The sequence below is a fragment of the Carya illinoinensis genome, chromosome 16 (assembly GCF_018687715.1).
Source record: "Carya illinoinensis cultivar Pawnee chromosome 16, C.illinoinensisPawnee_v1, whole genome shotgun sequence".
NCBI lineage: Eukaryota > Viridiplantae > Streptophyta > Magnoliopsida > Fagales > Juglandaceae > Carya > Carya illinoinensis.
The window spans coordinates 19,361,354-19,505,532 of NC_056767.1; the positions used below are offsets into that span (position 1 = coordinate 19,361,354).

Here is a 144,179-nt window from a genome sequence, read left to right on the forward strand (position 1 = left end):
ATGGGATTATTGAAAGTGATTCCAGTTTGGTAGTGAATTGGTTTTTGAAAGGGCGATGCACATAGTGGTATTTATGAGATTTTCAGGAAGATTTAATGGCTACATTTGAAGGGATAATGTTTATGGTGGTCCACCAATATCGCGAAGGAAACCAAGCTGCGGATTTCCTAGCAAGGCAAGGTTAGATGGGGATGAATGTTAACTATGAGGGCCCCCATAATTTGCCACGGCTATTGAAAGGTATTATTCGTTTAGATAAACTGGGGCTTCCAACTCTCAGAAATTAATTTGTTTTAATTTATATAGGCATGTTTAGATTGTTTATTTTCTTTAAGGTTGTTGGTTTTGTATTTGGGAGGCTTTCTAATGGATTATTTACTTGTAATCTCCCAGATGCTTCGCTTGTAACCATGGTATTCCTTCGCCATAAGTGAGGGCATATTAATAAACTTGGAATGGGGCTGCTATGTGTGTGGCTACCGGTTCTTCTTATAAAAAAGAAAAAAAAAAGCTTTAAGGGACTACGCTATGACCTCGGTTAATGGGGCTACATCTAGCATAAGGAGCTCTATTATACAAGCTAATAATTACAAGATTAAGCCAGCGATAGATCAAATGATACAACAAACTGTTCAGTTTGGGGGTTATCACAAGAAGATCCTAATGTCCATCTTACAAATTTCTTGGAAATTTGTAATACTTTTAAACATAATGGAGTGACAGATGATGCTATTAGATTGAGACTTTTTCCTTTTTCATTCAAGGATAAAGTGAAGGCCTGGTTGAACTCTTTACCACCCGGCATCACCACTACTTGGGAGGAGTTGGCACAAAAGTTTTTAGTGAAATATTTCGCCCAGGCCAAGACAGCAAAGCTGAGAAATGATATTACTATCTTCACCTAATTTGAGAGTGAATTTATGTATGAAGCATGGGAAAGATACAAAGATCTATTGTGCAAGTATCCTCATCACAATCTCCTAGCATATCTTCAAGTCCAAACATTTTACAATGGTTTGGGAGCTACGCTTTGAACAAACCTATTACATCAATTTCCAACATCAAAACAATTCTTATTCAAACACATTCAATCCTGGATGGAGAAATCACCCCAACTTTTCATGGAGCAATAATCAAGGGCCGACTAGACCACCTCAGTAGTTTCCATAGCAAGAGAAGAAACTGACGCTTAAAGATATGTTTATGCAGTACATGCAAAAGACTGATATGGTGATCCAAAATAACTCAACTTCAATCTGCAATATTGAGGCGCAAATGGGTCAGCTCTCAACATGCTTACCAAGATGGTCAGCTCTCAAACATGCTTATCGAGAGGATCGCAGAGACTTTGTCGAGCAACACTATGACCAATCTAAAAGAACATGTCAAGGCAATAGTCTTGAGAAGTGGGCGGACATAAAAGCAACCACTAGGGGTGTAACTGGTCCAGTTTGAAACAGGTTTGTACAAATTTTGGGACTGAACCGGTATACACCGGTTTTGCATTTTCAAGAACTGATCTCGAATCAGTTGCCTTCCTAAACCGGTACTTCCGATTTTACCAGTTCAAGTCTAGTTTGGTCCAGTTTTCCAGTTTTAATCAAGTGCTAATATCATTAAAAAAAATCTAATTTTTTAAAATATACTAATTAATTAAATCAAAATTTAATTAATATACTAATGTATATTAGTATTACTAATGTATTATGTACTTATCAAAGGGAATATGTTGAGAATTTATTAGGCCATAAAATATAATTAATATATATATATATATTTTCTATTAATAACATATGATCAAACAAATGTTCATATTTAAGATTACAATTTTAAATTATAAATTATAATATAAAAGTATTTCATATATAAATATTTTATATAATATTAAAAATTATATATATATATATTTTATAAACCAATCTGGTTTGGTCTTGGAAAGTCAAGAACCAAAACTGGACCAAAACCAGCTTGTGGCTACTAGGAACCGATTCCGGATCGGACATGTTCACAACTGGACCAACAGGTCTGGTCCGGTTCGGGCCTGTTCTCCGATTTAAATTTTCACCCCTAGTAGCCAGAAGCAAAACATGCCAAGCAAGATAAAGCTAAATATAATGTGGAGACCAAGATGAAGGAAGCCAAGCCCAAGATGAAAGAAGTGGATCAGGCTAGGGAGATAGCCTACCAGCAAGCTGAGAAGACTAAGGAGAATGAAGGAGATTCAAAACCCAAGAAATTTAGAGAGTTTACATCTAAAACTCATTCTCATTCAATATATGATCCACTAATTCATTTTCTGCAAAGATTAAGAAAAAATAAGATTGATAATCAATTCTTTAAATTTTTGAGTATATTTAAGCAAATGCATATTAATATTCATCTCATTGAAGCCTTAGAGCAAATGCCTAAATATGCTAAATTTTTAAAGGATATATTATCAAACAAGTGAAAATTGGAAGAGCATGAGATTGTGATGCTAACCATGAAGAGCATTGCAATTTTACAAAAAAAGCTGCCACCTAAGTTGAAAGATCCAAGAAGTTTCACGATCCCTTGCACTATAAGAAATTCCTATTTTGATAAAGGTTTATGTGACTTAAGGGCAAGTATTAATCTAATGCCTCTCTTTGTTTTTAGGAAACTGGGTCTTGGAGAAGCAACGCCGACCACCATCTCTCTACAGTTATCGAATAGATCTATTAAATGCCCGAGATGACTCATTGACGACGTATTGGTGAAAGTTGATAAGTTCATCTTCCCAACCAACTTTGTTGTGCTCGATATGGAGGAGGACGAGGAGATCCCTTTAATATTGGGTTGACCGTTCCTTGCAATGGGGAGAACTTTAATTGATGTCTAGCAAAGGAAACTCATCTTAAGGGTCGGTGAGGAGCAGTTTACTTTTGATGTATTTTAATCTATGGAATTCCCTTCCTAGGTACATTCTTGTTTTCAAATAAGCAACCAAAATGGGGTCATGACTGATGAGACTTATGGAGCTGAATTTCCAAAGCTATCACTTGAAGTATGTCTTAATTACTCTACGTCTATTGAATCTGAAGACGAAGAGGTTAGGGAGTGTGAGAGATATTTGGAAGCTACACTATGATTTCCTCCTTCAATAATTTCCAAAGTGGAAGAGTTAAATTCATCTCAGCCAACATCTCCAAGTAAGGAGACACCCAACCTTGAGGTCAAACACTTCCATCAAATTTCAAACTTGGACTTCTTGGGGTTTCCTTTTATATTTTTTTCTTTTTTCTTTTCTCTACCCAAATTACTCTCAAACCACATGCAAATCCTCTTTTGAATTTGATTGGGCTTTGACTTGCTCTTTTATAGACTCTGAAATTAACATAAAAATCTATTTAGGAGTATCCTAAAGTAAATAGAAACTCAATTCAAGAAAGCATATTAATTTTTATGATTACTATTCACATTTTAGCATTTTAATCCAATAATAGGATATTTAGAGTACATTTTCGCTCACTCATCACATTTCCCAGGATATAAAATATTCTATAGTTAAAAATGTAACCAGCTTTATAAACCAAAAGAGAGTTTGCAACAACGGTATTCATTAAATAAAATAAAAATAAAAATATAAAGTTTTTTTTACATAATATTCTTTCATACATTACATAAAAAAGCGCCTATATTTCTTTCACCTTTCCCTTGGGCCATGTCTATCTTAGTAAGCATTATTTCATATTGTAAGAATATACTAATATAGGTTTTCATTCATGCATTTATCTTTTATCTACACACTTAAGACGTTCTCTTCTTTTGAAAGACATTACAAGATGGAGTTTTTCTTTTTAATAAATATATTTTTCCTTCCCCATAAAAACATTTTCCACACATTATACTTTTATTCATAAAGCAACTAAACTATTCATACCTTCAATTTACTGTTATCACTTTCTATTGGCCGGTATACACTGTTACACCCCATGTATTGGGGTTAGCAGTCTTTGGACATAGATTCTGTCTATGGCCACAGGTTAGGAATCTCTTTCAATCAGGAGGCAACACTAGGTGCACTATCAATACTACTTACCAAACATTGCAATATGCCCAGTCCATTGGTACTATGATCATTCAATCATGGCCATTACATAGCTTCATATATTAAAACATTTATTCACTTCTTTTCCTTTCATTCATTCTTTTCAGTCCTCATTTTCCTTTTTATTCATTTCATTCATCAATCAATTTCATTACATGAACATCATTTCATAGCATCATTTAGACATTGTTTCATCGCATAATTTAAACGTCATTTCTTAGCATCAAGCATAAATCTCAACATTTCATTTCATGAAACATAAAGACAATAGCTACTATATATACATTCATTTCACATATATACAACTATTCTTGAGGTGCATAAAAAGGGATTGCCAAATAAAGCCATTACATACATATACTTTAGACATTAATGTATTAGCATAGATTCATAAAGCATAATTTCTTTTCTAAGAAAAACATTTCCTTTTTTTTTTTTAATTTCATAACAAGAACATTTTTCTCATAAAAGCATTTTATTTCATATTTATAAATAGAAATACTTCATTTTTATTTTCATATCATTTAGAAAAGTCTAGAAGAGTATGAACATAATACTTATCTGGACTCCATGCTATTTTTATTTCATATAATCCATTCAAGTGCGTGTCAAATGGCAACCTTGTGAGGCCTCCAGATTCTGATTGAGATTTGGCAAACCTTGAAGTTTTAGGACATGCAAAACAAGGTGTCCACCCCTATTCTTGATAGATAAAGATTCAATATACATAGAATGCATATAGCAATATGCAATTTTTGTAGCGGATAATTTTTTATTGAGCAATACTATGCACCATATATGACATATCTCAAAATAACATAAGCATACTTCATAATCATATAATAATTGACGTCCAAAAGTTACAATGCTTGTCCAAAAGATCTGTAACAGCATGAGTACTAGAGGCAATGTTCCTTAGCTACATTAATAAACTATCATAACTACTAGGCTAGTGCGATGAGTAGCTCGCACAACTGTGATAAAATATCTATAATCCTATCTAAAAATTAGAGCATTGAAGATCCCCATCGTTGCTTCATGGCCTAATCGACCACATCCAGGAGATCCTCTAATGATTCTCTAGGTCCTGAAACATAATCTACCATTTGGGAGGAATAGTAATTGAGACTGAGATTTGATTAAAAATTTCAGTAAGTTAACAACCAACTTAAACTAGCAGTTTACAGATGCATGCATGACAGTAAAAAGAAATGAATGCTTATGTGAACATGAACGAGTGTGACATGACTTGGCAAATAGTATATAACATGTACTGACATAACTTGAAAAGTAATGTGAATTGAACTGACATGAACTGAAAATTGAATGTGAATTGAACAGGACATGAAATTGACTTGAACTGAACATCTTGTTCAACAATAAACTGGTTAATTAAGCATGACATGTGCTTGACTAAAAATATGTGACTAAACATGGACATGACATGACTTGACTAAACTTAACTTAACATGAACGTGACATTAATTGAACATGAACTAAAAATGCTTGACATGAATGTGAACGTGAAATGCCCTAACAATTAAAATGGTTTCGCTAGTTGTTTAACCATAAATAGGTGAACCATCAGAAGGATTTCTGTGAGTATTTTAATGGAGATATCCTAACAATCATGATGATTACACCAAGAGTACCTAGTAATAGTTTTAATGAAAATACTCTAACGATCAAAATGATTACACCATGAGCATTTTAGTATAAGGACTTTAACAATCAAAATGATTACGCTAGAAGTACCTTACAGGAATTATCAATGGAGATACTTGGATAATAATAGTGATTACGCCATGCGTATTCCATGCATGAATGACTAGGAAAATATTTCTTGATCAACTCATATGACTCATGACATGGCATAACGAGACGTGACATGTTCATGTGACTAATGACATGGCATAATGTGACGCCCCCAAATCCCCACGCCCGAACACGGGGAAATCGAGACGTCCGGATGGTGACAACCCGGGTCACCATCCTATCGACGGGTGCCAAGTGTGTGCAAAGGTAACATATGTGCACAAGAAACATGCAGCGGATAACGAAAGTCATTAACTAAATACCAGAATTTTTCTTAACGTAGTACAAGCTGTTTAAAACATACATAAATACAACATTACAAAAACCCAAATATAGTTTTAAACAAATATAAAACATATCATCAGCAACCCGGCGGAGCCGCATCCTCGGGCTCAGCCTCCTCCTCTTCGTCCTCAAACTCTGCACCAAAAGCTACGGAACCAAAAATGGTACCGCAGGTAAGTAAAACCCAAACACTACCAGATAAAAACACATAAAACTCAAACAATATGCATGAAACATGCCCAATGCACAAAGCCCATAAAACACAAGTTTTCCACACACACCAAAAACCCATTTGGCCCAATAACACACAACCTTTCCAACTAACACGCCAAAAGTCACATTTGGCCCAATATCTCGCCAAAAGTCCATTTGGCCCAATACCACGCCAAAAGTCCCATTTGGCCTCTCAAACCATTATCCAATTTTAACCGTATGCACCATGACCTCCCCTAGGGGTCATCCGCACACCCTGGCTCCAGTGCCACACCGCAGAGTACCACCACGCATGTGACACCTAACAAGCGATGCCCAGTTCCGCGCCCCGCGCGTGCGTAGCCAAGCATCCTCTAGCCCTCACCAGCGAAGGGCCACGGAGTCGGTGCGTAGGGCGATGCCCGGTTCCACGCCCGGCGCGTTTGTAGCCAAGCAACCCCTAGCCCCCGCTCCCGTCGTCTAGCGACAACTCAGGGGACATCACTCAGTTTATTCCGCTCCCGAGTGACCAGAGGAGCTCCACCGGGATAATACCTCATCCCGGCTTGGGGTCGTGATACACACGCACCCGTAAAACCACTCACGCCAATACACAGGCTTTTCACACACGCCACAAACACACGTGCATGCACCATGCAATGCCATAACAATGCATAATAAAATAATCCAACAACATAAAACAATTAAACAGGCAACTCCGTCCTCCATCCACCCGACCCCCGAACTCCTCGGACTCAGTCCGGAATCAACCAACCAGCAGATTAATTAATTGAAAGAGCAATATATATTTAAATCTGAAAATAGGGTTTGGAAAATACTTACAGCGCTATATGGCAATTTTAGAAAACAAGCGGCGTTGCAAACGGCGGCGAAAAAGCAACGTCACAGTGAAAATTCACTGTGGCCGTGGGTTGTGAAAAACCCACTTTTGAACGGGGACAAACTAGAGCTTGGGATTGATAGGGAATGGTCTAGGGATGGTTGTGAAGCTATTGGAAGTGATGTTTGGCAGTGGGTGGCGGCGGAATCGCCGGAAAGAGGCCGAAAAACCCAAATCGGAAAGCAAGCTCGTAGGAGCTGTTCCGGTGGTCGTTGGAGGCCGAAAATAGGTGGGTTAGGACGGCAAGGGACCGGTGATGAAGTGGTGAAGAAATGGTGGCCGGAGGTGGAGCGACGGCGGCGGATCGGAGCCAAAACCGTGCAGCCTTTGGAGAGCTTTTCCGGCCAAACGGCCGGCCGGATGGGGGTGGAAACCGGTGGGGAGGTGCGCCGAAGGGAGATGAAGAGGATGGTGGGGGTGGTGTGCCACACGGTGGCCGGCGGCGGTGGGGCTGGGCTGAGGAACGATCCGGCGTGAGGGAGAGAGAAGAGAGAGAGAGGCCGGGGGGGGAAAGGTCGATCGGGGAGAGAGAAAGGGAAAAAAGAAAAGAAAAAAAAAATAAAAAGAAAGGAAAAAGAAAGAAGGAAAAAGAGAAAAAGGAAAAAGAAAAGGAAAAAAGAAAAAGAGATGTAGGGAAAAGATGAGGTATAATCCTCATTCCGGGAAACAAAACTAAACCGCCAAAAAGAGATTAAAAACCACAAAACAACTTAAAGAAATAAAACACAACATCAAATAAATTAAAAACTAATTTTAAAACGTAAATAAATTAAAATAAATAACTAATATATTAATTAAAATAAAAACAACCATATCAGCGAAAATACACTCAAAAACGGGTCATCACACATAACATGACGTGTAATATATAAACTTGTACTAGAAAATAAATCATGGCATGGCATAACATGGTGTGTAATAAATAAACATGTACTGGAAATAAATCATTACATGGCATAACATAACATGTATATAAGCACAACAAACATGAATGATGGTTTCTTACCACTACCACTATACATACACAAGTATCCTAAAAGTAATTTAGAGGCCAATTTACAGTGATTGCAGCATAACATACGTAAAATTATCATTTTAGCCCTCTATATGTGGGAAATGACAATATTGCCCATAAATTAAGGGTTTCACATACGAACTCCAAATTCTACCAAAATTTACATTCCTTGTGTAAATGTTTTCCTAAAACCAAATATGAAATTAGAAAAATTTAAAACAATACCCAATCATGTAAACCAAGTGATGGCCGAAACACACTTAAAGTCTTGATTTTTGTTGCATTCATTCCAACTTCAAACCACATACTCAAACCGATTTATGCAACATCTAAAGGTCACATCCTATGTCTTAAAATCATACTAAGACCACAAAATATACATCTCACAAAAAGCATAAACTCCTCATGCTAAGAAAAGTATCAAAACACTAGAACAACTCCTTGATGCACTTGGACTATTTCCTTTCCAATAAACTCCAAAGACTCTAGAAGTCCATAAATTCAATCTTATCATGGTTATAATTCTGACCTGATTGATAAACATGCCTTGAACATCAACCAAGAACACTAAATCAACATTTAAACTATAGTTGGCATGCTCCTATGGTCCAAACCGAGTACCATGTGTTCTTGAACCTTATCAAAACATACTTCCAATAATTATTCAATCCAACTCTCTTAAAAAAATCTCTTAATATCTAAATGAAAGTCCTAAAATCATCATATAAGAGTTTCATAGCCATAGGACTAGGTTTTAAGAATCAAACATCATCAACATGTTAAAACAGAAATTGTTTTGTGTGTTCTAGTTTTAACTCCAAAGAAAATACATATAACTCCTTAATAAAAATGCTACAATGCTTTGGATCAACTCATAACATGTATAAAGAAGTGTTAAAATTTCATCATATCAATATCAAGTCCTAACGTTAACAAAACGTTCATCAAAACATCAAGATGTCATAACATCGTCCAATTTGTCACCCAATATGACCTCTGGGTGTTCAAACTCACTTTTCACCAACCTAAACTAAACAAAAAATAACAAGAAATTATCAATATAAACTAGACTCAAAGAGGAACAATTAATATGATGGTAGTTTTCTGATACTCTACTTACAAAATCTTTAAAGAATTTAAGAAAGATTGGCCAAAAACATTGCCATAAACCTACTCTCAAGTTCTTCACAAGAAAGTGAAATTAAAGTGACAAAAACATGAAGGAAACAATGTGTGTGTGCAATGTTCCCTGTGGCTGTCCGAGGTAGTGGAAACAAGCAGACGGACTATAGTGGAGGTTGGTCATGGATGATGGTGCTAGGCTGAGGAGTAGAGGGCCATGGTAGTTTTGGTTGGTGGCTAGAAACTCACCATGTGATGTTCTCTAAGGTTGTGCCATCGATGGAGGCGATGCTAGCTTGTAGGGAGGCGTGTTGGGGGCCACAGGAGGGAAATAGTGAGGGGAGAGAGGGGGAAAGAAGAGAGGAAAGAAGAAGTGGAATTATGGTTTTTGGGCAAAATGATCCTAACCCTACATTTATGCCTAACTTTAATCCAAGGGTGGAGATTAAACAAAGAGAAACATAAAAGAAATAATATAGAAAATAGATAAAAACTTTTATTCTTGATCTAAATAAATAATATTCTTCATCATAAAATAAAATGATGAGTTTTAATAAATATTTATTAGGAAAATCTAATTAAGTAGAGTTTTTAACATAAATTTAAATGATGAATATTAAATAATATTTCTAACAAAATAAAAGCTTTTAAATGAAATGAACAACATAAAATATATTTTATTTTCGAGCCTCCAAAATTGAAGAGGCCTACTCAAAAATTAGGTTTGTCCAATAACACTAAAAATACCTCATTTAAAATAATTTTAGACATTTAAAATATTTGGAATATTTTAAATACTTAGCTCATTTAAAAATCATATGCTAAATTTAAAAACAAAGATTCAAGATTTAAAATGTTTAAGCAAGGCTTGTGACAATCCAAGAGGGAAAGGAATTATTGCTCACATACTTATATACTTTTGTTTTAACAAAAGGGTGATTTCTTGCCATAATTATGAATACACATATTTATGCTAGAGTGTGGTTTCTCACCATGCATTAATATATATATTGATAGATCAATTTACATGAAACTGCATGCATGCATATTCATTGCCATTGTCTCTCATTAGTAGTGTTGTCATGGATGTTTAATATACTGGGATTTCTTAGAAGTCTCACTATGATGGTCCCACCTACAATTTCGTTTAATGGAGTCATAGATCTTGATGTAGACATAGCCTAAGCAGAGTTTCGTGATGAAGAAGGATTGATCCTACCCGAATCATAGAAACGGAGGCCTATCTCTGTTATGATTTATTTGTATTTAGTTAAAATATACTTTTTAGTTAGGCGAAAAACCATATTTGAGTCATTGTACCTGGAAGTAAGTGATGAACAGTTGGTGATGTATAATATTATAAGTAAAATAACAGTGACATATGGATATTATTATTATTATTATTATTGTCTACAAATACTGATAATCTATACCAATAGCAGGACTAATAACTAGATTTTTTTTACCTATTTTTTAAACATCTTTAAATATTTAAAAAATAAATAAAAGATACACAAATTCACTAATAATCACTTTCTTAACCATTAAAAAAAAATTTAAAAAAATGGTCAAAGCATCGGTTCACTTGCATTTTTGTTATTATTAATGGATAAACCTTTTATCAATTTAGACCTCAGATACAATTAGCAATTAATATTTAACTCAACCTGTGCTTATTCTACTGTGACTTCTTTTACTTACCACTTATTCGATCCATGATTATGCTCCTAGACTCGACAGTAACAACTGGGGTCTTGACAACTAGCTGACATTCGTTGCCATGCTATTTACTAAGGAACGGAGTGCCACAAAGTTAATGAAGAGCTGTGATCCAGGTTAGAGAAGTCATACAAGGTTGTCTAGGTGGAGAAGACCGCAACAAGAGGAATTTTGAGATATTTGCGATGAGCGAAGAATCAATTTGGAAGCTCCGCAATGATCTCGATGCCACATAGGATGAGTTGAAGGGCCTCAAGGCTTATTACCAAGCTACTTGGGAGGAGCATTATTGGCCTGATAGTAGGTATACGCATGTAGTAAAGCGTAACAACGTCTTGCAAAAAAGGCTAGTAAAGTCCAAAAGGCAAACCAACGAGCTTCAAGTGGCTCTTCGAGAGGCTAGGAGTGACTTGTCTCATCTTTCACCTCAACTGCTAGCATCATTTGAAGTCAAGAATCGGGCATGGGGGATCGAGTACAATCTAGGCCTCTGGACACTAAAGGTGTTCCTGTTGGATAATCTCGGGTTGGACCTTAAAAGCCTGGATTTAGGCATTGTCCTTCCCAATCTAATCGTAATGGCCAAGTTGGACTCTTTAAAGGCCAATGTCATGCTAGACGCCTTCTTTGCTCAGCCGCTTCCCCCTCCTCCTATGGGAGGCATGTCAGTCTAAAGTTGGGGTTCATTGTGTTTACTGTATTCCTTTTATTTTTCTTTGTGTTTGGTGGACTTGTAATATTTTTTTATAGACTTACATTGACCAAAATGTGGCATGCAATAGACTTAGTCAGTTACGTAAATTTTGATTACATGTCATGCACCTTCTTATCACTTGCCAACCCCAATCGCATGCACGTTGTTAGCCTTTGGTCACCCAGATGGGCGCAAGTGTTAACCATGATCCCATATGCATTGTTAGCACTCGATTTTCTATCTAGAGGTAGTCAAAAGGTTACAAAGGCATAAAAGGGTTATTTTACTGCACGTTTGGGTTACATGAAACAATCTAAGGAAAATATATTTTTAAGTGCTCTGCATTCTCAAGGTGGGGTAGTCTTTTCGTATTCAAGTCTTCTAGGTGCTATGCGACTAGCCTATTGCTTGCCACTACCACATATGGTCCTTCCTAGCTCAGCCCAAGCTTTCCTTCTCCTTGCATCTTGGTTGTTGTCCTGATTTCCAATAGTATGAGATTGTCCACTTTGAATGCTCAGTGGTTGACCCTCTTTTTCCATTACTGAGTGGTTATTCTCCTGTAAGCTATTGCTCTCACACTCGCCTCTTCTCTTCTTTCATCTAGAAGATCAAGGCTTCCCTCCAAGCTTATGTCATTCACTATTTCATAGTTGTTTTAGACTCGATGACTCGGCAAGCCAATCACTACTAGTATCACCACTTCACTGTCATAGGTCATGGAAAACTGTGTTTTCCTGGTTAGGGTCCTTAATAGTGGTTCTGTATACCGATAGTACTCCTAAGAGTTCTTTGGCCCATGCTCTTTTTTTGTCTGCAGCCTCTTCTTCACCATGTTGAACACATTCTTGTTTTTCATCTTCACTTGGCCTGAGGGTGACTGAGGGAAGAGTATTTGGCCTTGATCCTTAATTCAGCACACCAGTCTCTATGTTGGTCATGGTCAAACTGTCGTCCATTGTCCAAGATGGCTCGTGGCATGCCAAACTGACACATAATGGATTTCCAAAGAAACCTTATGATGTTGCCAACTGTAATCGTCATCAATGCCTCCACTTCTACCCACTTCAAGAAGTAATTTATAGTGACAATTGCGAACTTCACTTCTCCTTTCCCTGATGGCATGAGACCAACAACGTCAATTGCCCATTGCGCCAAGGGCCATGGTGCCACTATTGTGGTTAACTCCTTAGGTGGGCTATGTGGTATGATGGCATGCAATTAGCACTTCTCACACTTTCTGCAAATCTCTTTTGTATCCCTCGATACATGGGGCCAATAGTAACCTACTCTTAAGACATTCTGCACTAGAGCTCTATCGCTGGAATTATTTCTATGTACCCCCATTGTCTATTTCAGCCATCAAGTGCTATGCTTCCCCAATAGAATCCATCTCAAAAGCAGGACAGAGAAACCTCTCTTGTATTCCACCCCCATCATAAGGATGAACTGGGTTGCCCTATTCTTTATTTTCATTGCCTTTAGCTTTTCGTCAGGGAGCTCCCTTATGGCTAGCTTTTCGTCAGGGAGCTCCCTTATGGCTAGCTTTTCGTCTCATGCCATCATGTCCAAGATGGCTCGTGGCATGCCAAACTGACACATAATGGATTTCCAAAGAAACCTTATGATGTTGCCAACTGTAATCGTCATCAATGCCTCCACTTCTACCCACTTCAAGAAGTAATTTATAGTGACAATTGCGAACTTCACTTCTCCTTTCCCTGATGGCATGAGACCAACAACATCAATTGCCCATTGCGCCAAGGGCCATGGTGCCACTATTGTGGTTAACTCCTTAGGTGGGCTATGTGGTATGATGGCATGCAATTAGCACTTCTCACACTTTCTGCAAATCTCTTTTGTATCCCTCGATACATGGGGCCAATAGTAACCTACTCTTAAGACATTCTGCACTAGAGCTCTATCGCTGGAATTGTTTCTATGTACCCCCATCGTCTATTTCAGCCATCAAGTACTATGCTTCCCCAATGGAATCCATCTCAAAAGCAGGACAGAGAAACCTCTCTTGTATTACACCCCCATCATAAGGATGAACTGGGTTGCCCTTTCTTTATTTTCATTGCCTTTAGCTTTTCGTCAGGGAGCTCCCTTATGGCTAGGTACTTTGCCACATAGTGGGCCAAATCTAGTGCCTTTGGCCCTATCTTTGATACCTCATGTTTGATCGATAGGGTCTCTAGTACTTGGGTCGTTATGTCCCAAAGGGGAAGAGAACTTTCCATGCCCAAGGCAGCTTGTGCAAGATTGTTTACTCACAAGTTGTTGTCTCGCAGTTTTTGTCTGTTGCCCAGATGAGTAACACAAGAATGTGGGTGAATTGGGATTGTTTGAAAAATTAATAATTATAAATCAAATACACAATATCAAATATGAAAAAAATATGAAGCAACAATAAATATAAATAGTAAAGGTAAGAGAGAAGCAAACTCAGTATTTTAACCAAGTTCAGTCCTATTGCTTACGTCCTCTCCTCAAACTACCCATTAAGAATTTTCAAATTTACTATTCAACCTACTTCAGGCAGAGATAGAAACCTATTATAGCTTTGAGCAGCACCACTACAAAAAATCCGTGTAGAAAACCCTCTAAACTTACTAATGTGAATTCCAATCAACTCGCTTTGAGACTCAACAATAATATTGGAAAATAAACCCAAGAAAGCCAAATCAAGTCAATGGATGGAGACCCTAGACCCATTGAGAACTCGTTTCAAGAACTTAGATTATATTAAAATCTAGACCCTTTGAAGAACCCATATCAAGAACCCAGATTACAAGGAGGAACGCCACAAAGGTTGTGATTTACCTTTGATAAGTTCAAAGTTCAATCAAGAACAAGAGGAGTAAACTCAACTCACAATGAAAATTCAATATTGTCTAACCTTCTCAGATGAGACTACAAGTGGTTTAAATAAACAATCCCCAAAAATCCAAAGTGAATAGTGTAATGGGTACTGTAGCGTTAACAGTGCTGAGGTATAATAACTTCTAAAACCCTAGTTCAAATAAAATAATAACTTTTCAAAAAAGCCCTTGGCCAAAATACAAGGCCTTCCCAAAAAACCCTAGTTCATTAGAAATAAGACATATGTGGGCCAAGCATCATCAAGCCCACTTATTATAAACTAATAATAAAAAACCTTTAAACAAATTGAAAGCCTTATCAACAACAGGCCCTATCTCTAAGTCATGTCTTCCACAGCTTGTATCAAGTAGATCAAAACTGGTTCACCTTCCTTAAAGTCCATCTTGAGTGTTGGGCTCTTCCTAACCTCATCCAAAGTGGATTGCACCAATCCTTGTATTGTTTCCTTGATCTTATTGGCTCTTGATCTTGTAATTAACCCATCTGGAACTTGCAAAGGATCTTTAAGGCTAGCTCCACCTTGGTTCCCATCATTCCCCCTCTTCTCAAAAGGATTCAACCTTGAATCTTCACCTACATCAAAAGGAGAAAGATCAGAAACATTATATTCACCTGGAAGATCCACTTTATATGCATTGTCATTAATTTTCTCAAGAATTTGGAAAGATCCATCTCCTCGATGATGCAACTTAATCCGTATATGGACTAGGAATCTTTATTTAAGCAAGTGAACCCAAACCCAATCTCCTGGTTCAAAGATGACATGCCTTTGCGCTTTATTGGCTTGGGAAGCAACCCTTTCATTCTTTTGGAAAATTTGAAGCCGTACCCTCTCATGAAGTGACTTCACCAACTCCGCCTTCTTTTGTCCATCCAAGCTACTCCTGCCATCAATAGGTAAAGGCATCAAATCTAAAGGAGTAAGTGGATTAAAACCATAAACAACTTCAAAATGAGAGTATGAAGAAGTGGTATGCAAACTCTATAAATGGAAAACAATCCTCCCAAGTCTTTAAATTCTTATGAACAACAGTGCATAAACGCTAAGTTAAAGTCCTATTAACTACTACAGTCTGACCATCAGTTTGTGGGTGACAAGTAGTGGAAAATAAGATCTTAGTATTTGATTTCCCCCATAACACCTTCCAAAATTAGCTAAGGAATTTAACATCCCTATCAGAAACAATACTCCTGGGCACACCATGGAGTTGCACTATCTCCCAGAAAAACAAGTCAATTATGTTTGTGGCATCATCTGTTTTATGGCATGGAATGAAATCTACCATCTTGCTAAATCTATCCACAACCACAAAAATAGAATCTCTACCCCTTTTTATCCTAGGCAGCCCCAAAACAAAGTCCATATATATGTCTGCCCATGACTCACTAGGAACAGATAAGGGTGTATACAACCCATGTGGCAAAACCTTAGATTTGGCCTTTCTCCATGTGATGCACCTGCGACAAATGTGATTGACGTCCCTTTTCATCTTAGGTCAAAAGAAATATTCATGCAATATGTCTAAGGTTTTCTTGACACCAAAGTGTTCCATTAATTCCCCACCATGTGCCTCACACACCAATAACTCACGCATAGAACAACTAGACACACACAGTTTGTTTTCTTTAAACAAGTAACCATCATACTTGTAAAACTTACCAAATTCTGCCTTATCACATGCCATATACACATCAGAAAAGTCAGTGTCATTGGCATACATGTCTTTCACATATTCAAACCCAAGCATTTTAGCACTCATAGAAGTAAGAAGTACATACCTCTTGGATAAAGCATCAACAACAATATTCTCCTTACCTTACTTGTAATGGATGACATATGGAAAGGTCTTAATGCATTCCATCCATCTAGCATGCCTCTTGCTCAAATTACCTTGACAGTTGAGATGCTTCAATAATTCATGATCGGTGTGGATCACAAATTTCCTAAGCCACAAGTAGTGCTGCCAAGTCTCTAATCCACGACCAATAGCATAAAGCTCTTTGTCATAAGTAGGGTATTTCAGGGATGCCCCACTTAGCTTCTCACTGAAGAAGGCGATGGGCCACCTATCCTGCATCAAAATGGCTCCAATCCCTATTCCTAAGGCATCACATTCAATCTCAAAAGTTTTTTTAAAATCAGCTAATGCTAACACGAGTGCTGAGCACAACCTTTATTTAGTAGTGGCAAAAGTATTCTCTTGATTAGCCCCCCAATGAAAATTTTCAGATTCCAAAATTTTCTTCTTCATTAGATTCTGGTAAGTAGGTAGGATATCCAAAAATGATTTCCATATAAACAACTTCATTTTTAGAGGAATTTTCAGTTTCCATAGACACTTCCAAAAGGGGTTAATTTGTTGATCCCGGGAACTCTCTCCTATATTTTGAGCAATTGCCAACTGAAGCTTTCTATATCCACTTCGGACTGAATAAAGGCCATTCTTTTCATCTAACCAATACCAGGAGTCTTCATGACTGGGAGCTATATAAATCTTAAAAATCTGGGATACAATTCTTGGATTGAAGAGAGTTCTTAATATTTCAGCATTCCACCAACCCGTACCACTATCCATGAGTGCTTCCACCTTCATATTCGCTTGACTAGGGGCATAAGACTCACTTTGTAACACAAATGGTGAGATTCCAGGGATCCATTGATCCTTGAAAACATTGATTTCTGCCCCATTACCCACTCTCCTAGCACAGCCAGATTTTAACAAATGCAATGCACTGTGAATCCCCTTCCAGACATATGAGGAGTTAAAACCAATTTTTGCATCAAACAAGGAGCATTGTGGAAAGTACTTAGCTTTGAACATCTTGTAAAGGAGAGAGTTACAATTAGTGAGCAAGTGCCAACCTTGTTTTGCTAGAGGGCTTTGTTGAAATCATACAGATTTTTAAACCCCAATCCCCCTTTAAATTTTGATAAACTCAGTTTTTGCCATCCCACCCAGTGAATTTTCTTCTCCTGTGTCTGATTACTCTACCAAAATCTGGCCATCATCATTTCCATTTCATGACATAAAGATTTAGGAAATAAATAGCAGCTCACTGCATATGTCGGGATTGACATTGCCACTGCTTCTAATAAAATTTCCTTTCCCCCTTGAGAAAGCATATTGCCCTTCCACATCTGAATTTTTTGCCACAGCCGTTGCTTTATGCCTACAAATGGTCTTTGTTTAGATCTCCCCACCATTGGCGGTAGCCCCAAATACTTCTCAAATTGTTGAGTGTTACTTCCTCCCCACATTGACATAATGTTTTCTTTCACATCTTCATGCACATTTTTGCTAAAAACCATCGATGTCTTTTCTTTATTTATGCACTGTCCTGAAGCTTTCTCAAACTTATCCAGCAGAGATAGAATTTTTTCATTAGTTGGACCATCAGCTTGGCAAAAGATTACACTATCATCCGCAAATAAAGGTGGTTCACACGTGGAGCCCTTCTACAAATTCTTACCCCTTCAATCATGCCTGGTTCGGCATTCCTTCTTAATAGATTAATCAAGCTTTCAGTGCACAAGAGGAACAGGTAAGGGGATAAGGGGTCCCTTTGCCTAATTCCTCTAGATGGATAGAAATGACCTTTCGGGCTGCCATTGACAAGGACTGAAAATGAAATTGTTGATATACACTGCATAACCAGGTCTGTCCACCTTTGTTCAAAACCAAGAGCATTCATCATTCCCCTTAAGAAACCCCACTCAACTCTATCATACGCTTTACTCATGTCTAGTTTAAGCGACATATAGCCTTCTCGACCCACTCTTTTATTTCTGATGTAGTGTAGAATTCCATACGCCATAAGGACATTGTCCATTATTTGCCTCCCGGGAACAAAAGCACACTGAGTTTCAGAAATGACCATGGGCAGAATTTTTTAAGCCTATTTGCAATGACTTTAGATAATATCTTATAGAGCACATTACAAAGACTAATAGGCCTAAAATCAGCTACTCCTATAGGATTATCTTTCTTAGGAATCAAGCTAAGAAAAGTATGGTTTAGGTCCCTAGGAAAATCTCCTTGATTCAGAGCATTCAACACAGACTTAGAAACTGAGTTTCCAATCTTGCTCCAATATTTTTGAAAGAATACCGGAGACATACTATCAGGACCCGGAGTCGTGGAGGGTGCATTTGCTGAATAGCTTCCTCAACTTCTTTTGCCTCATGAGGAAGTAGTAAATCTGCATTCATTTGGGGAGAGACCTTCCTTTCTACACCTGAGAGCACATCAGTGACATCTGAATCTAAATCAGTAGAAAATAAACTTTGGAAATAATCCACTATCATCTTGCCCATTTGGTCTCCCCTTTTCCAGTTGCCATTATCATCTTTTAGTTGCTGAATCCAGTTTTTCCTCCTCCTTACGTTAGCTTTATGATGGAAAAACATTGAGTTGCTATTCCCTTCCTTTAACCATAACACCCTTGACCTTTGTTTCCACATAATTTCATCCCTTTCCAACCATTTCTGGATTTCCTCTCGAGCCACCTTGTGTTGGGACAGTTGTTGATAAGCTGGGTCCAAGTCTTCTGTCTCTTTTAATTTCTCTTTAGCTGAGGCCAATTCTTTTTGAACATTTCCAAATGATCTTTTATTCCATTTTGATAGCTCAACTCCACATTTAGAAATTTTGCCTATGAGGTTATTGCAGTATTCAGTACCCTCACTTTCATTCCAAATTCTCTCCACAATATTTGAGCATTCTCTGTCCCCTACCCACATCGCTTCAAATCTGAAAAGCCGATGACCCTTTCGCTTTATCGACCCCCCATTAGAGTCCAGCCATATCGGAGTATGGTCCGAGTAAGCTACTACTCCGTGTTGAACATGGGTAAAGGGAAAAGCTTCACACCACATCAGATTTCCCAAAAACCGATCCAACCTCTCACATATAACATCTCCCTCTCTCCTATTGCACCATGTAAAAGGTTTCCCAGAAAATCCTAGATCTCTAAGGCCCTTTTCCTCTAATACAGATCTAAACCCTGCCATTTGCCTTTCACTTCTAAGATTCCTCCCCTGTTTTTCAGATTGGTTGAGGATCTCATTGAAATCCCCAAACACCAACCACGGACTAGTCATTCCCACCCCCAAACCTTTTACAATAGACCACACCTCCTCCCTCCTCTCAGTTTGTGGATGACCATATACACCCGTGATAATACCCGCCCCTCCCTCAAACATAGAGTTCCTAATCAAAGCATGAATGTGGTGCGTAGAGTAATTTATAATATGCAAATCAGCATCATCTTTCCATAACATTGCTAATCCCCCACTACGACCGAAAGAGTCTACAACAAAACAATTCTTATAGCCAAGGGAATACTTACAGAAAGTCCATTAAGATGCCTTCAATCGAGTTTCTTGCAAGAATACCACGTCGAGATCTTCCTTCGTAAGCAGGTCACGAAGCGAACGGACTCCCCGTGGGTTCCCAAGCCCACAGGGATTCCAACTGAAGATCTTCATTGAGACCAGTGGTGCTATTCCACAGCCACCGCCAATGCATCGGGATTGATGGGTCCCGGCCCATGATGTTTCTTCCTGCTACCTGCTTCCTCGTCTGAGACTCCACCATCTTTTCTTTTCTAGTCACACAACCTCTGCTCCTGCAAACCTTCCTTTCCCGATTGAGTATTCCTAAGCTCATTCGGATGATGATTCCATGAACGAGATAGGGCCTTCCTATAGGCTGGCTTGGGTTTCAGAGAAACAGGGATTTTATCAACTTGTCCTTTAGTAAAAGTCGGCCCAAAGAGCTTAGAGCCCGAACTCCCCTCCAAAAAGCCCAATACGGGAACCTCCACTAGAGCCTCTCCTTCCGAAGCTTCTGGAACAACCCCCGATGGATCTCCATCAGCCGACGCCTCTCCTTCTACCTCGGCTAGCTCTGTCACTTCTGTCTGGTTCAACTCCTTTGGAACAGTTGAGTCTCCCCCTTCTTTAGTCTCCTGGTGCTGCCCAGAGCCCGCACATTTGTTTGAAACGGGCTCCTCCTCGTTAGCTAGTAGAGTAGAGTCCAAGAAAGGTGCCAAGGCCTCCTGACGAGGATTCGTGAGTATTAATACCTCCGCCCTTTTTGAATTCATTCCCGTGGTGGTTCCCGAATCCCCTGCCGATGGCCTTTCTCACCTTGTCCTAGGTTCCCATTTCCCTTCACGTCGGGTGGTGCTGAAGTTTGCCCACATCCAATCGCCATATGGGAAGTGCTCAGGAGAGTCACCCATCAGAGCATCTTCACATTCCCTTACTGTGTGACCTAAAACCCCACAAAAATAACACATGTCTAGCAGCCGTTCGTACAAAAGCCGAACCCAGCAAGACCCACCTTCACCCACTTTCAGTCATTTCCTCCTCTGAAAGGGTTGGCATATGTCTATCAAAACTCTTACCCTCATATATTCGCCCCATTCAACTTCCCCTTTCTCTAAATCTACTTCAATAACTTCTCCCAGCATGCTCCCCACCAGTTTTCCCACATAGGAGTTTCGGGCCATTAAGAGGAGGTCATGAATACGCACCCAAAAGGTAGCATGCTTTATCTGGATCGAATTAATTTGCATCAAACTTTCGAAAGGTTTCATGAGGATCAACTATTTGTCAAAATGCCAAGGACCGTTCCTCTCCACTTTCGATTTATCTCCCTCATTTTCAAACTCAATCAACGTAAATATGGCATTCAAATCCCTGAACTTTATTCCGTTAACTGGTCTCCACACTTTCTTCATAGTAGCCTTGAGCGCATCGTGGTTATAGTGCTTTCTAGTGAGTAAACACATTATCAAACAATGTTTTCCCCTGTTCAGAACCTCTTCTACCATACTCGAATCAACTAGCATCTCTTCATTTTCCTTTTCCGTTAAGGACAACGAAGCGTACAAAGAGTCCAAATCCTCATTCATCTTTCTTCTTTCGGAAAACTCGTACGCCAACGAGAAAGTAAAACCCCTACTCTAGAGACGAGAGAGGACTGAAAGGCTCCGATTACCTTTAGATTAGATTTAAAAACAATATGTGTCTAGTTGAAAGTTAAACATGTGTGTATATTTTTTTTATTGATTAATAAGATAACATGTGTCTAATTAAAAATTAAAAGTGTACATACATTTGGTACGCACACTTTTAACTTTTAGAATAAAGTTAGAGGCATATTATCATTTTAATCAATATAAAAAAATATATGTACACTTTTTTATATTGATTAAAAAGATAAAACTTTCCAACTTTTAGAAGTGTAAGTATAATTTTTTATATTGATTAAAAGGATAATATATATATCCAACTTCGTACTAGAAGTTGAAAATGTATAGTTTTTTTATACTGATACGAAAGATAATATATGCCTAATTAAAAATTAAAAGTGTGTGTACATTTTTTATGGATTAAAAAGATAATTAGTTTCCAACTTCATTCTAAAAATTAGAAGTGTACATACAATTTTTTTATGTTGATTAAGAAATGATTAAATTATAATATATCTAAAAATTAGAAGTATACACCCATTTTTTATATTAACTAAAAAATAATGTCTCCAATTATTTTTTTTGGCGTGCGTGGAAAAATTATGATTTTATGGGACATGTGCATTGGTTTTTCTATCATGCATATTGTTTGAGTCTTATATGTTTTTATCTAGTAGTGTTTAGATTTTACTTACCTGTGGCACCATTTTTGGTTCCGTAGATTTTGGTACAGAGTTTGAGGAGGAGGAGGAGGTTGAGCCCGAGGATGCGGCTCCGCCGGAGTTCTGAGTTGAGTTATGCTTTGTATTTGGCTTTTGGAATTATATTTGTGTTTTGTAATATTTTATTATATATGTTTTGAACAGCTTTGTATTAAACTAAGAAAAAATTCTAGTACTTAGTTATTGACCTTGCTTTTCGCTGCGTATTCCTCGTGCACATTCGTTGCTTATACACACACTTGGCACACGTCGATAGGGTGATGACCCGTGATGTCATCATCCGGACGTCTCGATTTTCCCGTGTTCGTGCATGGGGATTTGGGGGCGTCACAGATGGTATCAGAGCGGTTTGGCTCTGGGTAAAACCACATGTCCCGTTGGTAGTACCAGAATATTTTTAAAGTTGTGTTTTAAAAATTATATTAAGTAAAGTTGCTATTTGATTTGTTTTATATGTTTGAGCTTGTTTGCTTGTTTTTATTTATTTAGTTATGTTTTTGCAAGCTGGTTTCTTTTTGTTTCTTGTTATGTGGTGTTAGTTTTTGGGTTTTGTTGTTTTTTTTGTTGTTGGTTTTATTCGTTTTTGTTTTCTTAAAGGGGGTCAAAGGTTGTGGTGGCAGGAAAAAATGGTGAGACCAAGGAAATCTACTCAGGAGCCACGGGACGATACATCGAGAGATGACTCCATAGCCCAAGCAACACAGCAGATGACGGAGTTTATGCAGCAGAATTTTAGGCCACAGTAGACAGGGCCCTGGCCACAACAAGGGGGTCCCTACCCACAACAAGGAGTGCCTTGTCCACAACAAGGAAGGCTTTGGCCACAACTAGGAGGTCCTTGGCCACATCAGGGAGGGCCTTGGCTATACCCAGGAGGGCCTAGTAACATGGTGCAAGCCGGATGCACCTATGAGTGCTTTCTGGCGCATAGGACTCCACACTTCACTGGAGAAAAGGATCCACTTCAAGCTGGAAAGTAGATCAAGGATTTGGAAAGAACTTTTGAGGTGTGTGGTTGCACCGAGGCGCAACAGGTACTCTACGCCAGCTATCTGTTGCAAGGCACCGCTTCTGATTGGTGGGATACCAAGAGGGTAATGCTGGAATCAGAATTGGGATCTTTGGCCACTATGACCTGGCAGCGCTTCAAAAAAGAGTTTAATGATTGCTTCTTTCCCACTTCTGTAAGGAAGCAAAAGGCAAGAGAGTTCTCAAATTTGGTCCAAGGGAGCACGACAGTGGAATAGTAAGCCCGAAGATTTATTGAACTTGGGCGATTTGCTCCCCACCTCATCACCACTGAGGAAATGCGAGCTAAGCGTTTTCATGAGGGACTACGCCCTAATATACGCCGTATGGTGGTCAGTCACCGGATATCCACTTTTCAGGACTTAGTGGATGTGGCCACCCTTATAGAGCGAGAGAATAATCTGAGTATGGGCTCCCCTCCAGGACATAAGAGGCGGAGTTTTTCTGGTGAATGAAGCAGCTCGGGTTCACCTCATAAATTTGTTCAGCAGACTGGAACTCGACTGCAAGCATCCTCAGGTGTTCGTATGGGAGGACGAGTGCCAGTTTGCGGAGTTTGTAATAGAGCCCATTTGGGTGAGTGCCCTTCTAGTGGGGCTCGATGCTATAATTGTGGCCAGCATGGTCACTTTGCTCGTGAGTGTCCCAGACCAGTTCAAGGAAGCCGTGGAGGTAGACGCGGTGGAAGAACAAATCCAAGACAAGCAGTGCAAGCCCGGGTTTATGCTGTCGGGGAGATGTTAATGATGAGGCACCAGCGACCCATGATGCTGGAGTAATTACAGGTATGGATTTAATTTAATTTTATGTTGGATTTGATTTTTTGGTGTGCTTTGATTTCTTTGTGTTTTTGGATTTCATGGGTTAATGTGTTTGGTTCAGGGAGAGTCTGTTTATATGAGTTTTATGCTTGCACTTTGTTTGATTCCGGTGCATCACAGTCATTTGTATCTTCCACGTTTGTGCAGATGTGTAATTTGGTCACGGAACCTTTGCCGAAGTCATTGGTAGTGGCTCTACCCAATGGTGAAATGGTGTGGTGTTCCAAGGTTGCTTTGGGATGCTCGTTAAATTTTGAGGGAAGGTTCTTGGATGCTGATTTGGTGGTGTTTAAACTGTTGGGTTTTGATATCATCCTCGGGATGGATTGGCTATACCGATATTCTGCGAGTATTAATTGCAGAAGTCGGGTAATTAGCTTTCAGTTTCCAGATGGTGATTATCTAGAATTTGCAGGGAGTAGGCCGAAAGAAAAGCCGGTAATTATATCGGCAATTCAAGCAAGAAGAGAGATTACATGGGGAGCGGATGTATTCTTAGTTCAGATGGTGTCTACGCTGTCTGAGAAGAAGTCTTTGGTAGACATTCCAGTTGTGGAAGAATTCCCCAATGTGTTTGTGGATGACTTGCCTGGAATACCTCCTGTTCGAGAAATTGAGTTTGTTATAGACTTAGAACCTGGAACGGCTCCTGTACATAAAGCTCCTTACCACATGGCATCAGCTGAATTAAAAGAGTTGAAGACTCAGTTGCAAGCGCTGGTAGATAAGGGGTTCATTCAACCAAGTACTTCGCCATGGGTGCGCCAGTTCTGTTTGTTAAAAAGAATGATGGAACCCCCCGTATGTGCATTGATTATCGGGAATTAAATAAGGTGACCATCAAAAATAAATATCCTCTCCCACAGATCGATGATTTGTTTGATCAGCTTCAAGGAGCAGTTGTGTTCTCAAAGATTGATTTGAGGTCGGGATACTACCAGTTGAGGATCAGAGACAAGGATGTGCCCAAAACTACTTTCAGGTCGAGATATGGGCATTATGAATTTAAGGTGATGCCGTTTGGATTAGCCAATGCCCTTGCTGCTTTCATGGATTTAATGAATCGAGTATTTTGACCTTATCTGGATTCCTTTGTGGTAGTATTCATTGATGATATTCTTATTTATTCCCGAGATGTTGAAGAGCATGTGTATCATCTTTGTCTAGTACTTGGAAAATTGAGAGAATACCAATTGTATGCCAAGCTTAGCAAGTGTGAATTCTGGTTGGAGGAAGTCAGATTTCTTGGGCATGTGATTTCCCAAGACGGAGTAGCTGTTGATCCTAGTAAGGTGGAAGCCATTTTGTCATGGCAGCGTTCAACAACAGTGTGCGAGATCCAAAGTTTCTTGGGACTTGCCGGATATTACCGAAAATTTGTGGAGGGATTTGCTCGCCTATCCGGACCTCTCACAGCGTTGACCAGAAAGAATGCAGAATTTGTTTGGTCAAATAAATGTGAGAGAAGCTTCTAAGAACAGGTTGACGACAGCACCAGTGTTAGCGCTTCCAGAACCGCATAAGCCATTCGTAGTCTTCAGCGATGCATCTAAATTTGGATTGGGTTGTGTCCTTATGCAGGAAGGACGGGTTGTTGCCTATGCATCCTGTCAGCTAAAGGACCATGAGAAGAATTATCCGACACACGATTTGGAATTGGCTGCAATTGTTTTTGCTCTCAAGATCTGGCGACACTTCTTGTATGGGGAAGCTTGCGAGCTATACACCGATCACAAGAGCTTGAAGCACTTGTTTTCCCAGAAAAATCTGAACATGAGGCAAAGGCGGTGGCTAGAGTTAATCAGTGACTACCAGTGCGAGATCAAGTATCATCCAGGGAAGGCAAATATAGTTGCTGATGCTTTGAGCCGAAAATCGCACTTGGAAGATGAAGTCGAGCCGTCAGAATTGGATTCTTTGCTTTGTGGGATGAGAAGACTCCTTATTGAAAGTTCACAGCAAGAAGAGATTTTATCTTCAGTTCTTGATATTCGGGTAACTGATTTTGAGGAATTGAAGACTCTTCAAAGGAAGGATCCGAAGCTGCTGAATATCAAAAAAAGAGTCAGAAAATCTCGAGGGCCGTTGCACTATAGCATGGATAAAGATGGAATACTTCGGTTCTGAGATCGCAGAGTGGTCCCCAAAGATTCAGAATTCAAGGAGCGGATCATGGTAGAAGCTCATGCGGCCCCTTATTCAGTTCATCCCGGCAGTACGAAAATGTACCGGGACTTGAAGAAAAATTATTGGTGGGATGGAATGAAGAGGGATATTGCCTTATATGTTGAGAAATGTCACACATGCCATCAAGTCAAGGCCGAGCATCAAAGACCCACTGGTATGCTCCAACCCCTCCCTATTCCTGAGTGGAAATGGGATGACATCACGATGGAATTTGTAGTGGGCTTGCCGAGAACGCCTAGTGGGAAAAATTTTGTTTGGGTGATTATTGACCGATTAACGAAGAGTGCTCATTTCTTGCCTGTTAATAACACCGATTCCTTGGGTAAGTTGACCCGCTTGTACGTCAAGGAATAGTGCGGCTGCACGGCATACCGAAAAGTATAGTGTCGGATCGAGACCCAAGGTTCACGTCTCAGTTCTGGAAGATTTTGCAGGCAGCATTGGGTACTAAGTTGAAGTTCAGTATTGCATATCACCCACAGACAGACGGCCAATCAGAGCACACCATTCAGACCCTTGAAGATATGTTGCGGGCATGTGTCATAGAATTTCAAGGGAGTTGGGAAAGCCATTTGCCGCTCATAGAGTTTGCGTATAATAACAACTTCCATGTGACCATTCAGATGGCTCCCTAAGAAGCTCTTTATGGGAGGAAGTGCAGATCGCCCTTGTGTTGGGATGAAGTCGGGGAAAGTAAGATAATTGGACCCGAAATAATTCAAGAGATGCAAAACCGAGTTCGGATCATCAGGGATAAAATGGCAGCAGCACAGAGTCATCAGAAAAGCTACGCTGATACCAGGAGGGGAGAGTTATCTTTTGAAGAAGGTGATTGGGTTTATCTCAAATTCTCTCCCATAAGAGGAGTTAAGCGTTTTGGCAAGAAGAGGAAACTGGATCCGAGGTATGTCGGCCCTTTTCAGATTTTGGAGAAGGTAGGGTCCGTTGCCTATAGAGTTGCTTTGCCAGAATATTTTGGGGATATTCATGATGTCTTCCACGTATCATCCCTAAAGAAGAGCTTTGGACAACAAGAGCCACGCTTTGTCGATCCAGAGAGTATTCAGTTGCAACCGGATCTCACTTATGAGGTTGTTTCGTCGCAGATCATGGATTGGAAGGAGCAAAAGTTGAGGTCCAAGATGATACCTTTGGTTAAGGTGGCATGGGGAGATCCGTTAGTTCAAGATTTCTCTTGGGAGCGAGTAGCTGATATGAGGGAGCAGTACCCATACTTGTTTGAGTAAAGACGGTACGTTTCTTAATCTTGGTCACAGATGGTTTATGTGATTTTATATGGCTTGTTTCAAGTTGGTGTTTGATCTTGCAAATTTCGAGGACAAAATTTGTTTTTAAGGGGGGGGAGGATGTGATGACCCGCTTTTACGAGTATTTTCACTGAAGGGTTGTTTTTAATTTAATTAATATAGTGGTTTATTTATTTTACATTATTGCGTTTTAAATTGGTTTTTAATTTATTAGATGTTGTGTTTAATTAATTTAGTCGTTTTACGGTTTTTAATCTCGTTTTCGGCAGATCTGTTTTGGTTTCTGGAGTGAGGTTTGGATCTCATTTCTTCCCTCCATCTTTTCTTTTCTCTCTTTTTCCTTTTTCTCTTTTTCTCTTTTCTTTCTTTTTCCTTTTTCTTTTTCTTTCCTTTTCCCTTTCTTCCCGTGCGATCCCCCCCGTGCGTCTTCTCTCTCTCTCTCCTCTCCTTCACGCCGATCACCCCTAGCACCCAAACCCACCGCTGCCGGCCACCGTGCAGCACACCACCACCACCACCAACCTCTTCCCCTCCCTCCGGCGAACCACCCCACAAATTTCCACCACCAACGGAGCCACCGTTTAGCCGGAAAACCATCTTCAAGCCGAACGGCTTTTGCTCCGATCTGCCGCCGTCGCTCCACCTCCAGCCACCACCTCTTCACCACTTTATCACCGACTCCTTGCCATCCTAACCCACCCATTTCCGGCCTCTAACAGTTGCCGGAACAGCTCCCACGAGCTAGCTTTCCGATTTGGGTATTTTGGCCTTTCTCCACCGTTTTCGCCGCTACCCACGACCAAACTCCACTTCCACTAGCTTCATAAACATCCCTAGACCATTCCCTATCAATCCCGAGCTTTGGTTTGTCCCCGTTCAAAAGTGAGTATTTTACAACCCACGGCCACAGTGAAATTTCACAGTTACGTTGCTTTTCTTCCGCCGTTTGCAACGCCGCAAGCTTTCGAAAAATACCATATAGCGCTATAAGTATTTTTCAAACCCTAATTTTAGATTTAAATATATTTTGCTCATTCAATAAATATTTGTTGTTGGTTGGCTGATTCCGGACTGAGTCCGAGGAGTTCGGGGGTCGAATGGATTGAGGACGGAGTGCTTGGTTTTGGTTGTTTGTGATTGCTTGATTATTTGAGCCATGAGGCGCGAGTTGCATATTGTGTATATGTGCATTTTATTTTATTTGAGAAAATCCCGTTTTATTGGCATAAATATTTTTTGGTGCGTGTGTCTCACGAGCCCAAGCCGGGATGGGTTATTATCTCGGTGAAGCTCCTCTGGTCACTCAAGAGTGGATAAAAACTGAGTGACATCCCCTGGGTTGTCGCAGGGCGACGACCAGATTGCATGATACGGTAACGCTGTCGTGTCGACCCCGTGGTCCCTAGAGTGGCGGGGACTAGAGGATGGCCTGGCCAGGTACGCGCGGGGCGCGAGTCTGGGCATCGCTCGTTTAGGTGTCACACACGTAGTCGTTACCTGCGATGTGGCACAGAGCCAGGGTGTGCGGATGATCCCTAGGGGAGATCATGGTGCATGCATAATTGGATGGTTTTTATGGTTTTTGGATGCGGGCCATTTTCTGTGAAAATGGCGAGGTTTGGTTTCGAGACTTCTGATCCATTTTCTAGGAAAATGGTAGTTTGGGTCATTATCTGGGATAATGGTGAGGATGTACTGAGGCTTTTGATCCATTTTCTGGGAAAATTGTGGTTTGGGCCATTATCTGGGATAATGGCGAGACTTGGTTTAAGGATATGTTTTTGTGGGCCAAATGGGTTTTTTTTTTTGCGTGCGTGGAAAAATTATGATTTTATAGGACATGTGCATTGGTTTTTCTGTCATGCATATTGTTTGAGTCTTATATGTTTTTATCTAGTGGTGTTTGGATTTTACTTACCTGCGGCACCATTTTTGGTTCCGTAGATTTTGGTGTAGAGTTTGAGGAGGAGGAGGAGGAGGAGGTTGAGCCCGAGGATGCGGCTCCGCCGGAGTTCTGAGTTGGGTTATGCTTTGTATTTGGCTTTTGAAATTATATTTGTGTTTTGTAATATTTATTATATATGTTTTGAACAACTTTGTATTAAACTAAGAAAAAATTCTGGTACTTAGTTATTGACCTTGCTTTTCGCTGCATATTCCTCGTGCACATTCATTGTTTATACACATACTTGGCACACGTCGATAGGGTGATGACTCGTGATGTCATCATTCGGACGTCTCGATTTTCCCGTGTTCGTGCGTGGGGATTTGGGGGTGTCACATTTAGCATGAGAATATTTGTGTTCTAATTCAACCAATTTGTTATAGGACCTAAAACTATAAAGGTTCCTCTCCAAACACCTGAACCTGTGAAGTGACAAGAATTCACAAGCTGTGAGGTCGGGGTATTCATCACCTGTGGGCTCCAATATCCACTGCCACAAAACACAACAAGCCATCAAAATTCTCCATGCATTGGGCACCAATTGGGCCGGAGCGAGTCCTAGAATGTCTAATACGTCGCGGACTAGCCGCGCAAAGGGTAAATGAAGCCCCATTGTAAACATTGCAAGATAAAGAGCGATTGAAACAGCCATACCTCTTGCGTCAACAACACTCTGGTTTTGAGAAGGTGCCCTCAAAACCACCGAGTCAGGAATGTTGAAGTCATTCCTCACATTCTCAAGCTAGCGAGGAGAGATGTTTGAAGACCATTGATGGCAGAATGCCTCCCCCTTCTCTATTAGGGTTTGCAAGAACATTTTCAGTAAGGATGGGAGAATTGCGAGGTTGCAAGGTATGACGCCCCCAGATTCCGCTTGGGATCGAACGGACATCTAAAGCGTTAGGACATGCAACACAAGATTACCTGCCCACGTTCATGACATATAAGATGCAATATTCCTATCATGCATCTAGCATTATGCAATGTTGGCAGCGGATAATTTTTTTTTTTTTAGCAATACTATGCACCAAATTTATAATATCCCAAATAGTTAAATTTTAATCCAAGCATACTTAATAAAATAAACATCCACAATTTCAGTACGAGTCTCATAATACTATAATCTCAAAAACATGATAGACCAGACTCCATATTTACATTACCAAAAATACACTATTTAGGAAGTTGGTCGAGTAACTCGTGTAACTCGACTAACGAGACCAGAATACTATCCAAAAACTACCTATGGAAGCTATAAGCTCCATGTCGCGTCTGCGGCATCTAGTCAACCTCCTCCAGTCTACCAATGTCCGCTCTCTACTCTAATCCTGACACATTGCCTACCATTCGGAGAAAATGGTAGTTTGAACTGCCATGGTGAGATTTGATTACAAATCTCAATAAGTTAATAGAAAATTCTCACACAGGTTAATGATGCATGCATGGCAGTAAAAGCATGAATATATAATTAAAGTCGTAAGTAAGCATAGCATAACTTGACATATAGCATGGCATAACTGACATAACCTAAACTGAAACGTGAACTGAACTTGACTTGACATGATATGAACTTGAACTTATAATATAACATGGGCTAGCAACATAACATGAACATGAACTTAAAACATAACATGAACTTGAATCATAGCACAAACATGAACATACATAATATAAACATGAACTTGAATTTAATATAAACCTAAGCATAACATGACATAAACGTAAACTTGAGCGTGAACATAACATAACATGAGCGTGAACTTGAACATAACATGATATGAATATGAACTTAAAACTTAATGTAAACATGGATATAACATAACATGAACGTGAACTTGAACATAATATGACAGCAAATTATACTCCTTCACCATAGTACTCGACAGTGCATAGCCTTGACTATAGTACCAGGCAACACATATCATTCTTCTGTAGTACGGCAGATTATACTCCTTCACCATAGTACTTGGCAGCGCATAGCCTTGACCATAGTAACAGGCAACGCGTATTATCCTTGACCGTAACATATTGCTTATTCTTAACTTCTTAACATAAACTTGGAATCTTGTTCAATAGACTTAATTAATAACGTGACCATATGGGTACTACACAAGTACCCTTGAACCATGTGTCCCTGCCGATTATCGCATCACAACACAGGTATCTACACCAGCTGTGAGTACGTTAATACGTACTCCACAATTGTTGTGGCCCCATGTATTCTACGTGTCACAATTGTTGTGTCTTATATAATGTATGCTCCACAATTGTTGTGACTCTATACTTCATGCTCCACAATTTTTGTGGCCCCATGAATTGTTTGTGCCACACTTGTTGTGAACACATATAAAATAAAATATGGCTCCATCGGCGTTAGTGCCCGGCGTGCTCCGGTGACCAGCTAGTTAGACCCCATTTGCAACGTGTTAACTGTATTTCGTCAACCCACATGAACAAAGGAGTTCCACTAAGATATTACCCCATCATAGCACTTAGGGTCATGATTAACGTGAATAACTTAATATGAACGTGATCTGAAGCTTGTCTTAACATAAACTTGATCTGACTTTTTCACTTAATATGACATACTTGCAATGGTGAATATTATATGATATTACATACAAGTAATATGTGGCATATTTAATATGGCATACTTATAACATATAACAATACGTGACAGAATAGATTGTGTAACAGATAAATATTCATGACAGAATAAATCATGCATAACAGATAAACGTATAATGACGTGGCATCGCATGGCATATCTAATAACATAAATACATAAATTGTAGTTTCCTTACCCAGCATACATACACAGTAAACTAATAGTAAATTAGAAGCTAACTTACCTCGATCTTCGCGTTCTAACGAGAATAAAGTGCAAAATATGAGGAACTATAAGAGGATTTTCTAAAAGTTAAAAATTTAATTACTAATAACTAAAAATATGTAAAAGAGACAACTTAGAGTAAAATTACTATTTTACCCTCTACATTTGGAAAAATGACCATTTTACCCCTAACTTAATGATTTCACATCCTTACTCCAAAAATTTTCAAAATTTATATTTCTCATGTAAATTTTGTCCTAAACTCAAATATCAACTCAGAAAAATTTAAAACAAATCACAACTATGGAAAATACACTATGACCTAAACATCCATAGGTCATTTCTCTTGATTTTTGTTGCAATTCCTTCCAATTTCAAAACTCATTCTTAACCCAAAGTTTTGCAACAAGGATCTTCCTATCCTAAGTTTGAAACCATACTTAAAACATCCATTTAGAAAAAGCTAATAATCAACACCAATCTTTTTGTAAAAAGATCCAAACACTTGAATCACAAGCTTTGACTCTAAATCAAAACATCTCCAAGAATTCCAAAAAAATCAAATCTTACTTCTAACATATTCATAACATAATCCTAAGATAAACCATGCTTTAAATCATCAAACTAAAGTTAGCAAAATCACAAAATAACACTTGGAGTTTTTGGTTTTACACTTAGTGCAAAAACAGAAACTTTTTCCTCAACTAGTTTTGATAAATCTCTTAATCAATGGCTTAAGAATGTGAGATCTTTGAAATAAAGCATCACATGGTTTAAAAATGTGTCCTAAATAATATCCAACCATAAAACTTAAAATCACATGGCTAAAAATCAATAAAACATGGATCTAATCCAAAACCATCAAATCTTAGGCCTAAATCAAAATTCTCTTGTATAGAAAAATCATATCTTTGAAAATAATACTAAATATCTTCAAATAACATCCTAACATGAAAATAAGAGACTTATTATCATCATATAAAAATATCAAATCCTTTAGAGTAAGATCAAACCTCGAAATATTCAAACTTTCTCCAAACAAAAGCTGTTTTTCCACTTCCAGTTTTCAAGTTTCTAGATCTAAGAAAATCTATCATCAAAAAATTTATTCATGCAAAAAAACCTCAATGTAAACTCATAAACATATTCTAACAACACTCCATAAAATTTTCGGACCAAGATATGTCCATTAGCTTGGTCACAAACTCCAAAACATAACATACTCTCTAGTTTCACGCCCAGAATGACCTTTTCATAGTTAAAAATATTTTTGACCAATCAAATGACCATGGAATGATATGAATAATATATATATATATATATATAAGGAACCTATACTCAAAGAGGAACAACTTTTATGAAGGAGTCATTGTGTGAAAATACTTACAAAGGGTCAAAAATATCCACACAAAAAGACTCAGAAATCTACCCGAGAGAGCTCTTTTAGGTTTCTCTCTAAGAATGGGGTGAAGAAGTGATGAAAGGGAAGGAAGTGTGTCTTGCACGACTCAAGAATTATGTAGGTGGAAGATATGGACCTGAATGACCCTTGATTAGAGGTGACTATGTGACATAAAGTGGAAAATAGTGAGGGGCAAAGGACTGCCTGCAGAAGTTGTGAGGTATGGAGGTTGATAGGGTGGGTTTCTCCATCTCATCATGGCACTATTAGGTGCAGCCAAGGGCAGAGATATTCTACCATGTGGGGGAGGAAACTTCTTCAAGAATTTTTGCCAAGGTGGCCAAATTCGTGGGTCTTGCTGGGCCTCAACTAAGTGGGTTTCAATTTGGGATTTAAATGGGGTTTGGTTAGGTTTTGAGATGCTATCAAGTCCAAATTCAATTTTTCTTGGCCCAATCAAATTTTCAAGGTTTAAAAGGTTGGATAATGATGTCATAATAAGAATTTGAGAAATTAATAGCTTGTGAAAGTGATTTAATCAAGTGATTAAACACAATGCTAGAAATTGGATCAAAAAGGGTTTGAATGCCAACTTTAGGATTTGGGGAAACTGTTTAGGGTTTTGGTTTCAATCAAGTTTTTGGGGTTTCAATTGGATCCCAACCATTTAGGGTTTCACTAGGGTTGAAACCCTTTTTAATCTGGCTCAATTTGGTTGATCAGATGAAAAAAAAATTTGCTTAGGTGGTATGATCTCACACCTTGATTTCCTTCACAAATCCATCTAATAGTTCCTCTTCGTACCAAGTGTCTAATACTATTTACTATGTGTGGCTAAGATCTTGCCAAGTCTCTAAATAAAACTTCTCTAACTTAATTTGGACATTCCACATAATGATTTTAAAAATACTGCACTTAGAACACTTATCGAGGTTACTATTTACTCCAAAAAAATGTATAATAAACTTAATACTGAAAAAAGCCTAAATATTCATATTAACCTACAGTAAAAATCGTTTATCAAAACTCAACCCCAAAATGCCCCTAAAAATAAATTCACAGTTTCTAACAGGCATTTCGTCCGAAATTATGAAAATGAGTTATTGCGTTATAAAATCCTAAATAATTAACTGAGTCTAGTGGCACAAACCATAACATATTCTGACACTCTAACTATTTCAAACAATTAAAATCGCATTTCTGGCACCATAGTGAGTGATAACACTGATTATGTTAACAGACTAAAACTTCTACGATTAGTCGATTCATGAAAACTTATGGAGTTTTCACGAAATTCCTAAAGTCTATAGAAATTCTACCATTAAATTTCTAGCGGACTGTTACATAAGGAACCATCCCCGTGAGAAGCAGTTGACCTTTTACCCTTGGAAGACCCAATGAAAGAGGATTGGAGTTCAAAAGGAAGGAACGACACCGATAAATTGATTGAAGAGAAGCAAGAAATCAAGAACAACAAAATACTCAAGAAGAGGAAAGAAAAGAAGTTGGAAAGGAGAAGTATGAAGATGAGAGTCCAGGAGTCTTAAGTATGAGTGACGGTTGATGTGCAAAGGGGCACGAAGATGAAACGACATTCTGACAATAAAACACAATTCATGAAATGACGGATGTGATTTTAAGTCCCATCACACGTAGTGTGATGAAACTTCACGGGGTAACTGAAGGGGCATAACACTCTAAGTGACCCAAACAGTTATGGGCTGCTAGTTAGGTTCTCGACCCACCTTCCCAAGAGAACCTGGCCCATCCTTAGGGGCCCAGTCCATTCCAATACTGATGAGATAATTATCTAAGGATTATATTGGATAAGGGCAGTTACCATTTAGATTAAATATCAGATGAACCCCTCATCCACAGGTTTGAATTTTGAATAGCAGATAAGTTTGTTATCAAATAATAACGGACATTTCATGGGCTCTATATAATCATAGAACCTAGGTATGTAATGATCATATGATTCATTGGCATTCAAAAGGGTTTACTCATTGTGACCACTAACTTAGATATTGGAAGCATTCCCATGAACCCCTAAGTCATTTTACTCTTTGGTTGCAAGTGATCGTGCTTTAGTGGCAGTGAAACACATCCATAACATGGGTATTAAAAGAAATTTAACACAAACAAAAATAAATGAGCAGACGAAGTACTGGGGTCAGTGCTATGATTGTGAAAAAGAAAAGTGAGAGGAACTAGGAGAAATCGAGAGAGTCAGTGGTGCTTGCAGAGAACGAAAGGAGTAGAAGAAGAGAAAGGACTCACTCACTGAAAAAAGCAAAGTGCAGATCTAGTGAAGATCAACAATGGTGTGGCTAGGCAGACGACGACGAAGTCCCAAGAAAACTATGTGCCACGGATATAGGTGGAGATTTACAGCAATGGAGTACTATGAGAGGCCTCTTGAAACATCTTGCATGGTGGTTCTAAGTGGCTAGGCCAACAGTGGCAATAGCCTCGAGAAGGATGACGTACGGAGGTGAATGGATGAATGTTGGTTCTGAGTAAGGTAGAGGACTAATCGGATTGTGAGAGTAGTTATGTTGTTGCATGAAGATTTTCTGTGATTGAAATCATGGACTAAGGAGTGATAAATAGATGGGAAGAACTGCTTCGACGTGTTCAATTCAAATTCTATCACCGGCTTCAGGAGAAAGAAGCGGTATGTTTACTAGGAGGAGAAGAATAAGGATAAGTGGCCATGGGCAGTTTGAGTTTAACTAAACTCGGATTTTGACGGATAAATCTTATTTATCCCGTTCTAAATTAATAATCACATTAAAAATGATTTAAACAAATCTTACTATGATTTAATTAAAAAATTTATCTACAACATAAATAATAAATAATTAAATTAAAATTAATAACAATAATATTAATAAAATGAATAAAAATGACTTTATCGTCCAGGTTTTAAATATGCATGTTACAACCGGACCCATTTGTTACAACTAATCACTCTATGAATCATTAATTTTCTAGATTTCTTAATTACATACCACATGGATCAATTTGTAATTAATTAACACAAACCCCAAGTACTTGAGTTTTCATGATTATGACTTTTAAGACTTCACGACTTTTAAATTTATGATAAATTATCTTTTATATAAGGAAATTGCATTTTTTTTTTTTAAAATCAAATAAGCAAATTGCATTAAATAAAAAGCAGAGGTACAAGAGTGCCCCGGAGAAAGCAAGAACATTTTGATGTTCTATCAAGTGGACTGAAAAGTTGTGGTCAAAGGCCACAACCAGGGTGCTACAAGCAACCATTTTGATGCATTTGTTAAAGATTCCACGTCCAATACCTCCATATCCTTATTAAGAAAAACCAAGAACATAGTCAGATGCCTAGAGTCAAAACGACAATGTTGCTGGTGGTTCATTGGTATTTCACGGCACTATATTGGTGTGTGGAGCTCAAACGGAGCTCACACACCGCTCCGTTTGAGACGTCGCTCCGGTAGATTGTAGATTGGCAGGCTCTAAATCTGCTGCTGCCTGCTGGTGGAGCACGTGCATCACATTGCTGATTAGAAAGCAGTAGATCTAACATTTTTATCTAGAAAGAAAATAGACAGAAAGATGATATACTACGGTAGTAGAGGGGCAGGAGTGGAGTATAGAAAAATCCAGCTTGTATATATATACGACACAGCTTCTTCTGGGAAAGTATCCTGCATAACTTTTATTAAATGAAAATCCAGCTTTTTTTAGGAGTAATGGTACATCCAACCCAACTTACATATTCTAACATGTGGACTCAAGAAGATTTTAATTTACTCGAGATAACATTATAATCTCTATTTGTCTTACAATCCTCTTAGCAAGCTAATTGTGAAATTACCACTTGTTTGAAAAGCTTAAGCTGATGAGAAGAGGTAGATTTTATTATTTATTTTATATTTTAACACTCTCCCCTCACATGTGGGTCAGACTCACCTCAATGGATGGCCCAACACATGAAACATTTAATTAAATAAGATAGAATGTAGAATATTCCTTACAGTTTTATCCTAGCAAGCTGATTACTTGTATTGAGTATCTTCTTAACTTTGCAATATCCATAATACCAAGGCTGTTAATTAACGTATACCAATGGCGTGACACAAGTAATTAGTTCCAATAACAATCAACAATTAATAATTTGTAGTTGTGAAGAACTCATCATTGTTGATTCTGAATGAATCAGAAGTACAACTTTCAACACACTAAGAATAATCCCACCATATCTGAGACCTTAATTAACCTAATGTCAAAACTACGATCTTGAAACTTGGTAATGTATTATAGATATGAAACATTAGCCATCAATTTATGTCATTGCAAATCTAATTGTTCATAGAATCATAAAAGCCACGAAACCTGAGAGATGTCCCAAAAAAAGCTATGATCTTTCTAATGTCAATAGGAGGCTTTTGGTCGAAAAATTAGGGTGTTATCAAAATGATTTTTTATAACACTTTCTGGACCTAATCCAAAAATTAGGAGGCTTCCAAGGTTATATTCGGATCACTTCCCCATTCTCATTGATGTGGGGGCATCCAAAGAGATAAAACATATTTTAAGTTTGAGAACATGTGACTAAAATCAAAAGGCTTCATTGAGAGATTCGGATCACTTCCCCATTCTCATTGATGTGGGGGCATCCAAAGAGATAAAACATATTTTAAGTTTGAGAACATGTGACTAAAATCAAAAGGCTTCATTGAGAGAGTTAGACAATGGTGGTCTTCATATCTCATATAGGGCAACCCGAGTTATGTGCTGGCTTATAACCTAAAGGCTCTGAAAGTGGACTTGAAAAAGTGGAATAAACAGATTTTCAGAAATGTGAAACACCAAAAAAAGTCCATCCTCAACGATTTATAGTGCTTGGAAGATGTGGAGGAGGAGATGGGACTTTTAGAAGAAGAAAAGGCTCACTAAAGAGCTTTGCTACTCATCATCCCCACACACTGCACACCATACTTATTTTTATTTTATTTTTAATTTTTTTGGTTTTATTCTTCTTAAACTAATTAAAATTTGCTACTCATCATCCATACACCACACATTTGATAAGAGAAAAAAATTAAAAAAATAAAAGTAAGTATGGTGTGTAGAGATAATAAGTAGAATTTTTCCTCACTAAAAGCATCTCATCTTGGATATTGAAAGGTTGGATCTAATGGAAGAGACTTCATGGAGACAAAAATCAAGGGCTTTATGGTTAAAAGAAAGGAATAAATGCACCAAATTCTTCAATCGCATGGCTAATTCGCATAGAAGACACAATATCATTGAATCCCTATTGGTAGATGGGAGGATTACATTGAACCTGACTGAGATCACGAATCACATTACCAATTTTTATGCACAACTACTTTGGGAGAAGTTTTCTTAGACCATGTCTGGATGGTCTTGGTTTTTAGTCTATTGAACAGGAAGAAGCAAGTTGGCTAGAGAGGCCATTTGAGGAGGTAGAGATTCGCAAGGTGGTGAGAAGTAGTGCAGGTGACAAAGCTCCAAGTCTGGATGGGTTCACTATGGCCTTCTTGAAGGCATGTTGGGAGATAGTTAAAGATAACATCATGAGTTTCTTCTATGAGTTTCATGAACGAGGTAAGTTTGAAAAATGCCTAAATGTTACCTTCATTGCTCTTATTTCAAAGAAGCCGGGGGTGGTGGAGATTAAGGATTTTCATCCTATTAGCTTGGTGAGCGGTTTGTACAAATCCTTTCGAAGGTATTGGCCAATAAATTGAGTATGGTATTGGAGAAGATCATATCCATGCCCCAAAATGCATTCATACAAAGTCAACTAATTCTTGACTCGGTGCTCATTGCCAATGAATGTTTGGAGAGTCGCATCAAGTCGAGTAAACTAGAATTATTATGCGAACTTGACTTGGAGATAGCATATAATCATGTAAACTGATATTTTTATTACACATGCTTGAGAGCTGTGTACTTGGAGTGAGATGGTGTTCTTGGATCAGATTTTGAGTCCCCACTGCTTGTTTCTCTATTTTTGTAAGCGGTATCCCAATGAGTTTCTTCAGAAGTTCGAGAGGTGTAAGGCAAGATGATCCCTTATCTCCATTACTATTTGTTTTCATAATGGAAGCTTTTAGTAAAATGATCATAGGTCTCATGGAAAGTTGATTTCTATATGGATTTATTGTTGGGGATGCAAGAATTGGCACACTTGACATGACCCACCTATTATTTGCATATGACACTCTTGTATTTTGTAGGGCTAATCATAATCACATTCAAGCTTTGTGGGCTCTTTTAAGCAATTTTACTTTGCTTTGAAGTAGCATTAGGCTTGAAAGTGAATCTTACCAAGTGAGAATTAGTTAAATATTCCCTACATCTTGTGTTTGGCTAATATCTCGGGATGCAAAGTTGCCACTCTACCAATGAAGTATCTATGTCTTCCATTAGGTGCCTTCTTTAAGTCACAATCTATTGGGGATGGGGTGTTGGAAAAAATGGAGTACAAACTAGCGAGTTGGAAGAGGCTTTATTTGTCCAAAGGTGGTAAGAGTTATTGATCAAAAGTACTCTCTTCATCCTGCCTACATACTTCTTATCCTTATTTCCAATACCTTGCAAGGTGGCTCACCAATTAGAGAAATTGCAAAAAGATTTCCTATGGGGGATTAGACAAAGAATTCAAGTTTCATTTGGTGAATTGGGCTACAGTTTGTACCCCTATACGTGAAGGCAGGTTTGGAATTTGGAATTTATTGGTAGCTTTACGAAGGGTGGTCATAGATTTAAAATGTGGTGGATTGTGGGGAGGATGGTGCTCAAATGAAGTGAATGGACCACACAAGGTGGGGCTTTGGAAACACATAAAAAGAGGTTGGACCAATCTCAATTGATCAACACGTTTTGTAGTTGGAGATGGTTCTAGAATTAAATTTTCTGGAATGACTTATGGTGTGGAGATCGAATCCTCAAAGAAGCCTCCCCAAACTATACAACATTGCACAAAGAAAGGCAGCCTTAGTAGCAGAGCTTATGGATCTCTCTAGCAGCTCACTCCAATGAAATGTCACTTTTCTTAGAGCTATCCAAGATTGGGAAATTCATACATTTATAGATTTCTTCTATCTTTTACAGACTTGTAGAATGTCTAAAAGAGCGGATAAGATGATATGGTCACCTTCCAAAAACGGAAGATTTACTATTCAATCTTATGAAACACTCTACAAGAACATTCCCATGGAAGACTAAAGCCCTCTTAAAAGCTTCTTTCTTTGTATGGACACATAGAAGATTCTCACCTTAGATAATCTAAGTAAATGTCACTTTATTGTAATGGATTAGTGCTACATATGTAAGAAAAGTGGTGAGTCTATGGATAATCTATTATTGCATTGTGATATAACCATGAGTTTGTGGAACAATATCTTTGGAGAGTGACTCGTTTGGGTAATGCCAATAAGGATTGTTAAATTTTTGGCTACTTGGCAAGGAATCCGGGGTAATTCTCAAATTGCAACTGTGTAGAAGGTGATACCTACCTGACTATTGTGGTGCATATGAATGAAGAGGAACGATCGGAGTTTTGTAAATCGAGGACGGACAATGGATGAGCTTATATATATGTTTCGTGTATCTTTAGACAATCATGCCTTGGTGTTGCTCTTATATATGTTTCGTGTATTGACTTTGCCTATTATCAATAAAATCCTTATTTACTGATAAAATAAAAAATAAAAAAAGGAATGTTGCTATAGTCAAGAGGAATGGAAAATTACACTCGTATGTTAAACAACTCATTATTTTATTATTTTATTCCCTTTTATAATATAGATCTAACATGTAGTATCAAATAAATTCTGACCAAACATTTATTTATCTTCTCACAACTCTCTTTTAACTTTCAGAGAGTACCCAACAAAGAGTGACCCTCATATTGCAAATTCATCCTCCATGTGCAAGTTCTCATTGACCATGGTGCCTTTTGATCTTCAAGCCAAGAAACTGAGACTCGTTTATTTCTTTGGCTCAGTTTCTCCCCCCGTCTTGGTTTTCTTTACAGGATCGTAACTACTGTTATAAAGAGTTTGTTGGGTTCTCTATCCCTTATTTTCTGTGTCACTTGATCTCGGTAATATATCATATTGACCATAAAAGGGAAGGTTGTCCATAGCATGGAAGAATGCTAAGGGGACGAAGAAAATTGGAGTAAAAAAGAAAAATCAGCATCTTGTGCAAAATCTGCTGTTTAACCAGATATCATATACTCGTACCATATATCATTTATAACTTAAATCATCTTCTACATTCATATTCTTCTACATACGAATTGTTTGGGTGAGCGAGTAATCTTTTAGAATTCTTGAAAATCTAGAAAGATTATCCAATTTGAATGCATCTCGTGGACATGCAGGGAAGTAAAATTACGAGCTCTGGTGCATATAAGGGCATACCTCAACGAAAAGCAACTATTATAGCAAGTTAAACTGCGCAAAATTTCAAAGTTGGCGTTCTATTTAAAAATTAACTTCTGTTTCAGAAGTGATAAAACATTGATTTAAGGCAACAATGGACAAAAATATCTTGAAGTCAACATCCAATGAAATCTTCGAAACACCAGAAATTTTATGCAGTTTATTGACTAGATACCAGAAGCACTCTCATCCTTCCAAAAACAAGAATCAATCAAGGTAGACTTTCCATGCCGTATTTATATTATGCTTCTATTAATATTGCAAAGGAAGTTCAAATTGTCGAAACTAACTCACAAGGCCCCTCTGCTTGAAAACATCAAGCATGGCAGAACCAATCTTTGCAGGAGATTCTACCACTGTAACCCCAGCTTCTCTTAGGGTCTTTATCTTATCTTGGGCTGTCCCCTTCCCACCAGACACAATAGCTGCACATGCAGAAACGAGCAATTATACAAACCCCAATTAAAGATATGTTGATGACAGACGCAATTAGAAGGGCATTGAACCTTTTATCAATGAGAAAAAGATAGAAAGGTCCAATTCACTTCTAAATTCATTTGATTGGGTACACACTAAGAAAAACCAAATTGTATTGAGCACGACATCGAGTAATAAGCACAGATGGCAACAAGCAAATTTTAAGTCTAAAGGCATTAACTTCTAGATTAACACAAGCCCATAAAGTTTAAAGACATCACTCTTCACTGGGCCCCTCAAAATATCTGTAGTTGTTAGGTGTCAAATATATTTTAAGAAAAATGTTAACAACAAATTGTATCGATGAAAAATTTTCCACGGCCATTATCTAAAATGATATCAAGGTTGAATAACAGTTAATTATATACTACCATAAAATATACATTAAAATATGCTACCATAAGCATAAATTGGATTCCCATTTCACCATATATCAAACATGCATGCACCATGATTCATTAGAAATACAATGCACTAGAGTACAAGGTATTCGCACCAAACATATCATATTTAAGCATTATCAAAGTATTATACCTCCAGCATGACCCATCCTACGGCCAGGGGGAGCAGTTAGTCCAGCAATAAATGCAACAACAGGCTTTTCAGTCCCACTTTCCTGTTTGATACATTATAGGATCAGTTGGAGCACATAATCGTGAACCAAATATTGAAGAAAAATCCAAGAATAGTAAGTAGAAGAAACAGAAGAAAGAAACTATCCATAGCTTGCCTATATATACTTGTCTTAATAAAATTTTCTTACCTAAAAAAAAACCTTGAAACTAAAGGCAAGCTGTTTCCATTAAGTAGTCATTTTACTTTCAAGGTCACAGAGAAGTACTAATATATTTGTTCACTTTTCCTTAACATGTAGTAATAAATAATTTCTATCAGCATTTCAAAGGGCAAAACCCAATGATAGAGAGTATGGTCCTCTTCTTCAATTCATAATCCTCCATACTCAACTCATATACTGTTTACAGGTCTAAACTAATGGTGGTGAGCTTTCCAGGGGCTTGATCCTTGGTACAACGAAGGGTATTGTTAAGTTGTACACGGAAGTTGTATTGGTACAAAGATCACAACTTGCTGTTAAAAGCCACTGAAAAAGGTTACGTTGGTGACCAAGTGGAGGTCGGTGATCCATTGTTCATTAGGTTGCTTAATTGGGAAGGGGGATGATCTGTTCAAGGGTGGCTCCGCAGAAAGGGTGCGTGCAAAGTCTTACAAAATTTGAGAAGTAAGCTATTGGGGCTGAAAGACAGGCGACACACTTTTATACCAGGTAGATTCAAGTTTGGGCCAGGGGAAATGTGAGCTGGTGCAACCCATAAACTATTACAAGAAATGCATTTCAAGCCCAAAGCTAAAGCCATGCTAACTCAGTGCAAAGTGTGGATCTAGGCTCAACAAAGGCAAGGAAAAGGCCCAAATTTCCCAGAATGCAGTCAATCAGGGCCAAATCTGCTGTGTCAAGAAGGTCAGGTTTTCATTTTATGATATGGGTGCGACAACCTAGCATGTGATGGAGACATAAACAACTGTGAACCACCAACCTGGGGTGGCAAAGAAACCTACTCTGGCTGGTTGCAAACAGGTGGCTCATGCGCCGGCAGCCAATACACTGGCAAGAGCAGTAGAAAATTAAAGTTCTAGTACCAAGGATGGGAATGCAGCCACTATAAGGGGCAACGAGATGAGGACTAAACCAAAAGGGGATCTGTGTTTCTATGTAGCAGAAGCTTTGGAGAAGGGGAGTTACAACCTATTCGAGGATTGTACCACTCCTGCTACAAGGGGCGTAATCTGAATAGGCTATTCAATAGGTAGCTCGAACTCAAATCGGTTAAGCTCGACTTGCATTCAATTTGTTTATTAAATGAGCCTGTTCATGACCATAAAATTATGATCAATTATTAAATAATAAAATTTGTATAAAACCAAGTGGACTTAATTAATGTTCGTAATCAAGCTCGTATATATTGTAATACACACACACACGCACACACGCGCACACACATATATATATATCAATAAATGTTACATAAATTGCAGTTTATAATTAGCTGAAACTTGAATAAAGTATATGTATATCAAGGTATCTTCTAAGAATTTTTTTTTTTTTTTTAGAAGTAAGAATTTACCGAGTCTCTATGTCATTATTAGTTTAAGTTTTGTTCCAAGTTGAGTTTATATATGTCCTCCAACTTAACCCCTAGGGGTTGGCTCAAGTCGTAAAGGCCTTGAGATTGGGGGTATGCTTCTCCTAGTTCTAAGGTTCAAATCCACTCAAATGCAAACAATCTCTAGAGGCCATCGGACTAGGAAATTTGCCCATCAAATTACTCAATATGCACTTTTGGAAAACTCCTTGCCAGGATTAGTCAGGACATTGTCCCTGGACACCCGGTGCCAATAAAAAATAAATAAATGTTACATAAATATAGATACATATGAAGTAAAGTTATAAATATATATATATATATATTAAGTAAAGCAACAATATATATTAAAGGCATATTTTTTTTACAGGTATAAAAAATTATTAAACCAAGCAATCAGGCATAACCCAAGTACACAGAGAGTATACAAAGAGAACTATTACAAATATATATATTAACTTATATGTGTACGCATATATGTGTGTGTGTGTGTGTGTTATAAATATAATTATAAATACAAGTTATAATATTGTATCAATGTAATTTTGATATTTGACTAATAAATAAATAAAAATAGCAATTTTGATTTATTTCATTTGATATCTCATTCCTATATTTCCTTATTATATTTTTTTTAATTATTGTTTTTTAAATTGAGACAATAAGAAACTTCAAAAATTCTCTATTGAAGCTGAGCTCAAACGGCCTCAACTCATACAAACTTGGCTCAAATACAGCTCTACCTACCAAGGAAGAAATGGTGCTAGAAACTACCAATGTCAAGGGAGCTATGGTTGTGTATGACCCTAATGGGTTTGGAATGAAGAGGAGTTTGGGCCCCAAGGGGTTGGCCCAAGTGGTGAAGGCCTTGGTCATGGGGCATCACTCCCTTCTACGTCCAAGGTTTAACACCTCAAGGGTGTAAACAATCCTTTGGAGCCACACTCCCTTGTGAAAAGCTAGCAATTTAACCAGTTTCGTGTAGGAAAACTTCCAAAGGTACGGAGCACATGACAGGAGTTTATTCTACAGGGGTTGGTCCAAAGGGCCCTGCCTTGGAGAGGTTCCAAAAAAAAAAAAAAATGGAGGTACAAGGGGTTTTGTCAAGTGAAGATGAAGGGGGAAAGGGTGGCCTATTCGTTTGGAATGTGTAGGGGAGTACACAGTGGCCTATGCATTAAAAAATAAGAAAAATTCTTCTTGAGGGCTCATGCAAGAGTATATGGCCCAAACCTCGACAACGAAAGAAGATTATTATGGGATAATTTGGCTAGTCTCTATAGCCTAAGGATCCTATCATGGTATATATAGGTGGAGACATCAACGTCACTCGATTCCCAACTAAGAGATTGAGTGCAAACATACTCAATTTGACTATGATAGACTTCTCAGATTTCTTATTTGTGCAAGACCTCTTGGTTATCCCTCTCGTGGGAGGTTCCTTTACATGATCCAACAACCGGGATGTTTCATCGTGGTAGAGAATTGATAGATTGTTGGTATCTCCAAAATGGGAAGTGTATTTCCTAGATCAAATTCAAAAATTACTTCCTCGGTCATGTTCGGATCACTTTCCTTGATTGTGGGGGCATAAAGGGTATCAGAGATATTATAAGTTTGAGAATATGTGGCTGAAGTCTAATGATTTTGTTGATTGAGTCCAATAATGGTGGTCTTCAGACAATTATCAAGGAACCCCAAGTTACATCATGGCTTGTAACTAAAGGCATTGAAAAGTGACTTGAAGGTTTGGAATGAACTAGTATTTGGCAATGTGAAGGGTCAAAAGATTTCTTTCATGGAGGAGTTAAAGGAGTTGAAGGGCATGGAGGTAAGAGCTCTTGCAAATGCTAAGACATCACACAAAGCTAAAGTGACTTGAGCTCTAGAACAGGTTATCTTAATGGAGGAAATACTGTGGAGACAAAGATCGAGGGCCTTATGGTTGAGGGAGGGGGAAAATGCACCACCAAGTTCTTCCATCAAGTGGCTAACTCTAAGTCTTCATTTTGAGCAGTTTGAATGGAGATGAAAGCTTGGTAGGTTGGTTGTTGGAACCATAGACCAATAGGGAGCATAGTAGCTTGAGCGGCCTATTGAAGAGGCGAAGATTCACAAAGTCATAAAAGGTAAACGCTCCAGATTCCGATGGATTCACCATAGGTTTCTTTCAAACTTGTTGGGAAGTTGTTCAAGAAGATACTATGGAAGTTTTTCACAAGTTTCATTCATATGGAAGGTTTGACTTCACAAAGTCATAAAAGGTAAATGCTCCAGATTCCGATGGATTCACCATAGGTTTCTTTCAAACTTGTTGGGAAGTTGTTCGAGAAGATACTATGGAAGTTTTTCACAAGTTTCATTCATATGGACGGTTTGAAAAAAGCTTCAGATGCAACCTTTACAGCACTCATTGCTAAAACACTAGGTGCAGTGGATATAAAAGATTACCAGCATATTAGTCTTGTTAATGGGATTATAAAATTCTACCCAAGGTCTTGGAAAATAGAATGAGTGCAGTAATGAAGAAGACTATATCAAAGCCCTAAAATGCATTCATAAGACAAAGGCAGAACTTTGATTCAGTGGTTATAGCCAACAAGTGCTTGGATAGCAGGCTTAAGTCAGGAGAACAAAGGATACTTTGCAGGGTGGACATGGAGAAGGTATACGATAGTGTGAAAGCTTTGGGGCGAAATTGTGCTCTTGGAAAGCGCATTGTAGTTTGCATCTCTACAATGCCCTTCTCAATTTTGGTGAATTGTACACCAAAAGTCTCCTTCATTCTCAGCGTTTGAGACAAAGTGATCCCCTATCTCAGGTTCACCAAACTTCACTATAGATCCACAATTCGTTATTTCCGATAGTAATGGCATTTATTTTCTTCTAATTCATGATAAAAGTTTCGATAAGATCTTTATCGGGTAGATTTGGAGACAATTAAGTTTCTTTTAAAAAAAAATTCATGGTTATTTTGACTTGAATGAAATAGAGGAAGAGCTATAATTTCAATCCATACCTTTATCAATGCAGCAGCATCCTCTTCTGCAGTTCCACCTATCTCTCCAATAAGAATGATTCCTGAGATATACAAAGCATCATTATTTGATTGTTTGCACATTATTTTCCTCACTATTTCAAGGAAAACTGCTAAAGTCTGTCTCAGGAAAAACATCAACAGAACACAAACACAAGGACATGACTAAAAAAAGAATAGATCAAATGAAAATGCAATGGGTAAAAGTATATATCAATAAAAAGTAAATTCAACCCCCTAATTTGAACTGAATATTTATCTATCAAAAAAAAAAAAAAAAAATTGAACTGAATATAAAATCATTCTTTTGAAATCAAAGAAAATTTGACTGGTAAATGCTATTACAGCATGAAATTTTGATAAACAGAGTACAAAACTTCAATTAAGTCACAGCAGATTAACTAAATTACAAACTCCTTACTATTTGAACAAATTGCCTCAAAGTTGATTTCTACGTCCTACTTACCAACCTTTTCAACTCATGAAAACCAAATAACCTTACCAACTAAAGAAACAAAATAAATCCAACGAGAGCATCACATAAGTCAATAGGCATTTATTTCAATAAAAATAGTATTCCCCTTTCAAAAACAATATGATCATGGATGATACACATTAGAATAAAATAAAATATGCACTAACAATTTCCATAAAATGCCGTTTGGTAGGTAATTTGTGTTTGATATTAACCATGCTCATGTACAACACTTGATAATGGGAATCATAGCTTGATTGTTATTTTGATTCTGTTGTAATAAAACAAGTCTCATTTGTCAACTCCCATCTGTTGGTACCAAGGAACCAACATAAATATCCCCAAGTGCATCTTCAACTAACAAATGCCTTGACTGTATATACAAGTCTGAGGTTCTAGGAGTGCTCTTCAAACTGGGCCTAGTGGAGGCATAAGACCAAGATCCGGTTTGGTGTGACAAGGTGTGGATATCAGCTTCTAAACATGGCCTTCCGAGAGTTGTTTAGTATATCCGGCATTGGTAGCAGACCATTTGCATTTCTCCAATAATTATCAACAGTGAAATATCTCCTTTACCAGATCAGCCCATGATTGGAAAGTGGATCTATTCTCTCCATTCTTCAACTTGTACTCTTTTAGGATGAGTGGAGATGTGAGGATAAAATACAGTGACTCTTGTCAAAAAGGTGAAGGTGTGAAGTTATAACCAACCCAATAGTGAGCCTTGGAAAAACAAGGCTCTTTCAAAGGTGGCCTTTTAAGTATCGAGTCTATAGACACCAGATTTTGGGAGAATCTTAACCTTGGACAAAATATAAAAGCAGACATGTCATAGTGATGAATTAGTGCTGCATGTGTAACAAGGGGAGAATCAACTGATGTGGCCTGAGCCTTCTGGGTAAATTCATCTGTCTTTTGATGATTGTGTTTTAATGCCACACTACCTGGTGGAGTTATTGAGCTGTCGGAGAAGGCAAAAGGTGTAGCCACAACTGATATTAAAGATTGCTCTTTTAAGTACAATGCAGTGCATTTGGGAAAAATGCAATGCTTTCAATTTCCATGACCTAGAAAAGGTGATGAAAGAGATAGAAACCTCTGTGCTCAAGGCATTCTATGTGTGGATGATGGAACACAGCTTTTCTTCTTTCCTAGACTTTGTCCGTTCTTATTTTTTCTTTCAACCCTAAGATTGTGTTCTCTCTTGCATCTAGAATTATAAGCCTTGCTGCTTTTCAATAAAATCTTGAAACATTTATCAGAAAGACTTTGTCCATTCTTATTTTTTCTTTCAACCCTAAGATAGTGCTCTCTCTTGCATTTAGAATTGGAAAAGTATAGTTACAAGCACAATTGTGCACTAATCTGTGCACCAATGTGATGTGATTGGTCAAAAAGTAGATTTTATTGAAAACAGTGTTAATTTAAATTTTAAGTATGAATAAATTAGTGTTGGTACACAGATTAGTGCGCGACTGTGCTTGTATGTAGCAAAACTCTTTAGAATTATGCGCCTTGCCGCTTTTTAATAAAATCTTGAAACATTTATCAGAAAAAAAAAAAAATACAAAATTGAGTTCAATTTAAGCAATGCCATTTTAAGTTCCATAAACTTCTAGGCCCTCCAAATACACCACATGAACCATAACCATAGGACATTTCAAACAATGAGAACATTATCAACCATAACTCACCAATAGCCATATCACAATAAAGAAAAAATTAACCACACAAATCTTCAAAAAATAACTCACCTTCCGTCTGTGGGTCCGCTAAGAATTTCTCAATGCAATCGACAAAGTTCGTCCCATTAAAAGGATCCCCTCCTATACCCACGCAAGTGGATTGTCCAAGGCCAACAGCAGTAGTTTGGAAAACCTGCAAAGTAAATAACTATCAATATCAAACCTATGAACCACTGGATCCCTCCTATAACCCACATAAGCAATATATATCGAATAATGATACAAGATACAACAACGCATCAGCATGTCTGATGATAAAGAGGGTGAAAAGCAATCATCCAATCTTAAATGGGCCATACAATAGCACATACAATATTCAATACAATAGCTTGCTGGAAGTATGCTGGGCTGTGTCTTCCTATTTCTACCATTTGGAGAATGATTCCTTTGTGTTTGATGTGGTGCCTTCGGCTAGGACGGAACGGGAGATGTTTTGAAGACAAAGAACGTTCATTGGAAGAAATTAGGGATTTTTTCCTCAAACACTTTGTCTTTGGGCTAAGGCTTTTGTTTTAAATAGCAATGAAATGATGGAGTTTTTCTAGTTTTTTTCTTTCTTCTTTGTCGCTATATGTAGGTGTTTCCGCTTGTATATTTCCTATGTACTTGGGCTATGCCTACATAAAACTCTTATTAACTATTAAAAAAAATAGCACATACAAGAAAGATGAAAATTGTTTGAAAAACAATGTTTGAGTACAAGCAGCTTTGTAAACGCTTCTACCCCTGGCTACTAGAGGTAACTTTGACAGAAGGAAATACTTTTTTTCTTTTCTAATAAGTATTGACAGAAAGAAATACTTCTATGAAAAATTATCTCCATAAACTCTTCAAGAAAGCAAGGCCAAGAGAAACACAGCATGAAAGCTTATTTCCCAATAAGTGAAAAAATAGGTATACATGATACAGATTACACTACAGCTGCAGGAATATTTTTCATTTCAAACACAGTCATCTCACCTGGGTTCCCACGGAAGATCAACCATGTGACCAAAATGACATCAATTTAAATCAGGATATTACAATAGACTAGTTTCTCTATAAGAAAACTGCTCATTAGATCCAAATTAGGACTCACCGCTTCATAGGTTAATGTACCAGATCGGGAGACAATTCCTACACGACCAGGTTTGTGGATATATCCTGGCATAATTCCAATTTTGCATTCTCCAGGCTTGATAATACCAGGGCAGTTCGGCCCAATCACCCGAGTTTTAGATTGTCTGTTAAGAGCGGCCTTCACTCGTACCTAAAAATATAAATAAAACATTCAAGGCCATTTCAAACCAACTATGAAAAGCAAAAAATTATATGCAATAACTAGTCATATTGGTAAATTTTTTTTAAAGTAACTAGCCATGTTGATAGCTCAAAGACAATATATGATCCCCATCTAGAAATTCAATATAGTTTTCCTGTTGGACGGCAGCTAGATTTACTAGAAAAAAAAATTTTTTTTTTTTTTTGATAATTAGATTTACGAGCAATTTTGAAATAAATAACAGTTCTATTAGCTGCATATAACCCCAGAAAAAGCAACTGGCACATTCATATGGCTAGTAAAGTTACATATCAAAAAGAAAGTGTCTGGTCATGTTAAAGAGTTAAAGACATGAACCAAAAAGAGTTAAAGACATGAACCAAAATGATTTCCTGTCCATCAAAAGATTCAGATAACTCCTTTCAAGGCATAAGTTACTAAATTAGTTCAAATGATGCCACACAAGCACTCCTGAAGATAGGTTATGCGCGTTGCACTCCCTTAGCAAACATATTTTTGAGTTTCACTGCACACATCCTCTTTTCAAACAGAATCATATTGTGTAATTTTAGTATACCATGTCATGTTGAGGGATTCCTTCTGTGATGCACACAACAAGATCTAACTCAGCATCCAAGGCCTCCATAATAGCTGCAGCAGCAAATGGTGGGGGAACATAAATGACTGAAGCATTGGCCTTTGTTTCAGCCTTTGCTTCCGCAACTGTGTTGAAAACAGGAAGTCCCAAGTGCTCTGTTCCGCCCTTTTTCGGCGTCACACCACCCACCTATTCCAAAAAGTTTACAACATTGACCTTGGAAATTATACATATATTCCTAGCTCAATTAAAGAAAAATAAATGAATGGAGACTACAACTAAATGATATCAGATACAGGTCCTAAAACAGAAATATGAAAGGAAATCCTATATTTATCAATAACTAACACATGCTTACACGGTATAGATCACTGTCAAAACCTGGCCCACTCTCTCTCCTTTTTGGGAACCCATGGTTAAATTTTGACAAAATATGTGCAAAAGGTTGCTTCAACTGTCACACATTGGACCAGAGCAGCTCACAAACTAAGTTCTAAATATCTTATTATCATGCTCATATAACAGATGTAAACATGAAGCAAAGTATCTGAGTATTAAGAAGGAAATATCAACAAGAATTACAATCAAGGATAAACAATAAAGGGATTATCTAGCTACGTCTTGCAAGTACACAGAATACCATGTATGATACCCAGTAGTCCTTTTAAGTCAAGCCAAATAAAAATCACAATCAAAGAGAAAAGAAATCCAGCCATTGATTGTTATACTGCATTGTAAGATTGCTGTTGATCATCAATACATTGTGAGATTGCCACGACCTTGTGGAATGACATTTTTGCTAGGGTGGGTGTAGCTTGGGTGATGCCAAGAAGGGTGATCAATCTCTCAGCTTTACAGAGAGGCCTTCAAGGCACTTCTCATATTGCCGCAATTTGGAAGATGGTTCTAATCTACCTATGGTGGTGTCTTTGGAGGGAGAGGAATGAGAAAAGCTTTGAATATCGTGAGCGACCTATGGATGAACTTAGAACTTTCTTTTTTAATACTTTGTTCCATAGGTCGATTGTAATTGATTTTAATGGCATGAACATTCATGAATTCCTTGTATCACTAGAACACCACTCTTAGGCATTGCTCTTGTATATGTCCCATGTATTTGGGCTTTTTCCTATCCTTATGATCAATAAAATCTTTTTTTTTTTTTATAAGTATCAATAAAATCTTATTTACTGATCAAAAAGAATTATTGCCCCTTAACTCCTACATTGCAGCCAGTAGAAAAAATCATTGTAACACTTGAGTGAACCCACTTCTAATGATTCAAGGGGTTCCCCAACAAAAATCCTGCTACAATTCAAAATATATGGCATGAGGCACACAAAATTAAAAACTGAGACTTGGATTACAAAAGTTGGGCCAAGAAAATCCAAATTGATTACAAAAACTTGATTGAAAAGATCAAGACAACATCATAATTACGATATCACCCTAAAACGGATGTCATGTCAAGTTCGCAACCATATGTTAACACAAATGACACATTTTGAGACAAATATAGCGGTTTTTATTTTAGGAGAAGTAAGAGAGGAGAAGGTGACATAGACAAACGAAGAAACAGAAAGAAGAGATAGGAAAAGATTCATAGTCAGAAAGGAAGATCTAAAAAAAGAGAAGAAATTGCAGCACAAGAAAGGGAAAAAGTGGGCACAAAATAATCCAAATATTACCCTTTTTACTGATATCCATGGCTCTGTCTCACTTTATACTAGAAATATGCAGGAATCACAAAGTCCTAGGATATCAATTAACTGTATAGAACAAAGGCTAACCTATATAAAAAATCATAGTTTACTCATAAAACCATAGAAAACATATAGCTTAAACAAAAGAGTTCATCAGTTGAAATAATTTGATAACTTCAAAAGAGATACCAAATTTCAGAAGTATGGTAAAGGAACAAGCCCACTACATCATATGAAGTGAAAGAGAAGAGGTTAAATGCAAACAAAGAGTATAATACGAAAAGCCAAATATGGGGAAAACTTATTTTTATTGATAAAATTAAATGTACACCCAAGAGGACTTCAACTGCATCTCATTCTTTATAACGGGAGATGTGCCTTTAGAGCAAGAGGTCATTACTTGAAGAAAGCACGCTAATATAGGCCGAGCCCTTTGAATTCAATAGTAACTATGAAATCAGATTGCGTCTTTGTTATGATCCTAAGGGTTCTTTAACCAAATTAATATCCAACAATCTTAGAACTTTTGGATCAATGGTTGGGTCTTTGACAATTGATACCAGAGCACAGAACACGTCACGAGTTTAAGTCATGATCGAGGCAACCTATAGGCTGGATTAAAATACTTGGTATTATGTATAGACATAGTATTAAGTCATTGACTAATGGACGCCAAAAGGGAAAGGGTTACAACCAGATCAGTGTCTATAAAGTGGACCGCCGTAGACGTCAAATTTAGAAGCGTAGTGGAATGTTACGATCCTGAGAGTTAAAAAACTTCATCAAATGAATATCCAACGGTACTAAGACTTTTGGATCCATGGTTGGTACCAGTCTTCCAGGGGAAATGCGGTTGGTGAGAGGCCAATCAACATTAATACAGCCCTGATTGCCCGGGATTCGATATTCTGAAATTAGGATATCTTCGCAGGTTCACGAGAAATCAAATTCACTTTAAACCAAAGAAAAAAAAAAGGTAGCACAGAAGCGTGGAAAGTAAAAAACCTCCACCATGGCCCAGAGAAATCCAAATCAAACTACACAAAAATAATAAACAAACACATTTATATGGATATGTGAAGAGAATAGATAGAGGGGGGGACCATTTTCGTGCCGTATTCGATAGCTTGTTCAGTGTGGAAGGTGCCATTCTTTCCGGTGATGCCTTGGCAGATGACGCGAGTGTTCTTGTCCACGAAGACTGCGGGGGCTGGATGCGAAACCGAAGCGTATTTCCGAGTCTGATCCGCAGCCCAAGAAGCTCTGCGCGAGGAAACGGAGGCGATCAGCTTGGTAATAGCTTGGCGACCCATCTTTCACTTTGATGAGATCGGAGTCGGAAGGTCCTTTCTTCTTCTGCTGCTCCTACAGGCTACAGCCGTCTCTGATCTTTCCCTCTCAGCGCAACAAAAAGTTCAGCCAGGTCCTGCCAGGAAGACCTTCCTTCAAAACGGTTTGTTTAGTTAACCTAACTCGGTTCGGGTTTATTCGGCCTGGTCTAATAAAAGACGTGTTCCATTTTGGCAATTGCCAAAAATTCTGCCAAGAATGCTTATAAGTTTTGTTATATATCACAAAAGTCGCGTATTAAATTATTTATTAATATTAATTTTTTAATAATTAAAATTATTTTTAATAAAATTTATTTTTTATATCAATTACATTAAATTGATATATATATTAATATGCAGTTGTATTTATATCTAAATTTTTCCAAACTATTTTAATGTTAAGATTTAAATGTATACGGTAAATAAACAAGATAATTTAGCAAGTTGTTGGAAATCAATTCGAGCTCAATTTGTTTATTTAATAAGTCATTATTAAACAATACATCCTATATAAAATTCTATTTAATTTAGATAAAAATTTATAAATTTAAATAATTTCTTATTTTTTATGATTTTATAGTATCATATTTATATTATAATGAGAATATCTCAAGTGTGAGGACCACTCTCAACCGAGAGAAGGAATCTCCTCATGCGGAAAAATGCAAGCGGGAACAGGCAACTAGGCGAGCAATGTGTAGTTGAGAATGAAAAAAGGCGAGCAGCACATTTTGGCGAGCAAGGCCACTATGAGCATGTGATGTCCTCAAATTCTACATGAACGAACTCTGAAGCATGACAACAATTTAAGAGATAATGTACCTAGCATGCATCTAGCAATATGTAATATTTGTAACGAATATATTTTTTAGCAATATTATACACCAATGAGATATATCACAAAATATTTAAACATGATCCATAAACTGAAAGTGATAAATATTTTATGAATCATGATTACAGCATAAGTCCAAAAGTTCTATAATCACAAGAGTACGAAAGACAGAGCTCCTTAAATACAAGCATAAACTAAAGCATCTACTAGGTTAATATGTCGAGTAGCTCACGCAACTTAGTCAATGATGACATAATACTACCTATAAAACGGAGCATAGAGGCAATGAGCTCTACATAGTGCCTTCGCTACCTAATCGACTGTCTCCAGTCGGCCAACGTTCGTTGCATCTCTTGGTCTTAACACATCGTCTATTGTTCCGAAAAAAATGGTAGTTGAAACTATCATAGTGAGATTTGGTTACAAATATTAGCAAGCTAACAAAGAACTTAAACATACAGTTTAAAGATACATGTATGATAGTAAAAGCATGAATCATAAATAAGCATGGCGTGATTTGACAATTAGCATGACATGTGCTGACATGAGAAGAACTAAACAACATATAATAAACATGACATAAAGCTGATTTTGAACTGAACATGAATTGAACTTGAACTAGACATGAACTTGGATTTGAAATAACATAAACTTGAATGTAAAATACCTGAACTTGAACTTGAAATAATATGAACATGAGTGTAAAATACATGGATTTGGAATCTTATTCAATAATTAAACATGATTAATAAAAGTAACCATATGGGTGCTACATGATTCCCTTTGAGCTGTGTGTCTCTACCGATTACTGCATCACAATACAGGTATCTGCACTAGCTGTAAGTGCGTTAACATACATATCAGTTCACAGGTACTACTTCTACTATGAAAAACGTAATGTATCTATCCTATGACAAGTATCTGCATCAGCATGAGTATGTATAATATGAAATTGAAAGTATGGGAGGCACCATTGGCGTTAATGTCTGATTTTGCTCCCGTGAACAATTAATTAGACCCCATTCGAAATTTGTTGATTTTTATCTTGTCAATGCAAACAAATTCATACTAATTTAAACACTTCAATATGAACAAAAAAGTTCCGATAAGATATGACATCATCCTAGCACTTAGGATCATGATAACTATAAACAGATTTGACTTGACATGGAAAAACTCTTTTCAAGACACTCAATACTCGAGACATGACGTGACATGAAATGAAAAGACAAATGACCTGACATAACATAAAGTGGCATGTACATGAGATGAACGACATAGCATAATGTGAAACACACAAACATTTTGTAATATAACATAAAGTGTAATAGATAAATATTCCATAATATAATAAAGTGTGTAATAGATAAACATTTCATAGCATGATAAAATGTGTAATAGATAAACATTTTGTGATAAAATAAAATATATAACATATAAGCATTTTATGACAGAATAAAATATATAATAGATAAACATATGGTGACAGAATAAGATAATGTAACAAACAAACATATAGTGACATGGTGGTTCTTCTTTTAAATTGCATTCCAAGTGCAGAAGGTGTTCAACTTGAGTATAATGAGAGTCCAAGGTCGATTTAACAGGGATCAAGGCATTTCCAGTTTTGTTTGCAACAAGAAAAATATTGGAATTAACAGAGTCAAGAAAATTGGAGTTTTAGCTTAATGCAAATTCCTTAGAACCATGGGACAAGTCTGAATGACAGTTCAGGAGTTAAAAAAATAAAGTTTGCTACCCTTCTAGAAATGCTTAATGGGAACAACATATGGTGTATTCAACAACATTATGAAGTTTATAACTAAAATGGACAATAAGCCAAGTTATGAGCATGGACAAAGAAAATCAAGTGAAGTATTTAGAACTAACTTTCTCAAGAAAACTTTAAACAAGTACCTAGGCTACGGGTCCTCTTTGTACCGAGGGGTTTCAAATGGGGTTTGGCATTTATAAAAACCATCACATGCAATTTCAGTCGAGAACAGAGCATATGGAGAATGTATATAATTTCAACACTAACAAACACTTTCTGAATAATCTAACAGATTTCATATCAACATCAAACATTTAGTAATCCAGAATTAGAGTCTGTGTCCCTTAAGCACCCACCGTGTCCAGAGTCAACAATGAGTCAAAAAGGATTACAGATGAACCTCTAAACTCGATTTCCAGGAAATTGATAGGAATTCATACGAGTACAATTTAAAATCAAAACAAGAACCAAAACCACCAAGCAAAACCCCATTGTGCAAAGGATTCCCTTGACCTAGGTTACTTGAAGATTTACCATTCCATCAAGTATGAAAATAAATTGTTCAAATCCAAAAAGAAATTATTCATCACACCAAAAAATGAAAAGAAACAAAACAAAATTCAGATTGCAAAAGGAATCCTCCTAACTGACGGTTTGGAGCTCTACCAGAAAAATCAATCTCCTTCTTGTGTCCCACCACTCTCCTTTCAACCTCTCTTCCTCCTTCCTCTCCAATGATTCTGCTGCACTCTCTTTTCAGGTTGTTATTTCCTCCAATTCCATGCGGTTCTGAGGTGTGAAATCTCTGCAATGTAGAGTGGCAAGGGTTAGGGCACCAAGAGGGCTTAGCTTTTTCCCAATCCTTCTAAGTGTCGGGTGAAAGTTAAGTGGCAAAGTGAAAATGCACTTTTTTTTCCCATTCTGACCTTGTAATAGTTCTCCTGGAATATAGGGTATGGATGTGCATAAGTGACTTTTTAAGACCAAAAAGACCTTAGCTTTCATGCTAAATTCTCATATTATTTCCACCCAATCACATGGCATAGCATGGCATATGTAAGAACGTAAAAATGTGAAAAACTGTTCTCTTACCAACACATATACATAATAATCTAACAGTAAGTTAGAAGTTAACTTACAGTGGTCGTAGCATGACGAATTAAAATGCACGAAATATGAGAAATTATAATGAGAGATTTCTAAACGTCAAGAACTCCTCAATAATAGTTGAGTAATATAAAAATACTAACTTAGAGTAAAATTACCATTTTAGCCCTATACATGTGAGAAAATGACTATTTTATCCATCATTTAAGGATTTCACATCCTAACTCCAAAACTCACCAAAATTTACATTATGAATGTAATTTTTTTTTTTCAAATCTAAATACCTAATTAGAAAATTTTAAAATACATCACAACTAGGTCTAGCATGCATAGGCCAAATCTCTTCATTTTTGTTGCAATTCTATCAAATCTTATTTCTCATACTTAAACTAAAATATTGCAACATATAAAATCATATCCTATGCTCAAATAACATACTAAAACAACCAAAAAAACTCACATCATAAAAACCACAAATTTCTTCAACACAAAAACTTCAAATTTTTAAACTTAAGAACAACCGTTGATGTTCAAGGTTTTATCTCTTTTCAAAACAACTCCAACTACTACAAAATTTCAATAACATACGTCCCATACATTCATAACATATTCTTAAGAATTATCATGCTCTGAATCATCAAACCAAAACCACAAAAGTTACAAAATCTAACTCAAAAAATTCGGCCAGCACGATCCTCTTTGGAGGAAGGGGTGCCATTCTCTTCCTCTTAGTCATCGTTGTTACCTTCTCTTCTTGTAACAACTTTTACCATTTCAGAAAATGAATGATAGTAGAAAAAAATGTAGCAATGAGATTTCAAGAAATCTCATTAAGTAATCACACAGCATACCAAAGTTAACACAAGCATACATGAGTTATAGCATGCAATGCATGCATGGACATGTACTTAACTCATAACTGAGACTCATGCTTTAACCATTCTTTACACTTGTAATAGAGACTTAGCTTTTGCATAAAAACATACTTTTATCATCTTTCATATCTTAGTTAATCACGTGATCCGGAACATATTATATCATATCTCATGATTCACATCATGTGATCCATAACATATCATATAGGCGTGTGGCCTTGTTCTTATAACACTTCTGGACAAACCACAGCTACCCTATACACCGCATGTTCCTGCTAATTATCGCACCATCACCGGTCCATGCACAATGATGACTACTACATCTTAACATAACTTTACTTACTAACTCAACAATATTTTGTCAGGTTACATGCCTTGTGCACCCACAAGAGTTAAGCTCTACTCCGCTCTAGCATTCTTTTAAAAGAATCCATCCGAGGCATGTCGACGGTTCTTTGTCGATCCAAGAGTTACCACTCCATTTTTAAACACTTCAAAGTAGACAGAGGAGTTCCACTAAGACATTCTCCTGCCCTAGCATTTGGCGTTGTGATAAAACTTTTTTTTTTTTAACATTACTTTTTTTCCAAAACAAGAACCATTTTGTTCTTTGAAAATATTTCTCTTTGAAATCACTTTTCCTAAATGCATGTGACATGAGACTTAAGACATGTGTACTAGTACTTGACATATGCCATATGAGATACCATGTACGAAATAACCAAGCATAACATGTTCGGTTCATGGCATGATAACATAGAACACATGAGATATCAAAAGACATACATGAAACTAGGAAATTAAGCCTTGGTTGAAACATACATGCACAAGAGGATGGAAGATCATCACTTAAACATGCTTCAAACTTCATCCAAGATACTTAGAATTCATGGCATGGTAAAACAAGACGTGAAATCATGGCATTTGAACAATATCTGAGTCACTCAAGGTATGATAAAGCCAAATCATCACAAATCTTAAAACATCAATATCTTTTTCCTCAAAACCGAAACATGTAAGGAATCTTATCGTCATTTTTCATCATACACTTATTCATATTAGTCATTCCATATTCATTTTTCAAGTTCATGTGACAGTGTTCAATTAAGCAAACAAGAATAGCAATCAAAGTCAAAGAAACAAATCAATGATTTACACAAAAGTATACATGCATTAACCAAAAGTAAGTTGAGTATATACTTATAAAAATCCACAGAGATTATCAAATAGCAAGCTGTAAATCAAAGTGTAACTAGTTAGAATGAGAGTTCTAAAAATCCTAATCCGTGATTCTTGAGTATGTGTGATTTCTAGGGTTACCACTAGGGCTCAAACAAAAGAAAACCATTCAGCCTCTAGCGTTTTGAGTCAAGAAATTCCTTGTTTCACTCCTAGACTCAAACCAAACTTAAAATGAGACAATAAGATATGATGGGGATCAAAAATAGGAAGGACAGACACGTTCCATCAATCGGCTTCATGGGTTTCCAAGAAACCCTAATTCAGTTTTTGAGAAAATGTGAAGGATACATGTGTGCTTCATCACTTTTGAACTCTCTTGAGATTTGGATCTCATCTTTGAATTAGAATGATGAAGAATGAGTGTAAAGAGCTAAGAAAAACCGAGCCTTACTTTGGTCTTTCTTGAAGATGTTGAAACCCTCTTCTTGAATGAACTTCCCTTATCTGGTTGAAGAGAAAATGTGAGAGAGTGTAAAGGTTTTCAAGTGAATGTGTGGATTTTATTTGGAGAGGATGAGGATATATGCAAGTTCTGAAAATGGCAAGAAGAAAAGCCCTTACGAGTGTTCTCCTCCCTTATATGCTTGGTCCCTTCATCTCCTTCTTGTCTACCTCCCTTACCGAAATAGTCTCTTAGAATTCCCTCATTGGGGTGCATTGGGAATGGGCATGCATAGGTGGCATGTTATGGTTTCCCTCCCTTAGCTGAAAATCCTCTTTTCCCTCTATTGCCCTTCCTCCTTCTTAAGCAAGTGAACTTCCTTCAAGGGTACTTGGGTAAAATAGCTTACGCCTCTTCCTTTTCCCAACAAGTAAATTCTTGGTATGAATGACAAGTGGCATAGGTGTGTGCCTTGCCTATGGTCATCCACCATTTTTTCTTCTCCCTCCATCTTGTTGCTTCATCTACCCAAGATAATTTTTCATGTGTTATTGGTTCATTTTTTTAAATGACAAGTGGCAAGCAAGAGTTAAACTTGAATTAGTGGTGGCCGAAAATTCAAGGGTAAATCAATCCATTGTACAAATGTCCCTTGTTCAAATCTTCTAGAAACCCATGGCATGTTTGACACTTGGCAAAATCTGAAAATATTTTGAGTGAAATTCATAATCACCTTGTGTTCCTTTAGTTTCCCTATACAAATCTTCTTGGAACTCTATTTTTATCTTTCCTAAACTCCCTTTTCTAGAAGCATCAACATGGAAACTCGGTTTTGGGCCAATTGGGTGGTTCTAGGCTTGTGGGGAAGGCAAAATCCAAAAATCCCTTGGTCTTCCCTAGGTCATCTTGTCAATTAGTTCTTCTAGAAGCTCCATGCATGTAAGACAAGTGTCAATCCTACTAAGGTAGGCATGCAAGCCATCCTTTGGCTTTCCCTACACTTCTCTCTCCCCCCTCAGTCCAAGTCTAGATACATGGTGTCTTGCATGTGCGACACATGACACCATGGACAAAGGCTTAGGTCATGGGCTTTGGGCCAATGGACTTGGGTTTCCTGTAGGGGCCGAAATTCACTAAGGATTTTAGGGTCTCTCTTGGCTCAAGTTTCTCTACTATACTTCTAAGGCCTCATCTTTACCCAAAACACTAAGGCCTTAAAAATACTATAGCTTTTAAAATAAAGTTATGACCCATGCTCTACTAGTTTCGGGTTATCACAAGGGGACCGAGCCAAACTAGAATCAGTAAAATCAAAAGTACGGCCATTTTAGGAGTATAACTGGTACGGTATCGATTTTTCAAATCTCAAAACTGTTATCTACCAATTCGGTTCTCAAAATATGTCCAAAACCGGACCGATTACACCTCTAATGATGAGTAGCAAAGCTGATGAGTCTGACTTCTACTTGACCTGGCAAGAATAGGAAAAGGGATGGTAGGACACTACAGTTATTACTGTTTAGTCTAAGTTTCCGTTGTAAAATTCTAAGGTCCATCGAGATATAATTGTGACCGTTTAGGATTGTCATCGCCAGTATTGCGAGGTGAGATTTTGGATGGGGCGAAGCAAAATCGATAAGCAAGACCCCATAGATCTTCGATGTGAAGTCCAACCTTTAGATGGCCGAGAACTTAAATGTATAATATTGTTAGAATTTTGTTTGACAAATAAATTGAAATTGCATATCATTTTAATAAAGTTGGTTTTGTCCTGAGATCAAATTTTATTAATAAAGTTAGTTAAGTTATGTTCTGATATTGCATATCACTTTATGTTCATTTATTGCTAATATATTTTATCAAATGAATTATATGTAAGCCATTGGACATTATGAATATGACCCATATGCACTTAATGGGACTATTACACAAAAAATGTTATATGTAAGCCATTGGGCATTATGAATATGACCCATATGCACTTAATGGGACTATTACACAAAAAATGATCTGTATCATAATTTCATTAGATAAAATTAGTTATTTTTTCTAATTATCATATTAGTAAACTAACAAAAACTACGTAATTTTATGTTATTTGTTATATCTACTTTACAATAAAAGTAACTTTACGATTTAACGTACCACATCAAGATAGTCATGTCAATTTGTGAGTTTATTTTTGTATAATCCTTTTGTAGCTAAAGTACTTTTCATGATGATTTATCTAACCAAGTGGTGACTTCTAGCTACTACATTGATGTATTGAATTGTGATACTCGAAACAGTACATACCTACTCTATAGTTTAAGTAATATTCCTCAAACTAGAATTTATGCAAACTATAAAGTATATTAATATTAGACAAATATTTGATTATTATTCTCATACAATAGTCAAATTAAATTAGTCTATGCTACATTTTGTTATAGGTGGTTTAAACTGTTGACAAGTGATGTTATATTTTTCTTTTACTTGTAACAAGAAAATGAATCTTGATACTATTAATCTAATTTTTATTTATATCGTGTTATATGTTTTATTTTTGAAAAAATTCATTAAAAAATTTTTAAATATAGTTTTAGTGCTCGTTTATGTTAAAGTAAAGGTGCTACCCACACCCTACAGGGCAGGGTAGTCCCCTCCCTATCCCCTACTCCCGCATGGGCGGGGGTGAGGATTTCCTCCTTGCCTCCCGCCCCCGCACTTACCCCCTTCTCGATAAAGGGGTGCAGTTGGGTGTGTCAATCCATCTGCCCCCCACTACTCGGCCTAAAATAGCCTAGAAGGGTTTTGGGTCATTTTGGGCCCATAAAACTATAAGTAAAAAAAAAGTTATATGAATAAAAATAATGTATACATGATACAAATTTAAAACAAATAAACTAATGAAGTACTACTACAGACTACTAGTCTATTGCTTAATAAACTAAAAATAATAACTAAGCTATTACAAAATTTTAGGCTAAACAATTATAAACATAAAAGTATCCAATGGATATTGTATCAACATTATAAATCATTGAATACATAATATGTACAAATTATTCAAATTTCAATATTCTAAATATACTAAGAGAGTTGTTTGAGTCTTTAACTGCGACATTTGGGCCAACCTGGGCAAGTAGTATTTTTATTAACTCGTTGAGATTTGAGGCTTGAGCTACACATATTCATATTGTACAATAAAAAATTTATATAAATACAAAACAATCAACTAATGGCATACAAATTACAAATTGTCAAATTGTACAGACCTATGGGCTATGGCAAATTGGTAATGGTGGATCTTTTGACACGAAGTCATATTGCATCGAACGTAGCTCATCGTCTGAGTTGTCTCATGAATTGTTACAACAACTAATACTAAAATTAATATCGATGAAATCAAAATGAATATAAATAAATCAAAATAATAAAATGAAAACAATAATTACCAAGTAGTTTAGATCCAGGCTTATCACTACCCTCCTCCTCGTCGGTTGCTTAAAATCTAAAACATCTATAACATGAATTTTCTTTCCCATTATCCAACTTTATGTGCATATCAATACCTCCACAATTGTAGGGGACAATGAACCACGGAAAGGATTCAATATGCGCCTCCGATACTAAAGGCCGACTCTGAGGCAACGGTGTTAATAGGGATAGCCAAAATATAGCGGGCTATCTCAGCAAGGATGTGATATTTCTTTACTACTGCCTTCCACAATTCTAATATATCGAAATGATCATCATGTGGAAGAAGATTCCCTGATAAATAGTTGTCTAACTCCAACTTTGCCCCCGTAGATTGACAAACTAGTGTGAGATTCTGTGAGAAGGTTTTACTTCATGCTAATCTACACTTCTTTGCTGCCCTGGTGTCTAGAGGAGGTGCTAGGATAGGTGCAGGTGTAGTAGACATAGTACCACCCTTAATCGTAGAAAACTTATCATACAATTTAGCCAAGGTATCTCAAGCTATATAACCAATAAAATCAGCCCATGCCTGATCTTACGCAAATCTCAAACCATATATCATGCCATCAATCTTTAGATGTGGATCAAGAATAACAACCACATATAACAAAATATTTAGTCTACTCAAACCATATACCATGCCATCAATCTTCAGATGTAGATCAAGAAAAACAACCACATATTTGACACTCGTGGTCAATGTCATCTCCCTTATCTGTAAATTAGAACCCCTACACATGTCATCTAATTCTTATTTTACCTTACATATTTGTTGACCAAACTCATGGGATGTAGGGTACAAAGAATCAGATAACTTCAATGTGACCTCGTAAAAAAACCCGAGAAAATCAACAAAAATTGAAACTACCTCCCAATCATCATCATCAAGCTTTCCTAATCTCTCATGCTCATCAAAGTATTTGACATATTAAATATCTTCATCACCCAATAATTAAAAGGTTGGCTTATATTATTGGGCCGTCTCCAACATCAAGAATGTTGAGTTTCATATGGTAGGAACATCAGTACAAAGACTATTTTTCGATATTATGCCCGCAGTGTTCACAACAATCTTGAATTTCTCCAATTTAGCAATAGAAGATCTCACTAATTTTACAGCCATTCTAACTCATGCAACTGAGTCATTAACATCTTTTAACCCCTCAATCACATTTAAATTCAAGATATTTGCAGCACATCTAACATGCAAATATTCACCACACAAGACTGTCTTATTTGTCTCTCTAAGATAAGTCTTCAACTATACTAAGTTGACATCATTAGACGAGGCATTATCAACTGAAACTGTCAAAACCCATGCCAACCCCCACTCCTTTGTTGTGGCCTCCAAGGCCTTCCCAATCGTCTTACCCTTGTGATCGGTTATTTGACAAAACTTAATAATCTTTTTATGAAAAATCCAATCAAAATTAACAAAATGCATAGTCAAAGACATATAATTATAATTTTAGACGTAAGTCCAAGTATTGGTAGTGAGGCAAATTACCAAACCCACAAATTGGTCCCTCAAAAAATCTTTATATCTTCTATACATCTTTTTAATATCGTTTACCATAATGTGGCAAGATTGAAGCATAAATCTAGGTTCCAATTCTTAGACAAGTTCTTGAAACCCTCTCCTCTCCACAAACTGAAAATATAGCTCGTCTATGATAACCATACGAGCTAAATTCCTTCTACACTCAATGTTGGACCCCTACTAATCCCATCTACCAATTTTTTTAGTCCAATATCTAGTCTAGATTGACTCTTCTCTTGTAAGGATCTTAATATTGGACTCTTCTTGCATTGTTCCTCTAAATGGACCTTTAACTGGGATGTACCATGTTTCCTATAGTGACATCCATATATTTTCTCACAGTAATTACATTTTGCTTGGGGGTTATTAGAGTCACCACCCTCTAGTTTTGTGAAGTGAGACTAAACTATGAAAATAGATTTCTTACTCTGTGTGGGCTTGGGGGCGGGACAAGATGTTCTCCCTATAGAGGTTGGAGTAGGGTTAGGTTCTAAGGCAAGGGTATTAGAAGGGCTAGGGGTACTAGTAGAGGTAGGAAAGCTATCACTGAAATCCTTTTGAGAAGATTCTTAATTCCCTAACACAATAAAAAAAATTAGAAAATCAAGCAATACAAGATATAAAAAAAATTTATAATAATATACCACACATTAAAAAACAAGGCAAAGTGCAAAGCCAACGCAAGACAAAAAATAAAAAAGCGTAATAACAAACCTGAATTTGAAACCCCTAAATCAATTTATGGTTTTGATCTCAATTTAGGGTTTGAGATTGGAAACCTAAAAATTAGGGTCCAAATCCAAAACCCCTAAATTGATTTAGGGCTTCAATTGAAACCCCTAAATCAATTTAGGGTTTCGGATTGGAACCATAAATTAGTTTAGGTTCCAATCCGAAACCCTTAATTGATTTAGGGGTTTCATGATTGAAACCCAGTTCCAAATTTGAAAACCTACAAATTACAAAAAAAAAAAGTTCAAACAATCAGATGCACACAATCACAATCAACGGACAACGATTCATTCAAACACATGCACAATCACAATCCACATCACACAATTCACAATCATTCACATACTCCATCTCTGATTCAATCCATCTTCATCCAATCTCCAATCCAAAACTCAAAAAAAAAAAATGATAATAAATGGAGAAATCGAGGTCCACAATCTTACCTTTAGCGCAGCAAAGTAAGGAGTGACAATGAGTCTCAAAAAGTCTTCAAATGTCATGCGAGAGAGAGAGAGAGAGAGAGAGAGAGAGAGAGAGAGAGAAGAGAATAGGAGAGAGCAAGAGATAGAGAGAGTGTGAGAGAGTCTAAGAGACAGAGAGAGATTGAAAAGGCTAAAGGGGGGGTCTCGCCGGGGGGGGGGGGGGGGGGTGTTGTTTCTTAACAGGTAATGAAATGGCACCCTTTTTTCATGGGCAAAATAATGTCGTTTCAAGCATGCGGGGAAGGGGAAATACAGAGCGAGGCTTAGCCCCTTTCGTCCCTTGCCTCTGCTGAAGGCCTCAAGTGAGAGTGGGGCTCCGCAACCCCCTTATCAGCGGCACGGAAACCCCATCCCGCATGGGCTGGGAGGGACGAACGGGGCAGTGCAGCGAGTTGCATGGCCCCACTGCCCACTCCTAGTTTAAGGTACTAGAACGAAACATTTCAATACCAGTAATGTTTCGGGATAATCTATATATAGATAAATTAATTATATATATGTATAAATTATATTTCAAAATAACATCAATTGAAGTTTTAAAAAGTTAAAACACATTTATAAATCTCAATAATACTTCTAAATTCTCAATCCAATTATTTAAAAAAATGAATCATTCATGTTCATCATGAAAAAGGGAGTAGGGATTTAATTTTCAGACCTTGAGAAAAATGAATTAAAAATAGTTAACAAAATAGTTTTTAGATGTAAGAATTAGAGTGAAAATTATGAAAAAGTCAAAATTTTTACATTAATTACAAAAATATATATTAATTTTGACCAGTACACTGAAACCGACTAGTACACCCAAAACCAATCGTTACTGACCAAAACACACCGGTACGGTCTTTATTTAATTTGGTATGAAATACATACCTCCGATATGCCGGTCAATGTTCCAGCATGGTAAATACCGACTATACTTACCGGAATGGCACGGTATTCAAAACCCTGATTTATGCTATGTCTTGGTTGCAAATGCTGAATATGCTAGCCTTTGTAATGTCTATACAAAAATGAATTGATCTTACCTTAAATCAATCTTCTTTTTATTTTATCTTGTAACATTGTATATATATAATTTAATTCAACTTAATTTTATTATATATTAATAATAATTTCGGCAGTTAAACTACTATGCCGGCAACATAATAGGTCATCGGACTGCAGGAAATAATATTTCATGCAGCCGAAATCTTAGCTATTAACGAACAAAAAAATAATAATATACTTGTGGTGAATGCGGTTTAACCTACCTAATAAATAGGAAAAGATAAGTACTGCATGCATTAGCAACAGAGGGTGTGGGAGAGAGAATTCCGGTTTGTGAGGAAATAGTGTTTAGCGCAAAGCAAGCAGGTGATTAGAGAGAAGACAGAGAAAGGGAGGGAGATAGGCAAGTGAGAAGGAATGGAAAATGATAGAAGGGTGAACGAAAAAAGAAAGAACAATTAATAGTAAAATGATAGTAAAACTACCGTCATCAATGTAAGCAAGAACTCCTTTTTAGTTGATAAATTTCTTCAGAAGAAGAAATGTGTTTTCGATCTTCACTTAATGGTGTTATGAATAGGTTTAACAATTTTTCTTTAGGCCTTTCGGATAGTGAAATTGTTTTATTTCATCTCATTTCAATATTATAACTTTTTCAAATTCTTACATATATAAAAATATAATAAACAATTCAATTTTTTTAAATATTTAAATAATAATAATAATATCAAAAAATAATATTTTATTCAACTTTCATCTTAACTCACTATCTATAACACCTTAGTGTTTATAATATATCTAATTCGTTGATTTGTTACTTGACTCTACAATTAGATTGACTATGATCTATTTTACCGCATTTATAACAAACGAACTATTTTTTCTTTTTATTATATTTTTCGTACCTCTTGTGGGTTTGTTATATATTTGTTTGTCTTTTATATTTTTTATATGGTGGTCTATATTTTCATTTTTTGTAAGAATAATTTTAATAATTTCTTTTTCTTTTTGTTTTTTTTTTATTTCCTTTTAGACATTGGCAATAATTGAGCATAACCAAAAAGTTTGCAAAATGTGCCCAATTCTTTTCTTTATCAATTTGCTTTTCTAATTTTAGATCATTACACATTGTTAAACCATTTCTACTAATAGTAGTTATAATATCATCATAAGTAAGATTAATAGAATCAATTATACTATCAAAATTTCCTAATAATTCCTATACCTTTTTGGAAAAATAATATAGAAGTCCTGCTATAAACTTTTCTTTCCAATATGGTTGTTGGCAATCATGTCTGATCATAGCTTTAGTTAGAAATACATATTTATACCAACGAAAATCAGATAATTGAGGGCATCTAAGATTAATTAATAAATCACTAGTTCAATTGTATTTAGATAATTCATTTATGTTCCATTCATATAATCCGTCTGGTAAGAAAGCAATCGTACCATATGTTCTCCTTTCTCGAATTACACATATGGTGGAGTTGGTCTTGGATACCACTTTTGAGTGACAGAAACATGATATTTAGAATCTCTAGTAGAATAATCATTAACTTGATCTCTTCTAAAATTCATAATATTTCTTTTGGATATAATCGCTGTCTGTTTTAATATGTTGAAAATAATGTTAATTTGTTTGGCCTATTTTCTTTATAAAATCTTGTTTGAGATACTCTTTGTCGATCTTAAAATTTTCTTTAGTAAGTGTACATATTTGAGCATTATTTCCAACTATTTGTGAGTTGGAGAAGAGGGTTCTCTGGGATGATCATGAGTGTGTGAGGTAGAAGGTATATTAGTGTTTAGAGTGTAAATAAATCTATCTATAATGTTTTAATGAATAACTCCTTGAATTTGTGTATCCAAATTTTGGGATATATAATGACAAACTGAGTTAAATACTAATTTAGGTGTCTGGTAATTAGACGATGCAAGTATGGAATAATGAGAAAATAAATTGCAATTGCACTTTGGAGTCAATTTTGTTGGGCACATTTGAGAGTCATTTTTAAACAATTTTAAACATTTTAAAAAATAAAAATATATATACAAATTCACTAGTAGTCACTTCTTTAACTATTAAGAAAAAATAAATAAAAAATAAAATAAACAATGGGGCAAATTTGGTGGGCACATTTTGGAGTCATCCAAGCATTTTCCAATAGACTTATATCATCCAATTTTCATTCGTTTGAGAGACTAACTTATTCTATTTAATTTGGTTAAGGATTAGTATACTGGAGTTTGGTATGCTAGATTGTAATAATAGTGTGTAACCCTTAGTGAGGGCTTGTAGTTATAATGTAGTTTTCATGAATTTATAATAGATACGGTAAACTACAGTTAAAAGATGTGATCATTTCAAGTTTCATCATGTAGTAACCATTTGTTTTAATATTTGATAATAATGCTTGTAAGATATTAACATCATGTAACGAGAGAGAATAATTAGGATAGTAGTTAATATATACAAGATCTTGGTATAAACTAGATTCGACCATACCAAGTAATGAGTCATGAAACTTATAATAATGTCCATTTCTTAAGCAAAGTAAAACTGAGGCATTTAGTTCATTTCTCCTAAGTGATTTAATAGAAATTTGTATTAACCCAATATGTATAAATGAATATTTTTGTTCAATATGTTGCCTAATAGCTTCCTTTGTAAGCAACTGTAATGACTCATAATCGTAGTTCAAATTAAGGCTGTCAGGAATGCACAGGGGAAGGTTCTTGGAGACTTTGCCCATTCTTATGGTTAGGCTACAAATAATATTGCTAAGTGTAGAGCAGTTCTTGATCGGCTTTATCTTTGTCAACAGTTGGGGTTGAAAGATGTGTTAGTTGAGTTGGATTCTAGTGCGGTGATGGGATGGTTTATCTTGGGGATTTGTAAGTATTTGTATTTGTGAAATTTTTGGGAAGAAACGCGTTCTATTATTTCTACACTGAATATTCAATTTAAGCATGTGTTTAGAGAAGTTAACATGGTAGGAATTTTTCAGCAAAACATGGTGCTAGTGGCAGGACTTGGGATTTTTTTAGAGAAGACTTTCGTTCCAGTAGATTGAAGGGGCTTATACATACAGATAGGTTGGGTATTCCTTATGTTAGATATATTAGTGGAGTCGGTTTGGATTATGGTCTTTTTTGGGTTTGTCATGTTGTATTTTTGTTACCACAGTATTCCTCTGCCAGAAGTGAGAGTTTTTAATAATATTAGAAGGGGGTCACTCATGGACAGGTGACCTTCATCTCTTTTTTTTTTTTTTTTTTTTTTTTTTTTTTTTTTTTTTTTTTTTTTTAAAGATGAGATGAGATGAGATATTTTGTTGAAAGTTAAATAATATATTATTATAATATAATTTTTTTTTAGATTTGAAAAAGTTAAATTATTTATTATATTTTATATGAAAATTTGAAAAAATTGTAATGATTATATAAAATGAGATAAAATAGTTTGGTTTTGTATAACTAAACCAACCCTAATAGTTTTTTCTACAGTTTTATTGAATAATCAGTAAGGAATGATAATTTAGAAGAAAATATAGATTATTTATAACTTTGGTTTTTTGGGCCACATAGAATTGTCCAATCTTGTAGATTTCTTTCAATATCTATTAATTATAATCTTCTTGATTAATATAATCTGATTATGCAAGTATGCTTATTGAAAATCTAGTTGAATTTGTTCTGAATAAGGAATTCTTTGGGACAAAGATTATGCAAAGTTATATATTTCAAGGGAAACAGGAAGATTAAATCTTCAGAGAACACCACCAAAACCACACTAAAGCTTTCTAGCATTAAGCATTAATGGGCTTACCAATAGATTTTCCTTAACTTACCAATACAAAACTATCATAAAACAATACTATTCATTCCTTTAATAGAGCTTTCTGTCCAAAATCTGTTCATTAGAATTTCTTACCAGTGTTTTAAATTTTGTACAATACTGGCCGATATAGGAAATGGATGTGTTTTATACCGGATCAAATACCGGCCCTATCGCTGCATTTCTATCAATACCGACCATTTTTCGGTGTACTGGCCAAACTTTGTGGATTTTTGTAATTAAAATAAAAAGAGAAATTACATTTGCAGTCATGGTTGTTCAAGCGCCGCGCAATCCTTTGAAAAAAGTGAATTAATACAGGACCCACATGAAAAAAAACTAACTTTTTAATCGTAAACCCTACTCTTTTTCAAAGTGATTGCACGACATTTGCACATTCCACAATTGCATGTAGCATTACTCATATAAAAATTCTAATTTTTTTTTTGTAATTTTCACTCCAATTATCACATCTAAAGAGTATTTTCCTAACTTTTTTTAATCTCATTTTCTCAAAGGACTAAAAATCAAATCTATACTCCCCTTTTCGTGATAAAGATAAATGATTATTATTTTTTTAAATAGTTAGATTGAGAACTTATAAGTATTATTAAGTTTTATAAATATGTGTTTTTAACTTTTTAAGACTTGCATTAACGTTATTTTGAAATATAATTTATATATGTATAATTTATTATATATAGACTATCCCAAAATAATATCGATATCAAAATATTTCGTTCCAGTGCCTTAACCGAAATAACTACCGAAACGGATCAACAGTATTCAAAACTTTGATTCTTACTCTTTTTTTTAAGCAAGATATGAGATTCAAATAACTTTGATATGTTTTGTGTTCAATCCGTAAATACCTAAGATGATCCTCTAATTCTCTGCTTAAAACGATATGATATTTAGCAAACATAGTGTCAGCGTTTCTCAGCATAATCTTTTGTTTAATTTATACTCTTCAATTTTATCAACCAATAAGGTTATTTGAAATCTTAAATTATAAGTGATTTATTTTAATTATATATGCTCTAGATATCCTATTAAGTAAGCGATATAATGTGCCGTAAGATGAATAACATAAGAGTAATGTTATATATAGTTATAGAGTGTGCAAGCATCGTGCAATCATTTTAAAAAAGAGTGGGATTCACTATTAAAAAATTAATTTTTTTTATGTAAGTTTCGTATTTTTTCACTTATTTTAAAGTAATTCCGTTACACATGCATACTCACTATTACAATTATCATTTCTAATAACAAAATGATACGTAAAAGATAAAACTATATATAGAGGATAAATAACAATATAAAATATATTAACTATCATTTTTTAGAAAGGAAACTAATAACGATCAAATTATTAAATTACTAAAAAAAATCATTAAGTGGTATATAAAATTAAGGTTATCGTAGATTTTATTTACAATAATTCCCTATTAATATTTTATTGATAGAGCACAATTACGTTTATTTTACGATTTCACCCTGCCTTTGATGAATTTATCAATTGGGCCCCTCTGTTATAGCACCCACAATAGTTTATGTATCATATCTTTTAAAATATATCATTAAAATTTATTTTTTTTATTTTAAATACTAATTTTATAAATCGAAATAGTTTATAAATTGAAAATAAATAAAATTTTAAAAATGACAAAATAAGTCTTAAAAAAATTAAAAATCTGTTAACGAAAAAAAAATGAAAAAGAAACAACAAAAATAAGAAAATAGAGCATCCTCATTGAATAATATAAATGTAAAGTTATAATTTGCATAGTATTTCATGATTTTATATTTGACTATTTTATTCAAAATCGATTCTCATATTATTGTATTATCTATTTATTAATTAAAGATAAATACTATTTATCATCTCCACATCACAAACTAACATGTAATTTTATATTTTTATCTTTTTATTTAAACATATATATTTACACATCAATATTTGTGTATTTAAATAGAATATAAAAAATGACAAATCATATATTGATGTATAGTGTAAAAGATGATAAATAGAATTTTTCTTCAATACAACACTTTTTTATGCTCTATTGGATAAACTCCTCATTTTATTTACATTTGCATAATCTAATGAGAGTACTCTTCGTCGGGACCAAGTATTTTTCCAAAATTTTTTAACTTCTCTCATCATTTCGTTCATAAACATTACTTAAACACAAAACTTTTCTATTTCAAATTTTTATTTAATCATTACTCAAATATAAAAATCAATATAACTTTTATAAACTCTAAAATAAAAAATAATCTTAAAATATATATTCAAACAATTTTTCAATTTTATCTATCGACTTTCACAAACTATAGTGTAAGATTTATTTATTTTTTAAAAAATTTTATGCAAAATTTTCTTCCTCATTTGTTAAAACCTAATCTCAAACAAATTCTCAAATACTTTTGTAAACAAACATTACCTTAGTCCCACCATGAGTGGGCAACTAATTTCAATTCTTTTGAGTTATGTAACGGTCAAGATATTTTAAACTCTCATGCCCATTCAACCAGAATTTTGGAGCGGACCTCTTCCTTATTACATTTTATCTAATCATTATAATTTTTTTAAATTTTTACATAAAATAAAATAAATAGTATAACTTTTTTAAATTTTAAAATAAAAATAATCTTAAAAAATATATATTTTATTAATATTTTATTTAATTTTTAATTTTTATATCAATTTATCTCATATTATTTTATCTAATATATGAAAACAAACAAGAATCTCAAGGGTTTTGGAGTTCCGTAACGGTTGAGACATTTCCCGCCTTCATACGATTAGAGTAGGTGGAGCCCGTGGAGGTGGGAATTTCTCATCACTTCTTTATTTCAAAAGAATTTTTGCTTTATACTCAAATATCTGAACCTCCTTTTTATTCCATTTAAAAAAAAAAATTAACAAAATAATTTTCTATTTCGGACTTTCAATTTGTTATCCAATCATTTTAGTATATTTCAATAAAAATTCCAAAAAAAATAATAATAATAAATTTACAAAATCTAAAACGAAAATACCCCCAAAACAATGGTATTTAAATTACTTTTCAACCCTACAAATCCAATTTCACACATCCCAATACACATTTAAAAAAATAATAATTCAAAATTTCAATCTACTTCCATCAAAACCAATAGATAATGCATTCCAAGATTTCTCCAAAAGATTTTCAAGATTTCTTTAACCAAACACACTAGTTTGTTTTCAAGGAAAATGATATTATTAGACAACTATATTTGGCCACCATTAATAAGAATCAATTTTTCTTTCTTTTTTTTTCAAAATCTTTTGAATTTTCTTAATCAAATGTCAAAATTTTGAAAATAATAAAAAAATAGAGAAATGATACTCGCAATAGTGAATATGCAAGCGTTGTACAATTATTTTAAAAAAAATAAATAAATATGGGACTCACGGGAAAAAAAATTAATTATTTAATAGTAGACTCCACTTTTTTCCGAGCAACTACACAGCGCTTGCGCACTCCATGATTGTAGGTAACATTACTGAAAAAAAACATTGTTAACCATTGACAAATGTTAAGACACTGCATGGAGGATTCATCGTAGGCCTTGCTCAATTAGCACTCACATTATTCAGGCAAAAAAAAAAAAAAAAGTTCCAGAAAAGAATCAGGACTCACATTAATAATGAGAAAAATTGATGTAAATTCCAAATTAGGTCATTGACACTCTTTACAAAGGTTTGTAAGAACTTACCAAATTATTCAGCTCCAATTTCCCTTTGAATGCACCTATATTCTATCCACCCTTTAAGAAGAAGCAGCAAACCCCACTCACATGATGTACATTTGACCAGTTGTTAAAGGTTCTCACCCCCTCCTCGGATATCATCCTCTTTCATTTTTACAGGTCTCCTCAGCAAGATAAAAGTTGAAAATGCGAAGAACCAAGTTAGCTGGAGATGGCTCAGGTTTCCATATTTAGGCTGAATATTATGATGGTGTTTGGGTTTCAGCTTCATAGAACTTCCATGAACCATCATCTTGCCTCTTTAGAACATAACGAACTTTATAGGTGCTGCAATTATTCAGTTGAGACAAGCAAAAGCAAAAATCGTCAAAAGAAAAAGCAAAAAATTCCAAACTTGGGTCTGAAGGAGATAAAGAATAAGTTGGGAATGCTGCTTGCTTTACACAATCAATAAATAAAGCCAGGAATAAAAGATAATTTAGGAACATTGCTAGAGATATTACAACTATTTCTTCGGAATTACCTATGGATATATATATATATATATATAAATGTATATAACTATTATCTTCGGAATCATCTTCAAAGTAGGGAGTATTCATACATTAATGATCCATACGGATAGAATTAATAATAAAAATCAAATGTGGACACTAAAAGTTGTAAAAAGCGGCTAAGATCTATGTTCTACACTAGACATGAATAATGAGTAACGCATAACATGATTCTTGGTAACACTAAAAAATTGATGCATAAAGTTATTACATTTACCTGTAATAATTTGGCTTGCTTTGTTGAGATTCATCAACAAGCTCTGCGGCTTCCTCTAAAAGAGCCTCAATTTCTGCCATCTCTGCTCCAATCCCATCTGACATAACGTCAGCTTGCAGAACGGACAGCCGTAGCAAAACAAATCTCCAATAACAAGACTTGGCCTTTGCGACATTAGCCAGGGCTTGCCACTGCAAGCCATCACATGAACAAAAAACACCCAAAAGCATAATAATGAACATTAATCTTGTGACGTCAAGGAAAGAAAAATTGTCACTAATTTTGTCGATACAGTTTCTCCACTACAAGAAGCAAAAGTAAGGGCCTGTATCAAAGTTTAGGATGATTCTGACAAGAGAAGTTCAGCCTTGTATTCGGCCAACATAAATTTTGAGCGTACTAGAATCATCACTCCCCTCCATAAAGCCTTTAGTATTGAATTAATTTTCATCAACAAATTTTGACCTTTCAAGATTTTTATTTTTCTTTGAATCAAGATCATCAAATTACTCACAACTTCAGCTATCTGATCATATAATATAATTCATTTTTTTATATTAATATAATTTGTTTACTATGAAATTTGAGATTTGGTTTTTTCCAAAGTATAGGACCCGTACCTAAATCATAAACAATGATATTTTATATAAAATACACTCAAGTGTTTGAATATATTGTGCACCCCCGGGATTAGTTGGGACTTTGTTCTCGGACACCAGTGCCAATAAAATAGAAAATATTCTTAAACGTTGACAGTAAAAAAATGGCATGACAAGATGTGAAAACCAATCCGTGCATTTTACCTGAACAAGCATTGATTCGTCAAGGACTTCAGAGAGGCTATGAATTTGATGGCTAGGCCCCAAAGCCTCAGCTTTAATTGCTTGCCACTGCCTAACAAGGGCTTCAGCTTCTTCCATAGGCATTACCCTCTTGTACATGGAAGTCATAGTCGCTGACAGACTAGCAGGAGGGGATAAAACATAAGGATTTCCAGCATCTGGGCGGTTCTTGAACTGGATAGCACTTGCCAGAAGCTTCTTGAGTCTGCCAGCAATACCACTTCCTTGAGTATAATCAAGCCCGTAATCCACCGTCAAATCTGTTGTCTGAATAAGAGAACTTGTCTCCACGTTTGGGGTACCAGAGTTCCATTTAGAAGCTCTATTCATTTTACCAACATTCATGCCTGATAATTTATAGGTAACAAGCACAATGCCCCCCAGTACAGCAACAGAAGTTATCCTTCCAATCAATTTTTGGGGCAACCAACTTTCCCAATTTTTATTATGGTGCATGCCAGGATTCTTGTTTGATTCACAAGACCCGCTATCATTGCTTCCACTGCTACCTTTGTCCAATATCAATGGACTTTGCAAATCTGGAGTCAACTGCTTAACAGCAAGCCCAAGAAGTCGAGAAGAGCTTGCATATGGAAGAGATTCCTCAAAACTTTTCCGCTCTGACAGGGGAGAAGAGACCAATGGTCTGTGGCATACCGTACGCACAGTTTGCGGAACTTTGCTTTTCTTGCTCCCAGGAGATTTTTTTTCTCCACTGAAAAAGTTGACCTGCATAAACATACATCTCCGATGACTTCCTGTAAAAACTAAAGGTCTTATCTACTTTGTATCCACCATAATTTTTTTTTAAAGTAGTGTATCCACCATCATGAACCTCACCAACGACGGTGAACAATCTCGTGTATCTGGAAAGATAGTAAGCACAGCATCCTTCAGCCACATTTCCTGGTCGAGAGGAGAGGCAGTATGACAAGAAGGTATCAAAATACAAAGCATGAAATTCAGAACACAGTGCAATTAACAAAATGGTCATATCTATCTAGGGCAAAACCTAAACAACCATTTCGATTTCTTTGACCACAAATATGAAAACAAGAAAAGGGAGAATAAGTGCCGATACATGCCCTGGTCCACTGAAGTATGACTATGCCCACTACATGTGTCCCTCAATCGTTGACAGGTTCAATAAGAAAAATTAGTAGTTTATGAAGGCAAGACACAAGATTCAATAATCCATGATATAATGCAAGCTATGTCAAAAAAACAAAACAAAAATCAGACACAGGCATCATATTGCCAAGGAAGACTAGGAATCTGGGATCAATGTTTAAGTTCCTTTTTGACAAGTAGGATCAATGCTCAAGTTAGTTGCCATATATAATCACTCATTAACTGAGGTCCCCGAAATTGAAACATCCACCTAAGCAGTTTCAGAAACATGTTTGTCGGGGCAGCAAACATAAAAATCTCAATCTGGAAGCTGGAGAGAGAGAGAGAGAGAGAGAGAGAGAGAGAGAGAGAGAGAGAGAGAGAGAGAGAGAGAGAGATGACACACCAACGATGGTTTTGCACCAGAAACATGTTTTATTTCCTTCCCTGAGATTGAACTTCGTGCAGCAGGATTTGAATTCGATTCAAGCTGTTGAAGCTTGTCAACAACCTCCACCTCAGTACCCTAGACACCAATACATCAGTCAAAGTAGTTCTTAATCTAGAAGAAAGTAGAAAAGGGAAACCAAGACAATAATTCCCAAAGTATTTTCATGAAGTTGGTGCTAGAAATGGAACAGAATCAAAATGAGTACTGTACTTGTCCAAGAAGAAACAAGCAAAAAGCTTCTTCAACTTTCAGATCCATTCCTTCTGATGCTATCAAACATTCGCATATAGTTTTTGCTTTGTCTATCTGCATGAAAATAAAACAAACACACAGTAATAAATGGAGGGCATCAACCCTTCTGCTTACCCTCTCTTAAAGAAATGGAACCCGAATGATAATGTTGATGATTGTAAGATACATACAAATTACACCAAATGAACAAAAGCCTTTTTCATTAGATTTTTTTTTTTTTTTTTTTGGTAAGTAAAACAAAAAACCTTTTCCTAAGAAATTATAAGAGTAAGGAAGGGACTGGGGATACTTATATATATATATATAAGACTTCATTAAATGATACAAAAGGCGCATCCAGTACAAAGGGTATAAGAGGGGAGTGGGGATGACAGTCTATAAATTAAGCTGTAGAGAAAGGACTTACCAACTCTGTCTGCTTGCTTGAAAATCCAAGTGCTAAATGGGCTATTAACACCACATAGAAACAACTGGTATCGATTACAACCCTTTGATTCTGTGAATCAAGTGATTTCTTATTCTTTCGTGTAACAGCTAAATTATCCCATGGAAGAAGATCAACTATCTCTGTAGCCATTAGCCTATTAAGAGCTTGGCTCAGGAAGCATGGCCAGTCTTGGACTTGGCACAAAGTTTCCACCTCAAGGCCCTGTCTGAGCAGTTCACGCAAGGCCGCAATTGCTCCACGTCTCCTTTCAGTATTTTCAGGTGAATGAGGCATGCTTAATAGATCCAGCGTGCAAGCAGGTGCGAGCTCCTCCAGAGATTCTTCTATCTAAGAACCAATGCAAAAGAATTATCATAGCTGTAGGAAATCAAGTTTACTCTAAAGCAACTAACAAGTACAGAACATAATAAAATGCCAGCACAACTTATCCCCTCCACAAAGTTTCTATTTTTTCCACATTAGAGTATTAGACCCTCTGTTTTTATGATGTGATCAGCACACACTTCCAATAATTATTTGGATCTTGTTTTCTCTTTTATATGTAACCAAGAGATTGAGAGATATGAGATGGCTTCAATTTCAACTATTGATTCATTAGATATGGCAAAAGCAATGAAGGAGATCCCTCCTGTACGTAGAACCAAGCAAATGCTTCAAAGATTCTTGAACAAATAAGTTAGATGCAAAAGCACACAAGGAAATGCACATTACCTGTGATAACAGCGTCATTTTTCCAAGAGATATTTTACTCCTTAGAAAACACTGAGCACGAGCAAGTGCTTCAAATCCTTGGGACACCTTGTTCTTCTCAAAACCAATCTTTGCAATTGCACACTTCAAGAAAGCACCTAGGATGAGACAAGGAGGCATAACAAGGCTGCTACAAAAGATGGTAAAAGTTCCTGACTCCTTTGCTGAAATGCCTTACCTCAGCCAGAGCCATAGAAAGAAGCAAATCGTGAATATAAGGCTTAACATCTGGATGCTGAAGAGCTGCCCGGCCAATATCCAGCACAAGCTTCACCTCTCCAACCTAGATTGGGGAAATTTAAATTGCTTTATTCTATTTTTTTTTTTTTCAAATAGGGAAATATTCCACAGTTTTGAGAGCTGTCGTAAGGGGAAGATGATATGTTAGAATAAAGAAAGAACAAGCGCTCACAAGCAGGACAAGATAGAAGTTTCGCTACAAAACCTGCAATAACTGAACCTACAAAAGGATATAATTCCTCTACAAGGATATAATTCCTCTACACATAAAAATACAAAACAAATCCTAAAGCACAACTATTATAAACTACTTACTAAGTAAATGTAAACAGAAGTCTGTACCTCTTGAAGGAGGCAAAGAGCAGCAGGCAACCAAGCCCAAGGAATTCGAAGGGGAGATTTAGGTGGGATATTTTCTCTCATATTGCCGGCATATTCTGGTTCAAAAAGAAGCTTATCCCTCACATCCATTAGAAGATCCTGCAATCCCAAAACAAAACAAAACAAAAACAAAAAAAAAAAAAAAAAAAAAAGGAAAAATGAGAATCAGCAAAATGACAACATAATTTTCTGTCTAGTCTCTACCTGACGAGATACGACAGCATCCATTGTGTAACCATCTTCAATCTCAGCAATCTTCAAATTCATCACAGACTTAACTATCTCATCCTTCTCAGCTCGATCATGAACACCAAGAAGCTGTGATATAAAAACCATTGGCACTAAGCAAGTTACTAAACATGCAGACAAAACAAATGAAAGGTGGAAAAAATACGAATAAGGCGATTCAAGGAGCACACTTCACAAACACTTTTTTTCCTATATCTGACAATTACATAATCAAGTACAAACTATGAAAACATTGGATAACTTGATAAACTAGAACAAAAATGTGGGAAAACATGAAGAAGGTTGCATGTTAAGCTAAGATTCAGGATCTGGGAGGCAGCATAATAATAAAGGCAGGATACAGAAGGGAAGAATGTCAAATAAATCCTTTTCTCCTGCAAACCAGGAACAAACACAAAGATGAAAAAGAGAAAAAAAAAACGACAAAAAATAATTTTATTATGGACCAAACGAGAACAAAACATTGTTACGCTAACCTTCTGCACACATATAAGGATAAATAACCACAACAGGAAAAATGATACAGGTATAATCAATCCCAAGGACTAATAAATCCAATTCAGAGTTTTAATATTTTCTTTGATTGGTTTATGCTGATTTTCACAGCACATAGCTTGTAATTAGGTTCACCTCTTGTACACTTCCTGTGTACTTGGGCTATGCCTACTTACATGGTTAATAAAATTTCTTCCTTATAAAAAAAATTTTATTTTTTTCAGTAAAATTTTTTTTATTGATCATAAGACTAGGCAAAAGCACAAGTATATGGGACATATACATGAATGATCTCCCCACGGTGTAACTATATATATTCAACCCGGGTACATGTCAAGGCCATGCTATGACCCACACAAAATCAAACTATCAGGCCAAAGATTATTATTTTAGTTCAATATTCCATATACTTGGATTCCAATATGTTCTTGAGCCAGTGCTATGAGAAATATGTTAGAAATTGTGGCATAACAACTCCAGGCATTACTGGAAAGAAATCAGATAAAAATGTAGAAAGGAAGAAAAAGCAGCTCTTCTGAGCGAACAACCAGCAAAGACCCCCCTCAAACAAGAAATCTGAAGGAAAAAAAGAGCCATATCCATGATACAATACATGAATAAAAAAAGTGTCTTGAACTAAGTAACATAAGATGAACATCTCCATCTCATAGTACAACTCACTCAAGAACTCCTCACATGGGCTAAGATCAGATTATTAGTAAAAGAGGTGGTCAATCAATCTCTCCTCCTTGACCTAATGGACTCCTATGCAAAGAAAATGCCATCATGATAGCATATGCTACTAAATTCTTCTTCTTTCTTTTTGATAAGTACATATACGACTAAATTCTACAATACCATTTCACATACCATCTTTTGGATAAGAATTACTACTTCAAATCCCATTAATATTACAAAGCCGAGAAGCCAATGCAAGATCATAGTCAGATTTAGTTTGATGAACTGATGAAGAAAGCAAGCAAGCTAGAAACATGAAACGTGCCCACAATTCAACCTTAAAATGGACTTTAACTGTAAGCCCCTTAATGACTCTGCGTGTTTATTATTCAATGCATCAGGACAAATCATGCGAGAGACCAACTGTAAGTACATGGGCTGCTTCTAGGATCACTTTTAAGATCAAATAGTATGAGAAAAATCATTTTTTGCATTCTGTATCGAGTACACCAGTCAACCCTAACCAGCTTATTCTATTTAGCCCAACTCATATACGAAAAATCCCTAGTTGATCAATGAACATTCTTGAAATGGGTAAATGATCGAAAAAATGCTGATATATATTTTTTTATTATTATTCTTTCATACAGATTCCTCGCCAAGTTTACCCAGGATAAACAAGAAGTAGAGACTAAAGCAATCTTCTCAAACTATTACTAACAATCATCACAATCAAAGAAGTATATCTCCGCCACTAGGCATAACCAGAGGCTTAACCAGACATCTTTGATGCTTTTATTCACGTTGTTCTCTTTGCCTAGTTTTTCTCAGTAACCACAAGATGAAACGGCACTGCATGAAAACGCTCTCTATTTCCACGCTGGCGCCATTCGAAGCCTTGGCCCATCATTCAGCTTATTGTATTGTAAAGCATTCAGCTTAATTTAATTTCCTTCTCATTTCCTATCTATTTTCACACCAACCAAACAGAAATTCATAGCAAAAACGGCGCCAAATCATTCGAGAAAATGAATTAAGTAACACATTAACATAATAATTTTAAAAAGACCTACGTTCATACATACACACACATACTGTGGTAGAGAGCAAGAGAGCGAGAGATTACTAAAAGTGACCTGGTAACAGGTAACGGGGATTTCGACAGTGGTCCGAGAGGGTGCATTCTGGACAATGCGGGTGTCAACGGCGTTCGATCTCCACCGCCGGCCGTGAGCTTCAGACCTCCACAGATGCGACCCAATCGAAATCCTAGAGAGCCCGAGATTAGAGCTTCCTGCAGTAGCCAAAGCCAAAACGGAGACCTTGAGATCTTCCTTCTGAGACTTGCAATCCCCATTAATTCCACATTTATAGCACGAAGAAGGGACGTTCGGAACGGAAAAAGCTCGCGCCAAAGCCATCGTCTTCACCCAAAAAACAGAGAAAGCCAAAATGAGCTCGGCTCATTCAGAATCTACATTGGGAGTTAAGGATTTCTGGTTTAGGGTTCCAATTTACAGTTTACACAGGAGATTTTGGTTAGTTAATTAGCTTTTGGAGAGTCGACTAAGACTATACTTTTTGTCAGTTTCGAGAGATTCTGAAATTGGAAAGTCTTTTCCGGATTTTTGTTTATCAGAATGTTGTTTCGGTTTTTTTTTTCCCATGCAATATCAGTTTGTTTTGAGAAATTAATATTATTTTATCTCCTCTGTCCATCTCTCTTAAAAAATAATTACAGTGTATCTTTTTAATATCATGTGTTCGCTGACATCTATATGTCATATATTTTCTATTTTCAACACTTACTATTAAAAAAAATTATAAAAATATATGACAATTTTTAAAAAAAAAATATGTTAAAAGTACCCAAAATATTAAGGAAAATTAAAAAGTTGGAAGATAAAAAATAAAAAAAATAAAAAAATAAAAACTGAAAAACCCCTAACAAAATAAAATGAAAAATCAACTAAACTGATAAAATGCTAAAAAATGAAAAAAAAAAATTAATAAACATTAAAATAAATGTAAAGTTAAAATTCTAGAATTTTTCAAAAAATAAGATAAAATACAACTCCCTATGCTTGTGGGCAGTGTGCCACCAATTGACTATGTGTCAAAACCTCAAGGCAGGAGGCCACGGGCCATGCCTTGACTAGCACCAGCCCATGTCAGGACAGCACACCAGCAGCACTGTTGGCGTCACTTGATTGCCCACAGACCGAGCCCTTGGTGAATGCTAGACCACGGTCACCCTCCATCAGGCAGCGAACAGTCGGCGCGCGCACGCAAGCGAGGTTGTCACACCACACTCAGCGCACAGCTAGACTGCACGCACGCCTAATGCGCGTGCGCAGCGGGCACGCATGGGCTATGCGCACACACTGCGTGCATGCGCGGGCCGTGCGTAGGCACAAGGCCCATGCATGGCCTAGGCACCCGCGCAGTGCATGCTTGCACACCCATCTTGGAATTGACGGTGCGGCTGCCCAGCAGGCCCACGCATGCTGGCATGCCGCTCAACGCCCTGGTCTTGACCAGGGCCATGCTGATCAACGCCCTGGCCTTGGCCAGGGCCTTGCTGCTCAACGCCTTGGTCTTGACCAGGGCCATGCTGATCAACACTCTGGCTTTGGCCAGGGTCTTACTGACCAACACCCAGGCACCACAGCCTGGGCCATGCAGACCAACGCTCAGGCCCCACTGGCCTGGGCCATGCAGCAGCCTGCCATGCTTAAGCCAACCACGGTCCAACCCAGCGACTCATCAATGGTGCCCAGCCCACACAACCTGGGCCACACATGCAAGGACCATGGACCAGCCAAGGCTAGCCCGGCAGGCCAATCTGAAGACCCACGCGTGCAAGCATGAAGCCTATGCTGTGAGTCATCCTGGCCACCCATGGGCCACTGACAGCATGAGGCCTTAACCAGGAGGCGTGGGCCCGAAACCATTTTCTCTTTGTAATCGTTTTAATTGCTTTCTAGTATAAGTGAGGCAATAGGCTATCACTTAGTTTTTATCTTTGAACATTTGGACGAATTTGGCTTGTAAGCCCCCATAGACATATTGGTGCTTTGTCACTTAGGCTCCATTGGGTGCAATCCGTGAATCCCAAAGGAGAAGGCTCACCCTGTGCAATTCGTGAATCAGGGTAACCCATTCATTTCATTGTTTTCCTTTGATTAATGCATTGTTGAGGTATTTCAGCATTTTGTATTGTGTCTATTGCATTACATTCGCATTTGCTTGCTGAGTATTTTGAACCGTTCGAGTGGGGCATCGCTTAAGTCAGCCACGAGTTGCCATTGAAGGGCATCTGGTCTGCACCAGGCCACCCTGGTCGAATCTGGGGCAAGGTCAGGGACAAGCTGACAGTTACCACCCACCAGCCAAGCCACTCGCCCAGCCCTTGCCACCTGTCTAGCCACAACCGCTCCCTACAAAGTAGGGGAGTAACCAACCATCCCTTAAACCGCTCAGCCATCACCCACTCGGCCAACCCACTTAAACCACCCTTAGCCACGTGTGCCTCATCATTAGAAGACACCTGTGTGAGACTTGGTCAGCCCCCCAAGCAAGTGACACCTGTGCTTGACTTGGTCAGCCACTATCAGGAGACACCTGGTGCCTGACTGGGTTAGCCCACCAGCAGGAGCCACGTGTGCCTGACTTGGTCAGCCAGCCACTTAACCACCTGATCCCACTCACAACTGTTTTTGACGATTCAGCTCCTGCACATGCATGCATGCAATCCCAGTCACTAGAATCTCGCCCACCATCAGCCACTGATCAACCATATGAACTCAGCCAACACCACCCATAACCATCATGGTCAAGCATGTGGCAGCCCACATCGGTCATTGAGGAGCAAGAAGGGGCGTGGCAGCTTGGTGTCTAAGATCTCGACCGAGGACCCTATCACTATGGCAGGTATACCTTCAAATCTTACCACGACCCAAACAGGACCTGAGCAATATTTGAGTCAGAAGAACCTTCTTGATCAGGTGAACATAATACATCATCTTTCATAATTGAGACGCGGTTTGAAGGGTAGAAAAAGTTATATAAAAGTTGAGTTGTAATATCTCAAATATAAAATTAATAATTAAGAGAATTTAGAAACTTATTAAGTTTATAATACATGTTTGGGATCGTGAATAAGAATTTCATATTGTAAATGAGGCTCATGTTGTTTCCATATAAATATTTTGTTAATTTATTGGTGTACGGATGCAATGCCTCAAGTAAAAGTAAGAATCTAGAAGTCGCTCTCAGTAGATTTGAATTTGTTTAATTTATTACACTGTTGGACCTTAGGCCCAAGGCAGTTCGAGTCCTTCCCATATACAGCGGAACTTCCAGATATAAACATGGCCAATTACTTTCTTCAAATCCGAAATTCCCTTTGAGTTCATTCATTCTATCCAATGACATATTTGATGGGAAAAAAATAGTAGATTTATTTGGGCTAATCAATTGTCTAGAGATCTTCTTCGTATCGGTGCAAGGTTGACATGAGTCTTCTTATAGACAATTTTTCACTATTAGTAAAAATCAAAATATCATCCACATAATTCGTTTGATTTGTATTCTAGCACAAGTACTTAAGCTTGAGCATTTCATCTACTTGGATTTTATATGTTTACGGACAATTGATTCACTACTATTTGTGCAAGTTCGAGTTTATTCATGTACTATTCTATTTTAATAAAATAGGTTTATTTTATGACTTTATATATGAATTTTGACAAATAGACAATGATTTTTTGCTAATATTTTATTAAATTTTATATATACTTGAGTTAATGATTATACTCATAAGGATGCAAGTAACACGTTTAGTATAAGGAATATTATTTATTCTAATATTTTTAGATATTAAAAGTATGTTTAATATAACAGTATTTATTAAGTTATTCGAGTTTATATAAGCTTACAAGAGTCTAGCCAGGTTATAATTTTGTGTCTACAAACAACAGATCTAACAAACGAATTTATAAGCTAAACTCGAATTTGGCCTAATCAATCTCGAGCGGCTGCTTGTCAAGTAGTCCTGCTTATGTGCAATCCAAATTATTCTTGTCTAATGAACCTGATACTACCAAACCAAAATATTCTTAGAAGGTCACGAAGCAAGCTAGTAACTAAAGATAAACATAAAGCATAAGGATATATACTGGATTACCTAGTATAAAATATTGACAAATCATCACAAAACCTCCCTCACTTAAGATACGTAACTATGGATATATATATGCACTTGTAACAAACTCAACTCAACTCAACTTAGGTTGTGTTTTGATAGTGAGGTGATCTCAGATGATCTCTGAATATCAATGAAAACGTAGTAAAAAAGTAATAATAAAATATTAAATAGTAGAAAATATATGAAAAGTAATGATAAAATAATGAATACTAAGTGAAAATAATGAATAGTAGTGGAATGATTTCATCTGACTATCCAAGCTCACCTCAAACCAACTCAACTCATCTCAAACCAATCATTGATGGAACCCACTACTTTTTTAACTTCCTATAAAAAAGTTAAATTCATCTTAACTTATTTTATACATTTAAACACATCTCAATATGACCCACAAAATACTATTATTTACAGTTCAACTCAGATGATCATCTTAACAACGAAACGTAGCCTAAATTTGAATGATGGATAGAAATAGCTAAATTCAATTTATTATTAAATGAAAGATACTCGTTATAACTAAGCATACTTTGGCACTCTCTATATGATAAATGGATTTTTTTTTTTTTTTTTTTTTTTTTTTTTTGGGATAGGAAACCTGAAATTTCATTAATAAAATGAAGTTACAGACATTTATCAAGCCAAACGGCTTGAGAAATAAAGTCTAGACAACAATCACACCACGTTAAGATACTCTCAACGTTTCACATATATCGAGCAAGAATATGAGCAACTCGATTACCTTCTTTATACACATGTTGAAATTTGCACTCCACAAACAAACTTTGCAACTTTCTGATTTCACTCAATAATGGGACTAATATTGCAGCAGAGTCAAGTTCGTTGTTGAGCACTTGAACAACCATCAAGCAATCTGATTCCACAAGCATTCTTTGGATGCCCATACTAACACACATCTATAAGGCACAGAAAATAGCCAGCAATTCAATGGCTTCAGCAGTGTTCACTTCAAACTCAACTTTGCTAGCTGCCAATATCACCTTATCAATCCCATCCCTGAGCACCAAGCCCACCCCTGCCTTATGAGTCTCACCAAAAACAGCACCATTCACATTTAACTTCAACCAACCGGTAGGTAGGGGTTTCCAATCATAATAGTCTCAAGCTTTCAGTTTAGGCAAACGATTCAGTTCAGTATAGGCTCTTGAAACAGAAAGAGCATGATCAATGACATATTGAACTACAATATTTTTCTGCTCATGTACCATTTGGTTTCTTCTCCACCAAAAGCTCCAAGCAATAGCAAACAAAGAGGCTAGATCATCCTCCTATCCCTTCTCTAACATTGCCAATGCTACCTACATTACTGATAAGTTATCACCTAGCTATTGTATTATAGGAACATATGAAAACCAACTTGAATGAATCTTGAGGCAATTGAATAAAGCATGAGCTATGTCTTTAGTTTGTTGCTTGCAAAAATAGCAGGGTCCATTGATATTAACATGCTTTTTTTGTAAATTCTGTTGAGATGGTAAAACCTCCTCACATGCCCTCCAAGCAAATACCTTAATTTTATTAGGGACTTTCATTTTCCGCAATGCCTTCCACAAAGCTTGATGTTATCTTTTATTAGAGCATTCCCCTCTACACCCCTGTAACTTTAGTTTAGAGGATCTGTAACAGCTCCTTACACTAAATTTTCCGCTCCTTTCTTGGGACCAAATCATCTTATCTAGTTGCTCATTTGGATAGATCATTATTTTTAAAATATTTGCAATAAAGCTTGGATTGAGAGAGCTCGAAGCTGAGCTAAGTTCCAACCTCTAGTAGTTGGATCAATTAATCAGTCAATAGAGGCCTCTCTAAACTCATCATAAATTAAGATGACTTCGTTCATCAAAAATTGATGACCTAGAATCCAAGGATCCCTACAAAGCTTAGCAAGTTTACCATCTCCTATCCTCCATGAGCACCCTAGCCTTAGCAACTTCTTGGCCTCCCAGATACCTTGACAGGTAAAAGAAGGTCTCTTCCCTAAACTAGCATTTAAAAACATTCCATGAGGGAAATACTTTGCCTTAAACACATGCAAATCCTTAAAACCAAGTCCCCCTCTCCTTTTCAGCTCACACATTTTTTTTCCAACTCATCCAATGAAATCTTTTTTCATTCTTCTTTTGACCCCACCAAAACTTTGCCACCATGGCTTCCAATTCTGAACATAGGCTTATTGGTAGGAGAAAACAACACATAGAATAAGTGGGGATTGAAAGAGCCATTGCCTTGATCAATATCTCTCTCCCACCTTGTGATAACTGTGACGCCCCCAACTCTCACATACGAACACGTGGAAATTGAGGCGTTGGGATGACGATAACACAGGTCACGCATCCCATCGCTAAGTGCCAAGTGTGTGCATAAGCGAAAGTATACAACAAAAATAATGCAGTGGAATAATAAAGTCAGTCAACTAAGTACCAGAATTTGTTTAAATACAAACTCACTTAAAAACAAGCGTACTAAAAATATTACAAATAATCAGTAAAAATATAATACAAAATAAAATTAATAACTAAAATCGAGAAATAAGTCAAAACCCACAAGAGAGTGATTCCCGATTACTCCTCCGGCGGAGCCGCAACCTCAAGTTCAACCTCCTCTCTTGCACCAAAATCTACGGTACCAAAGACGGTACTGTAGGTAAGTAATAAACCAAAAAAATTTCAAAATAAAAATACTTAACCCACAACAATATGCATGAACATGATGCCATATGCATGAGGTCTGAAAATCCATATTTTCCATGCATGCCAAAATCCCATTTTGGTCCAAAAATCCAATCTTGCAATTTTTCTAGAAAATAGCCCATTAACCACTTTTGAATGGGAACAAACTAAGACGTGGAATTGATAGGGAATGACTTAGAGGTGTTGGTGAAACTAGTGGAAGTGGTGGTTGGCCTTGGGTGAGGGCGAAAACGGCGGTGGAAGTCAAACACGACCCAAACGGATTTTAGCTAGTGGTGGTTGCTCCGGTTTTAGATTAGAGCTAGAAATGAGTGGGTTAGGTTGGCAAGAGGTCAGTGATGAAGTGGTGAAGAAATGGTGGCCGGAGGTGGAATGACGGCGGCGGCATGGCTCAAAAGCTATGCGGCTTGGAGGAGCTCGTAGTGGTTAACGGCGGCATGGGAGGGGCTGGAAATTGGTGGGGGTGTTCACTGGCTGGAAGGGAAGAAGAAGGGAGGGGCGGTGTGGGTCACGGCAGTAAGTGGCGGCGGCTAGGACGGGACGAAAAAAATGGACGGAGGGAGAGGAAGAAATGTCATGCGGGTAGAGAGAGAAACTGGAAGAGAAAATGGGAAGAAAGAAAGAAAGAAGGAAAAAAAAGAAAGAGGAAAAAGGAAAGTAAAGAGGAAAAGAAAAGATGGGGAAAAGAAATGAGGTCCAATCCTTATATTTTGGGTCTAGAAACTGATCCAACGAAAACTATTTTCAAAATAAAAAGCTAAATAAAATAATACAAACGCAGTGATTATATAAAATAAAATAATAAAAACTAAATACACAATAATTTTAAAGCCAAAAAATAAACTAATTTAATTTAAAAAATAATTTAAATACAAAACAATAATTAATATTAAGAAAGCTCATCAAAATAATTTCACAACTAAATAAATCTAACTAAAATCCGATAAATTTAAAACAAAAGAACCAATATTTTAATTAAATTAAAACACTCATTCAATAAAATACACGTAGAAACGGGATATCACATCATCCTCATTTAAAATAAAATTTTGTTATCGAAATTTGTGAGGGCAAACATCAGTGCCAAAGTAGGATATAAGATACAACTTGGAACACACTTGAGAAAACATACTCTCAGCTAATCCCAAGCAACCACAAGTAAAGCTCTCCCAAATACACTCCTATAGGCAATTACATCATATTCGCACTAGTGCCCTAGTTGCAAATCACGTCTAGTACTCCTAGGGTGGTCATGTAAACTAAAATCACCATTTCCACAAGAACCTTAACACCACACCCAAGTAAATTCACAAACTATTCGATCCAAATCTTTGATCCTCAGAGAATTACCCCCCGCTAGCAGAGGGGCCACGGAGTCAGCAAGAGAGTGTTACCATTCCGTTTGATCTCATTGTCACCCAGCGATAACCCAGGGGATGTCACTTAGTATATTCTGCTCCCAATGACCAGAGGAGCTCCACCAAGATAATGCCTCATCTCGGCTTAGAGTGTGATACACATGCATCCAAAAATCTATTTAATACATAAAAACCCAGTTTTCATTTCCAACACATGAACATGCATGCACCATGTAATGTGTACGATAAGACACAAAAATATCTAACAACCAACAAATCCCAACATCAACCAATCGCACAAACATGAACATCATGTGCTTTGAGCCAGATCTACCCTGTTTTAGCTTAAAACCATGAACATCATTTTTGGGTTGCTTGGTTGTGTCTCCTTCCCTTGAATGACATTTTCCAGCAATCACTCTTGGCGTTTTTCATCTTGTAAACCAGCCCTTTTATTCCACAAAAATTCCCTTAAATCATCTTGTTTTCAAAACCCATTTTCGTCCCAAAAATTGTAATTTTTGGTGGTTTATTTTCAAGCTAGCTTTTGCGAGTTAAATCAGGTGCGTGATCTTTCAAAAATGTTGTCTTTAAAGAGCTATAAGTATTTTTCAAATAATATTTAAAATTTAAATATATTTTGTATTAACAAATATTCTGTGAAATTGGTTGGCTGTGCTGGACTAAGTCTGAGGAGTCATGTGATGCCCCCAACTCCCCCGTACGGACATGTGGAAATCGAGACATTGGGATGATGACAACACAGGTCACACATCCCATCGTCAAGTGCCAAGTGTGTATACATGCAACACGTGTACAACAAAAATAACATAGCGGATAATAAATGTCAGTCTATTAAGTACCAGAATTTTGTTTAAATACAAACTCGCTTAAAACAAGCATAACAAAATATTACAAGTTCCAATATCAACATAAAACCAAAATACATAATTTAAAGATAGAGAAATAATTTTCCAATAAATAACCAAAAGCACCAAATCAATCTTCTGGTGGAGCCACCTTCTCAGGCTCAACCTCTTCATCATCTGCATAAAAAATCTACAGTACCAAAGATGGTACTGTAGGTAAGTACTAACCAAACAAACCAATAGATAAAAATACATTCATGCAATAACCAAATGCATGAACATGATGTCATATGCATATGTCCTGAAAATCATCATTTCTTGAAATAACCAATTTTACATGCATACCAAAATCTCATTTTGGCCCGAAAACCTAATCCATTAAAACAACCACCATTTTCCCAGAAAATGGTCCACATATCCAAATCTTTCCATTTTTCCATAAAATGGCCCAATAACGAACCATTAGAGGACTGTAGGAAGGAATTACAGGCGGTACTCTATCACCATCCCTGCTTACTATTATCCCTATGCGTGCACCATAGGCGGGAATCACAGGCGGGACTCTACCATCGTCCATGCTTACCACCATCCCTACAAGTCCGTCTGTAGGCAGGATTCGCAGGCAGGACTCTACCACCATCCCTGCTTGTAAAGGTAAAAATTGGCTAGAATTAGATGACTAAATGATAAGGTTTATCTTATCATTATTTGATTAAATTTGGATGAATGTAAAATAAGAGATGAATTTATCTTTAACAACATTGAGTTTATCTAGAAGTTTATAAGGTTGTTTAGATAAGTCAGTTACATGATTTTCGAATCCTTAAGAGTTTGCAATTATCAAGACCCGAAGCTGAACACAAATAAGAAACTACAGTGAAGAGTTATTGTGAAATGTCAGCAACCCGTCAGGAAACGTTCTTGCGACTATCTCTACCTGTCAGTAGAGTCCTACTGTGACTAGAACTCTTTCCAGAATTTCTATTTGAAGGGATTCAGTTTTTTATCTTAGGGGCGAGTTTGAGCCACGGATTTTAGAGAGTATATTCTGACAATTTATAAGAGAAAATTCACTTGAGAATTTTCATGGGGTTTTTCATCTCTTCTTGAGTGTGATCATGCTTTAAGTGTGAAGGAACATTGATTGGATTTCAGCCTCTGGAGTTCCAGAATGGAAGTCAACATTTGAAGATCGCCAGGGGTTCTAGCTACTACTGCTGTAGAAGACAAATGGGTCGTTTGTCTAGGAAAGTAAGAGAGTCGAATTGCAAAGGTTTTGTAATTGATTATTGCTTGTAATTGTTCTTCAAATAATAAGATTAACTTTCCTGGGTTTGGCTGCCTCGTAGGGTTCTACCTTTAAAGAGTTCTTTAAAGGGTTTCCCTTCGTAACCAATCGTTGTGTCTTACAAAGTTGATTATTTATTTTAAAGTATTTGATTTGTTTTATAATCTTGATAATTGAAATCTAACTTATTTGTTCAAGGAAATTGGTAGACAATTTCGTGGTCCACAGGGGTATGTTGGGAATTTCACTGCTTACCACCATCCCTACGCGTGCACCATAAGCGAGAATCACAAGTGGGACTCTACCACCGTCCCTGTTTATCACCTTCCCTACAGTGACTCTCTATCAAACCTTTCAATCAGTTCATTTCAAACACATTTAAAATCCTTTCTCATATAAAAACCCAGTTTCCAAATATGCACATGAACATGCATGCAATTACACGAAATCCCAGTTTTCATTTTAACAAACATGAACATACGTGCACTATGCAATGTATGACACGAAACCAAATATCATCCAAACATAAATAACTCCATCTTCAAATCCATCCGACCCCCAACTCCTTGGATTTAGTTCGACATATCCAACCAATCACTAATTATTGTTAATGAAAAAATATATTTAAATTTTAAAGAAAGTTTAGAAAATACTTACAGCGCTATATAATATTTTTTGAAGGATCTCAGAGGTGCAAAAAGGGATGGAAAAGCAACGTAACAGTGCAAAATGCATTGTGGCCATGGGTCACAAAATACCTACTTTTGAATGGGAATAAACTAAGACTTGGGATTGAATGAGAAATATCTTAGAGGTGTTAGTGAAGCTAGTGGAAGTGGAGGTTGGCCGTGGGTGGTAGCGAAAATGGCGGTGGAAATGAAAAACGGCCAAAACGGAGTTGAGCTCATGGTGGTTGCTCCGGTGATGGATAGAAGCTGGAAATGGGTGGGTTAGGTCAGCAAGGAGTTGGTGATGAAATGATGAAGATATAGTGGCTGGAGGTGGAATGATGGCGGCGGAATAACTCAAAAGTCATGCGGCTTAGAGGGGCACGTGTGGCTTAACGGTGGTGCCGGAGGGGCTAAAATTTGGTGGGGAGCTGGCAAAGGTGCACCAGCCGGTGGGGAAGAGGATGGTGGGGGTAGTGCATGTCACGGTGGCACAGCGGCTGTGCAATGGCTAAACGAAAAAAATGAACGGGAGGGAAGAGAGAGAGAGTGTCGCGCAGGGAGAGAGAGATCAGGAGAGAAAATGGGAAGAAAGAAAAGAAAAAGGAAAAAAAAAAAAAGAGGAAGAGGAAAAAAGAAAAAAAGGGAAAACGTAAATATATGGACAATAAATGAGATCCAATCCTCACATCTAGGGTCCAGAAACTGATCCAACGAAAATAATTTTAAAAGCAATGAATTGAATAAAATAATTTAAACACAATATCTAGCTAAAATAAAATAAATAATTGGTAAAAACTAATAATAAAATTTAAAATCTGAAAATAAACTAAATTAAATTAATGAGCAATTTAAACACAAAACAATAATTAATATTAAGAAAGCTACTCAAAATAAATTTCACAACTAAATAAATCTAATTAAAATTCAATAAATTTAAAACAAAAAGACCAATATTTTAATTAAATTAAAATACTCTTTCAATAAAAATACACTTAAAAATGGGGTATCACATCCTCCCCCCTTAAAATAAAATTTCGTTCTCAAGATTTGCAAGGTCAAATATTAACGGTAAGGAAATTACATTATACAACCCAGAACACACTTAAAGAAATCCCACAACCAATGATACCCAACAGATATGGGTACGACTTGCACAACTTTTCCAAAACACGAGAATAAACCACACAAGGCGTTCATTACAAAAGATTAGGTTAGAGCCATGCCTACCATGACTCCAGCATTCTGAGTCTCCAGAACCTCGCCGCCAACATTTCCAGGAGTCAATGCGTACACCCGAGCCTGAACTAATTGCCTCTGGTTAGTTCTATCACCACGATGACCTTCACGACTTCCTTAAACTAGATTAGGGCACTCACGAGCAAAGTGCCCCATTTGACCACACTCAAAACATTGGTTCCTACCCAGACTGCACTCGCCTCTGTGTGCTTTATTACATCTACCACAAATTGGAACTTAGCCTCCAATACGTACACTAGAGGCTACCAGCGATCAGATTCCTGCCCTTTGTATAAACTTTTGTGGCGACCTAGAACTGCTTCCTTCACCATCAACATTCAACCTCTTTTGACTCAGAGGGGAGCCTACCACGGCACCTCGCTCTCGCTCAGCAATGGTGGCCATATCAACTAACCTCTGAAAATTTGTAATCTGATGACAAGCTACCACTCTGTGTATATCATGCCACTGACGCCTTGATTTCCACGTGTCCGTATGTGGGAGTTGTGGGAGTCACAAGTCGGAGGTGGGTTGAAATGGAGAATGGAGTTGTTTGTGTGATTGATTGATGTTGGGAATTGTTGGTTGCTAGATATTTTTGTATCTTGTTGTACACGTTACATGGTGCACGCATGTTCATGTTTGTAGAATGAAAACTAGATTTTCTTGTGTAAAATGGTTTTCGGGTGTGTGTGTATCATGACCCCAAGCTAAGATGGTGAATTATCTCGGAGGAGCTCCTTTGGTCACTCAGGAGCGGAATATATTGAGTGACGTCCCCTGAGTTGTTGCTAGGCAACAATGAGAGCAGACAGGATTGTAATGTGCTGACTCGTGGCCCCTCTTCTGGTGGGGGCTAGAGGATGCTTGGCCACAAATGCGCTGGGCACGGACATGAGCTTCACTCGTTACGAAGTCACACGCAAGGTCGTTACCTGTGGTGTGGCGAATGGAGCCATGCTGTGCGGATGGTCCCTAGGGGATCATGGTGCATACGGTTAAAATTGAATATGTGGGTCATTTTTTGAGAAAATGATGGGTTTTGATTAATGGAAATATGTGGACCATTTTCTGGAAAAATGGTGGATTTTATGTTAGGCCATTTTCTGGAAAAATGGCTAATGTTTTTAATGGACTAGCTTTTTGGGCCAAATGGGATTTTAGAGTTCTTGGAAAATTATTTATTTTTGGGAAAGGATGATTTTCAGATCTTATGCAATTTTTTTTTTCAAAGAGCCGGTAGCCACATGTCCAATAGTGGCTCCGTCTCAAGTTTATTAAAAATCCTCACTTGTGGTGAAGGGAAACCATGGTTACAAAAATAGCCTCTGGGAGTTAACAGATAAAGAAAAAAAGGACCTCCCAAATGCAACCCAACAAAAGGCAAAAAACCACAAACCAACCTAAACAAGCCAATAAAAGACCAACGTCTAAACATGCCTAACAAGGAACTAAACAAGCCTAAAGAAACCAACACACAACAAAACAAAGAAAAAACAAAACAAAAAAAAACCCAGCTAGAAGCGAAAAGAAGGAAAGCCCAGAGAATCAATCCGAACGATGCCTTTTAAAAGCCGAGGATCTCTTTGAATGCTATCATAAACTTCTGTCCTCCCCCTTTCTCCTTCACGAGCTAACAAATCCGCCACAAAATTTGCTTCCCTGAATTGGTGTTCAACCATGTAATTCATTCCCCTCAATTCCTCACATAAATCATCCCAAAAATCCCAGAGACACCACAACGTGCACCTCCCTTTATGAATCCAATCGACGACAATTTTAGAGTCGCTTTCAATAATATTATTATTCATATGAAGCCGTTTACAAAGCCGAACTCCTTCCACCATGGCCTTTAATTCCGCACTATTATTAGTGCCATGTCCGTAATGTGTAGAGAAAGCCCCTTTCATGAAGCCATGACTATCTCTTATAATGCCACCACCTCCTGTATTGCTGGGATTCCCTCGACCTCTCCCATCTCAATTAAGTTTAAACCAACCCTCAGGAGGCCTAGACCATTTTACTATTTTTCCAGGTCTAGAAACTATGTTAGGACGTTGTAACTGAAAATTTTCAAAAACGGCTCTATCATGATCTGAGAATTTTTGGGCTGAGCAAAGATTATCACCCAGCAATTTAATCCATACACGTACAGCTCGCCAAACTTGATCAGCATTTTCAGACTTCCCCTCCATGCATTTGTCATCATGTGCATGCATATTGTTGTTGCATGAATGTACTTTTATCTTGTGGGCTGTTTGGATTATTACTTACTTGCGGTATCGTTCCTTGGTACCGTATATTTTGATGCAAATGATGAGGAGGCTGAGCTTGAGGAGGTGGCTCTGCCAGATGAGTTGATGTGAACCCCAATAGACTTGCTTTGAGACCCAATAACAATACTGGAAAAACAACCCCAAGAAAGCCAAACTCAGGTATATGGATGGAGAATCTAGACCCGATGAGAACTTGTTCAAAGAACCTAGATTATATCAAAATCTAGACCCATTGAAGAACCCGTCTCAAGAACCTAGATTACAAAGGAAGAACGCCACAAAGGTTTTGATTTACCCTTGATAAGTTCAGAAGTTCAAGAAGAACAAGAGGAGATAACTCAACTCTCAATGAAAATTCCATATAGTCTACCTCTCAAATGAGGTTACAAGTGTTTTAAATAGACAATCCCCAAAAACCCTAAGTAAATAATGCGTCGGGTACTGTAGCGTGAACAGTGTCATACGCCGCGCTACAGTTGTATCAAGTGGATCAAAACTGGTTCTTTTTCCTTGAAGCCCATCTTGAGTGTTGGGCTCTTCCTAGCTTCATCCCAAGTGGATTGCACCAATCCTTGCATTGCTTCCTTGATCTTCTTGGCTCTTGATCTTGTAATTGGCCCATCTGGAATTTGCAAGGAATCTTTAAGGATAGCTCCACCTTGGTTCCCATCATTCCTCCTCTCCTCAAAAGGATTCGACCTCGAATCTTCACCTACATCAAAAGGAGAAAGATCAGAAACATTGAAGGTAGCAGAAACATTATATTCACTTGGAAGATCCACTTTATATGCATTGTCATTAATTTTCTCAAGAATTTGGAAAGGTCCATCTCCTCGAGGATGCAGCTTAGTCCGTCTATGGGTTGGGAATCTTTTTTTGCGCATGTGAACCTAAACCCAATCTCCTGGTTCAAAGATGACACGTCGTCACCCTTTATTGGCTTGGGAAGCAAACCTTTCATTCTTTTGGGCAATTTGAAGCCGTACCCTCTCATGAAGTGACTTCACCAACTCTGCCTTCTTTTGTCGATCTAAGCTACTCCTGCCATCAATAGGCAAAGGCATCAAATCTAAAGGAGTAAGTGGATTAAAACCATAAACAATTTCGAAAGGAGAGTATGAAGTAGTAGTATGCATGATCCTATTATATGCAAACTCTATAAATGGCAAACAATCCTCCCAAGTCTTTAAATTCTTATGAACAACAGTGTGTAAGAGCTAAGTTAAAGTCCTATTAACTACTTCAGTCTGACCATCAGTCTGTGGGTGACAAGTAGTGGAAAATAAGAGTTTAGTACCAGTACTGGGCGCATTTGTAAGTCCAAATGGCATAACCAACCATTCATAAAGCCCATACTTAGTCTTAAAAGCAGTTTTCCATTCATCACCCTCTTTCATTCTAATTTGATGGTACCCACTTTTAAGATCAATTTTATTAAAAATACATGAGCCATGCAATTCATCGAGCATATCATCTAATCTAAGAATTGGATGACGATACTTTACCGTGATATTATTAACTGCCCTGCAATCAATGCACATCCGCCACGTCCCATCCTTCTTAGGCACTAGAAGCACTGGTACTGCACATGGGCTCATGCTCTCCCTCACGTACCCCTTGCTCATCAAATCCTCAACTTGCCTCTGAAGCTCCTTTGTCTCATCTGGATTACATCTATAAGCTGGTCGGTTTGGAATAGCAGCCCCGGGCACGAAAGCAATCTGGTGCTCAATGCCTCTAATGGGTGGCAACTCATTAGGCATTTCCTCTGGGAATACATCCTCAAACTCCTGCAACAAAGAAACAGCCAAACTAGAAAGATGTTGGTTAGTTTCATCAAGATTAAGATAAGACTCTTTATAGACAAGAAAAATCATAGGGCGATCTGCTAAGAAAGCTCTCTTAACCTCACTCTCTCTTGCATAGAAACTCAAATTTGTCTTTCCTTTTCTCTCAGCAGACTCTTTTTCTTTTTCACTCTTTCTTTTTTTATCACTCTCATTTTCACTCTTTCTTTTTTGAGCAACCTCACTTTTCAGTTTCAGTTGGTCCTCATAGACCTGTCTTGGAGTTAAAGAAGCAAGCTTGGTTGTTTTGCCCTCCTTTACAAAGCTGTACATGTTTTTGAATCCATCATGTATCACTCTCCTATCATACTGCCATGGTCTCCCCAACAATATATGTCCAGCATGCATAGACACAACATCACAAAGCACTTCATCTTGATACTTCCCAATGGAAAAAGTAACTAACACTTGTCTATCCACCCTAACCTCCCCACAATCATTCAACCACTGCAGCTTGTATGGTCGAGAGTGTTTCAAGGTAGGTAAATTCAATTTTTCAACTAATGTAGTGCTAGCAACATTAGTAAAACTCCCCCCATCAATTATCATACTACATACCTTGCCATTGATGTGGCATCTAGTATGGAAAATGTTCTCCCTTTGTTGTTCTGCTTCATCCATCTTAATTTGTGTGTTGAGAGCATGCCTGGCAACAAGGGACTCACCTGTTACGGGGTATTCTACTCCATCATCATCACTAGCATCCTCCAACTCAGTTATCTCATCACGATCATCCTCACTTGCAGTCATCACCTCCCCATTGTCACGCATAATCATCACACATTTGTTTGGATATTGAGAAGCGATGTGCCCTGAACCCAAACACTTAAAGCATTTAATATCTCTATTTCTAGAAGGTTGGGATGCCAACTTGGGTTTGTTGCTAGTTCCTTCATCGTTTCCTTTAGGTGGTTCTGTCTTTGCCTTTGTTACAGCTCGATCATCTTTCTCCCACTTTGGTTTCCAAGGAGTGCTAGAAACTGAAGTGTACCTTGATGTCACTTTCCTCTTTAATTGCCTCTCCACCTTCATAGCCATGTGCACCATGTCTTCTATTTCTACATAATGTTGCAACTCAACCACATTGGCTATCTCCCTATTCAAACCACACAAAAATCTAGCCATAGTGGCCTCCCTATCCTCCTCTACATTTGCCCGTATCATAGCCACCTCCATCTCCTTATGGTAGTCCTCCACACTCCTAGACCCCTGTGTAAGATTTTGTAATTTCTGGTAGAGGTCCCTATAGTAGTGGCTAGGTACAAATCTCCGCCTCATTAGAGCTTTCAACTCTCCCCATGTCTCAACAGACCTCTCATAATTCCTCCTTCTATTGGTCACTAATTGATCCTACCAAATAATAGCATAATCAGTGAACTCAATTACTGCCAACTTCACTTTCTTCTCCTCTGAATAGTTATGACACTCAAAGATCAACTCTATCTTCTTCTCCCACTCTAAATAAGCTTCAGGGTCAGTTCTACCTTGGAAAGATGGTATTTTCATTTTGATGCTCTCAAGGTCCCTATCTACTCCATCACGACCCCGTGGGTTTCCCCTAAATCCTCTTTCACGCCTGACTCCTCTATGCCTACCCATCCCAACTTCAGAAATTAGATCTTCCTCATCCTCACCATCTCCTTCATCTTCATACTCATGTTCTCTTCTAGGTTCACGTCTCCTCCTATCTCTCCCACCATGTAAATTTTTAATTACTTCATCTTGTTGATCCATCCTATCTCTCACTTCCCCTAACATCATGTTCAATCGTTCAAACTGTTGTTGCATAGCCTGCAACATAAAGGAGTTATCTGCCATCCCCTTTGGTGATGAGTCACTTTTATGAGACATCGTACGCGCTGCACACAAAAAAACTATTAGTGGAAAAGACCTCACACGTTCCCTTACGTGTTTACACTCGAATAATAGCACTCCACTCGTGTTTCACTCTTAATTGGCTTTCTCCCGATAATGATCTCACACTTTTTTGCCTTTTACCTCAAGAGTTTTCCCACTCAAGTTCTTTCAGAACTAATTGAACTATAAATCAAGACAATACAAACCTGTCTTATTCCATCTAGTAATTAGGTCCAAGAAACTCTTAACAAGAGAAAATTCAGAAAGAATAAAATGACACAAGACTCAAGGAAATGCTACGAGGGAAAGAGTACTCACAAGACAATATACCAACTATAAAGATATATGCAGCCCCTTTGATGATAAAAAATTCGGATTCCTAAACATTTTTTTTTTTCGAATTTTCTTTTTTTTTTTCCTTTTCTTTTTTTTTTTCCTTTCCTTTCTTTTCTTTTCTTTTCTCACTGATTCAATCACAAACAGCAATATTCAATTGTAACAATCAAACAATTGAATTCAAACACATAAAAATTGACAAGGAAATATAAGAGAATCAATGAAACGAAACTCCAAGGAATTGACAAACTTAAAGATGCAAGAAACTCCAGAAATTTCCAACCTCTATATGGTGTAAATTTTGGCAGCCCTCAAACAAGCAACTTAGCCAACCAATGTTGATAAACATGAAACCAAAATGATAGAGTAATCTGCCAACCCTAGGAAAAAACGAATTTCTGCACTTTTTTTTTGCAAATCTAGAACAATGAAACCCTAAAATTAAAGATGCAATAGATAAAAGATAGAATTACACCTGATTGGAAACCTTGCTCTGATACCAAATGATGTGAATCCCAATAGACTTGCTTTGAGACCCAACAACAATACTGGAAAAACAACCCCAAGAAAGCCAAATTCAGGTATATGGATGGAGAATCTAGACCCGATGAGAACTTGTTCAAAGAACCTAGATTATATCAAAATCTAGACCCATTGAAGAACCCGTCTCAAGAACCTAGATTACAAAGGAAGAACGCCACAAAGGTTTTGATTTACCCTTGATAAGTTCAGAAGTTCAAGAAGAACAAGAAGAGATAACTCAACTCTCAATGACAATTCCATATAGTCTACCTCTCAAATGAGGTTACAAGTGGTTTAAATAGACAATCCCCAAAAACCCTAAGTAAACAATGCGTCGGGTACTGTAGCTGAACAGTGCCATACGCCGCGCTACAGTTACTTCTGAAACCCTAGTAAGACATAAAATTATAACTTTTCAAATAAACCCTTGGCCAAAAATACAAGGCCTTCCCAAAAATAATCCTAGTCCATTAGAAATAAGACATACGTGGGCCAAGCATCCTCAAGCCCACTTCTTCTAAACTAATAATAAAATACCGTTAAACAAATTGAAAGCCTTAACAACAATAGGCCCAATCTTTAAGTCATGTCTTCCATAGCTTGTATCAAGTGGATCAAAACTGGTTCTTTTTCCTTGAAGCCCATCTTGAGTGTTGGGCTCTTCCTAGCTTCATCCCAAGTGGATTGCACCAATCCTTGCATTGCTTCCTTGATCTTCTTGGCTCTTGATCTTGTAATTGGCCCATCTGGAATTTGCAAGGGATCTTTAAGGATAGCTCCACCTTAGTTCCCATCATGAGTGATTTGGTGCAATTTGCTTTCTTAATGGGAATTATTTCCTTGCTTTTGAATTATGTATTTTGGATTATGTTGTAGTTTTGTTGGATAACTGTAATATTCTTGATATGCTTATATTTAAGCAAATTTGTATTTTAACAAATTCGGTACTTAGTTGATTGACTTTAATTACTCTGCTGTGTTGTTTTTGTTGTACACTTTTTGCATGTGCACGCACTTGGCACTTATCGATCGGATGTGTGACTCGTGTTGTCATCATCTCGACACCTCAATTTTCACGTGTGTGTACATGGGAGTTGGGGGCGTCACATTACCTCTCATCTTTTCATGAGCAGTCTCACATAAGATCAATCCACCTCCTTCCCACCACTTTCATCAAAGCTGTTAATTCTACTCTTAAGCCTTTTGTTTCTCCAACACCACACACCGGATGAGGTGGCTTTCTTTTAATTATTTTTTCAAAAGTGCCCGTTTCACCCAGCCCCCCAACCTGTGCATTTTACCCACCCCCAAATCCTGAATCATCCCATCAAATACCCATTCAAATTTTTTCCCTTCCCCCACCAACGATCTCCCTCCTCCGCCCAAGCACAGATCGCAGGCACCGTCAATGACTCAGAGGTTCTCTCTCTCTCTCTCTCTCTCTCTCTCTCTCTCTCTCTCTCTCTGTGGCTGAGTTGTTATCATGAACATGGCAAATTTTAATTGTTTGGGTTTTCCTCAAAAATACAAAATGGTATCTCTATATAGAAATATTGATTTTTTTTCTCTGCAATGTGGAAGCTGGAGGTGGATTAAAATGTTGACGCTTGAGATAGAAGGATTTGATTTTTTTTTTCTTTGCAGTACTCAAAACCACAACAGTAATAAAAAAACACAGCAATATAGAAGGATTTAATGTTTTTCTCTACAACATAGAAGGATTTGATTTTTTTTTTCTCTGCAATATAGAAGGATTTGATTTTTAAGACACCTTACTGCTTTGCAGGTCCACTTAATTGCTAAACTTTTGGGTATTCGCTAAGTATTTGGACCAAACTTTAGGTTCTAAAGTGAGAAGAAGGGACACATAAAGTGGATTTTGCAGTATTTATGGTTCGAGTGAATTTGCTAAGAAGCATTAAATGTCCAATATATGCTATGAAGCCTATTTTATGTGTTTATTTCTTGCTTACCCAAGGCTCTATAGTTTAGGCAATCTCTACATGTCCAATGAGTAAGTTTCAGTAGTACAATGTTCGACTGCATGTGAAGCCACTACACAAACAATCCCGTGATACGTTGTAGGCCGAACTGGATTAGGTTAGACAAGCTCCAAACCTGATTGCTAATTGTTCATTTATATGTTTTGGAATAAATGGCATCTGTCATACTTATACCTCTCCATTTATATAAAACTTACAAAAATAGAGAGGGTATCTTGAACTAGGAGTCTATAACTATAATTGCATTGAGGGTATCCTAAACTGGGAGTCTTACAAAAATAGAGAGGCCTATAATTGCATTGAACCAAAAAAAGGGTTGTTCTTTTTGCATTATAACGATATGAGAATTTAATCAGTTCAATAATTTAGAAGTGCGAAGTGGTGAAATGATTTATGCATTTCTATTAAGTAACTTCATTTTATGAACTCAATTGAAATAGCGTGATGGACAAAGAGGGAGATGAAATGCCACCTAGGCCATCTACATCAATTCCAACGACTTAGGTATGATAGACATTGGTCATAATAATAATAATATAAATGTCATTGCGTTCGAAATTTTCAATTAGTTAATGTATTTTTATTTGTGTATTGCGGGGATATTATAGTCCAGGAAATTTGTACTATCCGTCGTTTATGATGCATCCGAATGCATACCAAATTCATATACATACACATGGGGTAGCCAGGTAGATTCCTTTCTAACTTTCTAATTTTTTTTCTTACGTGCATTTGAGTTGTTCTAACACCGTGCCTAATTATAGCCCCCATCAATGTCACCTCTTGGAACAACGATCATCTACCCTTCATCGAGTAATGTGGAGGAGTCGGACTGAGTTCAACAAACGATCCTGGTAGATTGTTTTCTAACTTTTAATTTTTTTTTCTTACGTGCATTTGAGTCATTCTAACATATATAATGCCTAATTACCCCCATCAATGCCACCTTTTGGAACAACGATCATATACCCTCTGTTGAGTAATGGCTATGTTCAACAAATGATCCCAGTAGATTATTTTCTAACCTTCTAATTTTTTTTTTTCCTATGTGCATTTGAGTCATTCTAACATAGTGCCTAATTACAACTTGGTGCTAACATCGATTAACTTGGTGAGGTACCAGAAGCTCAACTTGGTACTAATGTCGATCAACTTGGTGCTAATGTTAATGGAACACAATGTAGTAATGCCACACAACCAACGACATTGGGCAATGAGGACGTGTGAGGCAGTGGTTGTTATTTAGTAACTTGTTGTGTTTTGGTTGTTGTGATGAAATGTTGTAAAGAATGTTTTTGCAAAGTTGTAGTTTGTTGTATTTTGGGTGTTGTGATGAAATATGTTGCAAGTGTGAGACTATTTAATATAAAGTTTATAATTTATGTTGGTGTAATATGCAGGATTTTTGAAGTCTGTAATGAGAAAATAGGTGGGAAATGGCTTTTCGGAAATGTTGGGTGTCTCATATTAGTAATTTTAAGAAAAGAATTCTGGTTGTACTTTCTTTCTTACTTTGCGGGCCTATTGATCTTTGAAGGAAATCAGCCAGGGCTTATTAATAATGTCATGAAACGAATAAGAAACTTTCTGCCAGGAAGTTGCGTGGATTAGTTGGCTGATTGGGAGATCAAAATAAGAACGATTTTTTTTGTTTTTTTAATAAGATCAGAATAAGAAACTTTCTTACATAGATTATACAAGTAAACAAAAGAAAAGGAACATAAAAAGAATGACCTGCGAAATACATCTATAGTCCAAACCAACCACATAATCAACTTAGCAATATCCATATAAAATACTTAGTCTGAACCATCCATTAACAGATACATCTATAGTCAAAACCAACCAAAAACTATTACAATCGATAACACTGAGTACATATACAATAATATATGTGCACATTTATTCTCTACAATCTGCTTTCTAATTTTCTCATCTTACTTGTGAATAGCATTCTCTCTCTCAATTAATTTATCTTTCTGTTTTTGAATTTCATACTCGCGCAACAATAAATCTCACTCCCTTTTCCAAACTGCATTATCTCATGTTAGAATTTGCTCCTCTACCAACTGAAGGTATACCTGCCCATACGAAGAATTGGCATTTTGCTTCTCCCTACATACAATTTGAAAATTTTAAGCGTTAAATATGACATTCTCAAATTATATATGCTCAACATTGTTGGTCTGGATTGGGTGACATACTAAATAACACAGTGTGAGAGATTACAAATATTTTGTATTAGTACGAACCCAAGAAAGGTTAGTAGAATGACAAAATGATCAAGAAAGTTACCTCATCTATTGATTATCTAGCATCTCATACACAAAAAAGGGTGAAAATTCATTAAGATATGGCTCAGTTGAACAATACAAGCCATAGGATCCCTAGCCTCATGAAAAAAAAGAAAAGAAGAAGTTCATGATAAGCAACACCAAGTAGTAGGACAAAGTCTTTGTTTGGATTCCACAAACAAGTAATAAACACCACGAAACCACAAACTGCAACAGACTCCATCACCTCCACTACGACACACTGAACCACTGAACAATGGTACTCCTCGCAACTATCATTTCATTTGATGTTTGCCTATCCGGAAGGTTTTAGCATTCATCATGAATCTCGTTATACACAATTCATTTTGAAGGAAAAATTTCCACTTTACAACATTAAATTCCATTTTCTTTCCTTTTTCTTTTTCACCCTCAACAATGCCTCACAACATCCATTAATCAACAACGGGTTCATTGATTGCGAATGTATTGACTAGCGTCCTTAGCCAAGTATAACAGGACGACCAAGCATTTTGGCATTTAAAATTGCAGCCAATGTAGTCATTTACCATGCAATTACCATATGAACTTAAGAAACTGCACTAATGATGCTCTATAAAGAACATTCCTCTAGCATCCCAAACCTTAGACTAAAAAAAAATATTGAGTTTTTCTGTACATGAAACTGAAGAATCTCAAACCAAAAACCACATGCTCCAGAATCAAAAGCGAAGTATGAAGCAAAGATCAATGAAGTAAGAAAGTACTTCAGTTACCAGAGAGAACCATTAGTGCACCAGTGAGAAACAATAGTGATTTATTCATGATTCTAAAAATTCATTCCATTTTTGTATCATATGTCTTTTACTTCGCAGTGAAATTCGATTTTGTTGTGCCTACAACAGGCAACAATACTGGTTAATTGATTAAGATACAGCATTGAGTCGAATCAGTTTCAATTGAGTTGAACAATTTAATGCTATAGTATATCTTAAAGAGTAAAAATTAAAAAAAATCCTATAAAAAATCCATGAAGCATTATGAACAAGAAGAAATAGATGCAAAATAGGAAGCAAGGAAAATACAAAGCAAAAGTGTATAATCCTCATGTTCTCGCATTTCTTACAAAGCAAAATCTAGATGCATTACTCATTGTACATTTCTTCGAGTCACAGATTGGGGTTAGAAAGAGAGGGCTACGAGAGGGAAGTAAGAGAGAAGCGTGGGTAAGAGGGCTACGGAAGTAAGGAGAGGGAGGAGAGGAAGTGCGGCCTCGAGGGTGAGAGATGGGAGTGAGGGCGACAAACAGAGTGAATAACCCAGCCATGTACAGAGAGAGAGAGAGAGAGAGAGAGAGAGAGAGAGAGAGAGAGAGAGAGAGAACCTCGGAGTCATCGATGGCTCCTGCAAGTTCACGATGTCACCTGACCTGAACACTGCGATCTGTGCCTGGGCGGAGGAGGGGAAAATTTTTGAATGGGCCGGTATTCTGATGGGATGATTCGGGATTTGGGGGGGCAGGGGGTAAAAATTGTAAAATGCATAGGTTGGGGGGCTGGGTAAAACGGGTAGTTTTGAAAAAACAATTAAAAGAAAGTCACCTCATTCGGTATGTGGTGTTGGAGAAACGGAAAAGTATAATTACAAGTATAATTATGTACTAATCTGTGTATTAATGTGATGTGATTGGTCAAAAAGTAGATTTTATTAAAAACAATGTTAATTTAAATTTTAAATATGAATAAATCAGTGTTGATATACAGATTAGTGCACAACTGTATTGATACGTAGCAAAACTCTGAAAAAACAAAAGGCTTAAGAGTAGAATTAGTCTTCTTCAAAATTAAATTATCCTTTTTACTCCAGCAAGTCAAAAATCATCAATATTCTAATTAAGGAGGTAAATAAGTCAGAGTTCGAAAGAGTGGGTGGTTAATTAAATCTTATACGTTTAATTTTTATTCTAACACGAGTAAAGTTTGAGCTTATTCATCCGCTGATTTTAATAAAATAGATTATTTATCTAGTATTTTCTAACTTTATATACAAAATTTGACAAACAGGGTGTTATTTCTTATTAATACTTTTATAAAGTTTATATATACATAAATTAATGATTATATTCATTAGTACGCAAGTAACAAATTTAGTATAAACAAATTAAAATGAATTTTTATAATATTTTTCATAATTAAAAATATATTTAATAAAGATGTTTACGACGATGTTCATGTTTAATATAGACTTATAATTAATAAGAGTCGACTAGTCAACTTATTTTACGAGTTGTATCATTTAATAATTAATTATAATTTTATATTCACAAGTGAAGTGATGTACAGATATATTTCAAGAACAGGTGAAAATAAGTCCAGCAAATGATAGTATTGTTTGCAGACTGAAGAAATTATAATTTTGCTTTTATTCACCAATAGACACGTCCATGTTTCCCTTTCTGTATTTTTCATGACAACTAAGTTGACTGCTCACTAGACAATGAATGTGTCCCTGGGAAAGATGAAATTATATATGTTACGTCTCTCTCCTCTTCCCTAGCTTCTCGGATAAGATCCTAAGAAAATCAATCCACCTCCGATCCTTTGTATGCCCAATTTCATGAAAGTTGTTACTTGCTTTTAGAATTGAAGCTACTTGTTGCTCCATAATGTCCACAATTATCATTATTTTAATTAACTGCGTAAACGAGTCAAGTGCTCGAGCATTTCATGAACGACTTGTATTTTAGGTTCATGTACAGCTTATTCACTATTAATCGTGTAAGTTCAAATTTATTCATGAGCTACTTCATTTTGATAAAATAGATTTATTTTATAACTCTATATATAAATTTTGACAAACAGACAATGACTTTTCGCTGATATTTGTATAAAGTTTATATATAATTGAATCAATGATTATGGTCATAAGGATGCAAGTAACAAATTTAGTATAAGGAACACGATTTCTTCTAATATTTTTAAATATTAAAAATATATTTAAGATAGAAATATGTACGAATTTATTCAAGTTTATACACGCTTATCAAAGACTAGCCGAGCCTTTTAATTACAAGTTGTATCATTTAATAATTGATTATAATTTTGTGTTCACAAATAACTGATTTAACAAACGAATTAAGCTAAACTTGAAGTTCACCAAACCAATGTTGAGCTGCTTGTTCATTTATAGTCCTAATTATTCTTGTCTAATGAAGCTAATATTGCCAAACCAGCATATTCTTATCGGATAAAGTCAAGGAGCAAGGAACTGAAGCTAGAGCATAAGATAATTGTGCGCATAGTTGTAACTATTGATAAACACTTGTAACAAACTCATATCATTTAATACCCCGGTCCCGGATGGGTCAGAGAGTTAGCTCATTGTCACCTAAAATCATATCTCAACCATATGGTCATAAACTCTAAATCTTCAATGAGGCATAGGACTCACTGTTTCAAATCAACTACTCCAATATGACTAATCTCAACACCACAAATTCTTAAAATAACATCAACTTTCCAAAATACCAAGTTGACAGAGTAAAACAAAACTATTGAATAAAACACTCCAATAACCAAAGTACCATCTTTGTACTTAATCCACTATGTTCACGTAGCCTTATACATGTTTTCTACTCTTGATCCTCGGCTGAAACATCCAAAACGTTTGAAAAATATTGTGGAGATAAGGAGTGAGTTATCAACAACTAAATAAGCACAGAACATATCCTAATATGAAAACATGAGCCTTTTCATAATGTAGTAACAAATCATTTCAATTTCAATATGCAGATCTCAAAACGTATTATTAGAATATCAGAGCAACGTTTCAAACTATTCATATTTTGAAATCAACTGTTCATATTCAAAGACCCTTTGGCATAACATGACTGGACATCTTCATCCCATCATATCTTTTCATATCATATTATTTTGTACTTATTTATAATAATATTGAGGATAATATTTTGACTTCCAATGAGAGGGAGATTTTACCAAATTGATATTACTAAGAATATAATACAAATTAATGATAAAATATACTTCTTTTTATCAGTTTAAACTTTTTGGACAAGTGATTAATTTCACATGGTATCAGAGTAGATGTCTTGTGTGATACCCTGCTTTTACGTGTATTTTTATTAAATGAGTATTTTTAATTTAATTTAAATATTGGTTCTTTTATTTTAAACTTATCGAATTTTAATTGGATTTCTTTAGTTGTGAAATTTATTTTAAGGTACTTTCTTATTATTAAATTATTGTTTTGTGTTTAAAATGCTCTTTATTTTAAATTATTTTATTGTTGGGCTTTAACTATTTTATTTTATTAATATTAAGTTGTAGTGTTTTTATTTAGCTTTTATTTATTTTATTGTGCTTTTTATTTTGAAGTAGTTTATTGTTGGGTTTTATTATTTTATTTTATTTAGTCACTATGTTTAAATTATTTTATTTAACTCGCCATTTTAAAATCTATTTTCGTTGGATCTGTTTGTGACCCTGAGTTGGAAAATGATGGACCTCATTTTCTTTTTCTTTCCTTTTCTTTTTCTCTTTTTCTTTTTCCTTCTCTTTTTTCCTTCTTTCTTTCCCCTGCTTTCTCCCCTGTGTGACTCCCCTCCCCTGTTTTTCTCTCCGTGCAGTCTCTCCCCCCAGCCCACCACCGTGCACCGACCAACCATGCCACCGCCCACCTCATCGGTTCACCACCTCTCCGGTGATCTCCCCTACATCGGCCACCACTCCCCACGCCCCACCCTCTCTCTCCTAGCCGTGTAGGGCCAAAATGGCCATGAATTTCCTGCGCTGCCGTGCGCTACCGTCCGGTGCTGCCGTCACCACCACAGCTTCCCCTCCCACCGGCCAACATCCTCCATTGATCTCAACCCCTAACTCGCCACCTTTTGCCCCCATGAAGTCCATCAAGCTTGGTTGCGCTACTGTCCGGTGCTGCCATCACCACCACAGCTTCCCCTCCCACCGGCCAACATCCTCCATCGATCTCAACCCCTAACTCGCCACCTTTTGGCCCCATGAAGTCCATCAAGCTGCACGGTCTTAGCTACCTAACCCACCCAACCCCAGCTCCGATCCGTCACCGGTGAAGCTTAGCCAACCCACTTTCTGTTTTGAAATTTTTGGCTTTCGACCACAGTTTTCACCGCCAACCACGGCCAACCACCACTTCCACTAGCTTCATAAATACCTTTAAGTCATTCCCTATCAATCCTAAACCTCGGTTCGTCCCCATTCAAAAGTGTGTATTTTTACAATCCACAACCATAGTGTTTTTACACTGTTACATTGCTTTTCCTTCACCTTTTGCAGCCCATTGATCCTTCAAAAATTATTATTATATTTTTCAAACTTCATTTTATATTTAAATATGGTATTGCTTTTACAATAAATTGTGACTGGTTGGTTATTCCGGACTGAGTCTGAGGAGTCGGTGGTTGGATGGATTTGAGGATGGAGTTAATTATATTTGGATGATTTGAATTGTTGGATATTTCATGTCTTATCATTTGCATTGCATGGTGCATGCATATACGTGTGTTAGATATTGAAAACTAGATTTTCAAGCATAAATGGATTTTTAGGTGCGTGTGTATCACGACCCCAAGCCGAGATGGAACATTATCTCGGTGGAGCTCCTCTGGTCACTCGGGAGCAGATAATATTGAGTGGCGTCCCCTAGGTTGTCGTTGGGTGACAACCAGATCGCACGATACGGTAATGCTGTTGTGTCGACTCTTTGGTTCCTCAGCTGGCGGGGACTAGAGGATGCCTGGTCATGGTAAGCGCTGGGTGGGAGTTGGGTATCGCTCATGTAGATGTCACATGCGTAGTCGTTACCTGCAGTGTGGCATAGGAGCCAGTGTGTGCGGATGATCCTTAGGGGAGATTATGGTGCATGCAATAATTGGAACTGGTTTTGGATAATGGATATGGGTCATTTCTAAAAAAATGGCAAGGTTTATAAGAGGAATATTGTGAACCATTTTCTGAGAAAATAGTGGTTTTCTTGGCTTGAGCCATTATTTGGGATAATGGTGAGGATTTGTTTTAAAGGAATGTATTGTAGGCCAAAAATGGAATTTTTGGCGTGTGGAAAAATGTGGATGTTTGGGACACATGTATATGGCATCTTATTCATGCATATTATTGAGATTTAATATATTTTTATCTTGTGGTATTTGGATCATTACTTAACTGTGGTACCGTCTTTGGTACCGTAGATTTTGATGCAGAGGGCGACGAGGCTGAGCCCGAGGAGCCGGCTTTGCCGGAGGAGTGATCGAGGATCACTCGTGGATTGTGGTTTATTTTCCTATTTTTGATTGGTAATATATTATTACTAGTTATTTGTAATATTTTTAGTACGCTTGTTTTTAAGCGAGTTTGTATTTAAACAAAATTCTGGTACTTAGTTGAAAGACTTTTATTACTGCTGCATTATTTTTGTTATACATGTGTTGCGTGTACGCCCACTTGGCACTTGGTGATGGGATGTGTGACCCGTGTTGTCATCATCTCGACGCCTCGATTTCCACATATCCATACATGTGAGTTGGGGGCGTCACATCTTGAATTTGAATCTTGACTCTATACTTTACTCATTTAATTAAGTGTAATGCTATACACCACACCATCATCCTATTTATATCATACTATATATGATGTGGCGCATTTATTACCATTTGATGATAAAGAAGCATGTAATAAATTATCATTTAATGGTGGTAAATGTGCCACATCTTATTTAGTATGATGTAAGTGAGATGGTAGTATGGTGTATAGAATTTTCCTTTGATTAAATATTCAACATTAAGAATATATTATAAATTAATAATAAAATCGACTTATTGCTCTTAACCTTTGAGGACAAATGGCTGGGATTTCACAAATATTTAATTTTAGCCATTAATAAATTGTAATAATCTTCTCAAATTATAGAGTTAAGGTTACAGCATATGACATTATGACTATCTCGATTCATATTATTCGGTCTTGCCAAATTAGTCGAACAAGTAAAAGGATAAACTAGAATAATTTTTCGAGAACTTCTAGATCTTCTTTGTAGGACGCTTCCAGAAAGAGTAATGTTACAATTGTTTTGAAGTAGAGTACATTCACTACAACACAATTTGTCTTTTGTAACATAGGAAACCATCACAAAAAATGACCAAAATGTCATAGAAAATAATGGACAGTTTATTGTGCAACTGTCACTAAAAATATTTTTAGTGCGGTTGGAGGTGTTCCATTTGGTATAACGTTCGAACGTGACAATTTTTTGTGATGGTTGAAATAAGTCACATAAAGTAATGTTTGATCATCTAACAGAACATTCGAACGTCAACCCGACCGATTGACATTCGAAGAACAGAAGTTGATGTTCATTAGTTATCGTTCAAATGTATCATATTTACGTTCATATGTTAACGACATTATACATTCAAATGTCTAATCGAACGTTAACGGACCAATGTTCGAACGTAATGGGTATAACATTCGGACTTTAGTCTGAATGTTAATGGATAGGTGTTCGAATGCAACTAGTACCTACAGAGATTTCTTTGAACGTTAATCATTTAAATATTTGAATGTTTTATTCGTTTGAGGTGAGTTCGTTCGAATATTATGTTATAATTTTGAGTAATTACGTTTGAAAGTTGATTAAAATGTGAACCAATGTTCAAACGTTTCTTATTTACATTTGAATGTACAAATAAGAAATATTAATTCCATAAAATTAAAAAATATACAAATTGTATCATATTACACCATCATTTAATAACTAACAGTGTCTTATAAAGTTTCAAAATTAGATATTAAAAGTAATATACAATGATAAAATTGATAAAATTCATTTCTTCTTCTTTCCTCGCCCACTGCAATTCTACTGCAGTGACATAACATGCTACATCTACACCATCATCTCCCGTTGCACTTGCTCTTGGACTTCACTGTGTATTCTATCCTCTTGGTCTCTCTATTGCTCTTTCAAATGCATCTCTAAATCAGACTGGCGCTCCAAGAGAAACCCTAACTCTTGTTGTCTCGATCTCATATACTCATTTTCTCACTGTACTGTTTCTAAATCTTTGGTATGATTATTAATTTATGAAATCGATGAGGTCATCGAGGATGAATCAGAATGCTTGAAAGAGTGTCCTAAACCTCTTACCATACTAGACTTGGTCCCGAGAACTTGTGTGAATATGTCTGTCACTAGGGAGGATTCCTTAGAAGCTGACTGCATCTTCATCATTTTTATTTTTGCAATTAGAAAGAAAATACACAATAAGTAATGTATTAAAAAAAATACAAATAAAAAATAAATTATTGACATGTTGCATAATTTATTTCACAAAATTTACACCGCTTACATAATTATCTACAGCGATAGGTTCCATCCACTCATAACGCTCATTAGTGTGAGCAGCAGCATAGATATGAATGAGAAAAAAATTTTCAGGATCATCATGTTTCTAACAAAACTACATTAGCAATTTTAAAAGATAATGTTAGTACTTAAATAAAAGAATATTAGAAAAATAAATGAATTTCTATGAGTTATTAATTACCACCTTGAATCGGCACGATGGTGGACAGTCAGAGTAGATTTATTCTGTGTATTTATAGAACTTAAGTACTGCAAAATTAATTAAGAATGTTAATTGTAACCTATATACATATAATATATAGAACGAATATAAATGTAAATAAGTAAAGGACATAAATCTAGAATATTTGATAATTTGGACTTCCAAAAAGATCACAACACTTCCTCCAATAGTCTAACTTCATCTTCTGAAAAGAGGACTGCGCAGCCTCTTCCTAAGTCTCAAATTTCATGAAGTGGTCATGACATCGTCCCTTGTGATGTCAAAATAGTGTATCCATCAACTCATTCACAATTCTCAAATCCTCACTACGGCTAAAATCGAGGTCAAATTCATCCTAATAAGTGAGTTCCGTCAAAAATATGATATACTAATTTAGGTGAAAAAAATGTACTCTCACAGTAAACTCACTAGCACACGACTCCGAATGTGCTTCTTAATCTCATTTAGAATATCTCACCATGATCGCATATAAAATGAAGCATAAGCTCAGACTACTATGCCAATACAAGAGGAAAGCACTACTGCACTATAATCCACTCCCCTAGTAGAATTATCTAGAATGGTGACCTTGAGTTTTCCATGCCTTCTATTTTTCTCAAGATAGATGCCACGTGTATAGTCACGACCGCGACCAGTAGATGCATCAACTAATATATAATAGTATAATTATAGTTATATAGTTATTAAGAGTATTAAAATATAATTAATTATCAACAACATTTCCTTACTGGTAGGTGTCGACTCTGTCTGTCTCTTGAGTGTTAACTTCTTCAGGAGCGGATTCCTTGGGTGGGGAGTCCTTAACGAGTTCGGGACTTGGCGAAGGAGGCACATTTCTTTGTTGTCGTTTTGGTGACATTCTTGAAAATGATTAATATGATAAAGAAAATTAATTAGAAGAAATTATGAAAAGTATAATATTGTATAATCACCTATATGAATAAAATATTTAGTACTTTTATTCTTCATCTTCGGATGTATTTTTCATGCTTGTTTCAGAATCTCTCTCAATAACATCTTCGTCATCATCAACCTCTTTTTCATCCTCCTTATCCATTTCCTCCCCGGATTCTTTTCCATCTTTTTCTTCTAACACTTCTTCTTCTTCTTCTTCCTTACTTACTTCAATTGAATGATCATTTAATACAGATGGGATGAGATAGACAGGTGGGACATCATCTCTTCACAAGGGGAGTAACTCGAGTGTACTGAGGTCAACAAACAAGTTAATATCGCAACACCTTAACTGTGACTTTTTCTCACCCTTCCAACTCGACTCTTCGTATGCAGGATATGCTTGTTTCTCCTCATTCTCCTTCTAGAACAAAACACAATCATTCTTACATGCATGTATGGACTTATACTCAAAGCTTAATCCCTTTCCCAACTATTTCACTTCATAAAAATTCTTCGACAATGCAGAACCTTCAGGAAGCATCTTGTTAAATAAGTCCAATATCATGTTTATTGCTTTCATCGACATCCCACACAATGACTTAATGTGAAGCAACCGCACAATAAACGACATTTTGTTGTATTTTGTATATAAAGCTCGTGTTTTGCATCTACCCACATTGCAGCGAAATTCTCTAGATCAATCCCTCTACCATTTGAGGCATTGTTGTCAACCTCATCCATAAACATCCCAGCTCCAATGTCACTCAACATCTCCTCCATCTCATCCTGCTCATAATCATCATCCTTGTGCCGCATATAGTTCGGATGACCGAACAATACATCCGCTGACTGTTCATATGGCTCACCATACAGTACCCATAAGGTATACCACAGATCCATACTGTTCACAAATATATGACTTTTAACTTCATATAATCCTATCGCACACAAATTTTTACACCCTTGACATGGACACTTAATTACTATCAGCAGATGCCTGAGTAAAATCAATGTTATTATAATTGATACATATGTAAAATATAGTTTTAATTGTTATTATATATCTTAGTTACTTATTAATTGATACCTATGTAAAATATTTTAATTCTTATTTAATTCTTATTATTTATAGTATAACTTAGTATAAATTGCTTTATTTTAATAAAAGTATACAAAAATAAGCACATATTAGGTATAATTAGTTATTATGTCTAAAATATTTACTAGTATATATATATATACTTAATGGACTGAATTATTTATTTACTCAATAGTATATTTTTTCTGACTAAACATTTATTTGATCCTTATTTATTTACTCTCCATTTTATTTTAAATAAGTATATTTATTTATGGACCAACTCTCTACTTATTTGTCTATTATTTTACCTATTTGATCATTAGTATGCTTCTTCTTAAGTTGTTAGTATCTATTAATAAATTATATACTATATTATGATTACAATATTATGCTTTGTAATCATAATATTTTTATTAGTTAAATATCAAAATACAATATACATCCCACACTAGCTATATATACATAAATAATCACAACATATGCTTCACAAATAATCAAAACATACACAAGCAAAAAAAAAAAAATCCACAAATAAGACATATGTGATGACCCGCTTTTGCGTGTATTTTCGCTGAAGGGTTGTTTTTAATTTAATTAGTATCTTGGTTTATTTATTTTAAATTATTGCGTTTTAAATTTGGTTTTTATTTGTTGGATGTTGTGTTTCTTTTATTTATTTGTTTTACGGTTTTTAATCTCGTTCTCGGCGGATTTGTTTTGTTGTCCGGAGTGAGGATTGGACCTCATTTCTTCCTACATCTCTTTTTTTCCCTTTTCCCTTTTTCCCTTTTTCTCTTTTCTTTTTCTTCTTTCTTTTTCTTTTTCTTTTTCTTTTTTTTTCTTTCTTTTCTTTTTCTTCTTCCTTCCTCTCTCCCGTGCGTCGACTCTCTCTCTCTCTCCTCTCCCATTCCGGAAGCCACCCCAGCCCCGACCCACCGTCGTCCGGCCACCGTGGCCGACACCACCCCCACCGGTCGAACCCCCTCCCTCCGGCGCACCACCCCACCGAATCCCAGCCCCATCCGCCCAGCCGTTTGGCCGAAAAACGCCCAACAAAGCCCCACGGATTTTGCCCCGATCCGCCGCCGTCGCTCCACCTCCGGCCACCACCTCTTCACCACTTCATCACCGGTTTCTTGCCATCCTAACCCACCCATTTCCGGCCTCTAATAGCCACCAGAACAGCTCCCACAAGCTAGCTTTCCATTTTGGGAAATCCGGCCATCAACCACCGTTTTCGCCGCCACCCACGGCCAAACTTCACTTCCACTAGCTTCATAATCATCCTTAGACCATTTCCTATCAATCCCAAGCCTTGGTTTGCCCCCGTTCAAAAGTGGGTATTTTACAACCCACGACCACAGTGAATTTTCACTGTTACGTTGCTTTTTCTCCGCCGTTTGCAACACCGCAAGCTTTCTAAAAATACCGTATAGCACTGTAAGTATTTTCCAAACCCTACTTTTAGATTTAAATATATTTTGCTCTTATAATAAATTATTGCTACTGGTTGGTTGATTCCGGACTGAGTCCGAGGAGTTCGGGGGTCGGATGGATGGAGGACGGAGTTGCTTGATTTATTGATTTATGATTGGTTATTTTTTTTGTGCATTGAAATTGCATTTACATGGTGCATGCACGTGCATTTTATTTTATTTGAGAAATCCTGTTTTGTTGGCGTGAATGGATTTTCGGGTGCGTGTGTCTCACGAGCCCAAGCCGGGATGGGTTATTATCTCGGTGGAGCTCCTTTGGTCATTTGGGAGTGGATAATACTGAGTGACGTCCCCTGAGTTGTCGCTGGGCGACGACGGGAACGGGGCTAGAGGATGGCCTGGCCAGGTACGCATTGGGCGCGAGTCTAGGCATCGCTCTACTCACCGACTCCGTGGCCCTTAGCTGGCGAGGGCTAGAGGATGGCCTGGCCAGGTACGCGCTGGGCGCGAGTCTGGGCATCGCTCGTTTAGGTGTCACATGCGTAGTCGTTACCTGCGGTGTGGCATAGAGCCAGGGTGTGCGGATGATCCCTAGGGGAGATCATGGTGCATGCATAATTGGATCATTTTTATGGTTTTCGGATACGGGCCATTTTTTCGAAAAATGGCGAGTTTTGGTTTTGAGGCTTTTGATCCATTTTCTGGGAAAATGGTGGTTTGGGCCATTATCTGGGATAATGGTGAGGCTTGGTTTTAAGCAAGATGTTTTTGGGCGAAATGGGTTTTTGGCGTGCGTGGAAAAAATGTGGTTTTGCAGGACATGTGCATTGGCTTTTCTTGCATCCATGTTGTTTGAGTTTTATATGTTTTTATCTAGTGGTGTTTGGAGTTTACTTACCTACGGCACCATTTTTGGTACCGTAGATTTTGGTGCAGAGATCGAGGATGAGGAGGAGGAGGCTGAGCCCAAGGATGCGGCTCCGCCGGGATGCTGATGTTATGTTTTGTATTTGATATTAAATTATATTCGTGTCTTGTAATATTTATTTATGTATGTTTTGAATAGCTTTGTGTTAAACAAGAAAAAAATTCTGGTACTTAGTTATTGACTTGCTTTTTCGCTGCGTATTTTTCGTGCACATTCGTCGCTTTTTCACACACTTGGCACACGTCGATAGGATGATGACCCGTGATGTCATCATCCGGATGTCTCAATTTTTCCGTGTTCGTGCGTGGGGATTTGGGGGCGTCACAGGTGGTATCAAAGCGGTTTGGCTCTGGGTAAAACCAAATGTCCCATAGGTAATACCAGAATGCTTTTAAAGTTTTGTTTTAAAATTTATGTTAAGTAAAGTTATTTTAATTGTTTTATTTGTTTTATTTGATTTATTTGTTTGAATTTGTTTGTTTGTTTTTATTTTTTTAGTTATGTTTTTGCAAGTTGGTTTCTTTTGTTTTGTGTGATGTGGTGTTGGTCTTTGGTTCTGTTTTTGTTTGTTGTTGGTTTTATTTGCTTTTGTTTTCTGAAAGGGGGTCGAAGGTTGTGGTGGCAGGAAAATAGGGAGGCCAAAGAAATCTACTCCGGAGCCACGGGACAATACGTTAAGAGATGACTCCATAGCCCAAGCCATACGGCAGATGACAGAGTTTATGCAGCAAAATTTTAGGCCACAACAGACAGGGCCTTGGCCACAACCAGGGGGACCTTGGCCACAACAAGGGGGTCCCTGGCCGCCACAAGGAGGGCCTTGTCCGCAACAAGAAGGACTTTGGCTGCAACCAGGAGGTCCTTGGCCATATCAGGGAGGGCTTTGGCTTTACCCGGGAGGATCTAGCAGCATGGTGCAAGCCGGATGCACCTATGAGCGCTTTCTGGCGCATAGGACCCCACACTTCACTGGAGAAGAGGACCCGCTTCAAGCTAGAAAGTGGATCAAAGACCTGGAAAGAACTTTTGAGGTGTGTGGTTGCACCGAGGCGCAACAGGTACTCTACGCCAGCTATCTGTTGCAAGGCACCGCTTTTGATTGGTGGGATACTAAGAGGGTGATGCTAGAAGCAGAGTTGGGTTCATTCGCCGCTGTAACCTGGCAACGCTTCAAGAAAGAATTTAATGACCGCTTCTTTCCCGCATCGGTAAGGAAGCAAAAGGCAAGAGAGTTCTTAAATTTGGTTCAAGGAGGCATGACAGTGGAACAGTACGCTCGAAGGTTTATAGAACTTGGGCGATTTTCTCCCCACCTTATCACCACAGAGGAGATGCGAGCTGATCGTTTTCAGGAGGGACTACGCCCTGATATACGCCGTATGGTGGTCAGCCATCGGATATCCACTTTTCAGGAATTAGTGGATGTGGCCACCCTTGTGGAGCGAGAAAATAATCTGAGTATGGGCTCCTCTCCGGGTCATAAGAGGCAGAGTTTTTCTGGTGAAGGAAGCAGCTCGGGTTCGCCTCAGAAATTTGTTCAGCAGACTGGAACTCGACCGCAAGCATCCTTAGGTGTTCGCATGGGAGGACGTGTGCCTGTTTGCAGAGTTTGTAACAGAGCCCATGTGGGTGAGTGCCCTTCTGGTGGGGCTCGATGTTATAATTGTGGCCAACGGGGTCACTTTGCCCGAGAATGTCCAAGAATTGCTCAAGGAAGCCGTGGAGGTAGACGCGGTGGAAGAACAAATCCAAGGCAAGCAGTGCAAGACCGAGTTTATGCTGTCACATCCGGAGATGTGGATGATGAGGCGCTAGCGACCCATGATGCTGGAGTAATTACAGGTATGGATTAATTTGATTCTATGTTGGATTTAATTTTGGTGTATTTGGTTTCTTCTTTGTTTTTTTGGATTTCATGGGTTGTGTGTTTGGTTCAGGGAGAGTCCGTTTGTATGAGTTTTATGCTTGCACTTTGTTTGATTTCGGTGCTTCACAGTCATTTGTATCTTCCACGTTTGCGCGGATGTGTAATTTGGTCACGGAACCTTTGCCAAAGTCATTGGTGGTGGCTTTACCCGATGGTGAAATGGTATGGTGCTCCAAGGTTGCGTTGGGATGCCCGTTAAATTTTGATGGAAGGTTCTTGGATGCTGATTTGGTTGTGTTTAAGCTGTTGGGTTTTGATATCATTCTCGGGATGGATTGGCTATACCGATATTCTGTGAGTATTAATTGCAGAAGTCGGGTAATTACCTTTCAGCTTCCAGATGGTGATTGTCTGGAATTTGCAGGGAGTAAGTTAAAAGAAAAACCGGTAATTATATCGGCAATTCAAGCAAGAAGAGAGATTGCATGGGGAGTGGATGCATTCTTAGTTCAGATGGTGTCCACGCCGTCCGAGGAGAAGTCTTTGGTAGACATTCCAGTTGTGGAAGAATTTCCCGATGTGTTTGTGGATGACTTGCCCGGACTACCCCCTGTTTGGGAAATGGAGTTTGTTATAGACTTGGAACCTGGAGCGGCTCCTGTACATAAAGCTCCTTATCGCATGGCACCGACTGAATTAAAAGAGCTGAAGACTCAGTTGCAAGAGCTGGTAGATAAGGGATTTATTCAGTCTAGTACTTCGCCGTGGGGTGCGCCAGTGTTGTTCGTTAAAAAGAAAGATGGAACCCTCCGTATGTGCATAGATTATCGAGAATTAAACAAGGTGACCATCAAAAATAAATATCCTCTCCCGCAGATCGACGATTTATTTGATCAGCTTCAAGGAGCAGCCGTGTTCTCGAAGATTGATTTGAGGCCGAGATACTACCAGCTGAGGATCAGAGACAAGGATATGCCTAAAACTGCTTTCAGGTCGAGGTATGGGCATTATGAATTTAAGGTGATGCCGTTTGGGTTAGCTAATGCCCCTGCCGCTTTCATGGATTTAATGAATCGAGTATTTCGACCTTATCTGGATTCCTTTGTGGTAGTGTTTATTGATGATATTCTGATTTATTCCCGAGATGTTGAAGAACACGTGTATCATCTTCGTCTGGTACTTGGGAAATTGAAAGAACACCAGCTATATGCCAAGCTTAGCAAGTGTGAATTCTGGCTGGAGGAAGTCAGATTTCTTGGGCATGTGATTTCCCGAAACGGAGTGGCTGTTGATCCTACTAAGGTAGAAGCCATTTTGTCATGGCCACGTCCGACTACAGTGCGCGAGATCTGGAGTTTCTTGGGGCTTGCTGGTTATTACCAAAGATTTGTGGAGGGATTTGCTCGCCTATCTGGACCTCTCACAGCTCTGACTCGGAAGAATACAGAATTTGTTTGGTCAGATAAGTGTGAGAGAAGCTTCCAAGAATTAAAGAACAGGTTGACGACGGCACCAGTGTTAGCGCTTCCAGAACCGCATAAGCCATTCGTAGTCTTCAGTGATGCGTCTAAGTTTGGTTTGGGTTGTGTCCTTATGCAGCAAGGATGGGTTGTTGCCTATGCATCTCGTCAGCTAAAGGACCATGAGAAGAGTTATCCGACGCACGATTTAGAGTTGGCTGCGATTGTTTTTGCACTCAAGATCTGGCGGCACTTCTTGTATGGGGAAGCTTGCGAGGTGTACACTGATCACAAGAACTTGAAGCATTTGTTTTCCCAGAAAAATCTGAACATGAGGCAGAGGCGATGGCTAGAGCTAATCAGTGACTACCAGAGTGAGATCAAATACCATCCGGGGAAGGCTAATATAGTTGCTGATGCTTTGAGCCGAAATCGCACTTGGAAGATGAAGCCGAGCCATCGGAATTGAATTCGTTGCTTTGTGGGATGAGAAGGCTCTTTATTGAGAGTTCACAGCAAGAAGAGATTTTATCTTCAGTTCTTGATATTCGGGTAACTGATTTTGAAGAATTGAAGACTCTTCAAAGGAAGGATCCAAAGCTGCTGAATATCAGAAAAAGAGTCAGAAAATCTCGAGGGCCGTTGCATTATAGCATGGATAAGATGGGATACTTCGGTTCTGAGATCGCAGAGTGGTCCCCAAGGATTTAGAATTCAAGGAGCGAATCATGGCAGAAGCTCATGTGGCCCCTTATTTAGTTCACCCCAACAGTACAAAGATGTATCGGGACTTGAAGAAAAATTACTGGTGGGATGGAATGAAGAGGGATATTGCCTTATATGTTAAGAAATGCCACACATGCCGTCAAGTGAAGGCCGAGCATCAAAGACCCGCTGGTATGCTCTAACCCCTCCCTATTCCTGAGTGGAAATGGGATGACATAACGATGGACTTTGTAGTGGGTTTGTCGAGAAATCCTAGTGGGAAAAATTCTGTTTGGGTAATTGTTGACCGGTTAATGAAGAGTGCTCATTTCTTGCCTGTTAATAACACCGACTCCTTGGGTAAGTTGACATGCTTGTACGTGAAAGAAATAGTGTGGCTGCACGGCATACCAAAGAGTATAGTATCGGATCGAGACCCAAGGTTCACGTCGCAGTTCTGGAAGAGTTTGCAGGCAGCTTTGGGTACTAAGTTGAAGTTCAGTACTGCTTACCACCCACAGACAGACGGCCAATCGGAACGCACCATTCAGACCCTTGAAGACATGTTGCGAGCGTGTGTCATGGAATTTCAGGGGAGTTGGGAAAACCATTTGCCGCTCATAGAGTTTGCTTATAATAACAGCTTCCATGCGACCATTCAGATGGCTCCCTATGAAGCTCTTTACGGGAGGAAGTGTAGATCGCCCTTGTGTTGGGATGAAGTCGGGGAGAGTAAGATTATTGGACCCGAAATAATTTAAGAGATGCAAAGCCAAGTCCGGATCATTAGAGATAAAATGGCGGCAGCTCAGAGTCGCCAGAAAAGCTACGCTGACACCAGGAGGAGAGAGTTGTCTTTTGAAGTTGGTGATTGGGTTTATCTCAAAGTCTCTCCCATGAGAGGTGTTAAGCATTTTGTTAAGAAGAGGAAACTAGATCCGAGGTATGTTGGTCCTTTTCAGATTCTGGAGAAGGTAGGGTCCGTCGCCTATAGAGTTGCTTTGCCAGGGTATTTTGGGGATATTCATGATGTCTTCCACGTATCATCCCTGAAGAAGAGCTTTGGACAGCAAGAGCCACGCTTCGTCGACCCAGAGGGTATTCAGTTGCAACCGAATCTCACTTATGAGGTTGTTCCGTCGCAGATTATAGACTGGAAGGAGCAACAGTTGAGGTCCAAGACGATACCTTTGGTTAAGGTGGCGTGGGGAGATTCGTTAGCTCAAGACTTCTCTTGGGAGCAAGTAGCGGACATGAGGGAGCAGTACCCACACTTGTTTGAGTAATGAAGGTACGTATCTTAATCTTGGTCACAGTTGGTTTATGTGATTTTATGTGGCTTGCTTTAAGTTGGTAGTTGATCTTGCAAATTTCGAGGACGAAATTTGTTTTAAGGGGGGAGGATGTGATGACCCGCTTTTGCGTGTATTTTCGCTGAAGGGTTGTTTTTAATTTAATTAGTATCTTGGTTTATTTATTTTAAATTATTGCGTTTTAAATTTGGTTTTTATTTGTTGGATATTGTGTTTCTTTTATTTATTTGTTTTACGATTTTTAATCTCGTTCTCGGCGGATTTGTTTTGTTGTCCGGAGTGAGGATTGGACCTCATTTCTTCTTACATCTCTTTTTTTCCCTTTTTCCTTTTTCCCTTTTTCTCTTTTCTTTTTCTTTTTCTTTTTCTTTTTTTTTTTATTTCTTTTCTTTTTCTTCTTCCTTCCTTTCTCCCGTGCATCGACTCTCTCTCTCTCTCTCCTCTCCCACGCCAGAAGCCACCCCAGCCCCGACCCACCGCCGTCCAGCCACCGTGGCTTCTGACCACCCCCACCGGTCGAACCCCCTCCCTCCGGCGCACCACTCCACTGAATCCCAGCCCCATCCGGCAAGCCGTTTGGCCGAAAAACGCCCAACAAAGCCCCACGGATTTTGCCCTGATCCGCCGCCGTCGCTCCACCTCCGGCCACCACCTCTTCACCACTTCATCACCGGTTCCTTGCCGTCCTAACCCATCCATTTCCGGCCTCTAATAGCCACCGGAATAGCTCCCACGAGCTAGCTTTCCATTTTGGGAAATCCGGCCATCAACCACCGTTTTCGCCGCCACCCACGGCCAAACTTCACTTCCACTAGCTTCATAATCATCTTTAGACCATTTCCTATCAATCCCAAGCCTTGGTTTGCCCCCGTTCAAAAGTGGGTATTTTACAACCCACGGCCACAGTGAATTTTCACTGTTACGTTACTTTTTCTCTGCCATTTGCAATGTCGCAAGCTTTCTAAAAATACCGTATAGCGCTGTAAGTATTTTCCAAACCCTACTTTTAGATTTAAATATATTTTGCTCTTACAATAAATTATTGCTGCTGGTTGGTTGATTTCGGACTGAGTCCGAGGAGTTCGAGGGTCGGATGGATGGAGGACGGAGTTGCTTGATTTATTGATTTATGATTGGTTATTTGTTTTGTGCATTGAAATTGCATTTACATGGTGCATGCACGTGCATTTTATTTTATTTGAGAAATCCTGTTTTGTTAGCGTGAATGGATTTTCGGGTGCGTGTGTCTCACGAGCCCAAGCCGGGATGGGTTATTATCTCGGTGGAGCTCCTCTGGTCACTCAGGAGTGGATAATACTGAGTGACGTCCCCTGAGTTGTCGCTGGGCGATGACGGGAGCGGGGCTAGAGGATGGCCTGGCCAGGTACGCGCTGGGCGCGAGTTTGGGCATCGCTCTACTCATCGACTCCGTGGCCCTTCGCTGGCGAGGGCTAGAGGATGGCCTGGCCAGGTACGCGCTGGGTGCGAGTCTGGGCATCGCTCGTTTAGGTGTCACATGCGTAGTCGTTACCTGCGGTGTGGCACAGAGCCAGGGTGTGCGGATGATCCCTAGGGGAAATCATGGTGCATGCATAATTGGATCGTTTTTATGGTTTTTGGATGCGGGCCATTTTCTGGGAAAATGGCGAGTTTTGGTTTTGAGGCTTTTGATCCATTTTCTGGGAAAATGATGGTTTGGGCCATTATCTGGGATAATGGCGAGGCTTGGTTTTAAGCGAGATGTTTTTGGGCCAAATGGGTTTTTGGCGTGCGTGGAAAAAATGTGGTTTTGCGGGACATGTGCATTGGCTTTTCTTGCATCCATGTTGTTTGAGTTTTATATGTTTTTATCTAGTGGTGTTTGGAGTTTACTTACCTGCGGCACCATTTTTGGTATCGTAGATTTTGGTGCAGAGATCGAGGATGAGGAGGAGGAGGCTGAGCCCGAGGATGCGGCTCCGCCGGGATGCTGATGTTATGTTTTGTATTTGATATTAAATTATATTCGTGTCTTGTAATATTTATTTATGTATGTTTTGAATAGCTTTGTGTTAAACAAGAAAAAAATTCTGGTACTTAGTTATTGACTTGCTTTTTCGCTGCGTATTTTTCGTGCACATTCGTCGCTTTTTCACACACTTGGCACACGTCGATAGGATGATGACCCGTGATGTCATCATCCGGACGTCTCGATTTTCCCATGTTCGTGCTTGGGGATTTGGGGGCGTCACAACATACACAAATAATCACAACATATGCTTCAAAAAAACACACAAATAATAATACACAAATATAACATACACAAATAACCACATCATATGCTTCAAAAATATACACAATTCTAAAATATATTCATTTTAATGTATAAATATACACCAATATTTATATTTTCATTCTAAGAATAAATATACGCACAACAAAATTTTTCATTTTAATTCATCATATTACACAATCCATTTCACAAAAATTTCCTTCTAATTCATCAATATAAACAATTTAATTCATTCTAATTCATTAATATCCAATTTACAACATATTCACAATATATACAATCAAAATTCACTACTTAACTCACAATATTATACCCATATCTAATTCATCAAAATCCACAATAAACTCACATTATACACATCAAAATATTCATCAAAATCCACAATAAACTCACATTATACACATCAAAATATTCATCATTATCCACAATAAAATCACAAAAAAATGTATAAAAATATTAATAAAGTTTAGAAATATACCTATCACTCACAATATCCTCCTACAAATCACTAGCTTTCAACAAGACACAACAACCAATCCTTCAAAAAAATCACAATACTAGCTAATTAGAGACATATAAAACAACACAAGACAAATATCATAAAATTGCAAAAAAATCAACAGAAAGAAAAGCTTTTCCATACCAAAATCAATGGAGAGTGCAAAAATATTAACCCCCTCTCACTCTACTCTCTCTCACTCTAAATCTCTCTCACTAACCCATGATCGTCTCTCACTCTCTCTCTCTTACGCATGGGAGAAGCAAAAAAAAAAAAAAAAGACTCTGCTTCGTCCCGTGTGCGTATTCATGAAAAACAATTTGTTTTGATCGAACGTTAAATAATCCTGCCCAATTTTCAGATGTAACATTTGAACGTTAAATTGTAACGTTCAAACATTATTTAAAATCACAGTGCCTAAAATTGAGCGCGAAATTTCCTGCATTTGTTTTTCACATTCGAACATATATAATTAACATTCGAACATAATATAATATATTGTCTATACTTATACTATATATATACTTATATAATACTATATATAATGACTATAAATATTATATATAATATCTAATATAATATATTAATATATGTATATTATTACTAACTTTAATGATATAATATAATGTATAGATTATATTATTATATATATAATATAGTATATATTTATATAATATAAATATATACTATATTATATATAATATAATATATATTAAAAAAATTCATTGATACAGATTTTTAACCAACGATAACTTATATAAAAGAGAATGAAGTATATTGGAGTCTTGTATTGGTAAGCCATGAAAATCCGTTGGTCAGCCTGTTTATGCTAAGAAGCTTTAAGGATAGTCCCGGTGGTGTTTCCTCAAAATCTTGATCTACTTATTTCTCTTTGAATATATGAAATCTTTGCTTTAAAAACTTGTCTCAATAAATTCTTTATTTAAATCAAATGCATATACCACTAGTATACCTATAGAATATGAACATGATAATATTAACCAAGAAGACTATAGTATAATAGACATAGAAAGAAATTTACAAGACTCTTCAATTCCTAATGTTTCTAAAAATCAAATATATGAACAATCCACTTTTTCTTCAATATTATCATCTCTTACTAATTATAATATTAGAATGGTAGAAAAACTATTAGCTTAAATCATGATTATGAATAATTACAATTGTTAACAAAAGAGGCTATTAAACACAATAAAGAAAAAATATTCTTTTATACATGTTGGATTAGTACAAGTGGCTATAAAAATACTCACCAAAAGCGGATTAAATGCCTCAGTATTACTCTACCTAAGAGACGAAAGACACTATAATTTTCATAGTTCATTACTTGTTACAGTAGAATCTAGATTGTTCCAAGGCCTAGTTTATTTCAATTGTTATCCTAATTATTCATTTTCATTATATGATACTAATATTATACATGCTTTAACATTAAATATTAAAAAAAGAAGGTTTTCATATGATGAAAGGATCACATCCTTTAACTGTAACATTAGAATCCATTATAAATTGATGAAAGCAACATTAGAACCACAAGCTCTTATTACCAGTCCAAAAGGCTATATATTATTATTACAATCTAGCACACCAAATTCTAGTATACAAATTCCTAAATAGACTAATTGGAATAAAATTACTCTCTTTAATGAATGGCAGTTAGAAAATATTGTTCCATTATCTAAAATAGAAAATAATTCTAAAAATAATCTAGATTATATAGATAAAAAACGGACATAATAGTCCAAATTGCCTTTCAACCTTTTAGGAGATCATTTTAATAGTCACAATGTGATACCTCGTTTTTACATGTATTTTCACTGAACGAGTGTTTTTAATTTAATTAATATATTGGTTCTTTTATTTTAAATTATTGTATTTTAAATTGGTTTTATTTTATTTGATGTAGTGTTTAATTTATTTTAGTCGTTTTATATTTTTTTTTAAATCGTTTTCGACAGATCAGTTTTTAGATTCCGGAGTGAGGGTTGCACCTCATTTATTTTCCCTCATCTTTTCTTTTTCCATTTTTTCTTTTTCTCTTTTCTTTTTCTTTTTCTTTCTCTTTCTTTTTTTCTTCTTCTTTTCTTTCTTCTTCCTCTCTCTCCCCGCTCACGCACGGACTGCTCTCTCCTCTCCCCGTCGCCGCCTGTTGACCAGCCCTGACCCACTGCCGTCCGGCCACCGTGGCCGACACCACCCCCACAAAAATTTTCCCCTCCAGCCGGTGATCACTCCCACCAAAAATCTCCTCCATCCGGCCGGCCGATCACCACCTAGATCCCTTTCTTTCCGCACGGTTTTGAGCTGTTTTCGACGCCGTCGCTCCACCTCTGGCCACCATCTCTTCGAGGTGGCCACCATCTCTTCACAGCTTCTTCCTCTACCTCTTGCCAACCTAACCCACCCAATTTTAGCCCCGATCCGTTGCTGGAGCAGCTCCCACGAGCTTAACTCCGTTTAGCCCCTTTTGGCGCTTCCAACCCCATTTCCACTGCCACCCACGGCCAAAGCTCACTTCCTTTAGCTTCATAAACATCTCAAGACCATTCCTTATCAATTTCATGTCTTGGTTTGTACCCGTTCAAAAGTGGGTAATTTATTACCCACGACCACAGTGTAAAATACACTGTTACGTTGCTTTTTCTCCGCCATTTGCAATGCGCGAGCTTTTGAAAAATACCGTATAGCGCAATAAGTGTTTTTCAAACTCTAATTTTAGATTTAAATATATTTTACTCTTATAATAATTATTATTTGGTTGGTTGGTTGATTCCGGACTGAGTCCGAGGAGTTCGGGGGTCGGATGGATTGAGGACGGAATTGGTTGGTTTGTTGATTTGTGATTGGTTGGTTAGTTTGTGCCTTGTGGTTGCATTTACATGGTGCATGCACGTGCATTTTATTTAAATTGAGAAAATCATGTTTTATTTGCGTAAATAGATTTTCAGGTGAGTGAGTATCATGACCCCAAGTTGGGATGGGATATTATATCGGTGGAGCTCCTCTGTTCACTCGGGAGCGTAATATACTGAGTGATGTCCCCTGGGTTGTCGCTGGGCGACAACGGGAGCGGGCGGGATGGTAATGCTCTTCGTACCGACTACGTGGCCCTTCGCTGGCGAGGGCTAGAGGATGCTTGGCTACGAACGCGCGGGGCGGGGAACTGGGCATCGCTCAGTTAGGTGTCACACGCGTGGTCGTTACCTGCGGTGTGGCACAGGAGCCAGGGTGTGCGGATGACCCCTAGGGGAGGTCATGGTGCATACGGATTAATTGGTTAATGGATTGAGTTGGATATGGGCCAAATAAGACTTTTGGCGTGAGTTGGAAAGTAATACATTTTTGGGGCCAAATGGGATTTTTGGCGTACGTGGAAAAATATGGTTTTACGGGTTATGTGCATTGGCATTCTTTCATGCATATTGTTTGAGTCTAATATGCTTTTATCTAGTGGCGTTTGGATCTTACTTACTTGCGGCACCATTTTTGGTACCATAGATTTTGATGCAGAGATCGAAGAGGAGGAGGAGGCTGAGCCCGAGGATGCGGCTCTGTCAGAGTATTGAGTTGAAGTCTAAGCTTTGTTGTTGGTTTGAACAATATTTGTAGTTTGTAATATTTTATTATGTATGTTTTGAACAGCTTTGTATTAAACTAAGAAAAATTCTGGTACTTAGTTATGACTTTGCTATCCGTTGCGTGTTTCTTCGTGCACATTTGTTGCTTATACACACATTTGGCACTCGTCAATAGGGTGGTGATCCGTGTTGTCATCATCTGGGTGTCTCGATTTCCCCGTGTCTGTATGTGGGGATTTGGGGGCATCACAGGTGGTATCAGAGTGGTTTGGCTCTGGGTAAAACCACATGTCCAGTAGGTAGTACCAGAACTTTTTAAAGTTGTGTTTTAAAATTTATTTTAAGTATAGTTGCTATTTGATTTGAATTTATTTGATTTAACTTGTTTGTATATATTTAGTTATGTTATTGTATGCCAGTTTCTTTTTGTTTTCTTGTTATGTCGTTTGGTTTTGGTTTTTGGGTTTATGTTGTCGGTTTTATTTGTTTTTCTTAAAGGGGGTCAAGGGTTGTGTTGTGGCAGGAAGATGGTGAGGCCAAGAAAGTTTACTCAAGAGCCTTGGGACGATACGCCGAGAGATGATGCCATAGCCCAAGCGCTATGGCAAATGACTGAGTTCATGCAACAGAATATTAGGCCACAACAAGGAGGGCCTTGGCCACAACAAGGAGGGTTCTGGCCACAACAATGAGGGTTTTGGCAACAACAAGGAGGGCCTAGTGGAGTGGTGCAAGCTGGATGCACCTATGAGCACTTTCTAGCGCATAGAACTTCACCCTTCACGGGAGAAGAGGACCCACTACAGGTTGGAAAGTGGGTCAGAGACTTAGAAAGAACTTTTGAAGTATGTGGTTGCACTGAGGCGCAACAAGTACTTTATGCCAGTTATCTGTTGCAAGACACTGCTTTTGAGTGGTGGGATACAAAAAGAGTAATGCTGGAGTCAGAATTGGGGTCTTTTGCCGCTGTGTCCTGGCAGCGCTTTAAGAAAGAATTTAATGATCGATTCTTTCCCGCTTCTGTGAGGCGGCAAAAAGCAAGAGAGTTCTCAAACTTGGTCCAAGAGAGTATGACTGTGGAACAGTAAGCCCGAAGATTTATAGAGCTTGGGCGATTTGCTCCCCACCTCATCGCCACAAAGGAGATGCAGGCCGAGCGTTTTCAGGAAGGTTTGCGACCAGATATATGCAAAATGGTAGTTTGCCACCGGATTACAACTTTTCAGGAATTAGTTGATTTGGCCACTCTAGCAGAGCGTGAGGTTAGTTTGAGTGTGGACACCCCTCTAGGTTAGAAGAGGCTGAACATTGATGGTGAAGGAAGCAATTCTGGATCGCCACAAAAGTTTATGTAGAGGACAGGAATCCGATTGTTGGCAGCCCCCGGTGTGCATATGGGAGGCCGAGTTCCAGTTTGTGGCAAATGTAATAGAGCTCACGGAGGCGAGTGTCATCTGGGTAGTAACCAATGTTTTGAATGCAGTCAGACGGGGCATTTTGCTCGTGAGTGCTCTAGTCGAGTTCAAGAAAGCCGTGGAGCTCGTCGCAGTGGTAGAACTAACTAGAGGCAATTAGCTTTGGCTCGAATGTACGCAGTGACTCTTGGTACCGTTGGAGGCATGGTTACGGAGACTCAGAATGCTGGAGTCATGGCAGGTATGGGTCTAATCTAATCTCTAGTGATGAACGCCTTGTGTGGTTTGTTTTTTTTTTTTTTTTATATTATCGAGGCTTGGAGAGAGTGGCATGATCTGGGTGATCTTTTAGGGAAGTAGAATAATTGAGTTCTTTGGTTCCGTGGAGTTTATGAAAATGGTCTATAACGTAGTAGGTTGTAAGTTCAACAAATTTCGATGTTAGATTTTATGAAGTTTCAGCAAAGTTTTAAAGTTGGGGCCTTATAGATTTTAGGAAAATAAGTTTATGATAATTAAGGTGTTAGGTTCAACAAGCTTTGGGGGGGAATAATTAAATTTCGAGTCTTAGATTTCATGATTCGGATGAGTAATTTGGTGGCAATTGGGGCTTTAGATTTTACAAGCTTTTAAGGTGAATGTTTTGGATTAAAGCCACCAATCTTGAGAATTTCAAAAAATGATTTATTATCTATTAATGTTTTAGAATTTGAAAGATTTGGGAGTCGATTTTTCTTTTATGCGATGTAAGTTCTTTGATCTTAGGAGTTCCGGAAGATGATTCTTATTTGATTTAAGGTTTTAGAATTGCAGAGTTGAAGGACTGATTTATAATAAGAATTGAGTTCTTAGTTTTACAGACTTAGTGCTGTAGCTTGATCTACTCTAGTGAGTGATTAGTTTGTAACCATTAAAATGGGGTTGATTGGAGTTGAGTTATTGATATGAAAATTTTTCTAGAGTAGATTTCTTTGAGGATTGGAGGTAATGATCTAGTTCGTGTATTTCTTTGAGGATTGAAGATATCGAGCTAGTTTAGAAAATAATTATTGTTAACTCGAGGTTGTAGTGGCTGATTTTAGGAAATGATTCTATCGATTCGAAAGATATAGGTCCATTAGGGTGTTGGAAATAGTAGATTTTGTATTGGTATTGAATACGATTGAATTTGAGGCTATATAATCTGTAGACTTTTGGGAATGGATTCTTAGCAGGTTTAAGGTCATTCTCGGTACCAAACTTTAAGCAATGGCTAGTTGCTGATTTAAGGATATAAGTTGAGTAGATTCAGGAATGATTCTTGTTGAGTTGAGGATATAAGTCCAGGTGATGGAAATGTGATAATGGATCACTTGTACGTTTGAATGATTTGTGGTGTTGGCTAAGAGTACATGAGATCGATGAGTAGTAATGGTAAGTGCGTATGAATTTCGGGGAGTGCTGGTCCTAGTCTCATCTATTTTTGGCTTGGTAGGAGTTGAAGAGGAATCTATGTGGTAATATTAAATTCAAGAGATTTTGGCTTTTGAGTTGTTTGGTAAGTTGAACGGAATGTGCAGTCGAAGCGGGTTACCCATTGGGATGATGGTTTGAAACGACTGTTGTGTTTATCTTGAGAATTAATTGCGGCTTGAAGTCATAGGAATTTAAATTGGTGAGGCTATACTTTTCTTTGGAGATTAAGTATCCAGTTGGGAGAATTGGGGATATGGTTATTTAACTTGAAAAGAGATCGTTAGGTCACCATGTGTGGTGTATGAAATAATAAATCTTGGAAGTTGAAACTTATGCATCAACGGTGGGTAGTGTAATCATATGTATGAAGTAATAAAGCAATAGGATCCATGAGTGTTGTTTAATAGTTATTGATGGATTGAAGATTTAAACAATATGGTCTATCTTGAGATTTATTTGTGAAGTGCTATTGAAGGAATTAGTTGTACTAAAACTAGAGTTTTTGAGAGTACAAGTAGGTGGGTGAGTTACCAAGAGCGTTTCGATTATGTCTAGGTGAAATCAATGGTAGTTTATAGTAAGTTAGTTATTACAAGATTAGATGTTATTCAAAATATAGGTAATGAGCTTGAAGTGTGGGATATCGGATAGAGGTTATAAGCGCTCTCGTTGGTTGGCCGGGAAGGACTTGGGCCTTTTGGAGATGTTCCTTATCTTTAGAAGAGACAGGTGTATTTTGGGATGATGTTATGTGTTTTCAAATTGGGGCCTGGAGGTTGATTAGTACTGGTTTCTGTCATCAATCAATGGATGTATTGCGGAATGTTGATTTTTTATTAGGGCAGCGATGGCCAACTGAGGAATGAGTGGAGATTTGTGGTTTTTGGAAGTATATGATTTTCTATGGAAATGTGGTAAAGGTTTTCTCGTGATTAGGTGTGGATTGAGCTCGTACTTGATGATGTTAATTTATGAAGATATAACCTTTATGTATTTTGGCGAGTTATCAGAATGCGTGCGAAAGCATGATTTTTGGGGATACTTAGAAATTCAAATTTTGTATTGATTTTGAGGAATTAGTAGTGATTTGAAGTTTTAATGAGAGATTAATTGTTTGGTTGTGCAATTTGCTTTATGGATGGTTAACTTTGGAAGTGATTATTAGGTTACCTGTGACGCCCCCAAATTCCCACGCCCGAACACAGGGAAATCGAGACGTCCGGATGGTGACAACCCGGACCACCATCCTAACGACGGGTGCCAAGTGTGTGCAAGAGCGACAAAGTGCACAAGACAAACGCAGCGAGAAGTAAGTCAATAAATAACTACCAGAAATTTTTTCTTAATGTAATACAAGCTGTTTAAAACATACTTAAATAAAATATTACAAAAACCTCAAAGACAGATATAAAACAAATATAAACATAGCATCAGCAACCCGGCGGAGCCGCATCCTCGGGCTCAGCCTCCTCCTCCTCGTCCTCGAACTCTGCACCAAAAGCTACGGAACCAAGAAAGGTTCCGCAGGTAAGTATGACCCAAACACTACCAGATGAAAATACATATAACCCAAACAACAAGAATGCAAGATCAACCAAAACACATGCCCCGCAAAACACATTTTTTCCACGCACGCCAAAAACCCATTTAGCCCACAAAACATCCATAAAGCCAAACCTCGCCATTATCCCCGATAATGGCCCAAGCCACCATTTTCCCAGAAAATGGATCATATCCGAAAAACCACAACACAAAACCGCTACGTATGCACCATGATCTCCCCTAGGGATCATCCGCACACCCTGGCTCAGTGCCACACCGTAGAGAACGGCTACGCATGCGACACCTAAACGAGCGATGCCCAGACTCGTGCCAAGCACGTACCGGGCCAGGCCATCCTCTAGCCCTCGCCAGTGAAGGGCCACGGAGTCGGTGAATAGAGCGATGCCTAGACTCGCGCTCAGCTCGTACCGGGCTAGACCCATCCTCTAATTTCCGCTCCTGGAGTCAGTGAGTAGAGCGATGCCTAGACTCGTGCCAAGCACGTACCGGGCTAGACCCATCCTCTAATACTGCTCCCGTCATCGTGAAGGGCCTCGGAGTCGGTGAATAGAGCGATGCCTAGACTCGTGCCAAGCACGTACCGGGCTAGACCCATCCTCTAGTACCGAACTCGTCAGCGCCCAGACGACAACTCAGGGGACGTCACTCAGTTTTGACCGCTCCCGAGTGACCAGAGGAGCTCCACCGTGATAATAACCCATCCCGGCTTGGGCTCGTGAGACACACGCATCCAAACACCCAAAAACGCCGATAAACATGAATACACAAATAAAACAAAAAGCACATGCACACAATATGCAACGTACACCAATAAAATGCAACGCACGCAAATAAAATGCAACACACGCCGCACGGCACAACCAAACCAACCAATCACAACCAACCAAACAAACACTCCGTCCTCAATCCATCCGACCCCCGAAACTCCTCGGACTCAGTCCGGAATCAACAACCAACAACAATTAAATAAATAAATAAATAACTAAATAAATAAAACAATTGAATGAGCAATATATATTAAAATCTGAATATAGGGTTTGGAAAATACTTACAGCGCTATATGGCAATTTTAGAAAACAAGCGGCGTTGCAAACGGCGGAAAAACAGCAACGTCACAGTGAAAATTCACTGTGGCCGTGGGTCTGAAAAACCCACTTTTGAACGGGGACAAACTAGGACACGAGATTGATAGGGAATGGTCTAGAGGTGGTTGTGAAGCTATTGGAAGTGACGGACGGCCGTGGGTGGCGGCGGAATGGCCGGAAATGGCCAAAAAGAGCAAATCGGAAAACAAGCTCGTGGGAGCTGCTCCGGTGGTCGTTGGAGGCCGGAAATGGGTGGGTTAGGACGGCAAGAGGCCGGTGATGAAGTGGTGAAGAAATGGTGGCCGGAGGTGGAGCGACGGCGGCGGATCGGAGTGAAATCCGTGGGTGCTTATTGGGCTTTTTCCGGCCAAATGGCCGGCCGGTTGGGGGTGGCTTTCGGAGGGGTGGTGCGCCGGAGGGAGGGGGAACTTTTGGGACCGGTGGGGGTCCGGTTGGTGGCCGGACGGCGATGGGCTGGAAGAGAGAGAGAGCCGGCGCGGGGGAGAGGGAGGAGAGAGAGAGAGAGCACGGGGGGGGGTCCGAACGCGGGAGAGAGGAAGAGAAAAGAAAAAAAGAAAAGAAGAAAAAAAAAAAGAAAAAGAAGGAAAAAGGAAAAGAAGGGAAAAAGAAAAAGGAAAAAGAGAAAAAAAAAGGGAAAAAAGATGTGAAAAGAGATGAGGTCCAATCCTCACTCCGGGAAAACGAAACAAACCGCCAAAAAGAGATTAAAACCACAAAACAACTTAAAAAAATAAAACACAACCTCAAATAAATTAAATTAAATTAAAACCCAATTTTTAAAACGCAATTAAATTAAAATAAAATAACTGATATATTAATTAAAATAAAAACAATTATTTCAGCGAAAATACACTTAAAAGCGGGTCATCACATTACCAAAGTTGGAATGGGATGAAAGTTTGGAAGGTAAAGTAGAGACGTCATCGATAGTAGCAATTTATGGTGTGAAGATAATAACTATTGGAGTTTGTTGGGAGTTGTCGATGATGTATATCTCTCAATTATGTTCAGATTTGTATCCTGTATCTTTTTGGCGCTGGTGTTTAATCTTGCAAATTTTGAGGACGAAATTTGTTTTTAAGGGGGGAGGATGTGATACCCCCTTTTTACGTGTATTTTCACTGAAGGAATGTTTTTAATTTAATTAATATATTGGTTCTTTTATTTTAAATTATTGTATTTTAAATTGGTTTTATTTTATTTGACGTAGTGTTTAATTTATTTTAGTCGTTTTATGTTTTTTTTTTTAAATCGTTTTCAGCGGATCAGTTTTTGGATTCCGGAGTGAGGGCTGGACCTCATTTCTTTTCCCTCATCTTTTCATTTTCCCTTTTTTCTTTTTCTCTTTTCTTTTTCTTTTTCTTTCTTTTTCTTTCTTTTTCTTTTTTTTTTCTTCTTCTTTTCTTTCTTCTTCCTCTCTCTCCCCACGCACGCACGGACTACTCTCTCCTCTCCCCGTCGCCGCCCGTTGACCAGCCCTGACCCACCGCCATCCTGCCGCCGTGGTGGACACCACCCCCACCAAAAGTTTCCCCTCCGGCCGGTGATCACTCCCACCAAAAATCTCCTCCATCCGGCCGGCCGATCACCACCTAGAGCCCTTTCTTTCCACACGGTTTTGAGCCGTTTTCGGCGCCGTCGCTCCACCTCTGGCCACCATCTCTTCACAACTTCTTCCTCTACCTCTTGCCGACCTAACCCACCCAGTTTCGGCCCCGATCCATTGCCGGAGCAGCTCCCACGAGCTCAACTCCGTTCAGCCCCTTTTGGCGCTTCCAACGCCACCCACGGCCAAAGCTCACTTCCTTTAGCTTCATAAACATCTCAAGACCATTCCCTATCAATTTTGTGTCTTGGTTTGTCCCCGTTCGAAAGTGGGTAATTTATTACCCACGGCCACAGTGTAAAATACACTGTTACGTTGCTTTTTCTCAGCCGTTTGCAACGACGCGAGCTTTTGAAAAATACCGTATAGCGCAGTATGTATTTTCCAAACTCTACTTTTAGATTTAAATATATTTTGCTCTTACAATAATTATTATCTAGTTGGTTGGTTGATTCCGGACTGAGTCCGAGGAGTTCTGGGGTCGGATGGATTGAGGACGGAGTTGCTTGGTTTGTTGATTTGTGATTGGTTGGTTGATTTGTGCCTTGTGATTGCATTTACATGGTGCATGCACGTGTATTTTATTTAAATTGAGAAAATCATGTTTTATTTGCGTAAATGGATTTTTGGGTGCGTGCATATCACGACCCCAAGCAGGGATGAGATATTATCTCGGTGGAGCTCCTTTGTTCACTCGGGAGCGTAATATACTGAGTGATGTCCCCTGGGTTGTCGCTGGGCGACAACGGGAGTGGGTGGGATGGTAATGCTCTTCGTATCGACTCCGTGGCCCTTCGCGGGCGAGGGCTAGAGGATGCTTGGCCACGAATGCACGGGGCGTGGAACTGAGCATCGCTCGTTTAGGTGTCACACGCGTGGTCGTTACCTGCGGTGTGGCACAGGAGCCAGGTGTGCGGATGACCCCTAGGGGAGGTCATGGTGCATACAGATTAATCGATTAATGGATTGAGTTGGATATGGGTCAAATGAGACTTTTGGTGTGAGTTGGAAAGCAATATGTTTTTGGGGCCAAATGAGATTTTTGGCGTGCGTGGAAAAATATGGTTTTACGGGTTATGTGCATTGGCATTCTTTCATGCATATTGTTTGAGTCTAATATGTTTTTATCTAGTGGCGTTTGGATCTTACTTACCTGCGGCACCATTTTTGGTACCGTAGATTTTGATGCAGAGATCGAAGAGGAGGAGGCTGAGCCCGAGGATGCGGCTCCGCTGGAGTATTGAGTTGAAGTCTAAGCTTTGTTGTTGGTTTGAACAATATTTATAGTTTGTAATATTTTATTATGTATGTTTTGAACAGTTTTGTATTAAACTAAGAAAAATTCTGGTACTTAATTATGACTTTGCTATCCGCTGTGTTTTCTTCGTGCACATTTGTTGCTTATACACACACTTGGCACTCATCGATAGGGTGGTGACCCGTGTTGTCATCATTCGCACGTCTCGATTTTCCCGTGTCTGTTTGTGGGGATTTGGGGGCGTCACACACAATGTTCTTCACTAGCATCCTTTAGCTATCATACACCCATATCTGTTCCTATTTTAATTTCTAGAAATAGATCTCAAAATTTTGACACCAGATCTCAAAATCTGGATACCCAGATCTGGAGAGTTATTCATGGTAATATTATTGACACACCAATATATACTATTAATCATCCTGATATAACATCTACCTCTCATAATCCCCAACATGTAAAAGAAGCTTATTCTCCAATGTATTCGCAAATCATTGGAAATGATGCCCAAATATTCACCCTAAGTAAGGAAAATTCTAAAATTAATAAAAAATATCTTAAACAAGATTATATGAAAGAAGAAAATAAACAATAAATATTAGTATTCTTCTCAACTTTCACAAAGATAAAAATAGATTATATACAAGGAAAATATTATGAGTACTTAGAAAGTATACAAATTAATATATTTTTCTTTACATGGTTTGAAATATATAAATCAAATCAATTATCAATAATAAATAAGACTACTAATCAATAGATTAAAGAAGATAATAATCAAATTATTTATTATGAATACCCCCCTTCGAAGCTATTAAGTACAACCAAATGAGTACTCAAATATTAGCCTCACCAATAAAGAAATATAATTCTATATCAGAAAGTAAAAATACTAACAATATAATCCAACAAAATAATTATACAAATTTATATTTAAAAACTATGGGTAAACAATTAGAGACAATTGAAACCCAAATATCTCCTATCAATCCTATTATTTAAGAAACGAAAGAAACCCCTTTATTTATTCCTCATGAAATTCAATCTCACCTAAAACCTAATTTTTCTAAAGTCAAAGATGATTTATTAGAATAAATGTCTAATAGATTAGAAAAATTAGATATTACTAATACTGCATCTACTTCAAAACAATCTCATAATATATTAAGTAAAACAGAGTCACCTGATTTATTTGATTATGAAATTAGTAATATTGAAAATCAATTTAAAAATTTAGATTTACAATAAAATAAAATTAGAGATGCTCATGTTAATAGTTTCTTTGCTAGAGACTCTAAACGTCATGTTTCTATTATCTGTAATTGGTATCTGAGGCTTACTCCACCAGATATGTAATTCGAAGAAAGAGAACATAAAATAAGATCTACTTTTTCACCAGATGTACTATGTGAATGGAGTATAGATGGATTATTTGAATATGAAATATTAAATCATTTCCAAGAAATGATTATGGTTGGTAATGTTTATAAAGGATATAGAAAAACAGATCATCAAGTAGCTCATATTACTGTCACAGGTTTTTCAGGCCGATTAAAAAGGCTGGTGAGATCATTATATTTCACAAGAACAAAGATTAAAAATATTAACTCAATATAAACATGATGAAAATATGCAAATTATTAAAACAGAAAAGGGTCAATTATTAGAAGATGCTATTAACACTTTAATATTTATATTAACCAAACGTTTTGTTGGTGATCCTATTCAATTTAAAGAAAGAACTAATGATTTGTTAATTAATTTCAGATGTCCTTAATTATCTAATTGTCATTGGTATAAAGATATATTTCTAACTAAAATTATGATCAGAAATGACTGTCAACAACCATACTGGAAGGAAAAGTTTATATCCGGACTTCCTTACTACGTCGCCTAAAAAGTACGAGAATCATTAGTAAAACTAGATGGTATTATTGATTTTATTAATTTCACATATTGTGATATAATAACTACTATTAATAGAACTGGTTTAATTATGTGTAATAATGTAAGATTAAAAAAAGCAAATGGATAAATAAATGAAATTTGCAAAGAAAGAATTAGGCACCTTTTGTGAACAGTTTGGTTATACTCCATTATTAGCCCATCTAGAAAACATAAAAAGATGAAAATAAATTATAAAAATAATCCAAATAAAAAGCAAAAATATAAAAAACCTTATAAAAAGACAAAAGATAAAAAAATATATAATAAACCTATACAAAATACAAAAAAGTTAAATAAAAAGAAAAAACAAATTGTTTGTTATAAATGTGAAAAAGTTAGACATTATTAATCAAATTGTAAGGTTAAAAAATAAATTAATGAATTAGATATATTTGAAACATTAAAAAAATTATTAAATATTTTTATAATTCCTTCAAATGAAGAAGAAGAAAATTCTTCGAAAAAGAAATTTATCAATTAAAGAATCAAGCATCTCATAACAGTCTTCTAATAGTGAATAAGAAGAAGACGATGTACATGTTTGTAATTGTTTAGATAAGAATAATTGTATTTGTAATCAAACCATTAATGTTTTTTCAAAACATGAAGATATTATATTAGAATTAATTGAAAAAATTAATAATTCACAAGAAAGTAAAGATTATTTAGCAAAATTAAAATATACTTTCATTAATAATACTACTTCAACACCACCTTCATATAATTTTTCAGAAATAGTAAACAGATTGAAAACAAAAACACAAAAATATACTTTACAAGACCTACAACAAGAAATTGATTAAATAAAAGAAGAAATTTGAAATTTGAAAGCTTCTATTATTAAACTTGAAATTTTAAATGAACAATTATTACAAGAAATCATATTATTAAAAGTAGATAAAAATATTGGTACTCCTGAATAAAGAACAAGGAGAATGTTCAACAATAGTTATTAAAGATAAAACAGATAATTTCATTAATATTCTTAACAAAATAAATTTTAAAAAATGGTACACTGAAATAACTATTTCTATTAACAAAAAATTTTCTTTTACAACAATTACTTTATTAAATACAGGAGCACATTTAAACTGTATACAGGAAGGAATAATACCTTCTAAATATTTTGAAAAAACAAAAGAGACATTATCTCAAGCTAATGGAGAAAAATTAAATATAAATTATAAATTATCAAATGCACACATCTGTAATAATAGAATTTGTTTTAAAACAACATTTATTTTAGTAAAAAATATCAACACCAAAGTAATATTAGGAAATTCATTCCTTGCCTTACTTTACTCTTTCTTTGTGATAGAGGATGGAACTTCTACTAAAATATTAGGATAAGAAATTTAATTTAAATTTTTATTTCCTCCGGTTTCAAAAAAAATTAATTCCCTAAAAAAATTTTCATTAATCAAAGAAATTGATTTTTAAGAAAAAATAAGTTTAAAATAAAAAAAACAGATAAATTTCTTGAAACAAGAATTAAAATACAAAAGAATTGAAGAACAATTAAAAGATTTATTATTAGTTCAAAAAATTAATAACTTTAAAATTTTAATTGAAAAAGAAGTATGTTCCAACTTACCAAATGTTTTTTGGAATAAAATACATCACATAGTTGAATTACCTTATGAAAATGAATTTTCTAAAAAGAATATTCCTACTAAAGCTAGACCAATTTAAATGAATAATGAATTATTGGAATTTTGTAAAAAAGAAATTAATGATTTATTATCTAAGTGACTAATTAAAAATAGTAAATCACCATGGAGTTGTGCTGCTTTTTATGTTAAAAAAGAAGTATAATTAGAAAGAAGTGTTCCTCGATTAGCTATAAATTATAAGTCATTAAATAAAGT

General features: G+C 37.1%; 3 protein-coding genes and 1 non-coding gene across 5 annotated transcripts; all 4 read right to left on the reverse strand.

Annotated features, from left to right (window-relative positions):
- Nucleotides 1–872: 872 nt before the first annotated feature.
- On the reverse strand, nucleotides 873–979 carry LOC122299951. The gene has a single exon (XR_006239803.1). It is a non-coding gene; the product is annotated as a small nucleolar RNA R71 (small nucleolar RNA).
- An 11,694-nt stretch (nucleotides 980–12,673) lies between these two features.
- LOC122298881 lies at nucleotides 12,674–20,806 on the reverse strand. Its single transcript, XM_043108725.1, has 5 exons — nucleotides 20,335–20,806; nucleotides 18,819–20,008; nucleotides 18,170–18,556; nucleotides 17,259–17,442; nucleotides 12,674–12,927 (listed from the first exon to the last, which is right to left on the reverse strand). Exons 1-5 carry the CDS (start codon nucleotides 20,804–20,806, stop codon nucleotides 12,674–12,676), a joined length of 2,487 nt encoding a protein of 828 aa, XP_042964659.1.
- Nucleotides 20,807–42,370: 21,564 nt separating this feature from the next.
- LOC122299455 (succinate--CoA ligase [ADP-forming] subunit alpha-1, mitochondrial) lies at nucleotides 42,371–55,329 on the reverse strand. The gene is made up of 7 exons (XM_043109767.1): nucleotides 54,919–55,329; nucleotides 52,092–52,301; nucleotides 51,332–51,502; nucleotides 50,263–50,386; nucleotides 48,016–48,077; nucleotides 43,369–43,450; nucleotides 42,371–42,782 (listed from the first exon to the last, which is right to left on the reverse strand). The coding sequence occupies exons 1-7, from the start codon at nucleotides 55,126–55,128 to the stop codon at nucleotides 42,643–42,645; spliced, it is 999 nt and encodes a 332-aa protein (XP_042965701.1). The 5' UTR covers nucleotides 55,129–55,329; the 3' UTR covers nucleotides 42,371–42,642.
- A 20,726-nt stretch (nucleotides 55,330–76,055) lies between these two features.
- Nucleotides 76,056–84,467, reverse strand: LOC122299596 (plastid division protein CDP1, chloroplastic). 2 transcript variants are annotated; one of them, XM_043109978.1, is made up of 12 exons: nucleotides 83,953–84,467; nucleotides 81,599–81,712; nucleotides 81,356–81,493; nucleotides 80,952–81,056; nucleotides 80,735–80,857; nucleotides 79,982–80,350; nucleotides 79,534–79,629; nucleotides 79,279–79,398; nucleotides 78,588–78,668; nucleotides 77,724–78,491; nucleotides 76,921–77,111; nucleotides 76,056–76,476 (listed from the first exon to the last, which is right to left on the reverse strand). In XM_043109978.1, the coding sequence occupies exons 1-12, from the start codon at nucleotides 84,235–84,237 to the stop codon at nucleotides 76,392–76,394; spliced, it is 2,475 nt and encodes an 824-aa protein (XP_042965912.1). In that variant the 5' UTR covers nucleotides 84,238–84,467; the 3' UTR covers nucleotides 76,056–76,391. The 2 variants fall into 2 exon arrangements, with proteins under 2 accessions (XP_042965912.1, XP_042965913.1); XM_043109979.1 differs by having other exon boundaries at nucleotides 78,603–78,668; nucleotides 83,953–84,466.
- Between the last annotated feature and the right edge of the window lie 59,712 nt (nucleotides 84,468–144,179).

Coding starts and splice junctions, on each gene's coding strand:
- LOC122298881 (XM_043108725.1), bottom strand. CDS start 20,806: ATGAATTCAAAAAGGGCGGAGGTATTAATACTCACGAATCCTCGTCAG. Junction 18,557..18,818: donor CACGACTCCGGGTCCTGATA/GTATGTCTCCGG, acceptor TCTGAAACTCAG/TGTGCTTTTGTTCCCGGGAG. Junction 12,928..17,258: donor ACTCATGGATAGTGGTACGG/GTTGGTGGAATG, acceptor TCATGCCATCAG/GGAAAGGAGAAGTGAAGTTC.
- LOC122299455 (XM_043109767.1), bottom strand. CDS start 55,128: ATGGGTCGCCAAGCTATTACCAAGCTGATCGCCTCCGTTTCCTCGCGC. Junction 43,451..48,015: donor ATGCTGCTGCATTGATAAAG/GTATGGATTGAA, acceptor TGTATCAAACAG/GAAAGTGGGACTGAAAAGCC. Junction 42,783..43,368: donor TAGGATGGGTCATGCTGGAG/GTATAATACTTT, acceptor CTGCATGTGCAG/CTATTGTGTCTGGTGGGAAG.
- LOC122299596 (XM_043109978.1), bottom strand. CDS start 84,237: ATGGCTTTGGCGCGAGCTTTTTCCGTTCCGAACGTCCCTTCTTCGTGC. Junction 79,630..79,981: donor CAAGCAAGCAGACAGAGTTG/GTAAGTCCTTTC, acceptor ATTTTCATGCAG/ATAGACAAAGCAAAAACTAT. Junction 77,112..77,723: donor ACGAATCAATGCTTGTTCAG/GTAAAATGCACG, acceptor GATGGCTTGCAG/TGGCAAGCCCTGGCTAATGT.